General features: G+C 41.8%; 6 protein-coding genes and 2 long non-coding RNA genes across 10 annotated transcripts in view; 4 read left to right on the top strand and 4 right to left on the bottom strand.

The window, feature by feature from the left end:
- Positions 1-1738, top strand: part of msx1a (muscle segment homeobox 1a) — a 1945-nt gene extending 207 nt beyond the window's left edge. The window contains exons 1-2 of the mRNA XM_014132064.2: positions 1-325; positions 693-1738. The exon at positions 1-325 is cut by the window's left edge and continues 207 nt beyond it. Coding sequence (XP_013987539.1) covers positions 1-325; positions 693-1111 — 744 coding nt within the window. The 3' untranslated portion in view covers positions 1112-1738. The remainder of the gene's footprint in view (positions 326-692) is intronic.
- Positions 1739-22688: 20950 nt separating this feature from the next.
- On the bottom strand, positions 22689-24743 carry cytl1 (cytokine like 1). Its single transcript, NM_001146509.1, is given in 4 exon segments — positions 22689-23497; positions 23871-24017; positions 24389-24433; positions 24523-24743. Coding segments are annotated over 4 exon segments (438 nt in total). The 5' UTR covers positions 24664-24743; the 3' UTR covers positions 22689-23392.
- A 2274-nt stretch (positions 24744-27017) lies between these two features.
- Positions 27018-49602, bottom strand: LOC106565205 (limbin). Of its 3 annotated transcripts, none has more exons than XM_014132065.2 (23): positions 49017-49602; positions 48825-48894; positions 48261-48451; positions 48026-48082; positions 47708-47894; positions 47269-47369; positions 47079-47144; positions 46715-46849; positions 46232-46371; positions 41428-41752; positions 40853-41092; positions 38687-38862; positions 38351-38510; positions 35797-35985; positions 35044-35336; positions 34650-34842; positions 34013-34156; positions 33179-33406; positions 32731-32969; positions 32497-32584; positions 32168-32343; positions 28604-28702; positions 27018-28192 (listed from the first exon to the last, which is right to left on the bottom strand). In XM_014132065.2, exons 1-23 carry the CDS (start codon positions 49278-49280, stop codon positions 27754-27756), a joined length of 4200 nt encoding a protein of 1399 aa, XP_013987540.1. In that variant the 5' UTR covers positions 49281-49602; the 3' UTR covers positions 27018-27753. The 3 variants fall into 3 exon arrangements, with proteins under 3 accessions (XP_013987540.1, XP_013987541.1, XP_013987542.1); XM_014132066.2 differs by having other exon boundaries at positions 34013-34153; XM_014132067.2 differs by lacking the exon at positions 28604-28702.
- On the top strand, positions 49595-60817 carry evc (EvC ciliary complex subunit 1). The gene is made up of 20 exons (XM_014132068.2): positions 49595-50035; positions 50320-50433; positions 50816-50902; positions 51284-51507; positions 51658-51742; positions 52011-52109; positions 52223-52360; positions 52696-52857; positions 53074-53290; positions 56231-56379; positions 56608-56706; positions 56800-57012; positions 57358-57467; positions 57723-57936; positions 58329-58544; positions 58930-59065; positions 59368-59470; positions 59842-59968; positions 60218-60308; positions 60582-60817. Exons 1-20 carry the CDS (start codon positions 49850-49852, stop codon positions 60680-60682), a joined length of 2871 nt encoding a protein of 956 aa, XP_013987543.1. The 5' UTR covers positions 49595-49849; the 3' UTR covers positions 60683-60817.
- LOC106565207 (uncharacterized) lies at positions 51309-63882 on the bottom strand. The gene is made up of 3 exons (XR_001319627.2): positions 63823-63882; positions 51989-52097; positions 51309-51512 (listed from the first exon to the last, which is right to left on the bottom strand). It is a non-coding gene; the product is annotated as an uncharacterized lncRNA (long non-coding RNA).
- Positions 63883-86610: 22728 nt separating this feature from the next.
- Positions 86611-88414, bottom strand: LOC106565210 (uncharacterized). Its single transcript, XR_001319628.2, has 2 exons — positions 88346-88414; positions 86611-87510 (listed from the first exon to the last, which is right to left on the bottom strand). It is a non-coding gene; the product is annotated as an uncharacterized lncRNA (long non-coding RNA).
- Positions 88415-95416: 7002 nt separating this feature from the next.
- Positions 95417-100204, top strand: LOC106565208 (major intrinsically disordered Notch2-binding receptor 1). The gene is made up of 3 exons (XM_014132071.1): positions 95417-97545; positions 98259-98501; positions 99593-100204. The coding sequence occupies exons 1-3, from the start codon at positions 95509-95511 to the stop codon at positions 99785-99787; spliced, it is 2475 nt and encodes an 824-aa protein (XP_013987546.1). The 5' UTR covers positions 95417-95508; the 3' UTR covers positions 99788-100204.
- Positions 100205-103100: 2896 nt separating this feature from the next.
- Positions 103101-112687, top strand: LOC106565211 (rac GTPase-activating protein 1). Its single transcript, XM_014132074.2, has 17 exons — positions 103101-103276; positions 103566-103653; positions 103904-104106; positions 104574-104734; positions 105807-105876; positions 106910-106957; positions 107171-107245; positions 107500-107614; positions 107875-108023; positions 108235-108402; positions 108644-108742; positions 108930-109128; positions 109322-109427; positions 109688-109823; positions 110063-110186; positions 110382-110487; positions 110898-112687. The coding sequence occupies exons 2-17, from the start codon at positions 103569-103571 to the stop codon at positions 110971-110973; spliced, it is 1920 nt and encodes a 639-aa protein (XP_013987549.2). The 5' UTR covers positions 103101-103276; positions 103566-103568; the 3' UTR covers positions 110974-112687.
- The last annotated feature ends 31492 nt before the right edge of the window (positions 112688-144179 follow it).

Genomic DNA, 144179 nt, shown 5'->3' with positions numbered 1-144179 from the left:
ATCGTGATGGCCGAGGAGACAGCGATCAAGCCCAAAGTTGCGATTCTTCCCTTCAGCGTCGAGGCTCTGATGGCTGATAGGAAACCGAACAGAGACTTGACATCTCCAGAAAGATCATCCATGGCGGGGACGTCCCAGGCGCTAGGCTCACGGATGGGCTCGCTTTCGAGTCTGGATAACTCGGTCCCCTCCTTGGCCATCGGGTTGCCGTTCTCGGTAGGCGACATTATGAACATGCAAGAGGACGCATTGGTTAAACCCGAGAGTCCAGAAAGTCAAGACCGAAATTCTTGGATACAGAGCCCTCGCTTTTCGCCTACTCCACGTAAGTTTTTTTTTAAATTTCTATTTATCCTTCCATAATGCGTGAGTAAATTGGGTGAAAAGTTTTGTATGATTTAAACCAACGTATTGATTGTGGGAATTTTAGTTTGTCATATATATTTGCAGTTTAAGCACCAAGTTGGGTATTTTATCACATAGTATTTTCTAACGTCTCCGTTTTTAAGAATTCATAGGCCTTGCCTATATTAAAATGATACTGCAGTTCCATGAAGTGTTTTGGATATAAACTATTTAAAAGTTTAAGGGGTTTATTATGAATTCTACACATCAAAACAACTTTAACTCATCCATGTCTGTCACTCTGAAAGTATGATTTTTGACGATGTTTTCTATCGTGGTTATTGCAGGAAGACTAAGTCCCCCCGCCTGTCCACTGAGAAAGCACAAGACCAACAGAAAGCCCCGGACCCCTTTCACCACGTCCCAGCTCCTGGCTCTGGAGAGGAAGTTTCGCCAGAAGCAGTACCTCTCCATCGCCGAGCGCGCAGAGTTCTCCAGCTCGCTCAACCTGACTGAGACCCAGGTGAAAATATGGTTTCAGAACAGACGAGCCAAAGCCAAGAGGCTCCAGGAGGCAGAACTGGAAAAACTAAAAATGGCAGCCAAGCCAATGCTGCCTCCGGCGTTCGGAATTTCCTTTCCGCTCGGTGCGCATGTCCCCTCGTCGTATGGAGGGTCGCACCACTTCCAGAGGCACTCCCTGCCGATGTCTCCCATGGGACTGTACGCTGCTCATGTCGGATACAGCATGTATCACCTCGCCTGACGTGAAGGAAGGACATATTCTGTGCCATGTTGACTATGAAGTGCTTCAACAAAGACCCACATCGCCAAAAGACTACCTGGTGTTGAATATCACGACAGGATAATCATAAGTAAGGACTGCCTTGTAAAAGTGCTGTCTTCCTCGGTATGTCAAGTATAGTCATCTACTTTGCCATTGGTTTGATGCCATGGTTGATTATTGGGTCACTAAAGCTTAGCTAAGCTCTACCCGAGTCCACTAAAAACTTAAACCATGCGAAAGTTTTACTCATTGGGTTTTGCACCAACACACATAAGACCCCGAAGGTAGGTTGGGCTCTCATCACTTATGTGAACTGCTGTCACTGCAGACTAAGGATAACTAAGATGGTATATTTTCACTTGCATTCGTGTCAATGCGTAAAATAGTGGGTTACATAATCCAATGTCAATTAATGCTCTTTGTTAAATTCGGAGAAACACAGCATTTAAAAAACAATATTATAACAACACTGTCTGTTGTTTGAATGATTCCCTTCGGAAGGGATTTGTGTACTGTAAACTACTGTATATTTGAAAAATACCCTCATTTATATTGAATATATTTGTGACATAAATTAACAATAAATGGTTTATTCTTTTTCATTAAGCAGTTGCTCATGTTGATTGGCAGTACACACGACTAGATTCAGTGCTTGGCTTGGGATGAGAGGTGCAGGAGCTGTCGGTCAGTTAGACTACGTTCACCATAATCCCCAAATGACATTATGCTACAGAGACCTCTGATTGTTCACCGTTAAGGGTTCATACACATTTTTGACAGATGGAATTTCATGACTTTTCCATGACTTCTCATGACTTTGAACCACATTTCCATTGGTGGCGTCTCTATGTAGCCAGTCTAGATTAGCCTGTATATAGACCTAATTTAAATTCGAACGTGCCAGCAGTTATTGAGTAGTGCCTATTTATTACATATTAGCTAAATGCAGTGATGACTTCACTGCTTTTAAAATATGAATTTGCTGTTGACATTATGTTTTGTTACACTTTGTTCATTTTAGGCCAAGTTTAGTATCGATAATGATGTGGTGTCAGCGTCAGAAAATATCGAGTTCAATGTTCAATGAGTGTAGACAGTGGTTGGCTACTTAAATAATATTTCTAATGGGAAAATGACTAATATGCTGGGAAAATGTGGGAATAGTAGTCTATATTTCAGACCAATTTACTCTAAAATGTATTTCATTTTTCTATACATTAATTTAATCAACAAAACGTAGCCCTATATGTTTCTTCAAAAATTGTGACACTTCATTTGAACGCTATTGTTTAATATACATACAAACAATTTAAGCAGGACTTTAGCCTATTATTTCCGGTTGGACTATCATTGTGGAAAAGTAGCCTAATTAAAAAATTAGCCTTTTGAACTTTTAAAAGGCAGAAACCTTGGAAATAAACGCACACAAAGGCGTCGACAAGAATACGCAAATTGCATGCATGCTTTGTCTGTGTGACCATAAGGGAAGCCAGTTTAAAATATCTTTCACCCACGTTTTTTGTTGTTGTCTGTGTGACCAAAGGGGTAGCCAGTTTAAAAATATATTTCACCCACATTTTTGTAGGCCTAATTGTGAAAGAGCAGCCGTTTCTTGAACATTGCAGTCAGTGTAAGTGTAACAGCTATGAATTAGACCTGTCAAATGTCATTTCGCTGAGCAAAACGCGGAATATATTTCTACAGCTGTTGCCCATTGCTTTCAAATAACTCACCCAGATTTTGTTGGCGCCAGGAGAGCTCAGTGAGGACCAACATCTACAACCATCAGTTGTGCAGACGTCAAAACACTCCGGCAAATTAGAGATTGAGTCTATAAGGGCTCAATTGCCTGTAGGCCTAAACGATTCGGTGGAATGTCATTACCGACTATAATTGGACAGGTGACACCTACATTGTGGAGAAGCCACTTCTACGGTGTTAGCCAGCAGACGCGTGTCATTCGACACATAAATACAGGCTACTTGACATTCTTCAGTTGGGCACAGAGAGAAAATATTTTTGAAACCTAATAAAGTCCATGTCAATTGTTGCAATGATGAAGACTTGTAGCAAAATAGGAAAATAGTATTGGCAAATTACTACCCGCTCCCAAATTGAGGTTGCTTTTAACCGGCCATGCCATCCAGGAAGGGGTTAAATTAGAGTAAAATAATTGCTATAATGAGCAAAGGCAATCTTCCGCAGACGAACGCTGGCTCCAGCGAGGCTATAGCTGCAGGCAAGGCAGAACTTTTATCATTCCTAAAATGTCAATGAGGGACTGGCAACGTGCAACAGTTTTCTTCCCTCGCATTTCCTTTCCTTTTCAGCATTCACGCGAATGTATTGGGCGCGTTTGAGTGGTAAGGGTAAAGCAAACCGACTGTAGACGAATGAGTGAGGTCGTGGTGGTGCATCTGCAACTGCCTAAAGTCGGACACTAATGTGGTTTTCCAACAGCAAGGTTTAGATCAACATGGCAGTGTTGCTATTGTTTATGCAAGTGTGTCTTTACAATGTTGAAATAAACATGTCTACAACCACCATATCACACCCTAACAAACTGAAATCATATGTGTAGATTGCACAATTAATTAGTGAGAGAGCGCTTCAAATATCACATTCGTTTGTATATCCACTGAATACACGAATCATGGCAAAGTTGATTCCCAGTTCAGTCATCTCTTTGGTTACGTTTGCATGGGTCAAACAAAAACATTATAATAATTGGTTAGAGTTTCCCACAATCCAGGCAATGGCTGCAGGATGAAGTTGGCAAATAGCAACTGCAGTCAAAACTTCATGACATTTGATCCCATGATTTTAGTCGACTAGGTGCAAGTCGGACAATTTGTATCCCTTTAATGCAACACACTTTGAAAAGGTCACCAACTTGACAAAAGGGAATTGCTTAAACGCGCCCAATGTAAACAAGGCCACGTTTCTGTGGGCGAAAAAAAACTATTATTTCGCCGGATATACAACAATAGATTTATAGGCTACAGCTTTTATGTTATGGTGAAGTTGAATTGCACCGAGGTTCGCTGGAAGATAATAGGTTATATGCCTGCACAGCACTGCCCTACCATAGGCAGTAAAAAGATAGTTTTCTGCGATGTGCAGGCTTGTAACGTGCGTTGTGGCGAGTCCCTCGACGCTCAATTTCACCCAGTAGGCATCAATTAATAAGTAAGTAATGACAATAAGTTGAGAAATCACACGGATGAACGCTCTGTCTGAATGGGAAAAAAACTTCACACAAAAGAGCCAAAGGGGATCTGTCGGTTCTTTCAAGAAGATTGTCTTTCTTTCGTTTCCCCCTCTATCTTGCCTGAAGCCAAAAAGCAAACCAAGCTCACTTGTTTATATCTTCCAAAGGATCACAACGGGTAGGCCTACAGCGAGGAGAGAAACAGCATTTCGTTTCTTGCCCCTCATAGGCGTCAGACCCCACTGGCAAGGGAGAAGGATGGCAATTATTTTAGTGCCTGTCTGGGATTGTGGTAAAATAAACTCAATAAACTCATTGCATATGAAGTTATACAACACAGTTATACAATAGTGTCGAGGCAGAAACAGGCAGCTTCCTCTGTTGACCTGAATTTATTTAAAACGGATCATATTTAGACTATTGTCTTTATAGAGTAGGCTATTGTTGATTATGCTTATTTACTTTTAAAATATTAAGCGGATCACTTCACCATGGTGGGTAATCAGAATATTATATTTAAACATTTTCTCTCACGATGCCACGTTTTTTGCTGTCTAATGTGTTTCAGAATTGACGCTGTTTGATAGGCTATGGACATTGTGGTCCAGGTAATTTCAATAACGCATATAGGTAAATGCATATAGGCAATAGGTAAATGAACACCCTCATTTAAAAAAAAAATTAACCATTTGATTACAAGCATTAGGCCTATAATGAGATATTTCCAATCCTTTATCAAAATATGAGCAAGGAATATTATACTCTCAGGCTCATTCAAGCGGCTGCCTATACTTTACTTGAGTGGCAGCGCAGCAGTCCTATTATCCTCATACAGGCAATGTGTAACGTTTGTCTGGCGGCAGTTAGCCTATAGCTATAGCGGTTGAGAGCGTTGTACCAGTAACCGAAAGGTAGCTTGTTCAAATCCCCGAGCCGATAGATGAAAAATCTGTCGATGTTCCCTTGAGCAAGGCACTTAGCCCTAATTGCCCCTGTGAGTCTCTCTGGATAAGAGCGTCTGCTAAATGACTGAAATGTAGCTTTAATGTAAAAATGTTTGTGTCTGGAAAAATATATTTGAGAAAATGATTGTTCAATTTACAAACAGTTTACCTATTGGCTCAAAGTTGAGCATTCAAAACACTGTTGCATGACCATGGGTTATGACATGGTCCATCCATCCAAATGGATTATTGCGATATGCGCATTGTATCAATAAATCATCACGAATAGCCACCAAAACTACAATTGACCAATTCAAACCTATAACGCAAGCAAAATCGCTCACATAAATGGTGCTCTCACATAAAGGCCTATGTGTCCACCACACATTAAAATGGCCCTTATTGTAGGCTAGAATAATACAGTTATTATAACTAGGCCTATTCATATTATCATCAATCTTACTGTCGTTATTTTTGTCATGTATAGTTAGTTATTAGATATACAGTATATAGGCTATAGGAAATTCCCGTTAATGGACAAACTGACGCTCGTTTGAATTAGTTTATAACTGGGTCACATAACATTTTACAAGTTGCATTAATGCCATGACTATATTTTTCTTACGCTTGTAGCCTGCAATACAATATAAGTCACTGAACCAGAATTTGTACAGTTTGATTGAATCAGTATTTTATGTAGTTTGTGCAGTCACGCATAATCTGAGTCCACATATTGTAGAGGTTAATAACCTATACACGTTTCAAGGTCACATGCAGGATACAGCAGGTGTAATCCAGTACAGTGAAATGCTTAACGTCTGAGCTCTTTCCCAACAATGCACAATAAAGGTAGTAATATAGATACGAAAAACACGTGATATGAGTGCAAATTTAAAAAATGAACACGATAATGCAGTTACAGTGCCTTCAGAAAGTATTTATACCCCTTGACTTTTTTCACATTTTGTTGTGTTTTAGAGCCTGAATGTATGAATTTAACATGTATTAATGATTTCTTTCTCTATCGACTATCTACATACAATGCCCTATAATGACAAAGTGAAAACATGTTTTCAGAAATCTTAGTAAATTTATTGAAAATGAAGTACAGAAATATCTAATTAACATAAGTATTCCCAACCCTAAACTAATACTTTGCAGACTCAACTTTGGCAGTGATTACAGCTGTGACTCTTTCTGGGTAAGTCTCTAAGAGCTTTCCACACCTGGATTGTGCAACATTTGCTCAGTATTATTTTCATAATTCTTCAAGCTCTGTCAAATTGGTTGCTGATCATTGTTAGGCAACCATTTTCAGGTCTTGACATAGATTTTCAAGTAGATTTAAGTCTAAACTGTAACTTGGCCACTCAGGAACATTCACTGTCTCTTGGCAAGCAACTCCAGCGTAGATTTGGCCTTGTGTTTTAGGTTATTGTCCTGCTGAAAGGTGAATTCATCTCCCAGTGTCTGGTGGAAAGCAGACTGAACCAGGTTTTCCTCTAGGATTTTGTCTGTGCTTAGCTCCAGTCTGTTTCTTTTTTATCCTGAAAAACTTCCCAGTCCTTAACGATTACAAGCATACCCATAACATGATGTAGCCACCACTATGCTTGAAAATATGTGGAGTAGTACTCAGTAATGTGTTTTATTGGATATGCCCCAAACATAAAACTTTGTATTCAGGACAAAAAGTTTAGTGTCTTGTTGCAAACACAATGTATGTTTTGGAATATTTATATTCTGTATAGGCTTCCTTCTTTTCACTCTGTCAATTAGGTTAGTATTGTGGAGTAACTACAATGTTGTTGACCCATTCTCAGTTCTATCACAGCCATTAAACTCTGTAACTGTTTTAAAGTCACCATTGGCCTCTTGAGGAAATTCTTGAGCGGTTTCCTTCCTCTGTGGCAACTGAGTTAGGAAGGATGCCTGTATGTTTGTAGTGACTGGGTGTATTGATACACCATCCAAATTCTAATAAATTACTTCACCATGCTCAAAGGGATACTCATTGTCTGTTTTTTTGTAAAAACTTTTTTTTACGAAATCTACCAATAGGTGTCCTTCTTTGTGAGGCATTGGAAAACCTTACTCCCTGGTCTTTGAGGTTGAATCTGTGTTTGAAATTCATTGCTCGACTGAGGGACCTTAGAGATAATTAATTGTGTGTGTGGCGTACAGAGATGATGTAGTCGTTCAAAAATCATGTTAAACACTATCATGCAACTTATTATGTAACTTGTTAAGCATTTTTTCCCCCCTGAACTTATTTAGGCTTGCCATTACAAAGGAGTCAAATACTTATTGACTCAAGACATTTCAGATTTTCATTTGAATTTAATTTGTTAAAATTTCAAAAAACATAATTACACTTTGACATTATGGGGTATTGTGTGTAGGCCAGTGACAGCAAATCTCAATGTAATACATTTAAAATGGAGGCTGTAACAACAAAATGGGGTGTGAATACTTTCTGAAGGCACTGTATATACAGGTCTTATATACAGGGCAGTGCAGTGCAGTGCCATTATTACAATGTGCAGGTTTAGGCTAGTGGAGGGATTGATGAAAGAAGGTACATTTAGACAGGGGTAAAAGTAGCTAGTAGTAGGGTTAATACTAACGGTAATCGTAATAAACAATATAGCAGTATCAAATTATAATATTATGCCATTTTTCCATGCATAGGATTTTCAAGTAGTCTAAACTTTTATAAATTGTGTTTACACCTCCTGTTAAGTTGAGTTTATTTGAAAATATTTGAAATTGCCTTGTAACTGTAGTAAAATGAAGGCCTACTTGTAGCCTATAATTACTATGTTAATAATAGGCTACTGGTAATTCCTGCTACTACAATCCAATGCATTTAATTTTCATTATTGAGAACAATAAATCAACTGATAACACATTTTGTAGCACACAGGGAGAATGTCAACAGTTATAGCAGTAGCAGTAATGATATATGTGTAAGTTTCTGCTTTTCTTTTCTTAGTCAACCTTGTGTTCTTTTTCTTGTGTTCTGGAACGTAGCCCTGTTTCTTTGTGTTCTTGAATGTAGCCCTGTTTCTTTGTGTTCTGGAACGTAGCCCTGTTTCTTTGTGTTCTTGAATGTAGCCCTGTTTCTTTGTGTTCTGGAACGTAGCCCTGTTTCTTTGTGTTCTTGAATGTAGCCCTGTTTCTTTGTGTTCTGGAACGTAGCCCTGTTTCTTTGTGTTCTTGAATGTAGCCCTGTTTCTTTGTGTTCTGGAACGTAGCCCTGTTTCTTTGTGTTCTGGAACGTAGCCCTGTTTCTTTGTGTTCTTGAATGTAGCCCTGTTTCTTTGTGTTCTGGAACGTAGCCCTGTCTTTCATTTTTGTTCAATGATTTCACCTGTGTTCGTTTCTCACCTGGTCTCATCAGCTCCCTATTTAGATCAGTTCTTTCTGTTTGTATGGTTGCGAGGTATTGTTTGTTTTTGACTGCCTACCTGTGTTTGACCATTGTCTGTGACCACGATTCTTGCCTTCTGCGAAGGCTTATACATCTGCGGCGCTCTGCGCGTGAATCTACACCTTTATCTCCTTGAATATTCATTACAATATGCAAGGACATGAAATGTCCCTCCATGGAACACACAACCCAACACAGATGGAAATATGATGTCTGTTGCGCAGAATGCAGGCGTTTCGTTGAGATTGAATACACCTTTAAGACACTTCCTGAACGCCAGTCAAAATACTATTGCCATCATGTAATGGAATGTGAAAATGAAATTTACTCCCCCCCCAAAAATTCAAAAGAAGTGGCCATTATTTAACAACTGTGTTATACAGTTAGACCACATAGCAAAATGTCCCCCTAGCTACCAAAATGTATTGGAATGGACCTTCTGTCAAGATCACCTCTAGTTATCCATTTCCAAACATTCTGTCTGAATCAGACAAAAGTATTTCCAGATGAAATGGAAAAAAATAACACAGGTCAGAAGAGGCTAATTCGCGATTGATGGTGTTTTCTGAAGCAGCATAACCAGCATTAGATTACTTGATTAGGCAGGGTTTCCCAAACTCGGTCCTGGGACCCACCCTGTTGTGCATATTTTAGCTTTTGCCCTAGCACTACACAGCTGATTCAAATAATCAAAGCTTGATGATGAGTTGGTCATTTGAATCAACTGTGTAGTGTTAGGGCAAAAAACAAATCGTGCACCCAGGGTTGGCCCCCAGGACCACGTTTGAGAAACCCTGGATTAGGAGTAGAGCACACTTTTCTGTTTCCTTGGGTGATAAACTTCTGGCATCCACCAGGGGTCAGGAGTATATTCTGTGTAATGACTGGGTATGAATGGGAAAGGGAAAATGCTGACAGGGAAATGAAAACAGTTGTTCTATGATCTTGTACTAAACCAAATTCTGAAAGTCAAATAAACCAAATGATTATGCTCTACAAAACACGGAAATGTCCTTCAAGTAATTCTAAAGCATCTGTCTGAGAAGTACTAACAGAATGTTCCCTGAATGCCGTAAGCATTCATAAAGCATTATACACTGGTGGTAATATGCACTGTGAAACATGCTGTAAATATTCATAATAGTTCAGGGCTCCTTAAACTATATGAATGTATAAATAGCTATAATGCATTTATAAGGCAGTACAAAATGTCTCATCCAAACTGTTATCCTAATGTTCTCTAAATTCTCAGAAAATGTGACAAATATATTTTCGAACATGGCTGAACAGCTCAGGCCCTGAGTCCTGCTGGTTTTAGTTTATCTCACCCAGTGAACAGTTTTCTGTTCAAGTCTACTTTCAAGAATCTTCAAAGTTCTTCATCAGCCAGTGCAACCCTGACCAACCCTGACTAACTCTGATCCCGTGCACATAATCCAACTGACTATTTCCCAAGTGTCAGCTCGCCATCCTGGATATTCTTCTGTGCAGATCAAATGCACTTCTGAAACTACTGACCGAAAATCCACTATGACTGGATAGATTGAATACTGGCCTCAGAGAATGGTCTTTGTCTGGAATTTGAACTTTTTCAGAAATATGTTCTCTCAGGCTGTTTATGCCATATCTGTGGGTGTCAATCCTGTTATTTCCAACACACTTCATTCGCCGCTTCCCGTTGTGCCCATGTGTGCTTTGAAATGTAAAAAAAGTTAACTCTCTAATGATTGACATCAGTTAGCATAGTTGTTGGAAACAAACTGTTGCTTTATAATGCCATATCATGATAATCACATTGAATACAATTAAGTAAGTTAACATTAGAAAACAAAAAAAAAATGCATTAAAAGTGTGCAAACTACATTATACTAATGATAAGAGGAACAAAGTCTTTATTGGACATTGAATGTAATTTGGAGTTTTGCTCAACTCGAAGAGGGTGGAGTACAACGAAACACAAATCTCTGTTTATGGCCAAATTTGTCAGAGGGGTATAATTACGATTTCTGGCCAGTCATTTAGAACATTTTAAGGGAAATATTTTCTTATGTGAACTAATGAGGCAGTATTTGTTTTTAAAGACACAATAACATTGTTAATGTAATGGAAAATTGCCTGAAACCCTCATAAATTAAAGCATTAAAAGATACACAAACACTACTTCGGCAAACCTTAAGTGTAAACAAACACGTTTCTGATCTTTCTTTTTACAGACCAATTTAATTCAGCAAACCAGAGAATGATTTCTGCCACCCTTTGGCTAAATTACCGAGTTGTACAATGAGGCGCTTTGCATTTTTTTTTTTTGGTGCAATGTCACAGAACATAGATTACAAAATGATCTGCCCCCCTGATAGGTGTGAGTGTTTGTTTGCGCTTTGGCTTAATGACACAAAATAGAAGTTGGATAAGGCAAATATGTTACCCTGTAATGATTTATCAATCAGCATTGCAATTATGCTATATTAATGTGAGGACAATGGACCTCCAAACAAGCCACAGGTGGATGGTTAAAGATAAAATATATTTTTAATAAGGTTGCATGTTTTGCTAATGAAACTTAATTTCATTCTATTACAATGAAACAAGGCGCTCAACGTTTGTGTGTTCTATCGTGTGGAAAATAAAGGAGAAAATATTACAAACCTAACATTTCTGGCCTGTATGTTTTTTTTTTTTTACATTTGCAGTCGGCGTTCCAATTCGTCTCAAAGGTGTTCGATGGGGTAGAGGTCTTCCTCACTGACCTCGACAAACCATTTCTGTATGGACCTTGCTTTGTGCAGGGGGGCGTTAACATGCTGAAACAAGAAAGTTGCCACAGACTGTTGCCTTAAAGTTGGAAGCACAGAATCGTCTAAAATGTCATTGTATGCTGTAGCGTTAAGATTTCCCTTCACTAAGGTGCCTAGCCTGAACCATGAAAAACAGCCCCATCCCATTATTCCTCCTCCACTAACCTTTACAGTTGGCACAATGCATTCGAACAGGTAGCGTGTTCCTGGCATCCGCCAAACCCAGATTCATCTGTTGCACTGCCAGATGGTGAGGTGTGATTCATCACTCCAGAGAACGCGTTTCCACTGCTCCAATGGTGGCAAGCTTTACACCATTCCAGCAGACGCTTGGCATTGCGCATGATGATTTTAGGCTTGTGTGCAGCCGCTCGGCCATGGAAACCAAACTGACTTGTTGGAAAGGTGGCATCCTATGGTGGTACCACGTTGAAAGTCACTGAGCTCTTCAGTAAGGCTATTCTACTGCCAATGTTTGTCTATGGAGATTGCATGGCGGTTTGCACAATTTTATACACCTGTAGCAACGGTGTGGCTGAAATAGCCAAATCCACTAATTTGAGGTGGTGTACACATACTTTTGTATATATAGTGTATGCTACTGTATCACACTAGATACTTCTACTACATTGTCTCTGGTATAGGGTTCCTTCCTTTAAAGCAATCTGGACAGTTGACCTAATTGGACTACAATATTCTGCATAGGCGAGGTGTACGAACTATGCTAACACAGTGCTTTCGGAAAGTATTCAGACCCCAAGACTTTTTCCACATTTTGTTATGTTACAGCCTTATTGTAAAATGGATTCAATGTTTTTTTTCCCTCGTCGATCTACAAACAGTACTCCATAATGACAACAAAAACATTTTTGGGTTGAAATTTTGCACATTTATTAAAAATAAAACAGAAATACAGCATTTACATAAGTATTCAGACCCTTTACTCAGTACTTTGTTGAAGCACCTTTGGCAGCGATTACAGCCTCGAGTCTTCTTGGGTACAACGCTATAAGCTTGGCAGATCTGTATTTGGGGAGTTTCTCCCATTATTTACTGCAGATCCTCTGAAGCTCTGTCAGGTTGGATGGGGAGCGTCGCTGCACAGCTATTTTCAGGTCTCTCCAGAGATGTTCGATCCAAGCTCTGGCTGGGCCAGTCAAGGACATTGTCCCGAAGCCACTCCTGTGTTTTCTTGGCTGAGTGCTTAGGGTCGTTGTCGCCCCAGTCAGGTCCTAAGCACTCTGGAGTAGGTTTTCATCAAGGATCACTTTGTACTTTGCTCTGTTCATCTTTCCCTCGATCCTGACTAGTCTCCCAGTCCTTGCCGCTGAAAAACATCCCCACAGCATGAGGCTGCCATAACCATGCTTCCCCCTTAGGGGTGGTGCCAGGCTTCCTCCAGACGTGACGCTTGGCATTCTGGCCTAAAGAGTTCGATCTTGGTTTCATCAGACCAGAGAATCTTGTTTCTCATGGTCTGAGAGTCCTTTAGGTGCCTTTTGGCAAACTCTTCTCATGTGCTGATTAGTGGCTTCCGTCTGGCCACTCTAACACAAATGCCTAATTGGTGGAGTGCTGCAAGAGATGGTTGTCCTTCTGGAAGTTTCTCCCATCTACACAGAGGAACTCTGGAGCTCTGTCAGAGTGACCATCAGGTTCTTGGTCACCTCCCTGACCAAGGCCCTTCTCCCCCGATTGCTCAGTTTGGCTACACAACCAGCTCTAGGAAGAGTCTTGGTGGTTCCAAACTTCTGTCTTTTAAGAATGATGGAGGACACTGTGTTCTTGGGGACCTTCAATGCTGCATAAGTATTTTGGTACACTTCCCCAGATCTGTGCCTCGACACAATCCTATCTCGGAGTTCTACGGACAATTCCTTCGACCTCATGGGTTGGTTTTTGCTCTGACATGCACTGTCAACTGTGGGACCTTATATAGACAGGTGTGTGCCTTTCAAAATCATGTCCAATCAATTGAATTTACCACAGGTGGACTCCAATCAAGTTGTAGAATCATCTCAAGGAGGATCAATGGAAACAGGATATACCTAAACTCAATTTCTTGTCTTATAGCAAAGGGTCTAAATAAAAGGGGAAAGGGGGATACCTAGTCAGTTGTACAACTGAATGCATTCAACTGAAATGTGTCTTTCGCATTTAACCCAACCCTTCTGAATCAGAGAGGTGTGGAGGGCTGTCTTAAATTGACATCCACGTCTTCGGCGCCCGGGGAACAGTGGGATAACTGCCTTGCTCAGTGGCAGAACGACAGATTTTTAGCATGTCAGCTCGGGGATTCGATCCATCAACCTTTCGGGAATACTTATGCAAATAAGGTATTTCTGTTTGAAATTTTTATAAATTTGCTAAAAATTCTACACACGTTTTGGTTTTGACATTATGGGTATTGTGTGTAGATTGATGAGATTATTCTTTTTTAAATCCATTTCAGAATAAGGCAGTTACGTAACCAAATGTAGAAAAAGGGAAGGGGTCTGAATACTTTCCACTGTAGCTCCAACCATGCCTCAGCTCCACTGCGATGTCTACCTTTAAAGGAGTTTCCACCATGTATCTATTAATCAATCACAGATCTACAAGGGCAAAGAGGGGAACAACAATCCACCAATCATATACAGTTGAAGTCGGAAGTTTACATACACCTTAGCCAAATACATTTACAAATACAACTCAGTTTTTCACAATTCCTGTTTTTCACAATTCCAGTAAAAATTCCCTGTCTTAGGTCAGTTAGGATCACCACTTTATTTTAAGAATGTGAAATATCTGAATAATAGTAGAGATAATGATTTATTTCAGTTTTTATCACTTTCATTACATTCCCAGTGGGTCAGAAGTTTACATTCACTCTATTAGTATTTGGTAGCATTGCCTTTAAATTGTTTAACTTGGGTCAAATGTTTCGGGTAGCCTTCCACAAGCTTCCCACAATAAGTTGGGAACTTTGGAAGTATGCTTGGGGTCACTGTCCATTTGGAAGACCCATTTGCTTCCAAGCTTTAACTCCCTGACTGATGTCTTGAGATGCTGCTTCAATATATCCACATCATTTTTCTTCCTTATGATGCCACCTATTTTGTGAAGTGCACCAGTCCCTCCTGCAGCAAAGCACCCCCACAACATGATGATGCCACCCCCGTGCTTCACTGTTGGCATGGTGTTCTTCAGCTTGCAAGCCTCCCCCTTTTTCCTCCAAACATAATGATTGTCATTATGGCCAAACAGTTCTATTTTTGTTTCATCAGACATGAGGACATTTCTCCAAAAAGTACGATCTTTGTCCCCATGTGCAGTTGCAAACCGTAGTCTGGCTTTTTTATGGCGGTTTTGGAGCACTGGCTTCTTCCTTGCTGAGCAGCCTTTCAGGTTATGTCAATATAGAACTCGTTTTACTGTGGATATAGATACTTTTGTACCTGTTTCCTCCAGCATCTTCACAAGGTCCTTTGCTGTGGTTCTGGGATTGATTTGCACTTTTCGCACCAAAGCACGTTCATCTCTAGGAGACAGAACGCGTCTGATGACTGCGTGGTTCCATGGTGTTTATACTTGCGTACTATACTTTGTACAGATGAACGTGGTACGTTCAGGCATTTGGAAATTGCTCCCAAGGATGAACCAGACTTGTGGAGGTCTACAATTTTCTTTCTGAGGTCTTGGCTGATTTCTTTTGATTTTCCTATGATGTCAAGCAAAGAGCGTTTGAAGGTAGGTCTTGAAATACATCCACAGGTACACCTCCAACTGAATCAAATGGTGTCAATTAGCCTATCAGAAGCTTCTAAAGCCATGAAATAATGTTCTGGAATTTTCTAAGCTGTTTAAAGGCACAGTCAACTTAGTGTATGTAAACTTCTGACCCACTGGAATTGTGATACAGTGAATTATAAGTGAAATAATCTGTCTGTAAACAATTGTTGGAAAAATTACTTGTGTCATGCACAAAGTAGATGTCCTAACCAACTTGCCAAAACTATAGTTTATTAAAACCTCTTTGGCGAAGGTGGGTCGCTACAACATCTGGTGAAATTGGAGAGCGCCAAATTCAAATGACAGAAATAGTAATAATAAACATTCATGAAAATACAAGTGTTATACATCGGTTAAAAGATTAACTTCTTGTTAATCCAGCCGCTTTGTCAGATTTCAAAAAGGCTTTACGGCGAAAGCATAACATGCTATTTTCTGAGGACAGCGCCCCGCACACAAAAGCATACAAACATTTTCCAACCATGCAGATGAGTCACGAAAGTCAGAAATAGCAATAAAATAAATCACTTACCTTTGAAGATCTTCATCTGGTTGCAATCACAAGGTTCCCATCTACATAACAAATGGTCCTTTTGTTCGATAAAGTCCTTCTTTATATCCCAAAAACTGTTTTGTTGGCGCGTTTTGTTCAGTAATCCACTTGCTCAAAGGCGGTCAAAACATGCAGACGAATACATCCTAATAGTAAAGTTCGTCGAAACATGTCAAACGATGTTCAAAACTAATCCTCAGGGTGTCAATTATCTAAATAATCGATAATATTTCAACCGGAAAATAGCGTATTCAATAGAAAGGAAAAAGAACGAAGGGCGCGAAAACCAGTACTGCATGATTCCATAGACCCCTGACCAAAAGGTATTTTTCTTTGTAGTTTTTCAGAAAACAAGCCTGAAACAATGTCTGAAGACTGTTGACATCTAGTGGAAGCCATAGGAACTGCAATCTGGGCCCTAACCCATTACATTGTCAATAGGCATTCAATGGTAAACCACTCACATAAAAAAAATCCCACTTCCTTGATGGATTTTCCTCAGGTTTTTGCCTGCCATATAAGTTCTGTAATACTCACAGACATTATTTTAACAGTTTTAGAAACTTCAGGGGGTTTTCTATCCAATGCTACCAAGTATATGCATATCCAGGCAGTTTACTTTGGGCATGTCAGTCATCCGAAATTCCGACCAAAAACCAGTATGCCAAAGAAGTTAACAAGAAATTTGTGGAGTGGTTGAAAAACTAGTTTTAATGACTCCAACCTAAGTGTATGTAAACTTCCGACTTCAACTGTAGATCATTGTTGCAGACCGATTTACACAAAAACTGACCAAAAACGATGACAAACAATAGCCTACGTCAGTGGAGAAAGAAATGAAAGAAAAGTTTGCCACTGCATTTAAACAAACAGTAAATATTTTAGAAATACAACATTGGTGAAGTTACTTGATGGTCGCCTTGGACCCCCAAAGCCTCTCCAAACATAAACCATCTGAAAACAACTCTAATCAAAACGGCATTACAGTAGAGGCATAACTTTACAAAAACATTTGTGAACATCATTGTCAAATATAAAAACACTGATAACCAAACTCAACACACATACCTTCTCTGCATGGTCACAAAATGGTTATCCTCAAAGAAGTTCAATTGTGCAGCAAAGCCACAGCATACACAACAATTGACGTTCAGAATAAAGCACTCACCTGCACAGGTCAGTTTAAAAAATAAAAATAATTCTACCTATCCCACCCTAACTAGGGTCCCTTGAGAAACATTTGGAAAACGTTGGTTCCCATCCTATCACATAGATGAATACTCCCATAGTAAACGAGAGGCTGATGACGTACGAATGAGAAGAGTAAAAAGTGGCAAGAAAGCCATCTATCTTGCCACAACCTAGTCCAAAAGCTCTATCCCAAGACCCAACTTTAACCGATCAATTTTCTTCCTCAAAGTCCCCACACACGGTCCATTTCTTTCCTTGAAGCACGTTTTATTAGCCAGATAATGATCATTTTGCACCAAAAAAAAACAAGTTAGACAGGCCCACTGGACTAAAAATGACCAGCTCATCTGGGATTTGCCCGAAATGCCAGATGGCCAGTTTACTTTGGTGTAGTACAAGTGACACTGTAATTAGGCAACTCTAGTAACAACATTGTATAATCAAATACTGTAGTACTTCAGCTTCCCAGCAGAGGGTAGGGCAGCATAATCAAAATATTTTGAATGGTGGAGAAAGCCATTATGGTTGTATAACTGGGTGTCTGCATTTGAACTATGAATTTCTCTATTTGTGAATTATAACTGTATCTATAGTTCCTCATCTTCACTTTCAATAGTGCAGCTTGAGTCTTCCTCAATACTTATTCATGTGCAAGATTGATGTATTCTTAAGTATCAAATATGTCAAAAAAGTATCATACATTTTCCCAGTTTCCCTTTGGAACAAATGTAATATACAACTGGTAAAAGAAGATACAGTGGATTTTGGTTCACAACAGCTGACAAGCAATATCAGTTTACAAAATCACCTAGATTTCAAGGGGCTAGCAAGAAAGAGAATGAGCAAGAGGTTATGGTTTGCAGAGACGTCATGCCCATATTAGGCACAGGGGCACGTGCCCCCTCAGATTTGTCCTGTTTAAAAAAATAAAATACAAATCATACTACTAGCCATTAGATACCAAGAAGCCATTTCAGGTTATCAATCACGTTAGAGTAGCTAGCTTGTTTAACTATCTTAGTTGGCATGCCTGCTGGCAAGATTGGTAGAGTTTAGAAAAGCAAGCAGTAACTAAATGTACTGAATGAGACTCACATTCCTTTCAATCATTTATCTAGATTTTAGCAGAGAAGCATACTTAGTTTCTTAAAAAAAAAAAAACACCAGTCAGAAAGATACAGACAGTTCAAGAGGTATGCTTAGATATGCAGAAATATTCATCTATTTTTTGTTTTATTTGAATGATTATGGCTCTAGATTTCGGGAAAAAGCATTTGCAGGCTTTGGAAAAATGCGAAGTTCTCCAATTTAAGGACAGGGGCAGAGACCCTCCAGACCACCCCCCAGAAATCATGACACTTTTTGCCCCCTCACATTGGGGTAAGTGACGCCCCTGATGGTTTGTATAAGATCTATATTTCCAGTGTTGGGGAGCAGTAAACTACAACTAGTAATTTAACTACATTTTGCAGTAGCTTGGTGGTAGCTGAACTAAAATCTAGGTCGTTTTTTCAGTAGTTAACTACATTTTGCAGTAGTTTGGTGGTAGTTGAACTAAAGTCTAATCTAGGTAGTGTTTTCAGTAGTTAACTATATTTTGCAGTAGCTTGGTGGTTGTTGAACTAAAATCTAGGTAGTGTTTCCAGTAGTTAACTACATTTTGCAGTAGCTTGGTGGTAGTTGAACTAAAGTCTAATCTAGGTAGTGTTTCCAGTAGTCATTGACAAAAGATTGTACTGTGCAGCCGTCTTCATCGACTTGGCCAAGGCTTTCGACTCTTGTCAATCACCGTATTCTTATCGGCAGACTCAACAGCCTTGGTTTCTCAAATGATGGCCTCGCCTGGTTCACCAACTACTTCTCAGACAGAGTTCAGTGTGTCAAATCGGAGGGCCTGTTGTCCGGACCTCTGGCAGTCTCTATGGGGGTACCACAGGGTTCAATTCTCGGGCCGACTCTTTTCTCTGTATATATCAACGATGTCGCTCTTGCTGCGGGTGATTCCCTGATCCGCCTCTACTCAGACGACACCATTCTTTATACATCTGGCCCTTCTTTGGATACTGTGTTAACAAACCTCCAAACGAGCTTCAATGCCATACAACACTCCTTCCGTGGCCTCCAACTGCTCTTAACCGCTAGTAAAACTAAATGCATGCTTTTCAACCATTCGCTGCCCGCACCCGCCCGCTCGACTAGCATCACTACCCTGGGCGGTTCTGACTTAGAATATGTGGACAACTTCAAATACCTAGGTGTCTGGCTAGACTGTAAACTCTCCTTCCAGACTCATATTAAACATCTCCAATCCAAAATGAAATCTAGAATCCGCCTTCTATTTTGCATCAAAGCATCCTTCACTCACGCCGCCAAACATACCCTAGTAAAACTGACTATCCTACCGATCCTCAACTTCGGCGATGTCATTTACAAAATAGCCTCCAACACTCTACTCAGCAAACCGAATGCAGTCTATCACTGTGCCATCCGTTTTGTCACCAAAGCCCCATATACCACCCACCACTGCGACCTGTATGCTCTAGTCGGCTGGCCCTCGCTACATATTCGTCGCCAGACCCACTGGCTCCAGGTCATCTATAAGTCTGCGCTAGGTAAAGCTCTGCCTTATCTCAGCTCACTGGTCACAATAACAACACCCACCCATAGCACGTGCTCCAGCAGGTATATCTCACTGGTCATCCCCAAAGCCAACACCTCCTTTGGCCGCCTTTCCTTCCAGTTCTCTGCTGCCAATAACTGGAACGAATTGCAAAAATTGCTGAAGATGGAGACTTATATTTCCCTCACTAACTTTAAACATCAGCTATCCGAGCAGCTAACCGATCGCTGCAGCTGTACATAGCCCATCTGTAAATAGCCCATCCAATCTACCTACCTCATCCCCATATTGTTTTTTATTTACTTTTCTGCTCTTTTGCACACCAGTATTTCTACTTGCACATCATCATCTGCACATCTATCACTCCAGTGTTAATTTGCTAACTTGTAATTACTTGCTACTATTGGCCTATTTATTGCCTTACCTCCTCACACCATTTACACACACTGTATATAGACTTTCTTTTTTTCTATTGTGTTATTGACTGTACGCTTGTTTATTCCATGTGTAACTCTGTGTTGTTGTTTGTGTCACACTGCTTTGCTTTATCTTGGCCAGGTCGCAGGTCTAAATGAGAACATGTTCTCAACTAGCCTACCTGGTTAAATAAAGGTGAAACAAATAAAAATAATAATTGTTAACTTCATTTTACAGTAGCTTGGTGGTAGTTGAACTACAGTTTAATCTAGGTAGTGCTTTCAGTAGTTAACTACATTTCTTTGCCGTGTAGCTAACTACTGTAATGGGCAATAATTTCCTTTATTCTTCGGCATCAGACCTGCCTAATTCTCACTTGAAACAGTTTTTTGTGTTTAATAGGCTAATTTACATATTCTGTTGACATATGACCCGATAGTGATATGTCTTGAAAGTTGTAGTCTATGACATTTCAGATGTACATACTTTATGAACAATCTTCATGAAATAATTTGGATGTAGTGATCTACTTTTTCAAAGCTACTTCAGTTAAGGAAACTACTCTGAACAAAAATACAAACGCAACATGTAAAGTGTTGGTCCCATGTTTTATGAGCTGAAATAAAAGATCTCCGAAATTTTACATATGCACAAAAAGTTATTTTGCTCAACTTTTGTGCACAAATTTGTTTACATCGCTGTTAGTAAGCATTTCTTATTTGCCAAGATAATCCATCCACCTGAAAGGTGTGGCATATCAAGAAGCTGATTTGTAAGTCGCTCTGGATAAGAGCGTCTGCTAAATGACTTAAATGTAAATGTTAAATGTAAACAGCATGATCATTACACAGGTGCACCTTGTGCTAGGGACAATAAAAGGCCACCCTAAAATGTGTAGTTTTACACAACACAATGCCACAGATGTCTCAAGTTTTGAGGGAGCGTGCAATTGGCATGCTGACTGTAGGAATGTCCACCAGAGCTGTTGCCAGAGAATTGAATGTTAATTTCTCTACCAGCATCATTTTAGAGAATTTGACAGTTCGTCCTACCGGCCTCACAACCGCAGATCACGTGTATGGCGTCGTGTGGGCGAGCGGTTTGCTGATGTCAACGTTGTGAACAGAGTAGCCCATGGTGGCGGTGGGGTTATGGTATGGGCAGGCATAAGCTACCGACAATAAACACAATTGCATTTTATCGATGGCAATTTGAATGCACAAAGATACCGTGACAAAATCCTGAGGCCTATATTTTTTAAGGTGTCTGTGACCAACAGATGCACATCCGTATTCCCAGTCATGTGAAATCCATAGATTAGGGCCTAATGAATGTATTAAACTGACTGATTCCCTTATATTAACTGTAACTCAGTAAAACCTTTGAAATTGTTGCATGTTGCATTTATATTTTTGTTCAGTACATATTTTCCTTAATGGTAGCTTTAGTGTAGTTTAACTTCTTCAACTGTGAAGTATTTGGTAGCTTGGTAAACTATATTTTCCGAGTAGCTTCCCCAACAATGTAGATTTCCTGCCACAGTCAATCAGTTGGTAGAGCATGGTGTTTGCAATGGTGTTTGCAACGCCAGGGTTGTGGGTTCGATTGTGGGTTCGATTCCCACGGGGGGCCAGTACGGGCAACAACAAAAAAAATGTATGAAATGTCGCTCTGGATAAGATCGTCTGCTAAATGACTAAAATGTAAATGTTTTATGAGTAGTAACTTTTGCAAAGTCATCATGTAACAAAAGATATAATGGGAAAACCGTGTTTCAGTATTGTGGTAAGTCAGTAATAGATTGTTAAGTAAAGTTCAGAATTTGCTGGCTTCTTTTCAACACATTTAGGTACGTAAAGGGACATTTCAAAACAAAATCTAAGTTTGTCAGACTTACAGTCAGGATAAAACAGAGATGGAGTCTTGATGTTGGTCACATAAATGCAGTCTTGGTCTGGGATTCAATAGTGTCTGGGCCTGGGTTGGCACCCAATGTCTTGGTCTGTTGATCATGGTTTGTGTAGTCTTTCAACTCACGTGGTCAAGATACACCAGTGAGTGCCATCTCTTGTAAGAGTGGCAACTTAAAACTGCCAGGGAACCTTGTTTTTTCAATACGGTTGCTTATTTTTCACACATTTTAAGAGGGCTGGTCTTAGTCTTGTTTAGTTCACATTTTAACTGTCTTTATCTCATCAAGGAGTTGGGTTTGAGTCTCTAGAGTGTTGACTCCATTTTTGTGAGAAACTGTGACTTTGTCTGAATCTTAACAGTTTTGAGAAACATTGTCCGACTCTCAAAACAACCAATATTTAAAGGCAAGCACAAGAGATAAAGTTGAATCATACCAGTGAATGGTAAAGGTAAGGGTTAGGGGGTTGGGATAATGTAAAAAAACCAAAAACACACCTGGATTGGAACTGCCACTGCCAATCACCAGTCCTGCATGTTACGCCCACTGCCACCCCCAGCCAACATCCTTGCACGGCATTTCCTATTTTCACTCACAATGCAAATTCAATATCAAAACTCACTCGACTGTCTTGCAATATTAGAAGAAAATCAATTGTGTTTGTGCTTGCTGCTCACACACCACATTTGAAAACTCACAGGCACCAAAAAGAGATATAGTTGTTTTATTACAAACATATAAGGAATACACTACACAAACGTATATATTGATCCAATTACATAGAAAACGCGATCATGATTAAGTTTAGCCTACATCAAAACAAGATACACAACTAAAGGTTAAAGAGTAGGCCTATTCATACAATCAAACAACAAGCATGAGGTAATCATTCTGTTCTCAGGGGTGTACAGGCTGGGAACTAGGTAGGTGCAAGCCTGAAGACAGCTTAGTAGTACGAAGGGTTATGGAAGCAAACAACATATTTGGATAAATTAGGCATTCCCTTTCGAACAGTATGGTAAGTAAGCAGCGGTAAGCGAGGCTCACAAACATTTCTTATTGGTTTATTATTGTAAGGTTTTCATTGGAATGGCTGGTATTCAGCAAATTTCCTGTGGAAAGTTCTCCACCACTTGGTGGAATGTAACCAGACACATGCCATCTAACATGAGACTTCACCAATAACATCAACTCTGTAGGCCACCACTACATAGGTTAGAAAATAAACAGCGTTGGCATGTTTTCCCACTATAGTTGTGTGTTGTGTGTGATGTTATGTATGTGTGTGTGTGTGATTTTGAGTGAAACAGGGTTTACATACCCTCACACTTCCATTCATGTGTGTGTGTGTGAGACGTGCACTGTTGCGCTGTTTGCACATGTGAGTGTGCGTGTGTTTGTCTCTGGATGGGCTCATCTCTTCTCTTCCACCAGCAGCTGGAGCCTGTCCTCTCCGTAGCGAGGGGTACTCTGTCCAGTCTCAATGGCCTCACAGTCATCTGTGAAATACACTAGGTCCTGTGGGGAGGTCAAACAGTCAGACCTTGGCATACACAATATCTTCAGCTGCAGAATGTGGGTGAAAGGATGAGCAAAACTGAGGAAACGTTGGCAGACAATAAACTAAATGAGCAGAAGTAATCACGTTATTTTTTATATTGAATTGAACTCTGGCCTGTAATTCCTTAGCTTGGTTCCAGAAATGCCATCTCGTCAACTCATGTCATTGTCATTATAAGGGTTGGCATGGCAGAACAGATCTGGAAAGAGGCTAGTCATTTCCTGCACCACATACAGAATAGGCTATGACAGATCTTTTTTTATTTTAATAATTCTCTGGGTATGAGAGACAGCATGGTTCATTCTTCTGCATAGCTAAGCACACACATACCCGATAACAGATTCTGTTGATAATTGTGTAGAGGTTGTTGACTTTGCGCTTTAACAACACGATCCTGGGTCGCTCTCTGCAGTACCGTGTAGGAAGGTTCTCCACAACATAGAGGAAGTCACGGAGCTTGGTCACGATGCACGAATTCTACAGGGAAATAACAAAGACATTGTTTAACCTATAGCTCAATGAATATTATAATATATCGATTCAAAAGTTACACAGAAACAGTTTCAGATACTGGTGTACAACAACTGTTTCATATTCATTTAAATTGATCGGAAAGTTTCATTTTTCAGCTTTGATATCGGCATCCAATCACATTATGGAATGCATCCATCTTCTAATCTACATCAAACATGCATATTGCATCACAAACACATTACAGTTAATGCAATATAACCCAAATGAGACGTCAAATCAGATTCTGGTTCCCTCTGTCGACCTTTTCTTCAATACTGGTATGACGTCCGAGAATCAATATTTTGTTCAGATAAATTACATGGTGTTAAACTTACGTGCACATCCAGAAACATCTTGGGCAGAATCTCCACGCAGGTTTTCTACGGAATAAAACGTCTAAATGAGAAAACATTTGGATACATAAGAAAATAACTGTTTTTAATCAAAAAATGAAATTGAAATAGCACACCGTGAGATGATAATTGTGTAGTTTTTCCAAAAGGTCCATTATTTCCTTGCTCAAGCCAAGCACTCGGGAGTAGCATGTCGGTGGTGCACAATCTGCTAACCAAATAAAACTAAAGAAACAAAAGAAAGGTGCGAGTCTCATCTTTCTACCCGTTGTTGCATCGGTTAAAAAAAGGCTTCTTCTGTAGAGGCAACTACGCTTGGGCTTTACAAAACGAGTGTGTTCTTTGTCGAGCAACTTTGCAGTTTGTAGTTGGGAGTGACAAAACAAAAAAAAGAGATGACGACGTCGAATATCCACTAAGCGCAACATAACTGGATATGAAACTTATGACGCGCTCCTATGCATTTTGGAAACGTAAAATTTCTTCCAGGTATCAACATCCTTCAGGATGACAACAAAGTGTATCATCCCATGCTGTAACAATCCACATGTCACTATCAAAATAAATGTAAGCACATGTTGGCAGTGGTGGAAAAAGTACCCAATTGTCATACTTAAGTAAAAGTAAATATACATTATTAGAAAATGACTCAAGTAAAAGTGAAAGTCACCCAGTAAAATACTACTTGAGTAAAAGTATAAAAGTTGTTGGTTTTAAATATACTTTAGTATAAAAATACATGTAGTTGCTAAAATATACTTAAGTATCAAAAGTAAAAGTATGAATAATAAAACATTCCTTATATTAAGCAAACCAGATGGCACAATGTTCTTGTTTTTTTTATATATATACGTAGAGCCAGGGTCATACTCCAACATTCAGACATGTTTAGTGAGTTCGCCAAATCAGAGACAGTAGGATGACCAGGGATGTTCTCTTGATACGTGTATGAATTTGACTATTTTCTGTCCTGCTATGCATTCAAAATGTAACGAGTACTTTTGGGTGTCGGCAGGGGCGAAAATCTGATATCCACTTTGGAGGGGACAATTACATGACATTTTCACAAGAGCAATTCCTGAGGAGGACACCAAAAGTAGTGCTGTAACACATAGCCTACGTTTAATATGGTAAATGTATATTGAGGAACCAAAGAAATAAGGTGTTTGCCGTACTCCTAACTACCGGTACCCAAAACTACACAACTAATCACAACAGCAATAACATTGCCTTTAACAAATCTTAGTTCAGTCACCAGTTTAAATTGAGAGTGGGGGTATCCATGGCATTTTCCAATTATGTTCCTATTTTACAAGTCAAAAAAATTGAGAACCTTTCATAATGTTGCCAAACAAAGACTCAACAAACTTACCTCCCTGTCTCTGCCAGTCTGTCCCTGCATATCTGTCCCCAACTCTGCTGTCTGTGTGCCATCTGTTGCCTGCTCTGCCTAATGACATCATTGTGAAACATTTCCATTAGAATTTCATTTCTTTCTTATGAACATTTTATCAACTAGTCTTTGAGATATTAGGCTACTAGGGTTCTTACTATGCGTTTTGGTGTATTGAAAAATACTCTGATGTCCGTCTTTTATTTTTCTGCCATTTTTCTACCTGGCTGGCTACACACACAGTGTGTAGGTTATTTACAGTAGGAGATGGGCTTCTATCATCTTCAATCATTCTATATGGGCTTCGATCTAAAAGGTAGCTAGAAAATGTGAAACGGATTAAAATGACAAGAGTTGACAGCTGTATGAGTTCACCATTTACACAACATATGCTGCAACCTTTTGTAATTTTAATAGTTTGTTTCATATTGGCTGGCTTCCAACAATAGCTGAATTTGCAAAGCTAGCGAGCACCAATTCAGTTTCAGTGGTGTTTGCTATAATCTTTGCTACCCGGGTTAAATAAAGGTGAAATGAAATAAATAAATAAAAGTTCCCTTGCGACAATTTAGCTTTTGCAACGAGACCATTAAATATATTTAAGACAATGGTAGAAGAGAGTGTAGTTCTGTTCAGTTTGGACTTCAGTTTATCGCTAACCTTATCACAGGGACTTTGAAGCACTAACTTACATCATCTGCATGCTGATTCCATCTTTGACGACGCCACATAAATGGAATAGGTACTAGCTAGCTTAATAGTTAATATTTGCGCGCTAGCTCTGCATATTCAGCTAGTGTGTGTGTGCGCGACTGACTGGATGAACCTCACGGCAGTTACGTAGCAAGCTAAGGAACTGGCAGTGGATCAAACCATTGTGAGGCAAGGGGAGGGGGGGGGTCGCAATCTTTTGAAACTTAAAAACGCGCTATTAAGTGTCTATAATCAGCACAATTGCTTTCATTGCGTATTATTAATATTATTTAAATTACATAGTTATGTTTCAGTGATATATTGGGGGGGGACAAATCATATTTTTCCCAGGATGGGGGGGGTCGTGTGTCCCCCGTGTCCCCCGGGATTTCCGCCCTGGGTGTCGGGGAAAATGTATGGAGTAAAAGTACATCATTTTCTTTAGGAATGTTGTGAAGCAAAAGTAAAAGTTGTCAAAAACATAAATAGTAAAGTACAGATACCCCCCCAAAACTACTTCAGTAGTACTTTAAAGTATTTTTACTTAAGTACTTTACATCACTGCATGTTGGTAACATTTGTATGGCTGTTAATGAAACGATTTACAGAGTTATAGGTAGGCCTAGTTAATAAACTGAGTGTATATAGCTAAACTGATCATTATTAATTTATTGATCGTTTATGAATCTGTAAAAAACTGTTGTAACACATTGGTTGAACTTGTGGGATTGTTATTTTGAGCTTGCCAAAAAAAATGACTGTTGCAGGTGTTTTAACATACAATGGATAGGAACACTACGATACTATTTTTTTTTATAACATTTGTATATATTTATCATAATTGTATTTATATAATTTGTTAAAATATTGATAATGGTGATGTGGTTTATGTATATGCCAAGACGTGCAAATCATTCATTATCAGAAAAACTAGCTGTCTACAGACAAAGCCTGCAACTATATGGCTATTTTAAAGTACCTTGAGACTACTTCAACTAAATTAAACGTTAATACATATAATTTTTCTCATTGTTATCATAATACCATCATTGAGTACCATAAAGGTGGGACATTTTAGAGCTCATAACAGAGTCTAACAGGGCACATGTTCCCCTAGCCTGTTCTCAGATCTGTTTGTGCTGTTTTGCCAACTCCTTCAGTCAAACAGACCTGGGACCAGGCTAGGGGTTCAGTATAGGACCAGTAGGAATCTAATGGCAAGTCTGTGTCTACAGTAGACCCTCTGAAACCACCAGCAAGCTCAGGGTTGGTCTGTGGGGGCCACCGATCCCTTCTTCAGATTAAGAAAGTTCCTTTTCTTCCTCTTCCTGTTGGTGGCCCCTGTCGTGTTCTGGGGCTCCGGCAGAACGCGGAACACAAACACTCTCTCCCCCGTAGTGGGGATGTCCAGTACTACTGCATCGTTGGCCGAGCCAGAGGTGGAGGGTGCTGCTGCAGTAGTGGAGACAAACACAGTTTCACCGTCCACCTCTACTCCTCCTCCCACTGAAATCAGAACGGAGTCTTGGAGCTGTTCCGAGGCTATGGTTTGGCTCGTTCCAGTCGCGACTGGTTTGGGAATGGCAACAACTCCCTCCCTCCCCTTTTCCTGGACCAACACTTGCATGACGTCCCTGCGAGCCTCGGGTCTGGGATTGAGAAACAGCCTCTCCAGCAGGCTCTGTCTCTTCTCCTGGAACCTGGAAAATGAAGAGCATGACATTTGATTATGATTTCTGAAGCATCTACAGTATATATAGTATTTTACAAAAGTGGGACCAAAATGCATCTACCACTCTATGTTGCTATGTGCCAAATATTGTCTCTCCCAAGTTATTTCCTAGTACTTTGAAAACGTACCCTTAGGCTCCAATTCAATCACCGATAAATAAAAACAGCACTGCAGGTTGACTCACAATCAATGTTTATGCTTTATCGTTATCAAGGCAGTAACCTTTTTAAATTCGCACAGACACACCCATCCTTGTCGTCAACATTACATTGTCAACATTCTGAGTTGATGAGAACTGATTGAATTAGGGCCTGAAAGTGTATCCACATCTAAAATAAAAGCTCCAGAAAAAAGTTGAGGCTCTTTGTCTTGCACTCACTGGTTTCTGTCCTTGTCCGTGCTGTGGGCTGAGACATTCCTCCCCACCATTTCCTCCCTCAGTCTGACCAGCAGAGATTTTCCTGCTCCCCCTGGCCACCTGAGAAAAAAAACCAGCCAGAATGGAAAAGAAAAATAGCTCTCTGGCTATAAAGAAAAGTATTCACGCAGGGGACAAGTGAATTAAGCAGATGGAGACTCCACAAAATGATGCATTTTGTTCTATTTAAGTTAACTTTCTCAGTAACGTCCCTCTTTTCCTGGCTAGACAGGCCAAGTCCCAGGTGTCCTCATACAAAGAGCATTATTCACACAAGCAACAGTGTCCAAACAGAATGTTGGCCAGCCCAGACAACACATTGACAGTAAGTGTTCCAAGCTCCCAGCCAATGTATCATGGGCAGATGGGAAGGTATGATCCACATCACTAAGGACTTAACATGGTCCACACAAACCTGCACAGTCGTGAAGAGGGCACGGCAGCACCTCTTCCCTCTCAGGAGGCTGAAAAGATTTGGTATGGGCCCTCAGATCCTAAAAAGGTTCTACAGCTGTACCATCGAGAGCATCTTGACTGGCTGCGTCACCGCTTGGTATAGCAATTGCACCGCCCTTGACCGCGAAGCGCTACAAAGGGTGGTGCGGACAGCCCAGTACATCACTGGAGCCGAGCTCCCTGCCATCCAGGACCTCTATACCAGGCGGCGTCAGAGGAAGACCCAGAAATGGACAAATACTCCTGCCACCCAAGCCATAGACTGTTCACTCTCCTACCATCCAGCAAACGGTACCGGAGCATCGGCTCCCGGACCAACAGGCTCCGAGACAGCTTCTACACCCAAGCCATAATAGCCAGACTGCTAAATAGTCAATTAATGGTACCCAAACTATCTGCACTGACTATTTTGCACTGACCCTACGCACACTCACTAGACTTTATATACACACCATATACACACACTACACTGTCACTCCCACACAAATCCCTCACACATTCAAACACAAAATATGCACACCCACAACACAAACAAACATACACTCACAGACACTCACTTTTACACTCATCATTTGCTGCTGCTAATATTTGTATTTATGATTATCTAACCGGATGCCTAGTCACTTTACTCAGCCTTCATGTACATATCTACCTCAAATACTTCATACCTATGCATATTGATCTGGTACCGGTACTCCCTGTATAGAGCTCCATTCTTGTGTATTTTATTTTACTCCTCTTGAGTTAGTTACTACTTAATTTTTGAATATATATTTTTTTACTCTGCATCGTTGGGAAAGGTTCGTAAGCAAGCATTTCCCTGTAAAGTCCACACCAGTTGTATTCGGTGATAAATAAAATGGGATTTGATTTGAATGAGTATTCTTTCCTCCTCAGAGAGATCACATTGATTAGTCTCACTACTTCGACAGTGCTGTAAGAATGCAGTTATAACTAACATTTTACACACCAAGTAAATCAGAGGAAGGTCCCAAAAAATTGTCAAAGACTCCAGCCTCCCAAGCCATAGACTGTTCTCTCTGGAACCAGCAGGACCGTGAACAGATTCTACCCCCATGCCATAAGACTGCTAAACAGCTAATCAAATGGCTACCCACTACTGCTGCTATCTATCTATCTATCTATCTATCTATCTATCTATCTATCTATCTATCTATCTATCTATCTATCTATCTATCTATCTATCTATCTATCTATCTATCTATCTATCTATCTATCTATCTATCTATCTATCTATCTATCTATCTATCTATCTATCTATCTATCTATCTATCTATCTATCTATCTATCTATCTATCTATCTATCTATCTATCCTGTTGCCTAGTCTCTTTAACCCTACCTATATGTAAATAGCTACCTTAATTACCTCATGCCCCTGCACATCAACTCGGCACTGGTACTCCCTGTATATAGCCTTGTTTTTTGGGGGGGATTTGTGTGTATTGTTTTGTATTGTTAGGTATTACTGCACTTTTGGTGTTAGAAACATAAGCATTTCGCTGCACCTACGATAACATCCGCAATATGTGTATGCGACCAATAAAATTTGATTTGATATTATATACTCGTCATTGTTATTCGTTATTTACTGTGTATTCATTCATCGTGACACTATTACATTTATATCTTTAACTCGAAAAAGGACTTGGAAGTAAGCATTTGACTGTTAGTCCACCCCTGTATTTTACGAAACGTGAAGACTTTATTTTGACTTGATCTTTTCGCAGGTTCTGTCAAAAGTTCTCATGTGGACTGAAATACCAGCTTCCCCTGTATGATCACATAAATTTTAGCTTGCTATTAATTCCCCACATGAAGGCTGAAATGTTGAACCATTTTCTTTTAGTTCCTTTTTGTTCTACTTTGGAATCTACTTGAAATTCCTTTTAGTTCTATTTTTTTGTGGTAGTATATTTGTGTGTGGCAGGTGCTTACAATTAGTGCCATAGCGCAGTTTCGCGGAGCCCACCCTGTAGTTTGAAAGGTAATTTCCTGTAATATAAAATAAATAAAGAATGGCTTATGACGTGTTCATATGCTATCTGGGGGGCCCAACCTCCGGGGGGACCACTTGCGGGAACTGCGGGGGTGTGTGCTACGTCAGTGGTTACAAGGGCAAGAAGGGCCATATTCAAAGTTAAGTTAATAGGAGCCAAATTAAATTATTAGATTGACACATGATAAATATATCTTAGAAGCTTTTAAGATGGGAAACAAACTGCATCCAACGTTACTGACAAGTAACACATTGTGCTGGTGTGAGTCACTCATAGACACCCGCCTAAACATCTGGTGCACGGCACAAACTGCTCCAAGAGTTCTATTCTCTAGTGGGATTGCTGTTTTGGAGCCTGCTAAACAGTGAGCATATGTATGACTTCATTTACTTACTGGATGTAAGTGGTGGGTTAAAACTGGCGTTAGACACCAAAGATGTGCAAGCTATCAGATGCACCATGCTCAATACTTGACTAAAGTTTACCCTGAGTTTCAATGGCCAGGCAGAGAGTTTGTCTCAGACTTCAAATCTGCCAAGACTGCTACTTTTCGCTGTTCCCAATCTTCACCCTCCCTTGGGAACAGCCAATACTGGCAATGGAAGATATGAACTTTGTTGTTGTTAATGTCTGTAAGCAGGAACATGCCACAGTGTTGACAACTCTACCTTTAAGCTCTGTTGCGGCAGATTTGAAGTCTGTTGCTGTTGTAAGCAGGAAGTCGCCCTGCTTTGTTGATGATGTCATATTGCAGACTCTACCTTTAAATGTCTACTGCGAGATTCTGGCCATGTTCTACTTACCCAGAGTCAGATGAACTCGTAGATACCATTTTTATGTTTCTGCGTGCAGTATGAAGGAAGTTAGCGGACGTTTCGTGAGCCAATACTAACTAGCTTTAGCGCAATGACTGGAAGTCTACAGGTACAATAGCAATGCTGGCCTAAATGCCAGAATCTCGCGGTATACCTTTAAACAATTCTGAAGAAAACACTCCAATCCACTACCAATAAAACTATTGCTAGACGAAGGAGCTTCAGTAGTTCTTACACTGTGCTCTCCTGCTCTGCGGACGCTGGGATGACCGATTGCTTGGGGCAGAGGGCATCAATGAGGGAGAGCAGCTCCGACTCGGGGAGGGTTGGGAGGAGGAGGCGGAGAGCCTCTAGGAGAACCTCAGTGGAGACCTGGCTCTGCCTCACCAACCTGGCCGCAAACTCCAGATCCTGGGGCGGGATGGAGGAAAAAGAGGGATGGCGGGAAAAAAAACTGTCTCCTTGGGCTTGGACTGTCAACAAAATAGTGACTCAGACCCAGATTAAGCCTACTTCTAGACTAAAAAGCAATTGGAGAATCACAATTATATGATGCTAGATCACCTGGTCACAGTTTGTGTAGAGTCTCTTCAGCTCCAGCTGCTCCTTGAGATCCTCCATGGCTTGATTCCTAGCGTTGGCCTCTTGCAGCCTGGGAAAAAAAATGATAAAATATTCATAATTATTCTGTTCGCACTTGGGGCTATGTTCTGTGTTACGCTTCATGGTGCATTTGTGTAAGAATATTTCTCAATTGTACATTTCTCTTAGGCAGAATAATAGCTCCAAAAAGACCACCTCTCTGTCTGCAGAACGATGACCTGATCACACATGTACAGGGCCTCGTGAAGGATGGTGGCCATGCGGCTGTCACGCTCTATATGAAACAGCCTCCTTTGCCCTTCCTCTTCCTCCTCTTCCTCTTCATTATCAGAGTAGTGTGGGTCTTTGGGTGGTCTGTGTTTGGAGGGTCCAGACTCCAGACTCTCCAACTCTGCATGCTCTCTCTGGAGCTGGAGCTCCGCTTCCTCCAATCCCTGTAGTCACACGCAAAGGGATCACGGTCTTCACAAAAACTTTACTCACTGAGGATATATTTTGTATCCTGTATCTGTGTGTGCGCAACCAAATTGCTCAGGCGGATTTTGATCAAATTGAGCCAATGATGTAATACTTCACAGCTAAAGTATGAATCAGGCTACAGTACATGGTAAAGCATCCAACATGCCACAATGTCCTATCCTACCAGACAGTGGTTCAGGATGCTCTGGGCTATGGGGGCTGCCCCCAGGCTCCTGCTGGCTCGCAGGTCTTCTGTGAGCAGGCTCTGGATGGTGAGCAGAGCTCTGGAGGTCTCCAGGACCCTGGTCCTCCTCTCAGCCTTCTGGTAGTGGAGGGCGGCCATCTGCACGGCCAGGCCGTCTGCCTGGTTCCGAAGCTCCGAGTCCCTCACGCTACGCATCTCCTCCAGGACCTAGAGAGAGACGTCAGGGAACGAAGGGGTTTAGCTAAAGTTGTAGGAAATGAGTTAGGTTAAGTGATTAGGTCACAGTTACTCAACTAAGCTCTCCCTGGACCCTGGTGAGACATACATCTAACACCCTGTGCGCTTACTCTTATTTTCGTGTTAAATGTGCACATTTTATAACAGGTTATGGTCCAGTTAGGCAGCCCGAGGAACCCTAGTCATAGCAAGAGTAGGTTTATCAGTAGGCTGACTAACAGGTTTCATAACACTGGCAGTAAACGCTAAGGGACAGTTTTTCTGAATTTGATGATGAGACCATTCCTGGACTAAAAAGGATGTTCAACGAGATCATTTACAGAGTGTGGATTTTAGCCAAGGAGTAGGCTTAATCTGGGTCTGAGAAACTCTAAAGGCTCTAAAGGTTTCGGAGTCCGTCCGGGAATATCCCCTTACCCGCCTCCACTATATTCCCATCTCGTCCAGCTGTACGAAAGGAGCAAAAATTGAGTGAACGTGACAAAAGAGGATATGCGCAATATAAAAGCCTTCTCCTCCATTTTATAACTGCCCCTCGGGACAAATAAAGTTTGAGTGAATTGAGTTCCACCGAACCTTCTCCCTCACAGTGCGCTCCATTTCTTTTTCTTTCTCAAACAGCTGTATCCTGTCCTCCATCTTCTTCTGGAAGAGCAGCAGTTCTGAGGGGTCTGCTCGCTGTCTGCCCTCAGTGGATTTCCCTTTAGTCCTCGTCTTCTTCTGGAAAATACACAAGATGGTTAGTGAGATGGTGAGGGAAGTATCTCCACAGCATAGGCTACTGTCATTTCATCTTGTCTTTTTAGCATTAGTTGCTATTTGTTTTACCATTGACCTCTATGGATATAGACTAGGTGTTTTTGTCAATACTTTCATGCGCTCCCACAATGTGCCAATGCTCCAGCTTACATGTCTGTAGAAAGTCTGGCGTCAGTTGAAAGAGAGGGGATGAGTTTGAAATAGGATGGCCATCACCAGTGACTTCACTGCTATATCCGTAATTTGATGTTATTTTAATGGACAAAAAAATGTGCTTTTCTTTCAAAAACAAGGACATTTCTAAGTGACCCCAAACTTTTGAACGGTAGTGTATATATATAACGCAACATGTCCAAGTGATCTTTGTCAACTGTATGTTACAGCTAAGGAACCAGCAGAGGGCAGTATTATCATTTTGGCACTACAAACTGTTTGTATCAGATACTCCACCAACCTCTGGCTGTGAATGTTCAGCCTGCTCCTCCATCTCCTTCCTCCAGGTGGACAGGGCGGTCTGCAGTTTGGAGCGGGAGAGGGCGTGGGGCAGCATCAGGCAGTGGTCCATCCTGGACAGACAGTTCTGGAACTCCAGCTTCATGTGTAGGAGCTCCTCGTCCGATAAGGTGAGCTGTGACGAGCACAGAGACCTGGAAGGATAGAAAATACACGCAAACACACACACAGATGGATGGCCACACACACAGCTAATATTCGCATTAAGATACCCCAGAGGTTTATTTTTTTGCCCCCTTTCACAATTAATCTGAAATGTGTACCAACATGACCATCTTCTCTATAGCGCAAGGGACTGACCTGAAAAGGTGATTGGAAAACAAACATCTGCTCACCTGAAGAAGACCTGTCCCCTGGCCCTCAGCTCCTGCTGCTCCTGCAGCTCCTTCTCCATGCCCTGGTGCAGCGAGTCCCTGGAGGCCTGGAGGGTCCTTACTGCTGCCTTGCCCTCCAGATGGAGCCTCTCCTGGGCCTGGGACAGGGCGCTGCTGCTGGCCCCTGTGGGGGACCCCGATTCTGGCTGCTGGAGGGGGCCACGGGGGTTCCCCAGGGCCAGCAGAGCCTGGGCGACAGCAGGCTGGATGGCCTTCACCTCCGCCATGGCGCTGTGGATCACACGCATGGTGACCTGGGGGAGGTCAAAGGTGAATCTCCAGTCAATAGAAAGTCAGGGAAAGTGAAACTACTTGCTTGGTTAGTTAACAATCCATGTAACTATGTATGTACAATCATGTATGATGTTCATTTGCTGTCTAACAATAACTTTTTCAAAAACAGCTATGTTGTGTACTTGCAACAAAGTAAGTCCTGTCTGTCAATGGTCTCGAACTGGGGACTTTCTGCAGACCAACACTTTGCACTCACAAAGCACCATTACCTATTGCTCCACAAAAGCCATGGCCCTGGCAGAGCAAGGGAAACAACTACTTTAAGTCTTAGAGAGCGAGTGCTGTCACTTGAACAATGGATGCTACTAGTGCACTGCTAACTAGCTAGCGATTCGAAATTGGCAACATATGTTGTGCAAGTTACCTAATCTAACCATTGTATATAAGGAGAGAGGCGGGTGTTGTGTCATTTTGAGTTACCTTACGGATGTCTGCAGCGGCCTCCTCGTCCAGGTTGTTGATGAGCTCCCCGAGCTCCAGGCACTGGGCGGTCAGCAGGCTCTGCCAGCAGCGGAGGTGCTGGGCCGGCTCCACCTCCACCCTGTCCTCCTCCAGGCCCCCTCGGGACAGGGCCGACAGCTCCTTCTGCCTCTGCTTGTGGCCCTGCAGCTGGATGAAGAGAAAAAGACAAGGTTGAAAAGCTTAAAATCGACACCTGGCCCCTACACGCCTATAGGCACTCCTTGGGCATGTTCAGTCGGCAAATGTAAAACGTTGCAGATAGAAATGGCAAGAACAGAGCTGATGTTCGTTCAATATATATTCATCTGAATATTCCACTACGTTGTGCCCTACTGAACAGAACAAAACCTAGCTGTTACCGATTTAAATTCAAATTCAGATTGCTATATTGGCATGATATACAATTTGTAGATATCGCCAAAGCAGTATAGTGGTACAGCATTTGAGTAAATACAGTACAATGCAAAGAGGATAATGAATACAGTTAATTTCAATAGTAATAATAATAGTAAATATAATCATGTATACAGGAACAACACTACTGCTGTTGTATTGTGTAATCTTCAGTCGATACATTTCATTAAATACAAATATGATTATAAAAAAGAAAGAATGGCTAATCAACAACAAAATGTACATGGATGATGGTTACACTATGTATTACTTGTAAGTTATATACAATGTAAATACTTCAGGGAATTAATGGTCATGGGATGTCCTTCAGGCTATGGCAATCATATACATACAGTGACTTCAGAAAGTATTCAGACCCCTTGACTCGTTCCACATTTTGGTAGGTTACAGCCTTATTCTAAAATTGATGAAATAGTTTTTTCCTTCATCAATGTACACACAATAACCAATAATGGAAAAGCAAAAAGAGGTTTTTAGAATTTTAGCTAATGTATTAAAAATAAAAACAGAAATATCACATTTACATAAGTATTCAGATCCTTTACTCAGTACTTTGTTGAAACACCTTTGGCAGCGATTACAGCCTCAAGTCTTCTTGGGTATGACGCTACAAGCTTGGCACATGTGTATTTGGGGAGTTTCTCGCATTCTCTGCAGATCCTCTCAAGCCCTGTCAGGTTGGATGGGGAGCGTTGCTGCACAGCTATTTTCAGGTCAGTCCAGATATGTTCAATCGGGTTCAAGTCCGGGCTCCGGCTGGGCCACTCAAGGACATTCAGAGACCTGAAGCCACTCCTGCGTTGTCTTGGCTGTGTGCTTAGGGTCGTTGTCCTGTTGGAAGGTGAACATTCACCCTAGTCTAAGGTCCTGAGCCCTCTGGAGCAGGTTTTCATCAAGGATCTCTCTGTACTTTGCTCCATTCATCTTTGCCTCTATCCTGACTAGTCTCCCAGTCCCTGCCGCTGAAAAACATCCCCACAGCATGATGCTGCCACCTCCAGATTTGACGCTTGGCATTCAGGCAAAAAAGTTCAATCTTGGTTTGATCAGACAAGAGAATCTTGTTTCTCATGGTCTGAGTCCTTTAGGTGCCTTTTGGCAAACTCCAAGTAGGCTGTCATGTGCCTTTTACTGAGAAGTGGCTTCCGTCTGGCCACTCTACCATAAAGGTTTGATTGGTGGAGTGATGCAGAGACAGTTGTCCTTCTTCACCATGGGGTTCTTGTTCACTTCTCTGACCATGGCCCTTCTCCCCCGATTGCTCAGTTTGGCCAAGCGGCCAGCTCTAGGAAGAGTCTTGGTGGTTCCAAACTTCTTCCATTTAAGAATAATGGAGGCCACTGTGTTCTTGGGGATCTTCAATGCTGCAGCCATTTTTTGGTACCCTTCCCCAGATATGCGCCTCGACACAATCCTGTCTCGGAGCTCTACGGACAATTCATTCGACCTCATGGCTTGGTTTTTGATCTGACATGCACTGTCAACTGTGGGACCTTATATAGACAGGTGTGTGCCTTTCCAAATCATGTCCAATCAGTTGAATTTACCACAGGTGGACTCCAATTAAGTTGTAGAAACATCTCAAGGATAATCAATGGAAACAGGATGCACTTGAGCTCAATTTCGCGTCTTATAGCAAAGGGTCTGAATACTTATGTAAATGTTTCACTTTTTCTAAAATGTAGTTATGTAAATAAGGTATTTCAGTATTTCTAAAAACCTGTTTTCGCTTTGTCATTATGGGGTACTGTGTGTAGATTGCTGAGGATTTTTATTTATTTAATCCATTTCAGAATAAGGCTGTAACGTAACAAAATGTGGAAAAAGTCAAGGCACAGTATCTGGCAGTAATATTTGTGGTTTCTCTATTACCCAGAATAATTCCCAGCTTTATGTTATTAGTAAATGAGTAAAGGCACAGGAGTTGGGAATTGATAGAGATATTTTCTTGAAAAAATAGTATCTTATTTTGGAGTATTTTTCAGTATTTCTCAAATAAGTGCTAATTCATTATTTATCTAATTAAGATATGCAAATGTATTGCCTGAGAGCAACACTGTGAAGTTTGACTTAAACAACGCACTGTCAATCATCTCACCATGTCGGAGATGAGGTCCCTCCTCTTCTTGACCAGGCCACAGTGCATGGCCCTCCTCTCCCGGTTCAGAGCCTCGTCCAGGCCCTGCCTCACCAGCACCAGCTCCTTCTGAGCCTTGTCTAGCAGCAGTTCCACCTGCTCTTCAGACACATCGCTCCCCCTGTTGGAATACAGGCAAGGTTGCATTTTAGGAATGTAGGCTACATCTATGTTTCCCAAGTTTCCCGAACCCTTAGTAGTCTACAATGGCTTAAGGACAAGTATGTAGAAGACAACAGGTGCTATAAAACCTGACATACAATATAACACATGAAGAGAGTCATAGCACAAACCAACCTCCTATGTTGCCTGAAGCAGTTCTCTATCTGGCTGGAGGTCCTGGAGAAGGTCTCGGAGATGAGGCCCTTCAGGCTGTGGAGGCTGTGCACCAGGAACCTCCTCTGGGCGTGGCGCTCTCCCAGCATGCAACGTTGGTTGGCCAGGACCACATCCAGCACCTCCTCCAGCTTATTCTAGAGAGATGAGATGTGATCAAATAAAATGAGATGAATTGAGAAGACATGAGATGAGACATGATATGTGGTTGTCTCACCTAGCTATCTTAACATGAATGCACTAACTGTAAGTCGCTCTGGATAAGAGCATCTGCTAAATGACTAAAATGGAAAGAGATGAGAAGAAATTAGATGAGATAGATGAGACAAGATACAGTTGAAGTCGGAAGTTTACATACACCTTAGCCAAATACATTTAAGTATTCAGTTTTTCACAATTCCTGACATTTAATCCTAGTAAAAATTCCATGTCTTAGGTCAGTTAGGATCACCACTTTATTTTAAGAATGTGAAATGTCAGAATAATAGTAGAGAGAATGATTTATTTCAGCTTTTATTTCTTTCATCACATTCCCAGTGGGTCAGAAGTTTATATACACTCAATTAGTATTCGGTAGCATTGCCTTTAAATTGTTTAACTTGGGTCAAATGTTTCGCGTAGCCTTCCACAAGCTTTCCACAATAAGTTGGGTGAATTTTGGCCCATTCCTCCTGACAGAGCTGGTGTAACTGAGTCAGGTTTGTAGGCCTCCTTGCTTGCACACACTTTTTCAGTTCTGCCCACAAATTTTCTATAGGATTGAGGTCAGGGCTTTGTGATGACCTCTCCAATACCTTGACTTTGTTGTCCTTAAGCCATTTTGCCACAACTTTGGAAGTATGCTTTGGGTCATTGTCCATTTGGAAGACCTATTTGCGACCAAGCTTTAACTTCCTGACTGATGTCTTGAGATGTTGCTTCAATATATCCACATAATTTTCCTTCCTCATAATGCCATCTATTTTGTGAAGTGCACCAGTCCCTCCTGCAGCAAAGCACCCCCACAACATGACGCTGCCACCCCCGTGCCTCACGGTTGGGATGGTGTTCTTCGGCTTGCAAGCATCCCCCTTTTTCCTCCAAACATAATGATGGTCATTATGGCCAAACAGTTCTATTTTTGTTTCATCAGACATGAGGACATTTCTCCAAAAAGTACGATCTTTGTCCCCGTGTGCAGTTGCAAACCGTAGTCTGGCTTTTTTATGGCGGTTTTGGAGCAGTGGCTTCTTCCTTGCTGAGCGGCCTTTCAGATTATGTCAATATAGGACTCGTTTTACTGTGGATACAGATACTTTTGTACCCGTTTCCTCCAGCATCTTCACAAGGTCCTTTGCTGTTGTTCTGGGATTGATTTGCACTTTTCACACCAAAGTACGTTCATCTCTAGGAGACAGAACACGTCTCCTTCCTGAGCGGTATGACGGCTGCGTGGTCCCGTGGTGTTTATACTTGCGTACTATTGTTTGTACAGATGAACGTGGTACCTTCAGGCGTTTGGAAATTGCTTCCAAGGATGAAACAGACTTGTGGAGGTCTACAATCTTCTTTCTTGGGTCTTGGCTGATTTTTCCTATTTTTCCCATGATGTCAAGCAAAGAGGCACTGAGTTTGAAAGTAGGCCTTGAAATACCTCCACAGGTACACCTCCAATTGACCATTTTCTGAAATTTTCCAAGCTGTTTAAAGGCACAGTCAACTTAGTGTATGTAAACTTCTGACCCACTGGAATTGTGATACAGTGAATTTTAAGGGATATAATCTGTCTGTAAACAATTGTTGGAAAAATTACTTGTGTCATGCACAAAGTAGATGTCCTAACCGACTTGCCAAAACTATAGTTTGTTAACAAGACATTTGTGGAGTGGTTGAAAAACTAGTTTTAATGACTCCAACCTAAGTGTATGTAAACTTCCGACTTCAACTGTATGTGACGAGATTAGTTGAGAGGACAGTATTTCCCCTTGACTTTCCCATTTAGTCCAAAGCAACTCTCAGTGATACATACAGCGAAACATTGCTGAAAACTATTGCTGAAGTAGCTCCTACCTGAACATTTACGTTGCCTGTTTCAAAGTGTTTCCTCCTATCTGTTCCTACTGAACGGGACCATCTTCACTAGCTCACCTGATAGGCAAAGTAGTCATGCAGGAGACTCCTGGCCTCGGTCTTCTCCAACTCGCACATCCTGGTGGCTTCCTCCAGCTCTTCTGAGAAGATCTTGTGCAGCTCCACTCTTCTCCACTCCACTATCTGCCTTTGGACCTTGGCTGAGGCCTCCTCGTGTCTCACCAGCAGGGTGCGCTGGAGGTGACTCTGGTTCAGCTTGTGGAGCTTCTCCAGGAGGACACTGCATTGGTGGAGCTCCTGGAGAATCAACCAGAATCAACCAGACCTGTGTTAAATATAAGTGTGAAATACTTGAAGTGCACTTGATTTAGTCTATCCAGTGCCATGGAGAGCTACTGGGTGTGCAGGCATTTGCTCCAGCCCACCACTAATACACCTGCTTCAAATAATCACCTAACCATAGTCTTGACCATAATTAGCTAAATCAGGTATTTAAGCACAGGGCTGGAGTTGCTTCTCCATCTGTGCCCATAGGAGCCATTTCTGGCATGTTTAACAAATTTTTTATGCACAAGTCACATTGCTCTCTACCTCCGCCAATGATTTTTGATTGATAATAGCCACTACAGTACCTGTTCATCAGAGTGCTGAAACAGCACCTCTGCCCGTGCTTTCTCCTGGGCCTCTCTGCGATGCTCCGCCTCCATCTGCTCCCGGGTCTCCAGGTTGCACTGGGCCGCCAGGGTTGCCATGCGTGCCAAGTGCTCCTCCTTCAGCTTGCCCTCCATGCCCATCAGCTGACCGTGGAGCACGCTCAGGAGGCGCTGCTCGGCCTGCTGGGACATGTGGTTCTGGGAGCGCAGCACGGCCAGCAGGGCTGCGATCACATCTTTGTACATCTGGACCCGACTGCTCTCCAGGCTGGAGGTGGCTCGCAGCAGGCTGGACATCTCCAGGCTGTGAGGATGTCAGATATACAGTACCAGTCAAAAGTTTGGACACACCTACTCACTCAAGGTTTATTTTTTATTTTTACTATTTTCTACATTATAGAAAAGTAGTGAAGACAAAAAAAAGTGTTAAACAAATCAAAATATATTTTATATTTTAGAATCTTCAAAGCAGCCACCCTTTGACTTGATGACAGCTTTGCACAATTTTGGCATTCTCTCAACCAGCTTCATGAAGAATGCTTTTCCAACAGTCTTCAAGGAGTTCCAACATATGCTAAGCACTTGTTGGCTGCTTTTCCTTCAGTCTGCGGTCCAACTCATCCCAAAACATCTCAATTGGGTTGAGGTCGGGTGATTGTGGAGGCTACGTCATCTGATGCAGCCCTCCATCACTCTCCTTCTTGGTCGAATATAACTTACACAGCTTGGAGGTGTGTTTTGGGTCATTGTCCTGTTGATCATCCGTTCACCTACTCGGCGTCTCACAAAGACACGGCGGTTGGAACCAAAAATATCAAATTTGGACTAATCAGACCAAAGGACAGATTTCTACCGGTCTAATGTCCATTGCTCGTGTTTCTTGGCCCAAGCAAGTGTCTTCTTCTTACTGGTGTCCTTTATTAGTGGTTTCTTTTCAGCAATTCGACCATGAAGGCCTAATTCATGCAGTCTCCTCTGAACAGTCGATGTTGAGATGTGCCTATTACTTGAACTCTGTGGCATTTATTTGGGCTGCAATTTCTGGGGCTGGTAACTCTAATGAACTTATCCTCTGCAGCAGAGGTAACTCTGGGTCTTCCTTTCCTGTGGCAGTCCTCATGAGAGGCAGTTTCATCATAGCGCTTGATGGTTTTGCAACTGCACTTAAAAGAAACTTTCAAAGTTCTTGACATTTTCCGTATTGACTGACCTTCATGTCTTAAAGTAATGATGGACTGTAGTTTCTCTTTGCTTATTTGAGCTGTTCTTGCCATAATATGGACTTGGTATTTTCCCAAATAGGGCTATCTTCTATATACCACCCTTACCTTATCACAACACAACTGATTGGCTCATACGCATTAAGGACAGAAATTCCACAAATGAACTTTAACAAGACACACCTGTTAAAATAAATGCATTCCAAGTAACTACCTCATGAAGCTGGTTGAGAGAATGCCAAGTGTGCAAAGTTGACATCAAGGCAAAGGGTGGCTACTTTAAAGAATCTAAAAAATAAAATATATTTTGATTTGTTTAACACTTTTTTAGTTACTACATGATTCCATATGTATTATTTTATTGTTTAGATCTCTTCACTATTATTGTACAATATGTAGAAAATAGTCAAAATAAAGAAAAACTCTTGAATGAGTAGGTATGTCCAAACTTTTCACTGGTACTGTATATTATAAAGCTTTGTCTGACTTTATACTTTATTGTTCATCAACACTCAGTTTTCGGCAGTCAAATGACCAAATAGCCCTCTACTGGCCTCATGGGTGGAATGTTATATATTTAAAAAAAAATCTTCATATTTTCATAATTAACAAACATATATTTTATTTGTTGTTGAAAATTTGGGGTTTCTATGTCAAACTGTTTTGTAAAAATTCAGTACTATGTAATGTATATAAAGTGTAAGATTGGGATGCAAACCCAGAATTGAGTACATTTCCACTCTATATCTGACATGGTACAGGTGTCTTCTTTCTTTTAAGACTATAAAAATGTGTTAGGTGTATACCTTTTGTTTCAAAGTTGATTTGTTTAAGACTACAAAGAAACACTCTGTGTAACCCAGATTTAGCCCACTGCAGTAAAAGGTTAATGCAGAAAGGTATAATGCCAGTGTTTACCCTATATTCATTTAGCAGCGGCAGGCCACCATTACTAAAACGTGACCATTACTAAAAATAATAACTTTGGGATGGTAAATAATTTTCAGTATAAACTTAAATGACTAAAACCAGATATAAAGTATGTAGAAAGAAAACAGAGTTATATATTTTTTAAATAAGATCATGTTTGAGAACTAACAATCACCAGAATAAAAAATAGACAGTCAGGGAGAAAAAATTTCCCAAAATGTCATGGCATGGAGCCCCCATTGATTGTCTTATAGTGTTTGAGTCACTCAGATAGCATACGAACAAGGCATAAGCCATTAAAATGTGTAGAATTGCAGGAAATTTGCTTTAAAACGTTTAATTTTTTTGCCACGTGACTAAATGTTTTGAATTGCAGGAAACTAGCTTAAAACTGTTACATTTTGTCTCCGCCCCATGGCAAAATGTGTAGATTTGCAGGAAATTAGCTTTAAAACGGCAAAACAAATTACAGTATGCGTGGCCATGAGGAAGGTCAGAAACCACGCCATTGGCCAAGCCCCACGCTAACTTTGCCACTGCTGCTGGAAAGAATTATCGGGGAAACATGGAATGCAACACGATGCCTCAATAATTATATGCATGTATGGCCCTTATAAAGCCTTAGCAACTTCTCATAATGACCAAATAACAGCTACTTTCAGTCTAGTAAGAAAAGAAATACACTGAACGATAATATAAACGCAACATCTTTTTGTTAATGCAACCAAAATGACCCTATTACTTGTCTCTGTTGGTCCCGTGTTTCATGAGCTGAAATAAAAGATCACAGAAAGTTTCCATATGCACGTAATACTTATTTCTCTCAAATGTTGTGCACAAATTTGTTTACATTCCTGTTAGTGAGAATTTCTCCTTTGTCAAGATAATCCATCCACCTGACAGGTGTAGCATATCAAGAAGCTGATTAAACAGCATCATCATTACACAGGTGCACCTTGTGTTGGGGACAATAATAGGGTACTCTAAAATCTGTCACACAACACAATGCCACAAATGTCTCAAGTTTTGAGGTAGTTTGCAATTGGCATGCTGATTGCAGGAATGGCCACCAGATCTGTTGCCAGAGAATTTAATGTTAATTTCTCTACCATAAATTTGTTTTAGAGAATTTGGCAGCACGTCAATCCGGCCTCACAACAGCAGAACAAGTGTAACCACGCCAGCCCAGGACCTCCACATTTGGTTTCTTCACCTGCGGGATTGTCTGAGACCAGCCACCCAAACAGCTGATAAAAACTATCAGAAACCGTCTCAGGGAAGCTCATCTGTGTGCTCGTCGTCCTCACCAGGGTCTTGACCGGACTGCAGTTCGGCGTTGTAACTGACTTCAGTGGGCCAATGCTCACCTTCGATGGCCACTGGCACACCGCTGAAGTGTGCTCTTCATGGATGAATCCTGGTTTCAACTCGACCGGGCAGATGGCAGACAGCATGTATGGCGTTGTGTGGGCAAGTGGTTTGCTGATGTCAACTTTGTGAACAGAGTGCCCCATGGTGGCGGTGGGGTTATGGTATGGGCAGACATACACTACGGTGCCTCTCGAGTGGCACAGTGGTCTAAGGCACTGCATTGCTTGCTGTGCCACTAGAGATTCTGGGTTTGAGTCCAGGCTCTGTCGCAACCGGGAGACCCATGGGGCGGTGGACAATTGGCCAAGCGTCGTCCGGGTTAGGGGAGGGTTTGGCCGGCAGGGATGTCCTTGTCCCATCGCGCTCTAGCGGCCGGGCGCAGTGCACGCTGACACGGTTGCCAGGTGTACGGTGTTTCTTCTGACACATTGGTGCAGCTGGCTTCCGGGTTAAGTGGGCATTGTGTCAAGAAGCAGTGCGGCTTGGTTGGGTTGTGTTTCAGAGGACGCACGGCCCTCGACCTTTGCCTCTCCTGAGTCCATACGGGAGTTGCAGCGATGAGACAAGACTGTAACTACCAATTGGATACCATGAAATTGGGGAGAAAAAAAAAGTCTAATAAAAAAAGACATACGCTACGGACAACGAACACAAATGCATTTTATCGATGGCAATTTCAATATACAGAGATTCCGTGACGAGATCATGAGGCCCATTGTCGTGTCATTAATCCACTTCAATCACCTCATGTTCCAGCATGATAATGCACCGCCCCATGACGCAAGGATCTATACACAATTCCTGGAAGCTGAAAATATCCCAGGCCTGTATACTCACCAGACATGTCACAAACTGAGCATGTTTAGGATGCTCTGGATAGGCGTGTACGACAGTGTGTTCCAGGTCCCGCCAATATCCAGAAACTTCGCACAGACATTGAAGAGGAGTGAGACAACATTCCACAGGCAACAATCAACAGCCTGATCAACTCTATGCGAAGGAGATGTGTCGCGCTGCATGAGGCAAACGGTGGTCACACCAGATACGGACTGAAGTCCATAGATTCGGGCCTAATACATTTATTTCAATTGACTGATTTCATTATATGAACTGTAACTCAGTAAAATCTATGAAATTGTTGCATGTTGCGTTTATATTTTTGTTCAGTGTGCATAACACAGTTCCTACTCCTAGAGCATAAGACATAATAAAAACAACGACAAGTAATAAAGCATTATATCCTTTGGCATTTCCATACTCACTTCTCCAGAGCTTGATACATGTTCTGAGGGTCTTCCAGCACCATGATGTCCACCATCTTGTCCTCGAATGCTGCCTCTTCTTTGGCCGTCTCACTCATGTTGCATACCGCATACTCAGGGTCTGAAGCGCCTCGCTTTTTCTTTAGGAATGACAGACAAACAAAGAGAAACAGTAACAATCTCTTTACAGTGGATAGCTTTCAAATAGAACAAAACAACCGTAGTCAACGAACAAGAGGAGAAATATCTTTCAAATCATAGTTCAAACAAAATAAAATAGAGAGTCAATTTGTTCACTTTGTATTGGTTTCATAGTTTTTTTTGCAACGGCTGGGTGGCTAACAAGTATACAGATCTGTTTGTGCTGTCTTGCCAACTTCATTGCTGTCATTGTCACACAGCAATGGAGTTGGCAGGACATCACAATCAGATCTGGGACTCAGGTAAGCTAATAGTGGTGAGGTTACAGTAACAACGTCTTACCCTTCGCTCTAGGGAGCTTTTCCTGGCTCGGGCACATATTAGGTTCATGGCCAGAAATCCCAGGGACAGCAGCAACAAGGACAGAAAGAATCCACCAACAAACCCAGCAAAATGGACATAGTGATTGGGGTAAATCTGAAAGTGTATAGTGAGAGTCAGTCATATTCATCAATATTTGAAAAAGAGAAAGAAATTACTATCAGGGGCACGGACAATACTGTAATCTGATTACTGTGACGAAATGTACGTAAGTAAGGTTGTATGTAAGGTTTAGCATTGTAAACGCAGCATTACGTTGAGCACGACTATCAACCGACATCACATTGATAAACTAAGAACTAAGAAATGAAGGCTTCAAGGTTACCTTGTTCGTGGAGTTAAGCCTCAGTGTCAAATTAGCCACCATTGGACCAAACATATTGACGTCATTCTGTGAAGAGTGAATAACAGTATAAATTACCCTGGAATAGCACCTATGTAAAGGCAATGTAAAGTGTTGCTGCTTTGGCAATATATACAGAGCAAGAGAAAAAGGGACAAAGTGTTTGCAGTACCAGTGAAGCATTGGAGAAGGTTAGGAAGGCAGGCAGGTCCAGAATTTCACTCTTGTGACCCTTGATGAGGGCAGTATACGTCACAACATACTGAGATCCTGCTGCAGAAACACAACCAAAACAACAATGATATTAACTACGGTTGGAAATATTGAGTAAAAAGCTAATACAATGATTTTAACAACGTTCATAATAACTCCAATTGGATAAGTTCAGGTGGCAGAGACTTTGTTCTTTAGCATGGAGCCTGGGTCATGTTCAGTGAGGTACACTGTAGCAAAACAAACTGAAAATCAGTGCTTATTATTACACAAGTTCAGGTAGTATCTCCCCGTTTCAAATGTAGGCTATTTTCTCATTTTGTGCATACTGAACACAACCCTGGTGATCTGACTGCCGGACAGATTGATGAAACAGATTTCTCATGACTCTTGTGTACCTGGCAGTGAGTCGATGGTGAAGGTCTGGAAGCCTTTCTCCACCACCATCCCCCCACTCTGCAGGGCTGCTATCCCAGAGACGGAGTCCCTGATGGCCAGCTGGGAAAGGTTGCTGTCCCCTGGAGGCCCAGTGTTGTTGATGAGCAGGAAGAACGTCAGAAGGGGGAACTCGGTACCTGCCTCCACCTGTGTCCCAAAGGATCGTATAGAACACATGGTATATGAGGGCGCATTGTACATACACTTCTAGATATCGAGTCTACCCGAACAGTAATGAGCAATGCAAGACCATCCTCTACAGAGTCTACCTTACTTACCTGGGCACATTTCTGAAATTTGAGTCCAAATGCTGATGGCTGTGCAGCACTTTGAATCTGGAACAAAATACAAAGTAAACACTACAAGTTTTTTCTGTTTCACAAAAGCATGGATGGAAACTTGTCCCATTATGTTCCATTAGGAGTTTTGACCGCAAGCCCTGGACTATGTCTCTGTGTGTGTGTGTGTGTGTGTGTGTGTGTGTGTGTGTGTGTGTGTGTGTGTTGTACTTACCTGAGGCAGAGTGTGACCAGTGATGTATCTGGTGAAACTGCTCCTGCGGCGCCGGGCCTTATGATGCATGACGTTGGCCAGGTGGCTTAAGGAGGTGTAGAGGGACTGGCGCCCGGGGCCGGCTGGGGCCACAGAACGAAGAGGACCCTCTTCAGCACAGAAAGCCAAGGGCCCACATGGCCCTGGTTGTCCTGTGAAGTAACATTAGTAAACATACAATAGTGTACAGTAACAGTACACATCGTTCCGTATGTAGTTGTAGTATGTATGTATGTAGTCCTTGAGCTGTTCTTGTCTATTAATGTTCTATATTATGTCGCGTTTCATGTTTTGTGTGGACCCCAGGAAGAGTAGCTGCTGCTTTTGCAACAGCTAATGGGGATCCTAATAAAATACAAAAACTACCAAATGACACAGTGGGTTTGAGAAGACTTAACAGTTAACTGGTTGAATTACTGTCATAGGCTACTTTCAGTTGAGAAGGCCACGTCACTTTTGACGTTATACCCTTATCGTTACCCTAGGGATGATAATAAATGTTTCTGAATACATAAATTAACAAACCATCCATCTTCTTCGAGCTCAGCTCTGCTGAGTTTCCACCAGGGTCATGCTGAAATGGTCTAGGAGAGTCCTGTTGAATGGGAAACATAGTGAAAAACAAAACCTGTTCCAACAACTGCATAGCAGACAGACAGATATAGATGTACAGCCCTTGAAATAGGACAGGCACAGAAATAAGGGAATTGGACTCACTCTAGGTCGACCATTTCCAAATGAGTTCTGTCGAGTTCCCCATGATAGTACAGAGATGTAACAGAACGCGGGATGTGCATTGCTGCTGTCCCCCAGGATAGCGGAATGGCATGGATTGACATGATGGCTTACATTACAGAACCCATACGAATGAAAAGGGCGGTGTTGTAGACGTCTCCAAAATATAGGCCTATACTCTAGTTGAAAACAGAAGAAAATAGTGCATACAGTGACTACTTCCACGAGGAAATGTACCTGAAGCATTCGTTTGTTCTAAAACTTTCACTGCTTTCCCGAAATCCGTTACATCTTGCATCCTCTTGCTACTGTATTAGACAATGGAAACGTTGTCATTGTTCTCTGGTAACACGAAATTGTGCTACAATATGCCTTAAAAGGTGGCATGCAAAAGAAACGAAACAGTTTGTTGACTGTAAAAACATAGGTCATGGAAATAAATGGGTCATCCAAACTTCCTCGAAGACTTTCCCAAAACTATGAAGAAAAGGACAAGCTCCACCCCTACATGTCTTGCGTTACATCAAATCTGTTCAATGATTGGTCGAACACTCCATCTGTAAAACATCGAATCTGACTGCTACAAAAAAAAAAAGTTTTTTGTTAGTTACGGTGTCATACCTCAAGTTATTACTTTTTCACCATATATGTATTTTTTTTTAAAGTAGCTTTTACGGTTGTTTTCGGTAGATTTAATGGTTTGGGGTCTTTGTCCACGACCAGTTTGAGTTGTTATCCTGATTCTTTCTTTCAGGCGTAGAAGAAATGCGCATTTTCCGTCTGTTTTCTTCCTTTGCACCCGGGAATTATCCAAAATGAACGACCACGATACGATTAGGCATCCTGATTGCTCAAATGATGTCTTGGTTCACTTTGCAGAATCTCTGCACATATTTACAGGGTTATTGACAGTGGCCACTATATGTGGTTTTTTTTCTGGAATCATAGCTGCAGCCGTTCTGTATGTGTTTTGCCTGAAGCCTATGCTTCTAACTCGACAAGTAAGTTTGTAAAGGTGTTTATTATAGGTTTGTATTAGTTAGTGTTATAACTCGTTGTTTGGATAGCCAAATAGCTTAGCCACCTGCATGACCTCATTGGCAATAATAACAGCAATAATCAATAACTCTGTAGTCATAAGCTCACTATTTGGCAAGCGTCAGCATACCATTAACACTATTTATAACTGTTTAATAACTAAAGTCTATAGTCCTTTTGAATTAACCCAATTCAAAATGACCCCATTCTAAGGGAGCCCTAACTGTCTTCCATTCCTTTCCACTAGGGCTATGATGCCAGAAGACTGTTTGAGGGAGACGACCAGGATAGGGACAACAACCACAGTGACTGTGTCAGCAACAGCAAGAAGGGTGTCCAAAGTGCCACTACCAATGAAAAAGTAAATATATTGTATTTTAGTTATAGATATAGAATATTTCAGCACTATAAAAGTGCCTTGGTGTGATAGATATATTGCAAGGTAGGTACACTCTTCGAAAAAAGAGTTCCAAAAGGGTTCTTCGGCTGTTCCCAAGTATAACCCCTTTTGGTTCCAGTTCAAACTATTTTGGGTTCCATGTAGAACCCTCTGGGGAAACGGTTCTACCTGGAACCAAAAAGGGTTATCCTATGGGGGACAGCCAAAGAACTCTTTTAGGTTCTAGATAGCAACTTTTTCTAAGAGTGTATGTGTAAAGAAAAGCTGATTTGGCTTTCATTAACATTCACCTGACTTCATTAACATTTTCCCTAACAATTAACTTTGTTTATTCCTTTACCAGGAAAAGAAGCAGCCACCTGTGAACAGCGATGTGGCTGCATTTGCATCACGGGCAAAGGTGGTGTACCCCATCAACCAGAAATACAGAGTAAGATCATCTATCTGTTTATATTACAGCCTTCATACCACATGTAACCAAATCTATCCAAATTGGAACACTATTTGCAATGTAATTTTGTCTTTATTCTGATAGTTCAGCACAAAAAAATATTTAGATATTTGTTCTGTACCCTTTAAAAGCAGTCTATGGCTGAACTACCCCTTTAAAGATCGAATCTGCATTAGGGGTAACAGTGCCACTGTTCGGCACCAAAGACTTTGTTATTGTCTTTGTTTTGTTGATGAAACGGAGGTAAGGAGCGTCCAGGAGTGTGGTAAAAAAAAATGTCCACTACATATTCTGCTGAAACATCTGGCAAACTTTGACTTTGAGGTGAACTGGCCCTTTAACGTCACATCCCAACGTCAGCCTTTAGCGGATGGAGCCTCCAACCCCTCACTGCACGAGCACTCCAAGCTGCCTGTCCTCCCCAATGGAGAGTCCTCGTCGGGCTGTAGCGGGGATTCACTGAGCCAGGACCAGGACAACGACGACAGCAGCCAGTTCATCTCCTCCTCACTGGTCCCCAAGAGTCTGCAGAACGAGAGCTTCACCAGGGTGGCCCTCTACCCCCACACGCTCTCTCAAACAGGGTGAGCTGATGGGGAACAGATATTTTAGTTCATTAATGTGCTTGCTTCACCAGGAACACTACTATTATTTGTCTGTATATGAGGATGTCATATTGCTGAGTCTCCCTTTACTGTTCTGTACTGTAAATGCAAGCTGTGTTTCTAATGTAGTTTTGAGGGCAGGATCAGCCTGTATTGTCTGGCCCTGCAGGACGTGCAGATACATTGTTCACAAGTCCTGGAAGAGAAATGTGTGGTGGGTGACCTCTTTCTTTCATCACACAGTAGCAAACAATTTGGTAGCACATTCCTTGAGCCAATTAATGCATTATGAATGCACTTATAGAGCCTATTATCTCCTCATATTGCATTATCAAGACTTTATATACTGTAAGTTTGTTTTTAAGTTAATTTCCATTGATAATATGACAACAGAACTAGTTTGCTAAAATGTTGTGTAACATGTTGGTGGGTCCAAATCTCAAGAAGATATCTCCCTTACCTCTCCCATTTCCTTGTTGTAGCTCTTTCTCCAAATTCTCAGAATTATACTCAGCGGTCGTTTTCCCAAGGATAAAAAGGATTCAGATTTTTTCACCAATGTTCTTCTCCTGCAAGAAAAGGTACAATCTTAATCCAAATCCTAGCATGAGATGTAACATGATTTCTCACAAACCTGCTTTTAAATTCTCAAGTAAGGATTCTGATCTTTATTGATTTTCTCATTTCTTTGTAGGAACTGGGTTTATTAAAGAAAGAACTGTCAGTCAGCCTGTTTTCCTGTGAGAGAAACAAAGACCTAGGTTCAGATCCTTGTACCCTGGAGGAGATTGAAAGAACTCAGAAAGATCTACTGCAGCACGCGCTTCAAATGGTACGCGCTTCAAATGGTACGCGCTTCAAATGGTACGCGCTTCAAATGGTACGCGCTTCAAAAGGTACGCGCTTCAAAAGGTACGCGCTTGAAATGGTAACCAAGTCGACTAGATCAAAAAGCACGACCAAACCTTTGAACCACATAGTGTGTAATTCACATTATACAAATTGAACCGCCAACATTGAACCATATTGTCTGCTCTAGCAAAGTAATATATGATTTCACCGACAATTGCCAGTTTGATGAAACAAATCTTAGACGTTTATGGGGAAACATTTTCTTGAAAAACTTGGACGTTTGTGGACAAACTTGAAGTATGTCTATCTCCACAGACCAAGGGCTTTAGCAAGCAGGTGGAGGCCTTCTGCCAAAGTCTCCTGGGCAGGTCCAGTGTTCTCCCCAGAGATGAGGCCCAGGATGTCATCCACACCCTTATCCAATGTCTCCTATTGGTCGAAAACCAGCTAACTGAGACTCAGGCGGCAGACATGAAGGTGAGATATAAGAACAACAAACATTTAAGGATACAGGACAGAGAAGTTCTTTTTTACATAAAAGTAAGGCTTTTTCAGAACTTCTCCATTTGCACCCAAAGCTTTGTACCTTTAATGAGGTTCCATGCATGGTCGCTGTTTTACGTGGATGCATTACACGTAAAAAAATAAAATAAACTACTGTCTATCTCTCTCTTTCCCCTGGCTCTATCCCAGAGGACCCAGGAGAAGCTGCTGTGGTGGGAGGAGCTGAGGGGTGTACTGCAGGCCAAGCCAGCCCTGCTCCAGCAGGAGGTGTCCCTCAGACAGGACCTGGTTGCCCGAGGCCTGGAGCAGCTGACCAGTGATGGCCACCTGACCTTCGCCACCATGGAGAAGACCCTGGCCGAGCTGCAGACTGCCCTGACCGAGGGGCTGCAGCACTGCAGCGAAGGTGAGTCATGTTGCAGACGCACATGCATGCATGCACGAGCATGGACATACACAGACGCATGCACACACACATACACATATGCACATACGCACACACACACACACACCACCTACATTCTTAGATAATCTATAAGTAGTGTTCCCCTATATTCATAAATTGTTGCCGCCACTCAATAAAAAAAAGTAAGATACTTTTTGGGATGGTGAAACTTTTTCAGTATACACTTAAATGACTTAAACCAGATATAAAGTATGTGGGAAAGATAACGGAGTTATATATTTTTAAATAAGATAATCTTTGAGAACTTACAATCACCAAAATAACACAATGCAATGCAAATAGTCCAGGTAGCCATTTGATTACCCGTTGAGGAGTCTTATGGCTTGGGGGTAAAAACTGTTGAGAAGCCTTTTTGTCATAGACTTGGCACTTCCGTCCCGCTTGCCATGCGGTAGTAGAGAGAACAGTCTATGACTGGGGTGGCTGGGGTCTTTGACAATTTTTAGGGCCTTCCTCTGACACTGCCTGGTGTAGAGGTCCTGGATCGCAGGCAGCTTAGCCCCAGTGATGTACTGGGCCGTACGCACTACCCTCTAGTGCCTTGCGGTCGGAGGCCGAGCAATTACCATACCAGGCAGTGATGTAACCAGTCAGGATGCTCTCGATGTTGCAGCTGTGAACCTTTTGAGGATCTGAGGACCCATGCCAAATCTTTTTAGTTTCCTGAGGGGGAATAGGCTTTGTCGTGCCCTCTTCACGACTGTCTTGGTGTGTTTGGACCATTCTAGTTTGTTGGTGATGTGGACACCAAGGAACTTGAAGCTCTCAACCTGCTCCACTACAGCCCCGTCGATGAGAATAGGGGCGTGCTCGGTCCTCCTTTTCCTGTAGTCCACAATCATCTCCTTAGTCTTGGTTACGTTGAGGGATAGGTTGTTTTTCTGGCACCACCCGGCCAGGTCTCTGACCTCCTCCCTATAGGCTGTCTCGTCGTTGTCGGTAATCAGGCCTACCACTGCTGTGTCGTCTGCAAACTTAATGGTGGTGTTGGAGTCGTGCCTGGCCATGCAGTCGTGGGTGAACAGGGAGTACAGGAGGGGACTAAGCAAGCACCCCTGAGGGGCTCCAGTGTTGAGGATCAGCGTGGCAGATGTGTTGCTACCTACCCTCACCACCTGGGGGCGGCCTGTCAGGAAGTCCAGGATCCAGTTGCAGAGGGAGGTGTTTAGTCCCAGGATCCTTAGCTTAGTGATGAGCTTTGAGGGTACTATGGTGTTGACTACGCTGAGCTGTAGTCAATGAACAGCATTCTCACGTAGGTGCTCCTTTTGTCCAGGTGGGAAAGGGCAGTGTGGAGTGCAATAGAGATTGCATCATCTGTGGATCTGTTTGGGCGGTATGCATATTGAAGTGGGTCTAGGGTTTCTGTGATAATGGTGTTGATGTGAGCCATTACCAGCCTTTCAAAGCACTTCATGGCTACGGACGTGAGTGCTACGGGTCTGTAGTCATTTAGGCAGGTTGCCTTCGTATTCTTGGTCACAGGGACTATGGTGGTCTGCTGGAAACATGTTGGTATTACAGACTCAATCAGGGACATGTTGAAAATGTCAGTGAAGACACCTGCCAGTTGGTCAGCACATGCCCGGAACACACGTCCTGGTAATCCACCTGGCCCCGCAGCCTTGGGTAGAATTGAAGGGAATTAGCTTTTATAACTGCACATTTTCTCTCAGCCCCATGGCAAAATGTGTAGAATAGCAGGAAGTTTGCTTTAAAATAGCAAAATGATGTCTCTGCGGCAAATACTAGGGCCTCCAAAATGTTGTGCCAGAGACCATGCCATTGGCCTGACACACATTATTGTTGCCGCGCGCAAATAGCCAAACGCTGAAAGGAAGAATCTGGTTTGTGTTCAAGAGTGACCTCCCTGAATTCAGTATCAGGTCAAATCATAGACATTAGGAGTGAGTTCTGAAATTGACCCCCGGTGTCTCAGAGTGTGCTCTGGGACGTTCTTAAATTAAGATCATTCAGAGCATTTCTGTTTCGGGGCGAAGAGTAGGGTTGATCAGAGTGTTTTGACCTTGCCACGACAGTCAAGCTAACTGGCTAATGTTGGTTGGCTTTCTAGCTACTTCCAGACACAAATGAGAGAACACCTCACTCTGACCATTTTACTAGCAGAGCTGGTTATACTGTTTTCATGTTATCTAGAGGGTTAACCACTGTACTGGCAACAATTACATGGAGTTTTTTTACCCACAGGCCACTGGTACTAGGTCTTTCGTAAATTCATGAATTATTCCGCGCTCTGTCACTCTCAAACCAGAGTGCTCTGATATCGGAGTAGATTGCCAGGGTGAATTTACGAACGCAACCTAGATTAACATTCTATTTTATGTGAAATGAGTACCCAGAGGGCACAATTTGGCACATGACGTCATAATGACGTCTTTGTAACCAGTTGTGCCCACTGGGAAGTTGTGTAATTATCTAGTACCCTGCTGAACTTCCCTCCTGAGGAATATGGTGGTAATCTTTCAGTATTATGTGGCCTAGTTCCTTATCTTAAATTAACTGGCTTCTTAAAATGTTCAGTGCCCTTTCTCCATTACTAAAAAGAGTAAATCAAACAAATGAATAGTTATTATTCTTTGAGTGCGCTGTTATAACCAATGCGAACCACACTGTAGTGACAATAAAATATAATTGTATGGTTATACCATTTTGATATAAGTACATTTTGTAGTAATGTAGTTTACTACTCAACTCTAAATGATAAGTGCGGAATGATACACAAAAGAATTAAGTGAAATGTGTTAAGAGAAAACTGGTCAAATTCTGTGCCAAATCAGCAACTTAGTGTAGTAATATTGTCATTTACATATAATGATGTCAAGAAATCAAAACTACATGTAATTACATTTTTTTATACAGAATGCAGGATAAAGACCAAGGAGATTGTATATGAAAAGTGCAAGAAGATCGACTCCAAGAAAAATAAACTCCTGAGGACTCACGCAAAGGAGAGAAGCCGTGTCCTGGATTCTGCACAGACGCACAGCGACCTGCAGGAATTTGTGAAGGTCAGTATCTCTCTTTTAGTAGGCTCATGCGTTCCCTGTCGTGTGTCCAGTGCCACAACAATGGTAGCAGTAACGGCACTGCTAAACTACTTCTCTATTCACTCACTTCACTATAAAATCGAATTTGGATAAGTACAAACTCTGTGTATTATGGTTTTCCAGTCCCATTACATGACATTGTTAATTGCTCCTTATGCTCCGGTTTAGCAGTTCAGTTCTCTTCTCCAGGTGTATCAGGAGCTGCTTCTGAAGCAGAGGAAGCAGAGCAGTGACTTGGAGCTGCAGCAGGATGGGAGAGTGGCAGAGGCAGTGTGTGATCTTTGGAGGGTAGGTCATAATAATGGCATTTCACCCAAATCTGTGCAGTGCTAATTCAACTTATTTTCGAATAGAAAATAACCCATGCTTTTGTGTCTCCAGAGGCATCATGCCACCTGGTCCAAGAAGCTGGGAGAGCTGGCCAAAGACATCTTCCTATCTGCTCTCCCTGCTCAGCCCCAGTTGTCCACAAACCAAGGCCAGAGGCTATGGCTGGATCTAGATGGTGACCTGGTTGCACTGCTGCAGCAGGCAGAGTCCAATACCAAACGGCAACTGGAGGGTGTACAGGCTCAATTGGAGAAAGATGGACAGGTACTGTATACATGCTGCCGGACCCCCAAAAAATGTAATGAATAGAGCTGACTCGATTCCCTATTCTACATGACAGACATCATATCTGTTCTACTCAATGCATCTTTATCTGGACCTTCTGTAACGTTGCACTCTTCTGGACAAGCGCCAGGTTACACTCCTGGGTCATATTCGTTAGGCACTGAATGGAAGAAAACTTTATGAAATGGGGAGGTAGTACTACTGGATCTGGTCCAGTTACAACCGATTGTTTTTGCTTTCCGTTTTGAAATGTTTTGCTATGGTGTGCCCTAATGAGTACGCCCATTTTTAATACTGTATTTCTGTTTGTTTGTCCTGCTCTAGGTATGGTGTGAGGAAGCGGCCCTGGTGCTGGCCTGCCTCAGACACCTAGGTGAACAGCAGCTGAAGATCCTTAGAGGCATGGTGGTCAGACAGAGCTACGTGCTTAACAGGTGAAGCAGGGGGACCTCTGGCAGGTGGAAATGCATGAAAAAAAATACAGTATTTCATATATGATCTGAAATCTATTTGATTTTCAATCGTACACATTTTATACACTCTAGCACATCTGACAAGCAAAAGCATGGTTTAAAGTGGCACAGTGGTTATCATGCCTGGTACTGTAAAAATAGGATGTGTAGGCTTTTGTTCCAGCCCAGAACTAACACACCTGACTCAACCAACGACCAATCCCTATTCTTTCCCAGCCATGTGGGGATGTTGATTGAGAAGAAACAGCACCTCCTGCTGGTGGCGGTGCAGAGGCACTTTGTGGCCAGACACTTCTGTCTGAGGGTCTTGAAGGAAATGAGGTTGTCCAAGCTCAAGGTGCTGTCTCAGAGTGACTTCAGGGCCCTGCTGGCTCTAGAGGACCACACCCAGACCACAGTCAGGCCAACGCTCCCCAAAGCCCAGCATCAGGTCCGGTCACGCATTCACTAACATTACATTATAATACATTCTACAAAGTGAGAAGATGAGGCTTGTTTTGACTAGTGTTTCTCAATGCATGTCCTGGAGAGGGATGCACATATTTGTTACAGCCCAGTAGAAACATGCCTGATTCAACTGGTCAACTAATCACCAAACCCTTGATTAGTTGAATCAAGTGTCTGTGCAGAGCTAGAACAAAAAAGTGCACACTGTGATTCCCCATAGAAATGAATAGAGAAACTGCTTCAAAGGCATACAGTATATAGAGACCCCTACCTGTTCTTCTTGCTCCATCTACGGCTCTTTTTTAGACTATCAATATGTCACCTTGTCACTGTGGTCTGTCAATCACCTCCCTCTGTGTCTTGGACTGCCCACAGGAATCCAGTGCCAGTGTTGCCGAGAGGCATCTGGGCCCGGAGACACTGCTGATTGGCCACAGCTTCCAGCAGGAGTTCCTGTCGGAGCTAGAGACGGGAGCGGAGCTCCTGCAGGCCAATGCCCAGCAGCTGGTGGGCCACGCCCTCAGCCAGAGCCTCTGGCAGCAGATGGACCAGGCCCCTCCCGCTAGGCCCCAGCCTGACCACGGCAGGAAGGTAATGGAGCGACTGGCCTCATTCATAAACAACCTCTAGGCCCTACCCCCTTAAGACAGACATGGGCAAACTAGGGCTAATGTGATAATTTTAGATTATGACGAAAACCAAGTATAAATTATAATGGACCTAGGCCAGTGGAGGCGGCTGAGGGGAGGACGGCTCATAGTAATGTCTGGAATGGAGTCAATGCAATGGTGTCAACCACATGAAAACCACGTTTGATACCATTCCATTTACTCCATTCCAGCCACTATTATGAGCCATCCTCCCCTCACCAGCATCCACTGACCTAGGCTTATGTATTATTTTTAAATAGCCCCCCCCCTCCTTTTTTAATCTATTTTCTATCTATTCTAATTGTTATTTATTTGGGTATGGGTAGAGCCAGTTGACGGAGGTAGTGTCAGAGAGTGTGTACGTGACCCGGGATTCCCTCAGTGCTCTGGTCACCAGCTACTACTCTCAGATCCAGGACATCACCAAGGGCCTTCAGCAGCAACACCCTAACAAGGCCAGAGGTGAGATGAGCAGGTGACCATTTTGGTCCGTTAGTGCTAATTCTATAGTAAAACTACAGATACTATGAATGTGTGAGGGACCTTACAGTCTGTTCACTGAAAAACGACACTAGAAGGTCATCGGTTCTACTGGCAGAATCATGGGCTGTGTATGTGCAATGTTGCAATTGATTGGTGTATTGTTTTTGTGTAAGGGAGCTGTGTGACATCTCAAACCTACACATAATCTTCAATTGATTGAATTGGGGGCCTAAGTTAATAATGCAACTACCACTGTGCTGTTGTGTCTGTCCCCTCCCCAGAGGAGTGTGAACGACGAGAGAGCAGCTCTCAGATGAACAAGGCCATGCTAAAGGAGCTGGCCAACTGGGGGAGGAAGCCCATGTCCACCGAGTTCCATCAGAGGTACTGTTTACTTTCTCTACTAACTAATTGACTGTGATTTATACTATACATTTTATTCCCCGCCGTTCTCTCCTATGACTTGGCATAAAGTTGTCTAAAGCAAATTCTGTATGTAGAAACCTGGGTTCAAATTGACCGTTTGATTGGTTTAAATTGAGCGTTTGATTGAGCCTGCCTGGAGTGCCAGATGGATGGGTTTTTACACTTTTGCGACTATTTCATTGGTTCTTTTGAGCCAGGCAGGCTCAATCAAGTGCAGCTAAAGTATGAAAGGAAACAAATACTATATGAACCCGTGTCTAATACTGTAACGATATTATACAGAGAAGCGCTCACTCTTTTTCATTATACACTACCCACCATGTTAATAGGGTTGAACTGCAGAAGAAGAGGATGTTGGAACAGTATGACTTGGAGCAGGAGGTTGCGTGTGAAACTCTGAGGAGAAGGAAGTTAGCCCAGGAACAAACCATGGAGCGAATCAAAGCACAGTTACAGGTAACAGCCACCTTGTAAACGCTCCTTCACAATGGTTCCTCATTATGATCATGTTGATGTGAAAGCAGAGAATAGTTCAGTTTTAACTGCTATTACTACGTAGTTTGTCCAGCTAAAATAAGTAAATACATGGATAATGCCTGTTGTTCATGATTTCTATATTAAAGATGGTTTTAACAAATATTTTATGAAATAAAAAATACGTTTGTATTCATTTTGTATATTGTATTTCTGTGTTTGCTCCATCAGGAGGCAGAAGAGGCCTTCATAGCTAAACTAGCTGCCTTAGCTCGGATTCCATTACCCGGCAAAGAGCTCAACACTGAGGATGACTTCATAGGTAAGGATTTTCAAGGGCTGTATCTGAAATGGCACACTAGCAGTATTATTAGTAATAGTACTAGTGACCAGGGCTTTGAAATGACACCCTTTTCCCAGTATAATGCATTCGTTTTGACGCATACTTGGTATACAGCACATTATATTTGCTACTGAAAATAGAAGCTATCACATAGTTTTCTTGTTTATTTTATGATTATGAATATCCTACCATAGTTTTCAAATAAGAGTGTTTGTGAATATGAATTGCATCATCAATGTCACATTTTTACAGGGGAGGAGGAGAGTCCAACATTGAATCCATCATTGTGGAAGAGGCGAGAGAGGCGGGAGCATGAAACTCTGCTCACCAATCCAACACTTTTATTTTCATGACAGGGAGTGTGCAACTGCACACTTTAGGAGACGGGTAGATAATTGTAACACAACTATGTTTATTACCACCTGATGGGGTGTTTGTACTGGGCATTTTTGCAGTTTTCACATGTAATATAACCCTTTTTAATCCTCTTTATGTCCACTGAAAGCAGGCTAGCGATTGCTTTGCAACGTTTGCAGTTAGGCACCGATTCCTTCCAAACCACTCATTGTTGAATTGCGATTTCCAACTTGTTGTGTAATGATCATGTCAAATGGCCAATGATCACCAATACGTTTTTATCTATAATTTACCTTCATATGACAAGGATTGAAAAGGATTTGCCAGTTGATTGTCGACTTGATACATGGTGATGACTGGTTGTCTAGCTTGCTAGCCAAGATTTTGACCTGATCAGTCCAATCAAAGCTACAGTAGATATAACGTACGGCCCAATACATCACTGGGGCCAAGCTTCCTGCCGTCCAGGACCTAAACTCAGCAAAAAAAGAAACGTCCTCTCACTGTCAACTGCATTTATTTTCAGCAAACTTAACATGTGTAAATATTTGTATGAACATAACAAGATTTAACAACTGACACAAACTGAACAAGTTCCACACACATGTGACTAACAGAAATGTAATAATGTGTCACTGAACAAAGGGGGGGGGTCAAAATCAAAAGTAACTGTCAGTATCTGGTGTGGCCACCAGCTGCATTAAGTACTGCAGTGCATCTCCTCCTCATGGACTGCACCAGATTTGCCAGTTCTTGCTGTGAGATGTTACCCCACTCTTCCACCAAGGCACCTGCAAGTTCTCTGACATTTCTGGGGGGAATGGCCCTAGCCCTCCCCTCCGATCCAACAGGTGCCAGACGTGCTCAATGGGATTGAGATCCGGGCTCTTTGCTGGCCATGGCAGAACACTGACATTCCTGTCTTGCAGGAAATCACGCACAGAACGAGCAGTATGGCTGGTGGCATTGTCATGCTGAAGGGTCATGTCAGGATGAGCCTGCAGGAAGGGTACCACATGAGGGAGGAGGATGTCTTCCCTGTAACGCACAGCGTTGAGATTGCCTGCAATGACAACAAGCTCAGTCTGATGATGCTGTGACACACCGCCCCAGACCATGACAGACCCTCCACCTCCAAATCGATCCCGCTCCAGAGTACAGGCCTCGGTGTAACGCTCATTCCTTCGCGAATCTGACCATCACCCCTGGTGAGACAATACCGCGATTCGTCAGTGAAGAGCACTTTTGCCAGCCCTGTCTGGTCCAACGACGGTGGGTTTGTGCCGATAGGTGACGTTGTTGTCGGTGATGTCTGGTGAGGACCTGCCTTACAACAGCCCTCAGTCCAGCCTCTCTCAGCCTATTGCGGACAGTATGAGTACTGATGGAGGGATTGTGCGTTCCTGGTGTAACTCGGGCAGTTGTTGCCATCCTGGACCTGATCGGATGTACCGATCCTGTGCAGGTGTTGTTACACGTGGTCTGCCACTGCAAGGACGATCAGCTGTCCGTCCTGTCTCCCTGTAGCGCTGTCTTAGGCGTCTCACAGTACGGACATTGCAATTTATTGCCCTGGCCACATCTGCAGTCCTCATGCCTCCTTGCAGCATGCCTAAGGCACGTTCACACAGATGAGCAGGGACCCTGGGCATCTTTCTTTGGTGTTTTTCAGAGTCAGTAGAAAGGCCTCTTTAGTGTCCTAAGTTTTCATAAATGTGACCTTAATTGCCTACCGTCTGTAAACTGTTAGTGTCTTATCGACCGTTCCACAGGTACATGTTCTTTAATTGTTTATGGTTCATTGAACAAGCATGGGAAACAGTGTTTAAACCCTTTACAATGAAGATCTGTGAAGTTATTTGGGTTTTTACAAACTATCTTTGAAAGACAGGGTCCTGATAAAGGGACGTTTCTTTTTTTGCTGAGTTTATGTACTAGGCGGTGTCAGATGAAGGCCCAAAAAATTGTCAAAGACTCCAGTCACCCAAGTCATAGACTGTTCTCTCTGCAACTGCACGGCAAGCGGTGCCGGAGCTCCAAGTCTAGATCCAAATTAATCAAATGGACACTCGGGCTAACAATTAATCAAATGGTCACCCGGCCAACTGACCACCCGGTCTACAGTACCTACATGTACAAATTACCTCGACTAACCTGTACCCCTTGTGGTGGTTCATTTCTTTACTATCAAATGAGGAGAGACAAACTTATCACACAAGTCAGAGTTATCTCCCAGAGGCCCATCCTCAGTAGAACACACACACACAATAGTTAACAGAATACTCTATCAGAAACCCAGATTTTAGTCAATACCATATACCCAATGCTTTTGAAATGACGAAGAAACCCCGGAAAAATAACTTAATTTATAATTGTCTGTAGTCGTAAAATCAGGCACATAATAACGACGCAATTCCCAGAAAATATCCCTAATTAAAGGTCCAAGCATTACTCCGGCGATGATTCTCACATGCCAAATGAATAGATTAGCAGTCAGAGTTAAATCGACATTCATTGACTAGGAAAAAGAATTAGCGCTTTTTAATAAAACTAGATTATGTTTTCTCATGCAACGTATTTCAATTACTTCACTGCATCACATTAATCACGCAATGATACGTAGTTTGATGGATACCCTTGGCTTTGTACGACATTATAAATTACGTCGAGATTCCATCTTAATTCGCTCGAAATGTATGGAAAAAGGTTTATTCAATAAATCCAGCAACTCCTCATACTGGGAAGAAAAAAATAAAACACATTTTCAGGCCTTAAGGGCAGTTTTATTTCAAATGTAGTACCCAGACGGAGAAAATCCAATAAGCGTTTTATAGTTACATCGTTAGGGTAAGTTAACCAAAAGTGGACACACTCCAATCAGTTTCTAGAGCCCAATTTCCCAGACTTTGTAGACAGTTTAATAATGCTTAGACCTCATCTTTATCAAATGATCCATTAAAGATACCAACTCAAAACCTACGTACGTCTACGAATGGGTGGTTTAAATTGTATCTAATTATATTCCCAGTATTACTTTATCAAATCTCTAGTAATCGATTATACACACATACAATTGAGCATATTTTCATATATTCACAGAATCTATATAAAATGTAAGAAATTCTTAGGTACTCACGACAACCATTCCATTTGCTTTTTCAAGGACTCTCCACAGCTACGAAGCAGCTCTCCAAACATACTCCCAGCAGAACCAAAAAAAAAATAACTTTTGTTTCCCGGACAATGACCATGGGATCCTCCACGGTTCTCTACCCTCCCAGAGACCACGGCAAAATCAAGTCTCTCAGGAACTATAGACCTTCCGCTGCTTTCTAAAATATAATCTCACTCTCAATACCACCCTGTCATATTCTATGATGGGCAGTGAAGGAACATAACCCCAAAATAACGTTATATCAAAGCTTATTATCCAAATTTCAATAATATGATTAAGCATATTTATATATGTTACTACCCAAACATCAGATTAAGACTCATTTCCATATTCACACAACTCTCATATCACAGTCACACAATGCTATTTTCAAACATACCTAATCAATTAGTTGTTTTTCAACAATATTTTAACCTGCAGGAATATTTTCTAACTTCTATCTTATGATTAGTTCCTAGGATAATGCAACTCATACATTTGCATCTTTCAATACTTCTAAAATGGGGTACAGGTTCAAAACAATTACAGGTTTCCCTTACTATCTTATACTATATCATAAATGGTCTTAATTAGTTCACACAAATTCCGGATGTTTTAAAATTAAATGGCCAAAACTAGTTCAGACAGATTCTAGATATTTAACACTAAATTACCAAACCCAGGGCATACCTGGCTAGCACATTTAAAATAATTGGAATTTACCACTTCTGAGGGTCACTTAGACAGTCACACAGACACTTTTCAGAATGAGGTCCTTCTTCCAATATGGTTTCACCAGGTACCGTGCTTCACACAGAACCCACAGTGTGATCAATTCGGTGTCAGGACGGCTCTAGGTCGCCCACAACCGACCAATGATAGGTGTCTTTGAGTCGACTAACTCTCTGATCATCCTCCACTGACTCCAAGGTGCCCCCCTCACACAGGAATACACACTCAGAACCTACGTAACAGAGGCTTATCTCTTAGATCAAAGGTGGGTCCATCTGCTTCCTTTTCGAAGTGTGGTCTCCCTGAGATCCCAAGTTTAAGGGATCCCTCGTGCACGATTTCTTTATGTCGTCAGGAGCGGTCACCAAGTGAAGATTCACATCACATCTTCGTCGCCAAATATGGTGGTTCATTTCTTTACTATCAAACGAGGAGAGACAAACTTATCACACAAGTCAGAGTTATCTCCCAGAGGCCCATCCTCAGTAGAACACACACACACAATAGTTAACAGAATACTCTATTCTGTTGAATAAAACAACCATTTGATGCAATAAAAGCATTAGAACATAATCTTGCAATTTTGCCGCCATAACCTGCACACAGACTCGGTACCGGTACCCCCTGTATATTGCCTCGTTATTCGGCGTATGTGACAAATAAAATTTGATTTTATCTGTGGCCAATGACCTTGAACCTTCTTGGATGGGCACTTCTAATGTATTTATTAACTCTATTTTTATTTTTTACATTGTTTGGAAACTGATGTGACACGTATTAATGCCAAAATAACATGCAAAACCGCTAAACAGGTGGAGCTCAAAACAGGCTCTGCCCCACCTGCCCTGAATGACGGGTCGCCACTGGAGGGGAAACCAATCCATAAAGTCAGATACTGTATCTACCCTATCTTTGATAATAGCAGAGCAACTACCAAATTAGAGCAATACCAGGAGTCAGATCACTAACCCATCTGACTCTTATTTAGTATTGCTATATATCTTAACTGTCAATCGGACGGCTGCTGGTCTCCTGCCATTACCAATAAGCGAGTTTCTCATAGAATGGATAGTAAAGTATCTATTCTATTATTTCCATATCACCTGTATCAAGGCATTATAATTACCTGAAGGAAATGGATGTGATCTGACAGGAAAGCGAATGATGCTTGCATCATTTCAGTAGCAGTTCATTTTATCCTTCATTTGCAGGCTGAGCAAGTAGACTATAGGGGGTTCATAAATACATTGGCAAGTCAAATTCAAGTACTTTCAATGACTTTTTCAAGCACTTCATTGTAATTTTCAAGGACATGCATTTTATATTTAATTGTTGTAATAGCCTTTAGACAAAAACAATGGAATTTTTTTTAAAGAATAATGCTTTTGGGGGGGCCTACCCAATGGCATTATGCAATGACATTGTTTTTACATTCTAAAATATGTCAGAATAATATGGACATTGCCCAACTAAATAGATAGCATGCTCCTGACACAAACACATGAATGAAGTCTGTCCATCTGGTAGATCGTCAGTCTTGCTATTTGAGATGTTGAGGAGTTATTAAGGGGTTTTATATCATGTTTTAAAACAATAAACTGACGAAAAACCGGGTTCCCTTTGTAATGGAACGCTTTGTATGGAAAACCAAGTTGAAGCCAACATTCGACGTTGTCTTGCTAATAACGGCACATGGTTTTACCGTAACATCATTCAATTGGAACAGCGGGAAACAAAATAAAGTGCTTTCATTAAAAATATATATATAACCAATTAAATCATAGTATAATTATATAGGAGCAGTAGAAGTTCTAAATCAGACACCATGGCCTCAATGACTTTTCAAGGACCAAATTAGCCTAGAGGAATTGTCTGATTTTCAAGGTACACTCTAAAAATTAGGGCTTCAACCAGGGTTCTTCTAAGATCCTAAAAGTTCCTTGGAGAACCTTAGGGTTCTTGGCACTGAAAAAATGCCCCCAAAACGTTATTCCAAGAACCCCATAGGAGGTGCGGTTCATCGAGGAACTTCCTTAGTTGGTGGGGGTTCTTGCAGGAACCTAACTGCCCGACAAACATTTGGATTTGAGATGACAGCAGGTGCAGGCACTTAACTGAAAAATGTAAAGATCTCAATTATACATACACAAAGGTATGTATAATTGGTATTGGTATGTTGTGCAGATGACATGCATCATCTATAGTTCATTTTGGTTTCTATAAAACCTTATAGGACTCAGTCACAGCAGCCATCTTCCTCCTCCCTTACCTACACAATGGAAAACCCAGAGGCCTCTACATTATGGACAAGGTATTTGTATTAAAAAAACATTAGCAAAAGTGAAGTTGTTTTATTCACATTTACCACAAAAACCAAGGTATGAATACTGCCGTGTGCACATACTGGTACATATCATAACTTGGAACATCCTTCCTACTGCTTTCCTACCCCTACCACTGTCGGTCTTCTCTCCACCAACAACCAGCTGTTTGAGAGCTGCACACTCTGCATGACAGATAATTATTAATGATTTGGGAAATGGGATGCAACCAGCAAAGTTACATCTATATGCAGATGATACAGTCATATATTCATGTGCTCCTTCTCTGGTTCAGGCTGTTGAAGAGCTCCAGACTGCTTTTCAGTCACTGCAGGCCTCCCTTTATGGGCTCAAACTGGTCTTGAATGTACAACAAACTAAATTCATGACCTTTACCAGAGCTAAAACTCAGCCTGAGAACGTTAGCATTGTCACATATGGTGGCTTATCCATCGAAAATGTGTCATCCTACAAATACCTAGGTATTTGGTTGGATGACAAGTTGTCCTTTAAAGTTCAAGTGGATAATCTTGTGACAAAGCTTACATTGAAATTGGGTTTTTATTTTCATAATAAGGCTTGCTTCCTGCTTATGGCTAGAAAGAAGCTTGTTCAGGCCACTTTTCTCTCCGTAATTGATTATGGTGACTTGTTGTATATGTATGCAACCTCCTCTGTCTTACAGTGACTGGACTCTGTTTATCATGCATTCTTGCACTTTATTACAAATGCCAAGTCACTCACCCACCATTGCACATTGTACCAAATGGTTGGTTCGACCTCACTTTATATGCGCAGAAAGATACATTTGTATGTGTTCATCTACAAAGCCCTTTTGGGTAAACTCACTCTTTACCTCTGTAGTCTGGTCTCCTTCACCACCAGCAGTTACCATACCCGGTCTGCTAGATGGTTGCTACTTAAAGTCCCCAGGACATTCACAGTATTAGGCAAGACTGCCTTCTCTTCTTGTGCACCAAACGCATGGAATAATCTACAATCCATGCTTCATCTAGATATGTTAGTGCCACTGAATGAATGTAAAAAATATTGATGGGAGGCTCTGTTACAGAGGAGTGTAAATGCTATGTTTAGCCTGGATCATGTTGTATTGTATTGTTGTATGTTTTTAATTCTGTAATGTATTAATTGTTGCTGCCTTGGCCAGGTCTCCCTTGAAAAAGAGACTCTGGGTCTCAATGGGCTTTTCCTGGTTAAATAAAGGTTAAATCATTGATTTATTTTTTGTCACAGATCGAAAATGTCTTTAACAGTAGGCCTACACTCTACAAATAAAAGTTTCCTGGAGTATCCTTTAGGGGTTCTTCAAATTGAAACAGTGGGGGAACCCCTATAAGTTCTTTGAAGAAGAACTCCTTTTAATGGACCCTCGAAGAACCTTTTGGGGTTACCGTAAATTCCAGACTATAAGCCGCAACTTTTTTCCCAGCTTTGAACCTCGTGGCTTAAACAATGACGCGGCTAATATATGGATTTTTCCCGCTTTCAAATTTTTTCTCCAAAAAAACACATTCTGTGACGTGCTCAGTTTTTTGGCGGCATGAAGCTTTCATTAGACCAATGAAATTGCCCAACGGGTTAAGGTCAAACAACTTTTTTGTTTACTGTTTAGATTAAATCGAGCGCTCTCAAACTTCCCATCATTCTGATTACGGTAGTCATTTTGTCACCCTCATCATGGCAAAGACACGGAGAAATGCATATGATGCAGCTTTCAAGTTGAAGGCGATTGATCTGGCTGTTGGGAAAGGAAATAGAGCTGCTGCACAGGAGCTTGGTCTTAATGAGTCGATGATAAGACGTTGGAAACAGCAGCGTGAGGAATTGACTCAGTGCAAAAAGACAACTAAAGCTTAGTGCCAATTTTTTATTTTTTGTTACAAGCCGTGTTTCGTTAAAGCCTATTTATTTTTGTTACAAGCCGTGTTTCGTTAAAGCCTGTGTAAAGTTAATTTGTTTCAATGTACCGGTAGGCACCTGCGGCTTATAGACATGTGCGGCTTATTTATGTTCAAAATAATATATATTTTTAAATTCAGTGGGTGCGGCTTATATTCAGGTGCGCTTAATAGTCTGGAAATTACGGTAATTATGATTTTAGCAGTAAAGCAGAATAAAGAAAATCTAAATATGAGGTAAACTACCAGCAGAGCCCCAAGTCCAATGGGTATATCCTCTGGCGTGTTGATGTTAATGTGTTGATGTTCTCCGTATCCATAGCCAGAAGGATTTTGCAGTGCATGGTGATAGAACAGGTTTCCTGTTTTATTCATCAGAGGTGTAGGGAGGGTGAAGTCTGTGAATCCTAAAAATAGTCATTATACAGATGATTAACAAAACATGCACACAACAGTATTCATACCTTGGTTTTTGCTGTAAATGTGAATTTAAAAAAACTTGATAATGGTTTTCATACATATTCCTTGTCCATAATGTAGATGCCTATGGGATTTTCATTGAAGAGGTAAAGAAGAAGGATGGTACATGTGATCTGCATAACATACCGATACCAATTGTCATACCTTTGTATGCCTCCTCATCTGTATACCTGCAGACATAGACAGAACAGTTGTCATCTGCACCAAATACAGCTAGCCTTCAACATATTCGTATAGTGTATATATTCTTACCTCTTTGTTGATTGATATCAATTGAATTGTAAATGTTCTGTTTTAGAAAGATTTGAACAAATATGAAAAAATAGATGGCATCATCATAAAACATTTTAGATCATACAAGGGACAAACCTTTCCTTAAATTGAGGAGATCTTTAAATGTTTCAGTTAGATGCCTGCACCTGCTGTCCTTTCAAATTCAAATTGGGTAATACATTTCAATAGGTGTACTACGCCTTGAGTCTAGTTAGCTAGCTAATTACTTGTTAGCCAGCAACGTTCGTCTGTAAAACGAAAGCAGACAGTCAGCTCTAGCAAAGACCATAAAACGAGTCCACTAATATCAAGAAGGCGCCAATATTTAGGGATTTTGAATTTTATGTAGACACAAAGTGGAAAATATGCTACAGTTCATCCAGTACATAACCAGTCCCAAATTAAGCAATAAAGCTCGAGGGGGTGTGGTATATGGCCAATTGATACAGCCCTTAGTCATGGCATACTGGCAATATACCACAAACCCCAGAGGTGCCTTATTGCTATTATAAACTGGTTACCAACGTAATTAGAGCATTAAAAATAAATGTTTTTTCATAACCATGATATACGGTCTGATATACCACAGCTGTCAGCCAATCAGCATTCAGGGCTCAAACCACCTAGTTTATAATAATAGATTATACAACGAGTGGTTCTAATCCTGAATGCTGATTGGTTAAAACCACATTCCAGTTTGTGTCTATTCCACAAGTTACAACCGGCTAAATCTGACATTAAAATGCCTATTTACTCTGTTCCATCTGACTGCGCAATCCACTGTCTCATCAGCTCAGCCAGGCAATTTATACACTTGATCTCCACTATAAAAAGCATCTAGACATTCTCACATTTCTTTTAGACTAACATTTAGTTTTTAACAGCAGAGATTTGTACAAATCTTTTTTGTCTCTCCGACATTTGCACCATTGTTTCAATATTCAAATTCGATCTCCAGCTGTCCAATAGTAATGAACGCGTCAGGAGTCGGGACGAGACAGACAGGCAGGCAGGCAACGTTTCTCAGCCAGTCAAAATCGTAAATCAGCTGGCATAATTTTTATGGATATATACAAAGAAATGTCAATTGAAAAAAGTTACAATGAAATTAAATGTAGCTAGTGTTCAGTCTTTCCAGCTTCAGTTTGAAGTGATTGTGTTATGTTGTTGGCTAGCTCCTCTGAACAACCGTGTCCTGACGAGAGAGCACATATTCTATGCCAGGCGAAATCGCGCCTCATGTGCTCATTGTTATGGATGTATCCAAATAAATGTCACTAGAGAACAGCTTAAACAAATGCAAATGCTGCTGTTACTCGGGCTGCACTGTTTGACGTGATCGTATTTTAGCTGTAGTTGGCTAGTTAGCAAGCAAGGAAAAATAACATTGCCAGCCAGTATGGCAAAGGAACATTTAGACTTTGTCTCGGGCATAACAACACCAGTGCCAATATGTCCTCCAAACACCGGCTTCTCTTGCATTATCACTTAAAATCTAAACTGACATATGATAAACCAGCTTTAGAATCAGCTTTAGAATCAGAATCAGTTTTATTCGCCAGAAATGTGCATGTACAGGAATTTGACTCTGTGAAATGGTGCTGCCATAATAAACAGCCCAAAAATATATATGCAGAATTTCCATAGATCCACATTCAGTATGAACACTATAAGCTACATTATAAATGATGAATGTAAGATGATAGCGCACGGTGCATAGTCTGGATGAATAACGCAGAGTCCATGGATGAGAGGATCATTGTGGACCAGGTGGCCGGTTGGTGAGGGCCATAGCACGGGGGAAGAAACGGTTCAGGTGGCGGGAAGTTTCGATCGTGATTGACTTGAACCGTTTGCCAGATGGGAGTCTTTGGAAGAAAGGGTGGAAGGGGTTGGCGATGATCTTTCCTGCACGCTTCCTTACCCTGGAGTCGTGCAGGAACCTTAATGGAGGGCAGGTGGCAGCCAATGACCCTCTCAGCAGACTGGACAATCTGTTGAAGTGATGGAGGAGGTGAGGATGGACATTTAGAACTGAATCAGTACACACAGCATTCAAAGGAGCACTGAGGACAAAACAACACCATGCATTCATGAGGGCTCCCGAGTGGCGCAGCGGTCTAAGCCACTGTATCTCAGTGCTAGAGGTGTCACTACAGACACTCTGGTTCGAATCCAGGCTGTATCACATCCGTCCGTGATTGGGAGTCCCATAGGGTGGCGCACAATTGGCCCAGCGTCGTCCAGGTTTGGCCGGTGTAGGCCGTCATTGTAAATAAGAATTTGTTCTTAACTGACTTGCCTAGTTAAATAAAGGGTAAAAAAAAAAACACCGAACATTGCACTCAGGAAAACAGATTTGTTTTATAGTAATTGTCTGATTGAGAGCTACCATTGTCTATCAGTTACAGAATCTCAAATTATTTAAAATCTGGCATTGGAAGTTTTATTGAATACAGTCTGTAACACAGGAGTCAAATCACATAGGGAGTCTCATCCTATCAGATGTTATAAGTAAGCCAGAGCCATCGGTGGAAAGGGCACAAGTAGAACCAAGATAGAAGTGCAAACAGAATAAATGTATCATTCAACATAAGATTCCACTTAAAACAATGACATGAGCTCTGTCCCAATTCAACTCTGCTCAACTCCTCACTTCCTCTCTACTCGTGTCCTTCTCAAAACCCATTGGAGGTCTGAGGCGAGGAACCTTTGGGTCGTCTCCTACAATGAGGTTTCAGAAGGAGGTGTGATGGTCAATCCTTGCATCCATAGCTCGGTCTATGAATTTGAGAGTGGTTACATTCCCCAAGCCCCATCCCTCAGCTTTTTACCGAAACAGGGGTAGGCAGAACGCTTTGTTATTGTTTCAACTGCTGATTGCCACTTTAAGAAACACATAAATGATCATACAAGTATGTTTAAGCATACATGTCTGTTGGGAGTGAGGTGCCATACCTTTAGTTCCCAGGTGCAGCCGAGCTGACACACTGTTGCAGCAGACCACCCTCTGGCCGTTTTCCAGACAGCGGTAGCGCTGGAAGGTGTCCCAGGCACTGTTTGTGGCCATGTCACCTCCCTCAAAACCAGTAGAGATCTCCAGGTTCTTACAGTTGGGGCATCACCATAATTAAAAGAACCGTGGAGGCTGGTGGGAGGAGCTATAGGAGGACAGGCTCATTGTAATGGCTGGAATGGAATCAATGGAACAGAGTCAAACACATCAAACGTATGAAAAATCACGTTTCACTCCGTTCCATTCCTCTATAGAGAGGGCAGAACAATACAGGAGATGGAATTACATTTAGTATGGTCAAAGTCCCAACTTAAAATCCTTGTACAATCCAGACATTGGTCAAAAGGTAAACAAAAGTAGGGCACTGGAGTTTGAGGAAAGTGGAAAGATACATATGTGCTGAGTTGTGTAAGGCATAAGATGAGTTGGTGACTCACTGGTCCAAACTTAACGTCTTCTGGCTCGTTCGTGTAGTGGTCCAGGGCGATGAAGTAGAAGCCTGACTCCACCTGGTCAAACATGATCTTTCTACAAGCATTGACGTCAGGGAATATCACAGACAAGTGTTGGAATTTAAATGTTTTAACATCTTAATGTTGCATTCAGGGTAACAGTCCATTTTAAGACTGCTGAGGCTGTAGCGGCAACTATGGATAATCATTTAGCCAAATAAGTGATAACACACGATGTGAGACTGATCCAAGCTGTAGGGCAATTCCACGGTACAGTGTCGCTGACACTCAGATTTTTCACTTTAAAAATGTATGTAAAAAAACAACAATGATTTCAAAGTGAAACAAGCCATACAACCGTATGCACAAGGACTACTTTAAACAATTTGCAATCATTTGTTTGTTTGACATACATTTTAAAGTGAAAAATATGAGACTCAGCATCACTCTGTTACTGTGGAATTGCCCGGTACCAATCTACACCACTTGTCAGTCAGCATGGCTCAGTATTGAACAGCCTGCTGTTATTTCATGCCCAACCCACCTTGTGGAGAGCTATCCTCCTATAGGTTTTCACTTCTATCCCTTACCTATCTATACCCCTCATATTGTTTAGCAATGACTATCACATACATTCAGTATAGAACCATCTTTCTAACCAATAACCAGCATCTGGTCATCATCCACTCTTCGTGACAAATGTCCTATGCGCAATGTCTTCATACAGAGTCAAAGAAATGAGAGGAACTCGCAGTACCACTAATGATTCAGTTATGGGGGGGGGGGGTGATTGGTGGATAACATCGTTACCTGCAGGAAGTCCCTGGAGTGCTGTGCATAGAGGAGAGCCAAGGTGACCTACTTGTAATAGAATGGACTCCTGTCTCTGTATCTCCTGTCTCTGTCAGCTGGGCAGAGAACAACTTCACCACCACATACTTGTGACAGTAGACCTGCACGGAAAGAGGGATGGAGAGAAGAAATAAATGGTTTTTAAGGTCATTCTCATTTATCGAGAAACTGAGTGTAAAAAGTAACAAATCTTTATTTCAAATCAGATTGTATCTCAAAGTATGTTGTTAGCGGTTTACAATATTGACTATTATTTGGTTCAGAGCCTGACCTCTCTTGGCTCCCCCTCCTCCATCACTAACCTTTTCCCCAGTGAGGGTCATCCCTGTCTCTTCTCATCCTACCCCTCTCCCCTCTTCTGCCACCCTGTCATGCTCCTCTACTAAACTCCTCCTCGACTTAGATACAATGCTCCTAGTTAAATCGGAGACGGTAAAGAAAACGAAACCCCCCTTGCTTTGGGTTAAACCACATGGTTCCCTGCTAGCTCGCCTCATCAATAGCCTGCTTTAATAACAGAAGACCAAGCCACTAGCTACTTCCTTCCATTTCAATATTCAAATCATTGTAGATTAGCTAGCTAGTTGATTATCTAGTTTCTCTACTGAAAAAAGTATCAAACTTACCTCTTTATTATTGTCAGTCATCGTTCATCTTTCACCGTCCTCTTTCATCTGTATGGTCAAAATGTCCCCCTGTTCTAAAATTATAGTAAGCGGTTGCGAGAGCAAAATGGGTTTTGGAGAACAGACTGGAAAATTGGTGTGAGTGGGATGAAAATACATCCGTGTGTGGAAGCGGCATATTTGTGACAGTGCAGTCATTTCTGAGTCTTGACATGTAGTAAGTATTTCTTCAGGCAAACAAAAGTCTCTGCTGTCAAATTCATTTAATGCAGTTGCGCTCGCTCAAAGTCACACTTGCAAGTCCTCAAGTTTAATTTGCGCACACCACGTTGGCCTGCGCTCTCGGAAAACGTCCTATGCTCGCTCGACCACATTTTCTCTCGGTAAAAGTGTTTGACTGCGCAATGATGTTTCATCTTGCTTTCTCGCGCGATGGCGCCCGTTCGACTTTTTTTAATCGGATTTGACGCCATACAGTTGTAGTGGTTTCTCTGTGGTGTATATACATTGGAGTTATCCAACGTTTGCGTCAAATTGTATGCGTAGACTTTCCAGAAATAGTGACAAAAGGTGAGTGTTGAACTTTTGTTGCTCACACATCCACTAAAATGTTGAATTGCATAATGAACAAAGTTTGACTGCAGAATTTATTGCAGTACTGATGCAATGACGCTGTCGGTTGCCCGCCATCCACCACCAACGCCCATCCTTGCAAGGCGATCTTGGCAAACTGTTAAGGCACTCAGCTGCCTCTGGTGGATGAATTGCCATGTCGGCTCACAATGTGTAACTCACTAGGACAGACATCTACTTTAATAAAGCAGTTGGTGGCTTCTGTGTTGGTTGATTATCTACATGTAAAATTTTGCAGCTGGCCCATTTAGCGGAAATCACAGCTGGGCAAGAAACGTCAACCTGCCTTACACTCGTCAAAGCGTGTAGAAACAATTGCCAGAAATTAGCAGTTATTTCTAGGTAAATACATACACAGTAATTCATGTACTGTAAAATAAAAATCCTACCTAAAAACAGTTTCCTTTACTGACAGGTGAAGCCAGGGGTGGACTAGGACCAGAAATCAGCACATTTTTTTCCTTGAGACCCCACACTGGCCCATTTTTCCCATAAGGTCCCCATTTAATTACATGAAATTGCCGTGGGGCGGAGATACAAAAAATTGCAGTTTTATGGCTAATTTCCTGCAATTCTACACATTTTGCCATGATTTATGCCATGTTACAATGATATTTGAGTGAGAGTGACTAACAAAATAAATGAGGGCCCCCTGGAGGTCAGGGCCCCTTTGTGCCCTGGCGGTAATTACAACAGATATCTGGGTAGACTAGATTACCAATCCAAAAAAGGTTGCTTGGGCTAATTGACTGACATAGCAAGAGGAAAACTGCTGATGCACAACATAATTTAGAAATTGTGTGTATTCTACTTTTTCGGGCCCCCTTGTGGCTGGGTGCCCTAGGCGACCACCTATGTTGCTTATGCCCAGGGCTGGCCCTTCCACCATTATTAGCCAGATAATTATAATTTTGAGCACATAAAGAAACCCAGTTAGACTGCCCATCGGACTAAAAATGGGCCAGCATTTGCCTGAAATGCCAGATGTTCAGTCCGCCCCTGGGTGAAACCATCCAAGATGTTGGGTTTGATTCTGGTCAAAGTGCAACTACTCAGTGATGATAGCTTTCCTCTTTCCTCAGTCTAATGGGGTTTTAAGTATGGACTTTATGGATGCTAATGTTCGGTAATGGCGACAGCTCCACGAGGACTGATCGGAAGGTGTGTGTGTGTGTGAATATATATGTGTGTGTGTGTGTGTACACTAGCAGGTTCTTCAGGCCTTATGATCTACTGTCAAGCTAGATGTTGTTGAGGAGCCTCAATTATGAAAGCATCCATTTTTTATCTTTTTTTTCTCCTTTACACACAAACACTTTTGTTATCTGATACACTGAAAAACCACTCCTACGCTCCATCACACACGTTTGTGTATGTGATAACACAATAAGATATTTATTGTACCAACTGCTATGTCTTCATTATAGACTAGCTTATGATTCATAGCTAACACGTAGCCACTAGTTTATATTGACATTTCAGGTGTCATGCAGCTATTCCATATGGAGAGAGAATGCTTAGTTGAATGGTTGCTTTTTTTTTTAGGTCCCCTTGGGGACTGGAGGGACCAGCGAGAGGATGACCTGGTTTAAATTTTCTCCTCTCTGCCTTGATGGTAGCTACCCATTTTAACAGAGTCCATCTGAGCAGATGAGAATCAACTGTACGGGTTAATTGGATCTTTTCTTACTAAGGAATATCGTCATTTTATCCATCTGCAGATAATTAGGTATACCTGAGGTCGTTTTGCGCTTCTCTAAGTCAATGTTGTTATTCTGACGGGTGCAGGTGCAGGTGCGGCTGTGGAAATCCAACGATTCTCTGTCCAGAGATAACAAGTAAGTCACCTACTTTGTGTGGCCGTTATTTAAAACCTGACTGCTGGTCAAATATATATATTTTTAATAGGCTATGTGGTAGGCTACGGTGACCTTACAACAAGCACGAGTGACAATGATTTATGGCAGAGATTTGACACTGAATGGAACGAATGTGATTCATTGTATTCTGACCTCTGATTCTCTTAAGTTTTGGTGCTTCTGAGATGGCTTAATAAAACGACAAAATGATCAGCTATAAATAGAGTAAAGGATACCATATGTCATATCTAATTTATTTAAGATGTAGGCTATTTAAAGTTCGGCTCTTCATTTGGCCTAAATCTGGTTCAATTCATGGTTTTAAATTTAGTTCAATGAATGTGCCTGTTCAGACAGAAGATGTGATATATTACCTGTAATATAAGGCAATGTTTATATGACCCCCTTTCAAACAGCCCCTTATTTACAATTTTCATGCAGGTATACCACTTTTATACACATCAGTCGTTAACTTGCAAATTGATAGGGGAGGGAGTGGGCAGTTTTGTTAAATAATGGGAGCTGTTTGCATTTCAAATTAGTGAGATATTAAACAATGGAAATGTTAATGAATGTACTTGCAAAAAAGCAGAGAACCACTCACACAGACCCAATACCTGTATTTTTCACAGGGTCTGTGAAAATGCAGGAATAATGACAACACTCTTAGCAAAAAAGGTGCTATCTAGAACCTAAAATAGTTATTCAGCTGTCCCCGTAAGAGAACCCTTTGAATAACCCTTTTGGTTCCAGGTATAGCTTTTTGTGGTTTCTTGTGGAAGCATTTCCACAGAAGGTTCTACTTGGAATCCAAAAGGATTCTACCTGGAACCAAAAAGGGTTCTCCTATGGGGACAGTAGAATAATCCTTTTGGAACCCTTTTTTCTAGGAGTGTTGATCTTTAGGTGGCTTTTAATTTGCAATGTTTTTTACCACTTTCAGATATACCAAAAGCAGGTAAAAAGAAACAGGCATGGTCAATTAGTGGAATCTATCTGTGTATGAAAGGGGTAACGTTTCCTTGTATATGTACAGCATTATACTGGCAGTAGAGTTGCCAGCTAAATACTGTATTTTCATTTTACAGCAGGGATGCTGTAAAATGTTTTACAATAAAAAAACAGAATTACAATACTGTGAATGAGCCTACTGTAATCATTACAGCAACACAGCTGTATTATATAATTACAGTAATTGCTGGCAACTCTGCTGCCAGTATAATGCTGTAAATTTACAGTACAGCATGTTACCGTAATCCATTTTATGGTACCAATACTCTTACTGTAATCTTTTTACAGTAATGGTAATGAATGACTGAATGAATGAATTAAATTCATTGAGGGGAGGTGGGTTTATTTGACTGTAATTGCATCTGGTTGGTGCAATAAGGTTGGCTGCTAGGTAATGTGCTTTCATATTACAGCATATAAAATATATACACTACCGTTCAAAAGTTTGGGGTCACTTAGAAATGTCAGTGTTTTTGAAAGAAAAGCACATTTTTTGTCCATTAAAATAACATCAAATTGATCAGAAATACAGTGTACACATTGTTAATGTTGTAAATGACTATTGTAGCTGAAAATGGCAGATTCTTTAATGGAATATCTACATAGGTGTACAGAGGCCCATTATCAGCAGCCATCACTCCTGTGTTCCAAAGGCGCGATGTGTTAGCTAATCCAAGTTTATAATTTTAAAAGGCTAATTGATCATTAGAAAACCCTTTTGCATTATGTTAGCACAGTTGAAAACTGTTGTCCTGATTTAAAGAAGCAATAAAACTGTCCTTCTTTAGACTAGTTGAGTATCTGGAGCCTCAGCATTTGTGGGTTCGATTACAGACTCAAAAAAGCCCTTTATTCTGAAACTCGTCAGTCTATTCTTGTTCTGAGAAATGAAGGCTATTCCATGTGAGAAATTGGCAAGAAACTGAAGATCTCGTACAACGCTGTGTAGTACTCCCTTCACAGAACAGCGCAAACTGGCTCTAACGAGAATAGAAAGAGGAGTGGGAGGCCCCGGTGCACAACTGAGCAAGAGGACAAGTACATTAGTGTGTCTAGTTTGAGCAACAAATGCCGCACAAGTCCTCAACTGGCAGCTTAATTAAATAGTACCCGCAAAACACCAAAGGTGACTCCGGGATGCTGGCCTTCTAGGCAGAGTTGCAAAGAAAAAGCCATATCTCAGACTGGCCAATAAAAAGAAAAGATTAAGATGGGCAAAAGAAAACAGACACTGGACAGAGATGGCTTTTTCTTTAGCTAACACAACGTGCCATTGGAACACAGGAGTGATGGTAATGGGCCTCTGTACACCTATGTAGATGGCTGATTTTTAATGGAATATCTACAGCTCTGTCAGAGTGACCATCGGGTTTTTGGTCACCTCTCTGACCAAGGCCCTTCTCCCCCGATTGCTCCGTTTGGCCCGGGTGGCCAGCTCTAGGAAGAGTCTTGGTGGTTCCAAACTTCTTCCATTTAAGAATAATGGAGGCCACTGTGTTCTTGGGGACCTTCAATGCTGCAGACATTTTTTGTTACCCTTCCCCAGATCTGTGCCTCGACACAATCCTGTCTCGGAGCTCAGTGGACAATTCCTTCGACCTCATGGCTTGGTTTTTGCTCTGACATGCACTGTCAACTGTGTGACCTTATATAGACAGGTGTGTGCCTTTCAAAATCATGTCCAATCAATGGAATTTACCACAGGTGAACTCCAATCAAGTTTTAGAAACATCTCAAGGATGGTCAATGGAAACAGGATGCACCTGAGCAACATTTTGAGTCTCTTAACGAAGGGTCTGAATAATTATGTAAATAAGGTATCTGTTTTTTCATTTTTAATACATTTGCAAACATTTCTAAAAAACAGTTTTCGCTTTGTCATTATGGGGTATTGTATGTAGATTACTGAGATTTGTAATTATTTCATCAATTTTAGAATAGGGCTGTAACGTACAAAATGTGGAAAAAGTCAAAGGGTCTGAATACTTTCCGAAGGCACTGTATCTTTATCTATATATTTCCGAATATCTTTATTAGATATAAGGGGTAGACATGCTCCAGATACGCATGTCCTTAATTTCATATACAGAGCTAGGACATTCTCTGTAATGGGACAGTTTCTACATGCATCCAATCCGAACCTCAGAAATCTCCCTGCTGCAGGAGATATCTAGGGTGAGATACGTTCAAGACACGCACCTGATGCGCTTGCACCCGCTTACACTTTGCGGAGTTAGAATATTCTACAAATATGTGTGTCAACATGCTAAGCCTTTATACTTGCATGAACGTATCCACATATTTTCAGAAATGTATCATGTCTATAGTCATTACCTGAAATGTATGTATCTGTATTTCCAAACAAATTAATAATTTCAATTTACATCGTGATGTGATATGTAATATTCATCCTCATATGTCTGATCGAAAATGGGCTAAATTCAACTCATGAAATGTCCAGCGCCTAAATTATTTTACTTGTTCAAGTGCCGAAAATCAAGGTGACATATCTGAGCGTAGATGGGTTGGTTGTTTAGCAACTACAGATGGGATGGGCTTAGATTGTTGACAAAATGTAAACTATATTTCAACTATAATGTTTATTGAAAACATAAATACACTTGCACAATGAGGACTTATTGTCTCTCACATACATCGTTACAGTTATTGGTTAGCTAGCAAGCACATTTTTTGCCATATTAGTATTGACATGAAATCAGTCAAAACACCTCAAAACAAGACATGGTATCAATAACATGTACTGTACATATTACCTCAATTACCTCAACTAACCGGTGCCCCACACACTGACTCTGTACTGGTACCCCCGCTATTGTCATTTTACTGCTGCTCTTGAATTATTTGTTACTTTAAAAAAATATATATAATTTTTTTTTTACTTAACACTTATTTTTCTTAAAACTGCATTGTTGGTTAAATGCTTTTATATTATTTGACTAGCTGAAATGAGTAACTTATGGCAGTTTCTTGTCATTCTTACTAGCTTTCTGGACATCCAGAATCACAACAACTCACAGACTTCTGCCCCATTCAAGCATGTGCATAGTTTTCGTAACGTTGTCAGCTAACTTATCTATACATTTGCACCATATTCAGTAGTAGGCTATATAAGGCACGGAAAGGCAAACATTGTCATATTTAATCCAAGTTTCTATTTCCAAAGCACATCTCCGCTATTTCTGTAAAAAAATGCATCATGGGCCTCCCGAGAGGCGCAACGGTCTAAGGCACTGCATTGCAGTGCTGGAGGCGTCACTACAGATCCGGGTTCTATCTCGGGCTGTGTCGCAGCCGGCCGCGACCGGGAGACTAATGAGGCGGTGCACAATTAGCCTAGCGTCGTCCAGGTTAGAGGAGGGTTTGACCGGCTGGGATGTCCTTGTTCCATCGCACTCTAGCGACTCCTTGTGGCGGCCGGCGCATGCACACTAACTTCGGTTGTTAGCTGTACGGTGTTTCCTCCGACACATTGCTGCGGCTGGCTTCCGGGCTAAACGGGTAGTGTGTAAAGAAGCAGTGCGGCTTGGCGGTGTCGTGTTTCGGAGGACGCACGGTTCTCAACCTTCACCTCTCCCAAGTTGCAGTAATGGGACAAGACTATAACTACCAATTGGCTAAAAAAAATAAACAAAACAATTTTTTTTTATCATAATGTTAAATAATAAAAAGAATAGGCCAATCTTTGCTAAAAAATGTATTTTATTTATTTAACAGAAAATAAAAGTTGCACACCTTCAATACCCCTGCCTGACCTGTTTGTAATCGACGATGGATGCAATGAGTGCAGATTGGGTCGTCAGTGGCAGTCCCTCGCAGTCCAGACTAGAGGTCAACCGATTATGATTTTTCAACGCCGATACCGATTATTGGAGGACCCAAAAACGCCGATACAGATTAATCGGACGATTTTTATATATATATTTGTAATAATGACAATTACAGCAATACAGAAAAAAAACTTTTTTAACTTAATATAATACATCAATAAAATCAATTTAGTCTCAAATAAATAATGAAACATGTTCAATTTGGTTTAATTAATGTAAAAATAAAGTGTTGGAGAAGAAAGTAAAAGTGCAATATGTGCCATGTAAAAAAGCTAACATTTTAAGTTCCTTGCTCAGATCATATGAAAGCTGGTGGTTCCTTTTAACATGAGTCTTCAATATTCCCAGGTAATAAGTTTTAGGGTGTAGTTATTATAATACTATTTCTCTCTATACCATTTGTATTTCATATACCTTTGACTATTGGATGTTCTAATAGGTACTTTAGTATTGCCAGCCTAATCTCGGGAGTTGATAGGCTTGAAGTCATAAACAGCGCAATGCTTGAAGCACATCGAAGAGCTGCTGGCAAATGCAGGAAAGTGCTGTTTGAATGAATGCTTACGAGCCTGCTGCTGTCTACCACCGCTCAGTCAGACTGCTCTATCAAATCATAGACTTAATTATAATGTAATAACACACAGATATGAGCCTTAGGTCACTAATTTGGTCAAATCCGTAAACTATAATATCGAAAACAACATTATTATTTCAGTGAAATACGGAACCGTTACGTATTTTATCTAACGTCTGGCATCCCTAAGTCTAAATATTGCTGTTACATTGCACAACCTTCAATGTTATGTCATAATTATGTACAATTCTGGCAAATTAATTACGGTCTTTATTAGGAAGAAATGGTCTTCACACAGTTTGCAACGAGCCAGGCGGCCCAAACTGCTGCACATACCCTGACTCTGCTTGCACAGAACGCAAGAGAAGTGACACAATTTCCCTAGTTTAAAGAAATTCATTTTAGCAGGCAATATTAACTAAATATGCAGGTTTAAAAATATATACTTGTGTATTGATTTTAAGAAAAGCATTGATGTTTATGGTTAGGTACATTGGTGCAACGACAGTGCTTTTTTCGCAAATGCGCTTGTTAAATCACCCGTTTGGCGAAGTAGGCTGTGATTCAATGATAAATTAACAGGCACCGCATCGATTATATGCAACGCAGGACAAGCTAGATAAACTAGTAATATCATCAACCATGTGTAGTTAACTAGTGATTATGTTAAGATTGATTGTTTTTTATAAGATACGTTTAATGCTAGCTAGCACCTTGCTGCACTCGCATAACAGGTAGTCAGCCTGCCGCGCAGTCTCCTCGAGGTGTGCAATGTAATTGGACATAATCGGTGTCCCAAAATGCCGATTACCGATTGTTATGAAAACTTGAAATCGGCCTAAATAATCGGCCATTCCGATTAATCGGTCAACCTCTAGTTCAAACCCAATGTGATGGTAATGTTGGTCTGTGATCCACTCTGAACTGTCAATGCATAAATTATGAATCAAAGTTGTGTGGATATTGCAAGAAAATATTGTAATTTCACATAACCATACCACAAGGTAGCTACTCTGCCTGCTTCATTGATGATGAGGAAACTAACTGGATCACTAACTGGACCAAGTTGCTAGTTACATAGCTAGCTATGTTAGTTAACTAGCTAGCTTTTAATAATCAGTAGTTTTGTATTTTTTATTTAACCTTTATTTATACAGGTTTTTCTCATTCAGATAACATGTTTTTTTCAAGAGAGACCTGGTCCAATACAAAATACACCTAAATGTTTTAAAACATTAGCTGTCTTCTTGAGGCTTGATAGGTGGTCCAAAAAGAAAATCACTGAAGTGAAGGCAATTTCGTTGTTTGTTAGCTAGCTAGGCTACAAGTTAGCTTCTACCCCCCTACCAAGCCTAGCTAGCTATCTTGTCCTACTGGCTGCTGACCAAATTAGCTAATGTTCTTGATTCTAGTTACTAAGATAAATAAAACATCTCAAATTAGCTACTCACTTTAACGTTAACTTCTTCTATGTATTTTCTGAACAGCTTCTCACTTTTTTGTTTCTCCAGTTGTCAGTTTGACCACACACCATTTACACACTAATTGTGGCGCCCAAATTAAAAAAGTGACATTTGGGACTCAACAGTAGAAAATACGTGATTCTAGCTAGGTTACCAGTTACAGTGCTTTTAGCTTGCAGTTTGCACACGCCTTTATCCAGAGGGAATATCAAAAATTATAGCCAGTGTCTGAAAGAATTATATGGATTTAATATTTGTCAAATTATTGAGCATGTCTTCAAAACTCAAATAAGCATCAGAAATGTTCCTTAATTTAGCATATCAAAATGTATATCAAGATCCTGATATGGACCTCAGTCAAGAGCATATGCATTATATGTGATGAGAAAATATAATATGTAGGCCTACTGTCAGTATTTGTCATCATAAAGAGAAAATAAAATGTCCATATAGGCCTATCACAGGATATCTAATGAGTCAATAAGCATGTGTTAAACAATTTTCAGAGTCTTTTCAGCATATCAAAAAGCATACCAAGATCTGGATTTGGCCCTCAGCCAAGAGAAGCATATCTGGAATCAATATACTGTAGCTTCCTTCATGACCTGGACTTTGTAAATTGGTATAGAATCAGGTCCCGTGTGGCTCAGTTGGTAGAGCATGGTGTTTGCAACGCTAGGGTTGTGGGTTTGATTCCCACAGGGGACCAGTACGAAAAAATAAATGTATGAAATGTATGCATTCACTACTGTAAGTCGCTCTGGATAAGAGTGTTTGCTAAATGACTAAAATGTAAATCAGCTTGATCCCCTCTGTCGAAGACACTTGGACCTTCTTTTTTAAATATTTTTTTTGTGGTATCGTTAACAAATACGTACCCATAAAGAAAATAATAATTAAAAACAGGTTCAGCCCCTGGTTCGACCGTGATCTGGCAGAGTTACTCCAGTTCAAGAATTCCATTTGGCAAATCGCTCGGCACACACATCCTTAGGCTGACTGGCTCTCGTTCAGGCAAATATGAAATAAGTGCACTCATTCTATCCGGAAGGCCAAAGTTAGTTACTTTAAGGAGCAGTTCTCTCTCTGTGGGTCTAACCCCAAGAATTTCTGGAAAACTGTTAAAGATCTGGAGAATAAACCCTCCTCCTCATAGCTGCCCATGTCCCTTAATGTTGATGATGTGGTTGTTACTGACAAGAAGCACATGGCTGAGCTCTTTAATCACCACTTAATTAAGTCAGGATTCCTATTTGACTCTGCCATGCCTCCTTGCCCATCCAACATTTCCTCATCTCCCACCCCTTCCATTGCGACTATCCCCGATGCTCCTCCCTCTTTTTCCCCTGCCTCACCAAAAAGTTTCTCCCTGGAGGCGGTCACTGAGTCCGAGATGCTAAAGGAGCTCTTTAAACTTGACCCCCAAAAAACAGCTGGGTCAGATGGTTTAGACCCTTTCTACTTTAAGGATGCTTCCCCTATCATTGCTGAGCCTATATCTGACCTTTTTAACCTGTCTCACCTCTCTTGGAAGGAAGCCATGGTGTGTCCTATATTTAAAGGGGGAGATCAAGCTGATCATAACTGTTATCGGCCAATTTCTATTTTGCCCTGTTTATCAAAAGTGTTGGAAAAACTTGTCAATAATCAACTGACTGGCTTTCTTGATGTCTATAGTATTCTCTCGGGTATGCAATCTGGTTTCCACTTAGGTTATGGATGTGTCACTGCAACCGTAAAGGTCTTAAATTGTGTCACCACTGACCTTCATTCAAAGCAATGTTGTGCTGCTATTTCATTGACTTGGCCAAACCTTTAGATATGGTAGACCATTCCGGCTAAGGAGAATTGGTGTCTCTGAGGGGTCTTTGGCCAGGTTTGCTAACTACCTCAGAGTGCAGTGTATACATTCAGAACTTCTGCTGTCTCAGCCACTGCTTGTCACCAAGGGAGTACCCCAAGGCTCGATCCTCGGCCCCACACTCTTCTCAATTTACATCAACAACATAGCTCAAGCAGTAGGAAGCTCTCTCATCCATTTATATGCAGATGAGTCTTATACTCAGCTGGCCTCACCCCAGCTATGTTAAAAGCTCTACAACAAAGCTTTCTTAATGTCTAACAAGCTTTCTCTTACCTTAACCTTATTCTGAAGATCTCCAAAACAAAGGTCATGTGGTATGGTAAGAATGCCCCTCCCCCCGGTGTGATTGCTACCTCTGAGGGTTTAGAGTTCGAGGTAGTCACCTCATACACGTACTTGGGAGTATAGCTAGACGGTACACTGTCCTTCTCTGAGCACATATCAAACCTGTAAGCTAAGGTTAAATCTAGACTTGGTTTCTTCTATCGTAATCGCTCCTCTTTCACCCCAGCTGCCAAACTAACCCTGATGGACTGTCATTTCTCTTTGCTTATTTGAGCTGTTCTTGCCATAATATGGACTTGGTCTTTGACCAAATAGGTCTATCTTCTGTATACCACCCTTACCAATCACAACACAACTGATTGGCTCAAACACATTGAAGGAAAGAAATTCCACAAATGTACTTTTAAAAAGGCACACCTGTTAATTGAAATGCATTCCAGGTGACAACCTCATGAAGCTGGTTGAGAGAATGTGTCCCAACATTTGACTAGTACTGCATGTCAAAAAGACATCTGGATTCAGAATTTGTCAGGATATGGTACATATCACAAAACTCAAAATATGCATTGGAAATTGTTTTAATTTCGCAAGTTTGTATCATGATTTAACAACAGTTGCAAACTTGTAACTTGACATTTGAATACATTCAATAAGATTTGCAAACATAATATATTAAGTCCATTTACAACTATAAATATTCTGTTATGAATCAAAAATACACATGCAGATTTTGTGCGTGCGCAGATTCAAGTTCTGACACACTGTAGAAAGTTTTGTAAATTTGTAGGAAGAGATTTGCAAGGAAAATCATTTGCGCTCTGGGGACAGGACCTTTTACTCCTGACCAATCACTTCCCTCTGCCAAAACCACAGCTGCCTAACCATTGACTGGATTGTTCCATCAATCAATTATCAGGAAGTAACTACCCACATAAGCAAGTGAGGAGGTAAAGAAAACCAAAACCATCTATGTAATTGTCTCTTATCTGTCTACATACATTTTCTGGTGAAAAGGCATGACAGTATGCTTATGTGCAATATAAAAATGGTACACTACACAAGACTGAAGAATAATACAAATAGGCTGCGTGTTGACTGGTAGCCCAATTCTGATCATTTTTTTCCCACTAATTGGTATTTTAACCTATCAGATCAGCTTTGAAAAAGATCTGATGTAAAACAAATCTGATGCAATTGGTCAAAAGACCAATTAGAGGAAAAATGATCAGAATTGGGCTGCCAGTCGACACAGCCAGGGACAAGTGAATATAAAGTCAGTTCTTGTGTTTGAAGCAGTTCGTATGAATTTGAGTTGTTACACACAGTACATGTTAAATGGCTATGAGACAGATGGAGACTCTTGCTGTTATCAAAAGGTATCACTGAAGGCCCCCGTATTCAGTCAGGCAGCTCGAAGCAGATGTGTTCCACCATCCAACCCCTTGTCACAGCATGCAGTGGCCTGATAGGGAGATGACAATTCATTATGTACCTTTCATCACCAAAGCAGTGTTAGCATTTACTGCACATGTTGCTGAACAATCCAACCATTTTGTTACCATCATTGATCTAAATGGGAAATTCACATATATCAAATTCATAAGCATTGACTAATAATTCTAGGGTCCTGTGGTGGTCTAGCAACATGCTGCTTTCTAGTGACCTTAATCCCTCTGCACCTGAAATGCAACAAGAAAAACATGAATAACATTACGCCTAGTCAGTCAGTAACTTGGGTAATTAAACACTCATTTAAAGTGTGCACATCAGCCAAATGATACCCAACCAATACAGCCTAGTAGTCCATTTGCAGTGAAATTGGGAGGAATTTCTCTTGACAACTTTTTCAGTCACCCATTAATTAATAAACAAGCAGTGGAATGAGTCAGTTTGACAAAAAGTGTTCAAAAGTCTTAAAAATATAGCTATAGTTAGTTTTCATTTTCTAGAAACCTAGCTAACAATAGCTGCACTGCAGTGATGATGGTGGAAGTTAGCTAGCTACCTTTCCCCCAGCTGTTTTAATTTAGCTAGTTAATGTTAATGTCATTTGTATAAACTATCAGATTGTTAACTAGCAAATATTTGTTTTCCCCTCGTATCTAAAACTGCCTGATAAAACTTGCAAGTTGATGGTAAAGCTAGGATGAATGTCCGAGGCCATACACCTAATGCAATTGCTGGTCTGGAGTTCGTCTGAAATGTACCATTATATTTCAAATGATAATCAAACTATTGTCATGCCTTTTCACCAAAAAAAAAAAAAAAATCGATGTAGACAGATAAGAGACGATTACCATCAAGTAGATCATTTTGTTTTTCTTTACCTCATCCTCTCTTGCTCATGTGGTAGTAGCTACTTCCTGATATTTGATTGATGGAAAGATCCAGCCAATGGTTAGGCGGCTGTGGTTTTGGTAGAGGGAACTGATTGGTCAGGAGTAAAAGGTCATTTCTCCAGAGCGAAAAATCAAGATTTTACTTGCAAATTTCTTCCTACAAATTTACAAAACTTTCTACAACGTGACAACAATGACAGAACTGCCGAACACACTCAGATTCAAAATCTGCAAGTGTATTTTTGATTCACAGCAGAGTATTCATAGTACTAAATTGACTTTCAATCATTCTGAATATAATATATATTCAAATATCAAGTTACAAGTTTGCAACTATTGTTAAATCGTTCACACATCATGACATAAGCTTTCATAGTATTACCATGACAAGCGGCAAAACATTTCGTCTTTCAATCACCCACGTGGGTATAACCAATGAGCAGATGGCACGTGGGTACCTGCTTCTATAAACCAATGAGGAGATGGGAGAGGCAGGACTTGTAGCGTGATCTGGTCAGAAATAGGAATGACTTCAATTTTACATGGAACCCGAACCGGCGGCGCACGTGCGCCATCCTGCGCTATCATGTATAAATGTATTTTGTCCCCCTACACCAAACACGATCACAACCCACAGGTTAAAATATCAAAACAAACTCTGAACCAATGACGTTAATTTGGGGACAGGTCGAAAAGCATTAAGTTGAGGACAGACGTTCTGCTAGCAGAACGCCTCGCCAAATATCCAATGGTAGAGAGTGGCGCGAAATACAAAAACCTTAAAAATGCTATAACTTCAATTTCTCAAACATATTACTATTTTACACCATTTGAAAGATAAGACTCTCGTTAATCCAACCACATTGTCCAATTTATAAGTCGCTCTGGATAAGAGCGTCTGCTAAATGACGTAAATGTAAATGTCCGATTTCAAAAAGGCTTTACAGCGAAAGCAAAACATTAGATTTTAGACATTAGAGAGTACCCAGCCAAAAATAATCACACAGCCATTTTCAAAGCAAGCATATATGTCACAAAAACCCAAACCACAGCTAAATGCAGCACTACCCTTTGATGATCTTCATCAGATGACACTCCTAGGACATTATGTTATACAATACATGCATGTTTTGTTCAATCAAGTTCATATTTATATCAAAAAACAGCTTTTTACATTAGCATGTGATGTTCAAAACTAGCATTCCCACCCAAAACTTCCGGTGAATTTACAAAATTACTAATCATAAACGTTGACAAAATACATAACAATTATTTTAAGAATTATAGATACACAACTCCTTTATGCAATCGCTATGTCAGATTTTAATTAAAATAGCTTTTCGGCGAAAGCACATTTTGCAATATTCTGAGTACATAGCTCGGCCATCACAGGCTAGCTATTCAGACTTCGAGGCTCACTAAACTCAGAATTACTATTAGAAAAATTGGATTACCTTTGCTGTTCTTCGTCAGCATGCAATCCCAGGACTTCTACTTCAACAACAAATGTTGTTTTTGTTCCAAATAATCCATAGTTATATCCAAATACCTCCGTTTTGTTCGTGCGTTCAGGTCACTATCCAAAGGGTAACGCGCGAGTGCATTTTGTGACAGAAAAATTCAAAATGTTCCATTACCGTACTTAGAAGCATGTCAAACGCTGTTTAAAATCAATTTTTATGCTATTTTTCTCATAAATTAGTGATAATATTTCAACCGGACAATGTTGTATTCATTCAAAGACGAAAATAAAAAAATGGCGAGGTCTCGTGAATGCGCATCTCCAGTCTCTCTGTCACCAGGCAGTCCACTGACAAACTGTGCTGCTGTTATCTGCCCAGAGACAGGAGACGCCTCATTCCGGTTTCTGAAGGCTTTAGAGAGCCAATGGAAGCCTTAGAAAGTGTCACGTAACAGCTCAGATACTGTAATTTCGATAGAGATGCAACAGAAGGACTACAAATTGTCAGACAGGCCACTTCCTGATTGGAATCTTCTCAGGTTTTTGCCTGCCATATGAGTTCTGTTATACTCCCATTCACCATTCAAAGTTTTAGAAACTTTAGAGTGTTTTATATCCAAATCTACTAATTATATGCATATTCAGTTTCTGGGCAAGAGTAGTAACCAGATTAAAATCGGGTGCGGGTTTTTTTTTTTTTTTTCACCCGGCCGTGAAATACTGCCCCCTATCCACAACAGGTTTTTAAACATGGCAATTTAGCTAGTTAGCTTGCACTTGCTAGCTAATTTGTCTTATTTAGCTAGCTTGCTGTTGCTAGCTAATTTGTCCTGAGATATAAACATTGAGTTGTTATTTTACCTGAAATGCACAAGGTCCTCTACTCCGAAAATTAATCCACACATAAAACGGACAACCGAATCGTTTCTAGTCATCTCTCCTCCTTCCAGGCTTTTTCATCTTTGAACTTATATGGTGATCGCATCTACACTTTCATAGTATTACCACAACCGGCAATCACCCACGTGGGTATAACCAATTGTCACAGGTGTCGTAATGTAGAGACCAAATAATATTTTTGCAGGAATCTCCTTGCGAATGATTTTGCCGAGGATTGTATCTCCGCCGGCCTGGGCAACCAGAGCTTTTGCTATCTCCTCCTTTATTATAGCGAACACGGAAAAACAATAAACAAAGAACGACAGCTAACAGATTTGCAGGCTATAACTACAAGCAGTGCAAATACAACTACCCACAAAATAACCAAACCAAACACACACCTCCATATAGGACTCTCAATCAGAGGCAACTAGAAACACCTGCCTCCAATTGAGAGTCCAACACCCAATCCTAAACATAGAAAACTAAACTAGACAGACCATAGAAATGCATACACAACACAAACCCTCTGTCACGCCCTGACCAAAACTAATACAATTACTCCCTCTGCTGGTCAGGACGTGACACCAATGAGGAGATGGCACGTGGGTACCTGCTTCTATAAACCAATGAGAAGATGGGAGAGGCAGGACTTGCAGCGCGATCTGCGTCAGAAATAGAAAGGAGTTCTATTTTAGCCCTTGGCATCGCAGACGCTCGTTGGTGCGCGCGAGCAGTGTGGGTGCAATAATTGAATAACATGGATTTCTACATTTATTTTGCGATGCTCGCGCACACGACGTGTCTGGTTTGGTCAGCATGTTAGCCCTTGGCAACGCAGACGCTCGTTGGCGCGTGTGAGTAGTGTGGATGCAATAATTGAATAACATAGATTTCTAAAATTATTTTGCAGCGAACGCAGTGTGGTCAGCCTATTACCCAGAAACACTCACAGCTGTAATTGCTACCAAAGGTGCTTTTAAAAAGTATTGACTCAGGGTGTGAATTCTTATGTAAATCTAATATTTTTGTGTTTCATTTTCAATAAATTTGCAAACATTTCTAAAAAACATGTTTTTTCACTTTGTCATTATGGGGTATTGTGTGTAGATGGGTGAAAAAAAAAAATATTTAATCAATTTTGAATTCAGGCTTTAACACAACAAATTATAAGTCAAGGGATATGAATACTTTCATATCACTGTATATACAGTATATACACTGAGTATACAAAACATTAGGAATACCTTCTATGATCCCTTATTGATGTCACTTGTTAAATGCACTTCAATGAGTGTAGATGAAGGGGAGGAGACAGGTTAAAGAAGGATTTTTAAGGCTTGAGACAATTGAGACATGGATTGTGTATGTGTGCTATTCAGAGGGTGAATGGGTAAGACAAAAGATTTAAGTGCCTTTGAATGGGGTATGGTAGTAGGTGCCAGGCACACCTGTTTGTGGCAAGAACTGCAACGCTGCTGGGTTTTTCACGTTCAACAGTTTCTCATGTGTATCAAGAATGGTACACCACCCAAAGGACATCCAGCCAACTTGATACAACTGTGGGAAACCTTGGAGTCAACATGGGTCACCATCTCTGTGGAACGCTTTCGACACCTTGTAGAGTCCATGCACCGACAAATTGAGGCTGTTCTGAAGGCAAAAGGTGGGGGTGCAACTCAATATTAGGAAGGTGTTCTTAATGTTTTGTACACTCAGTGTATACGAAATACTGTATGTATGAACCACGTCCACTTCTAGAGACCTTAACAAAGGCTTCCAAACTTGCAGTGACTAGAGGGAAAAACAGACCAAGGACATGACATTTACTCAACCATTAAAAGTTTGAGACTTGCTGCCAATCCAATCTGTCCCCTATACCCATTGAATTGTTGCGGTACTACTACCACATTACATTTGACATCTTTGTCATTTAGCAGATGCTCTTATCCAGAGCGACTTACAGGAGAAATTAGGGTTAAATGCCTTGCTCAAGGGATATTGACAGATTTTTCACCTAGTCGGCTCTGGAATTCAACAGCTCCACGTGGTCTTCATCCATGGGGATGGAAGTTGCGCTGCCCTGGGCAGCGGCTCCTTCTGGCTCCTCCTCCTCCTCCTCCTCATCACTGTCTAGTGGAGGGGGCTGGGGAAGATTCAAGCCCTTCGACTCTATTCTCTCCTGGACTTCTTGCAGTTGCTCTGCCACTGGGGGCATATCCTCGGGCTGGTCCCCGGGTGTAGCATTTAGTCCATCAGGAACCTGGTTTAGTGGCTGGTAATAGTAACCTCCATTATCCTCCTCCTCGTCTCCCACACCTAAAGTTAGACTCAGAGATATGACGTACAGTAGATGCAGAAAGTAAACAGCGTAGTGGGTCAATTTCCGCAACAACTAAGAGCGTTGAAGCACAAGGTTGAACTTTTCTCTCGGTGAACAGCATAAAGTGCACACATGCACAAATGCGGAGATACTGTGTGAGAGCGAAGTCTTGCATCTCGTTCATCTCAATATCTGTGGTGCTGCTCCTAGCGACGTCATTTTGCTGAGTCTACCTTTTAAATTGGTATAGCACTCTCACTCACGGGTGCAATAAATGTAGCCTCTTACAATGCACGCCTCAAAATATGCTAAAGCTAGAATCCTTCGTTTCAACATGCATTGTTGGACATATAAATTAATGATATACACCCATTAATTCTTGAAGAATAGAACTTGCACTACATGAACTAAAGTATGAGGACACCTGCTCGTCGAACATCTCATTCCAAAATCACAGGCATTAACATGGAGCTGGTTGCCCTTTTCTGCTATAACAGCCTCCATTCTTCTGGGAAGCCTTTCCACTAGATGTTGGCTTCCATTTAGTCATGAGCATTAGTGAGGTTGGGCACTGTTGGGCGATTAAGCCTGGCTCACAGTAGGCATTCCAATTCATCCCAAAGGTATTCGATGGGATTGAGGTCAGGGCTCTGTTGAGGTCAAATTCTTCCACACAGATCTCAACAAACCATTTCTGTAAGAACCTCACTTTGTACACGGGGAACTTGTCATCCTGAAACAGTAAAGGGTCTTCCCCAAACTGTTGCGACCAAGTTAGAAGCACAGAGTCGTCTCGAATATCATTGTATGCTGTAGCATTAAGATTTTCCTTCACTGGAACTAAGGGGCCTAACCCGAACCATGAAAAACAGCCCCAGACCATTATTCCTCCACCACCAAACTTTACAGCTGGCACTATGCATTCGGGCAGGTAGCGTTCTCCTGACATCCACCAAACCCAGCTTCGTCCATCAAACTGCCAGATGTTGAAGTGTGATTCATCAATCCAGAGAACGCGTTTCCACTGCTCCAGAGTTCAATTGCGGTGAGCTTTATAACACTCCGGCAGACGCTTGGCATTACGCACGGTGATCTTAGGCTTGTGTACGTCTGTTCGTCCATTTAAACCCATTTCATTAAGCTCCCTACGAACAGTAAATTTGTGGAAATTACTTGTTGGAAAGATGGCATCCTATGACAGTACCACATTGAAAGTCACTGAGCTCTTCAGTAAGGCCATTCTACTCCTAATATTTTATACACCTGTCAGTAACGGGTGTGGCTGAAACAGTGAAATCCACTAATTTGAAGGGGTGTCCACATACTTTTGTATATATAGTGTATAAATGCCTCATGAGCTTAGTTCATCTGTTGCACCCCATCAGAACCCAAAATATAAACTTGTTTTACTCCAGTGTTTGTTAACAATGTAAATGTTAATAAACACTGTATAGCCATAAAACATGTATGGTTAAAACAATTATTTTTACCGTAAATTCTGGACTATAAGCCGCAACTTTTTTCCCAGGCTTTGAACCTCGCGGCTTAAACAATGACGCGGCTAATATATGGATTTTTCCCGCTTTCAATTTTTTTTCTTCCAAAAAAACACATTCTGTGACGTGCTCAGTTTTTTGGTGGCATGAAGCTTTCATTAGACCAATGAAATTGCCGAACGGGTTATGGTCAAACAACTTTTTTGTTTACTGATTAGATTAAATCGAGCGCTCTGAAACTTCCCATCATTCTGATTACGGTAGTCATTTTGTCACCCTCATCTTGGCAAAGACACGGAGAAATGCATAAGATGCAGCTTTCAAGTTGAAGGCGATTGTTCTGGCTGTTGGAAAAGGAAACAGAGCTGCCGCACGGGAGCTTGGTCTTAATGAGTCGATGATAAGACGTTGGAAACAGCAGCGTGAGGAATTGACTCAGTGCAAAAAGACAACTAAAGCTTACTGCTCATTTTGTGTTTCGTTAAAGCCTATTTATTTTTGTTACAAGCCGTGTTTCGTTAAAGCCTATTTATTTTTGTTACAAGCCGTGTTTCGTTAAAGCCTGTGTAAAGTTCATTTGTTTCAATGTACCGGTAGGCACCTGCGGCTTATAGACATGTGCGGCTTATTTATGTTCAAAATAATATTTTTTTTTAAATTCAGTGGGTGCGGCTTATATTCAGGTGCGCTTAATAGTCCGGAAATTACGGTATATCATGGATGGTCAGTCCTTGCATCAATAGCTCTGTCTATGAATTTGAGAGTGGTTACATTTCTCCAGGCCTATCCATCAGCTGTTTACCAAAACAGAGGAGGGGTGGCAGCTTTGTTGTTGTGTTATTTTTTACCCAGTGTTATTCAAGTGGTAATACATTTGTGGTAATACATACATTTTCTTAAGATTTATTTTCAATCACATCCTCTGTTGATTTTGTTGTTAATCTGAAGGTGATATTGGGTCATGGCCAGTCTGCAGCAGGAGTACCCCCTGGTCCTGCTGGGGATTCTGGAGGAGCTGGCTGCTATGCGCCACTGGCTTTCCTTTCAGGACCTGTGTAGAATGGTCAGCACCCGCTTCGACCTGCAGCACCTCACAGAGCTTAGGAGCCTGCTGTTCTCCGCAGCTTGCCGCGATCCCTGTTTCCCTGCCACCCTCTTCAGAGACAGGGTCAACCCTAAGGGACTGGGGACATCCCCGATTGGCGTGGCAGCTGACATCGTCACAATATTCAACCTCATTCAAATGACGGGTGGGGTTCCTGACGAGGCCCAGGTGGCCCAGCCAATGAAAGCTCAGCTCGGCCCCAATATCGACCAATCCCCGGGGCCCTCTTTGCAAATTTCTTTGCCTATCGCTGACGAGGTGAGATTCTCCAGCCGCGATAGAGTGCGCACACTGTCAGACTCTCAGACCCTCTCAGGCCCTATCAACCAGAGCTTGCTCTGGCCCAAATCAAATTACTCGTTCCGCAAGCGTGCCAGTCTCCCTCCTGATCCCCTCTCTCTGGTCTCATCATCCCCTCCAGGCCGTGCCAGGGCTGTGTCTTTCGACTGGCACCACAACACCCCGCTGTTCGCTGGCAGTGGAAGCATCCCAGGCCAGGCCATGCAGAGCATCTACCTCCCCCTGGAGACAGACAGCGAGTCCTCAAAGGATTCCCTGAGTGGAGACTCGGCACCCAGGGATCCCGGATCAGAGCCGGGATCGCAGCCGGGATCGGAGCGGCATTCCTGCGCGAAGAAGAGAGGTATTTTCAAGATGGACTTCCACAACCAGTCGCACCTCGTTCCCGAGGTGACCATTAGTACCGAGACTCCGAGAGTAGGAGTAGGAGGAAGAGGGAGGCAGGAACTTTTCACCAATCGCAGCTTCGAGATGCTCTCCAACCCGTATCCTTCGCACACTGTCTGTCGGCCTTCGCCGGAGCACCAGGCCAAGCATGAAAGCCTGGATTACCTCCAGGACTCCACATACTTTGGCCCAGGCGGTACTATTCCTGAATGGTCCCCCCGCCACCTCCCACCCCCCAGGACCCGTAGGCCAGGATGGATGGACAAGAGCCTCAGTCTGGATGACAGGTTGGTGGGCTTGGATGGCTCCGAAGGCTCCCTTCAGAGGAGACTTGCCCCCAGCCCCGTCACAAACAACCCTGGTGAGTGGACCGTCAGTCCCAGACCTGAAGGAGGAGGGTGGATGGCCTGCAGTACGGGCACCCAGACAGACACCATGCCGGGCACGCGGCACCTGCGGAGCCTGGTGCACGCCGACCACCTGTCCTTCATGACCTCAATGGACAACCCCGACATGATAGGCGAGGACGACATCAGCGCCATCTTCCGCTTCCTGGATGACATGAGCATGTACGGCTCCACAGGGTACATCTGCCCCCCCGACGGGGGCCCTTCGGCAGCCCAGGACACCCCGGAGGCACGGCGCGGCCGCCTGGGCCAGCTCCAGAGGCTCTTCCATTCGCTGGACGGCAGTGACGATGGCGGGCTCAAGGCCAGCGTGTGTAAACTCCTCCTGAGAATGGGCCAGATCGAGCAGAGCCTGGAGTCCCTGTCCGAGGTCAAGGCCGAGATCTCCCAGGTGCTCTCCTTCCTCCAGCGGCTGGACGAGAAGATGCAGGAGCAGGCCGTGGAAGGTAGGCGGGGAGGTAGGTGGCTGGGACCCCCCAGCGGCGGTGAGTCTTCCCTGGGTGTGCTGAGCCATCCGCTCAGCCCTGGGTCTGGTTGCTCCTCTGAGCCCCAGCCCCTGTCTGTGTCTGGGCATTCGTTTGGTAGCCTGGACTGGAACCGGTGGGGGAAGATGGAGGCGAACAAAGGTGTGAGCGAAACCAAAGTGGGGAAGAAGGGGGTGCTCTCTCGGCAGGCCTCTTGCAAGAGTGGCGTGGACTCCAAGCGGCCAAGCATCATCTCCATCTTGTCTGCACGGGATTGGACGGTGTCTTTCTCAAAAAGTAAAGATGACAAGGCCCAACCCGGGAAAACAGGACAGGTACTGTACCAACTTAGTCAGTGCAACAGTGTGTGTGTATGTGCACGCATGCATGCATGCATTCGTTTTGGAGATTTGGATTTGGTTTGGAGTGAGTGTGATAGTGTGTGCGAGTGTGAGTGTGTGTGTGTTTTATTTTAGTGTGTGTGTGCTCATTTTGTTGCTAAATCAGATGTTTAGCTGTGTGTGTCTTGTAAGGCAGTCTTAGGTTCTGGGTCTGACCTGTTTTCCTGCTCCGTATAATTGTATGTTGCTGTTTGGAACTAGCCTGGTCAACCAGACTGCTGCACTAACGTTTTGTTTCATGTGAAGTGAATGAGAGCTATCGCAAGATCCGTCTGGTTTCACAAGGCTAGTGGCTAGTTGTGTGAGGGTAAGGAATTATAAACTCTGTGGATTTTGGGGTTTTAGGCAGAAATTTGAAAGAACTAGACTAATACAGAGACTAAAACCTAAAGCAGAACTTGAGTCAGACATTAGCTTAGTCAATTATTCCCATAGCTCTTTTACTGTCAATGCAAGACTGCCTTTCAGTAATCAGTAATTCCCCACTTCTCCACACAAAGGAAAGAGCAGGTTTGCTTGTGTGTATCCAGTTTGTTCACATATGTATTCCATATTTGTTCCTGACATTATGTTTGATTTATTTTTCTCTCTTCCTCCCATCCCTTCCACATTTCCTCTTTCACATCTTTGTCCCACCTTCCATGCAGACGGACCAATCAAACAGCTCTGCCCAGAGTCACAAACTCCCTCCTCAAAAACACTCCCACTTGGTGGAGCAGGTGTCCAACTCTTCTCTCATCCGTCAGAAGGGTGGCGGTTTGACCAATCCTAGCTTGTCCTCTGGGTTGACCTCTGGGTTGACCTCTGACATCCGATTGGCTGAGGGGAGAGGAGCCCCGGTCTGGACCGTGGAGGAGAGAGAGGCCAGAATATCCCCTCTGGACCTACAGGTACTGTATAGTTTGACCTTGTTGACCTTTTGGTAGCGCAGTACTTAACGACAACTGTGGGCCGCATTAAATCAACTCACGGGACCCGTCTGGCCGCCAGCACGAGCTCCCTGCTTTCCAAGAGGAAATGTTTGGTTGCTTTTCATAAGCACATGAGCACGTATGTCTTATTGTAATCATATATGCTGTGAATGTTCAACAGACTGAACAAATGAGTTATTTGGTCAAGATCATTATGAGATTATACTAATACATTATACATATGACATGTCTTTTGATGCACTATAACCGCATTATAATGCATTAAATGAAGTTTAGCTTTCTCCCAAAATGATACAAACTAGGATTAGTCAGTGAACCTTCAGAAAATAAAGAATCACGTGTGGCTCAGTTGGTAGAGCATGGCACTTGCAATGCCATGGTTGTGGGTTTGATTCCCACAGGGGACCAGTACGAACATGTATGCACTCACTACTGTAAGTCTATCTGTATAAATGACTAAAATGTATATCTGAACTGGGATCCAAAAGGAACTTCCAATGAATAGGATAAAAAAATTAAAAAAATAATAAAACCCAATTTTTCTCTCCAATTTTCGATCTTGTTGCATTGCTGCAACTCCCCAACTGGCACGGAAGGCGAAGGTTGAGTCATGCGTCCTCCAAAACATGACACGCCTAACCACACTCCTTAACACCCGACAGCTTAACCCGGAAGCCAGCCGCACCATTGTGTCGGAGGAAACACTGTTCAGCTGGCGACCGGGGTCAGCCCACAGGCACCGGGCCACAAGGAGTCGCTAGAGCACGATGAGCCAAGTAAAGCCCCACCGGCCAAAACCTCCCCTAACCCGGACGACGCTGGGCCAATTGTGCGCAGTCTTATGGGACTCTCGGTCACGGCCGGTTGTGGCACAGCCCGGGAATGAACTCGGGTCTGTAGTAACGCCTTTAGCCCTGCATGCGATGCGGTGCCTTAGACCATTGTGCCACTCGGGAGGCCCCAGTGAATAATACTTTTAATGGAACAACTGGAACGGTTATCTACTTGACTGGCATAATAGAGTGGTGACCTTATGTTTTGTCTCGTAGGCCCAGGAGTCTCTAAACCCTAATAACCTGGAGTTTTGGATGGAGGACATCTACACGCCAGGTTACAGCACACTGCTGAGACGCAAAGAGGCAAACCAGCGCAGAGCCAAAGCCTGCAAGCTGGGGGCGCTCATCTTCACTTCCATCACCATCATCCTCGTCATCGTCATCCCTATCGCCACCATGAGCTCTTGAGGCTCTGTATGCATGCCAGACATGAGACCTCCAAACAAAAATACTGATTTGATTTGTTGATTGGCGATGACGGGATGGTGGGATTCTGAATGCGGTGTTGATGTGATACTTTTTTCATATAACGGTGTAGGGGGAGTAATGTGCCCTACATTTACCATGCTCTTACACCAGTGTATTCAGGAGAGAGTATTAAGGAAAGACAAAGCTAAACTAATGCAAATTCTTTGTGAATCTGGCACCATGTTATTACAATCTGTCATGGCCTTATCCTGTTGCCCACATACCTTACTGGGCTAATTTCTTTCAAGCACAAATGGAAAAAATGCATAACAGTAAAAAGCACAGCATTTATGTAGGCCTTCTGTCTGCCATTATTTCTCATTAAGTTATGTTGAATAAAATATTGATTTGTCATAATGGTTTTCGCTCCCATTTTGTCATCCATGTGCGGGAAATCAGTGATTTCCTCTATATTTTACTGGCTATGTCAATGCAGTCTTTTGATGAGAAACCACCCCTGTTTGTTGTTGTTGATGTTGATGTTTTGGGCCTTAGGGATATGGAAAAGGAAGCCTTTGCCAGGAACCACTTTGTGAATTGAGGATTCTCTGTGTAATCTAATTTATGTTATAGCACTCTACCATGTTAGTGTACTGTATGTACACAGATACACACACACACACACACACACACACACACACACACACACACACACACACACACACACACACACACACATGCGTGTGCATGCACATGCACACACATCACACGTGCATGAATGCACACACACACACATCACATTGACACATACATTACACACAATCACAGCCAAAATTCCTATGATGTGATTGTCAAGGGATATGCAGTCTTACTGGTTCTGTCACATTTCACTTGGGAAGAATGTCTATGTTGTAGTTGAGTGTACTAGTACTACTAGTACTGAGGTCACCTGGGGTTAGGGCTGATGGTTCACAATTTGGAGATTGACTCTCGCAGTGCTTTGGAGGGTGATGTGAAAATGTAAGGCCAAAGTTTGTTTTGCTGTGCTGGCATTGCAGACACTGAGCCCTCACCCACCCACACACACGCAGGATGTTCAGAGTGTGGGGGGTGAGGGGGAGGGGTCGGATCCATGCATTGCTTCCTCTTAAGTGGATGTGTGTCGACTAAGTGGTCCCCTCGAGTCTAGTTGCAGATCCATTACTGTTGTTGTGTTGGTGCCACAGGAAAGCCCTAACCATGTACTCAGCACAACGCTGCCGGCCTGTGGGGATTCAGTAATGCTAATGACCCAGAACTTCTCCACATCACTGGATCCCAAACTTTTGTTTTCAGGAACCATCTACAACTTTAGGACTTTTCTCGAGACCCGCTAAATAAAGGAAGCAAGTATCCAGTTTTAAGGAACGAGCCAAAAAGGAGTCCGCTGTGACCAACCATATTTGCTCATAATGCATGTGCATTACTATCAAAAAGCATTATTCCACCCCATGTGCACAACAAGTTTTTTTTGCGATAAACAATCTGCATGTTAGACTTGTTTTTGTTACAGTGATGCTACCCTGATGGTTTTGTATTGCTGACTCCTTGATCGTGGTCCTGATAGTAGAGTTGAAGGCTTTTCTCCTGTACGCTCTTCCTGTTACAGATAGTTTCAGGTTTCACTGTAATCACACTCATGTGTGAACACAATATTGTAGGTGATTGATTGATTGAATTTATTACACTGTTTTCCAAATACAAACATAAGGGCGCATCAGCCGGTGACACCTCCACATACAATTTAAGAAAATCATCAAGGATAACACAATAAAGCTTTAAAGCTTATTTCTAGGTGGGAGGGAAGCCCTGGCTTAGCAGCATGAAAGTAAGTGTGGCTAGTATGCATTAGAACTGCAGGATTGTTGTTTGTTAAAGTGCTAAAGTGGATTGAGTAGTGTGTGTGTACAAAGTGGACAATTAGGAGTGAATGAACTGCAAAGTAAAATGTGCTGATAGGTGTTGCTCGTGGTATGTGTGTGGAGCACAGGAGGTTGGTGGCACCTTAGTTGGGGAGAATGGGCTAGTGGTAATGACTGGAGTAGAATAGGTGGAATGGTATCAAATAGATCAAACACATGGTTTCCAGGTATTTGATGCCATTCCATTTGCACCGTTCCGGCAATTATTATGAGCCGTTCTCCCCTCAACAGCGTCCTGTGGTGTACAGGTGTGTGTTTGCATGCATATTTTTTTTTATTGCAATGAATGTGACATGTGGTTGCTTATCTACCTTAGTTGAACACACTGACTCTAAGTCACTCTGCATAAGAGCATCTATCTAAATAACCTAAATGTAAATGCTGTATAGCGTATGCAGTGTTTGTATGTGTTTGTTAGATAATGTGTCCGATGTTCATATTTGCATGCAGGCCTATGTAGTAGGCGGTGTGTAAATGAGTGTGTCTGTAATGAGTGTTTCTAACTATGTGTTTGCATGTGCATCCACATTCGAGTGCACATTTGCATGTTTGTGTGTGAGTGGACTATTTGTGTGTTTCTCTATATACGAATGTGTGTTCTTCTCATTATATGACACAGTAGAGTTTCTGCAGGGCCCAGATACGCCAGCCTGGGCTGATTAATGATGCTGCGGGGGTACGTCCCATGTGTGACAGACCAAGTGAAAGAGGACAGGCTCCAGTGTCTGGCTAAAGGCTTGAAAACTCACAGGCATTCCTCCCTCTTACACCCCAGAGCCTTGAAGAACGTAACTTGGCAATTTTCTTTCAACATGGGTTTTTACAAGGCAGCTGTATCAGGGCCAGCTCCAGGCATAGGCGTCATAAGCGGTTGCTTAGGGCCCAAGGTGACTAGGGGGACCCAGTCGGGGTCCCAACTTACTGTTGAGAGCCAGAATAGCAGATTACAGGTGCCAGATCGAAATTTGGTTGTGCTTCAGCAGTTTTTCTCTTGTTTTGTCAGTCACTGACAGTCACTAAATTAGTAATGTCAGCTACCAATTTTTAGATTGGTAAGTTAGTCTAGCCAGTTATCTAAACTTCTAGTAATCATGGCCGAATACAGACCGAGCATACAGGGCATGTGCCCAGGCGCCCTGACCTCCAAGGGACCCCCATTGATTTTGTTAGTCACACTCACTCAGATATCATTAATATGGCATAAGTCATGGCAAAATGTGTGGTATTGCAGGGAATTTGCAATACCACGTTTAGGGCATCTAAAACGCTAGAGCCGGGCTAATGTATTTTGGCCTATCAATTGTAAGCATATTTACACTCCAACACAGATGGGGGCAGTAATGTGTCAATAATACCAAAGAAACGCCTTCTTCCTTGGCGCCTGGTTTTGAAATGCCTGGAACCAGATAAGACAGGTGTGGCTAGACACACAACGTAGCTTGTTTATTAAGAATCGCAATAAAATTTGCCTTTGATAGCAGCTGGAAACATCAGCCGCGAGACACTGTCCTAGGAAAGCCCGACGCTCGTAAGTGTCTGTTTGTTTTTGTTTTCTTGTCAGTGTTGTTTACTAAAGTTAACTAATTTAGCTAGCTAGCCTGCTTGCAAAAGAAATGGAAGTGAATCCGTTTCAATCTGTTAAAATAGCTCACGCTAGCTAGCCTATCTATTATTTATAATGTTTGCTAGCTAACGTTAGAATGACCAAATAAATAAAGTCCGAGAGGAATATAGTAGAACATCTTTTATCAAGTCCCCTGCTGGGTTTCTGTCACGTGATTGCTTCCGCTTCTCATTTTTTAACCTTACTTTATCAGGACATGGAATCGACCGTGTTGAACCTGCACAACCAGTTCCAGAGTCTGCTTGCACACTCCGAGATTCTCATTGAGGGCATCGAACCACGTAAGTGACTAGTGGAGCATGCTTTTGGTTGACGGTGGAAATCAGTGTTTCTCCAGGCATTGCATATCAGGGATGGCATATCAGAGATTGCAGGTTCTCTCACTGGCTGGTGCAAATCTAATTTCCCCCACACACACTCCTCACCTGAAAAACAAAACAATGGGGGAGATTGACTTCAAAGCAATCAACATGGTCTGTAGAGAAAAGGCAGATAGTTAAACAATAACCATCCCCTTGCTTTTCTGCCCAGAGTTCATCCAGATGGCTCTGAACTTTGAGGACTGCAGGCGGAAGTGGCTCCAGTGTGATGAGACGCTTGGGGCATGCAAGGAGGTGCTGACCAAAACGGAGACTGAGAGGGGGGCTCTGGAGGTCAAGCTGAAACACGCGCGGAACCAGGTGGACGTGGAGATCAGACGGCGCCAGCGGGCTGAGTCTGACTACGAGAAACTGGTTGGTACAGTTATAGAAAAATTACAGTACATTAAACGTGTACTACATCATAAAAGTTGTGGTGGCTTCTATTGGGAAATGCTGCTCTTTTGTGATGTTCAGTGTTAAATAGAGGGCAGAGTTTGAAGACCACAATGGTTAATTAGTTAGTAGTTATGAGTTAGTCTGATTTAATCAGGCTGTAATACTCAGTTACTTGGTGTAATGCTGGATTGAGTAACTGAGCCGACAAGGTGAAAAATATGTTGGTGTCCTTGCGCAAGGCACATAACCCTATTTGCTCTATGGTCACTGTAAATTCAAATGCAACTTTATTAAACATTTTGGCTTGTAAGGAGCATTTACACCGGGCTGTCTATACCAATTAACTGTGCATTACAGCCTGACTTAATAAGCCTATGAGTTAGTATGAATACTGTTTGGAAGGCTAGGACATGATGGGGAAATGACCTGATCTGTGTGTGTAGGAGCGTCAGATCCAGCTGATCCGGGATCTGCTGGTGGCAGATGGTTCCAGCAGCAGCCTCCACCTGAGCGAGGAGCAGCGCTCGGCCCTGGCCTTCCTCAACGCCCATTCCCAGGCCGCACAGGCCGCCAAGAACAACACCAACCTCAACAACAGCCGCAGGTACTGTACACTCCTCTACTAGGCCCTCATCAGCCTTGTCTGGGCTGTGTTCATCAGAGCACGCAAAAAACAAAAAAACCAAAGGTTTGCTATGGGAAATAATAAGAAATATTTGTTTTTGAACAAATTCAGAAACGCCTAGCCCCTTTCGGCCGTTTGCTTCAGTTAAATGCTTAGGGGGGGAATTCCGACCTGAGTTAAGCGGGGGCGTAAATGGAAAGTAAATCCCCTGAGGATCTCTAGGAATAGTGGATCATAATAGGCTAACGTATTACAAGTTGTGCAGTAATTTGGGACATGTAGCCTTTTTGAATCAATATAGACCATGCGTAGCAGTATAACCCTGGAGCCTGGCACATGGTTCACGACAACTGGACCGTTGTCATACAGTTCCATCATTAGTGAGGATTATTAGGGTAGATTTATAGGACTACTGTTCAACCCCTATTCTACACTTTTCTCACCTTCTAATATTTAATGGATTGAACAATTGAGTACGGTAACCTTCAGGATGAATCAAACCACTGTAATTCTGATTCACCAATATATTTAGTACGTAAAGGCTCTCCAAATCATTTTTTTGTATTTTTTAGTAATAAATGCTTTCCTAACTCCAAATGACATACAAGATCAGAGTATTTTTAAATTAACCAATTGGTGCTGAAATGAGATTAATATGCATGTATTTACATGGCTTTCTTTCATTGATCCCTAATATTCTCCATATATTCTCTTGAGAAAATTCAAATTAAAGGTTCACCAAATTTTAAAGGGATGGCTTTAGATAAATGTACTGAAACCCCTATTGAATGAACTCCATGAGGAAATCTGTTGGCCAGCAAGTGGGAGGGTTTTCAGCAGTTGACTGACATTTATTCAGGGCACGCAAGGGAACCACGCCTACAAAGCCCGCTATGCACCTGCATAAGGTAAGTCAAAATACCAACTACTGAGAAGTGTGTAGGATGGGCGTACATTTCCTAAGTCTGAATCGTGCCCTTAGTGAATATGACCCAGATTGTTCTGATTCAGAACAGTGATCATAACCAAGCCTCCCGTCATGTCTTTATAGGTTAACCACTATAGATGAATCTGCTTCCTTGTTGTCAGACATTAGCTATGACAAAACGGATGATTCTCTGGTAAGTATATCCGCTTTACATTTTCCCCAAGGGGCCATTTGTCTTGGGCATTGTAGTTGTGCGCCATCACAAAAAGACATGAATACAATATGCCAAAATAGAAAAAGTGGTCAAATAAACTTAACAAAAATATAAACGCAACATGTATATAGTGTTGAGCCCATGTTTTATGTGCTGAAATAAAAGATCCCAGAAATCTTACATACGCACAAAAAGCTTATTTCTCAACAACAACAAAAATTGCACGAATTTGTTCACATCCCTGTTAGTGAGCATTTCTCCTTTGTCAAGATAATCCATGCACCTGACATGTGTGGCATATCAAGAAGCTGATTCAACAGAATGATCATTATACAGGTGCACCTTGTTCTGGGGACAATAAAAGGCCACTCTAAAATGTGCAGTTTTGTCACACAACACAATGCCACAGATGTCTCAAGTTGAGGGAGCGTGCAATAGGCATGCTGACTGTAGGAATGTCCATCAGAGCTGTTGCCAGAGAATTTTATGTTAATTTCTCTACCGTAAGCTGCCTCCAACGTCGTTTTAGAGAATTTGGCAATACTTCCAACCAGTCTCACAACCGCAGACCACATGTAACCACGCCAGCCCAGGACCTCCACACCCGGCTTCTTCACCTGCCATTGAAGCCGAGTGGGACAACATTACACAATCAATAGCCAGATCATCTCTATGCAAAGGAGATATCACGCTACATGAGGCACATGCTGGTCACACCAGATACTGACTGGTACTCTCTTTATTTTTCTTTATTATTATTTTTATTTTTAAGGTATCTGTCACCAACAGATGCATATCTGTATTCCCAGAAGTGAAATCCATAGAGTAGGGCCTAATGAATTTATTTCAATTGACTGATTTCCTTTATATAACTGTAACTCAGTAAAGTCTTTGAAATTGTTGCGTTTTTATATTTTTGTTAAGTGTAGCTATAGCCACACTAATACTACATAATATTCTAGATATTCTCATAAACATGAACTGTGGAGTCACCATTCTCTATTCCCTGTAGGACTCCTCTGTGATGAGGACAGTGCGACTGAGGAAGCGCCAGAAAAGGGTGTGTGGAGAGTTACTATTTAGTTTAGAGCCTGACAGATCCACAATAGAAATGTACATGTCTTTTTTTTTTCATTTTTTTTTTTCAAACGTTATATCTAAAGCATCTGTAGTCAAGGATAGAGTGCCAATTATGACAACATTTCCACTCAATCTACAATGCTCAGTCATCTGAAAGTTTGGTTAGCTAAGTCGTTCCTATTTGTTTCCACAGCGCTCTTCCAGAAACCTTGCTGAGCCCCAGCAGGAGATGAAGAAACCCCGCTCCAGTGGCCGACCATCAGAGAGGGTACTACTCAATGCAGGCTTCTGAAACTAACTCCAGTGAAGCTAATACAACATCTACAAAATGACTTCATTTCTGACCCTAGTCTCATTTGATTTGGATAGCACTCCAGCACACTGCTATTCAATGTATAGAATTTTGGTCACTAGACCAGTTGCTTTACATTTAAAAAAAAAATAGATATTGCTTCTGTGTTTGCTTTCTCCTTTTTGAGTATTATTTCCTGTCAATCACAGGATATGTATGTATTATTGCAGATGAATGACTCCATAGTGACCAAAACCACCATCACAGTGCCCGTCAATGGAGGTCCCGTGGAGGCCGTGTCCACCATCAAGACAGTGCCCGGATACTGGACACGCAGCAGGACTGGTGAGACGACACTAGCAAGCCTAGATACATCCTTATTTTCATCTGCCAGGGGCATGTTCAAATGGGCACAGCGTAGTGAAGTTTGTTGAAACGGAAATTGAAAATTATTGGACAAGTTCAGGTAATGGGCTACCTCCCTTGTTTGAAAACGTTTCGTGCATAAACACCACTTTTTTGTCAATTCCAGCAACTGCCACTAGATTTCAAGGAGATACCAATAGTTCCCTGCTATATCTGTAACTGTATATCTGTTCTTTCAGATCCTCAGGGCTGGGACAGTACCACTACTATTGACCAATCAGAGACGGCTAGCGAGGCACCCAGCACCCCATGCAGTGAGGCTCCGCCCCCACTCAAAACACCCAGAGCCAAAGGCGGGGTCCGAAAGCACGAATTCCTTGCCAAAACGGTACACATTGTCATTATTGTTTTTGCCTGTACCTTATTTTGAGTATTTTATTTTTTACAGCATTGGGAAAATATTTTTGTCACATAATTAACTTGAGGTTGTTGACCCAGTTAAGTCTTTATATTGAGTAATCTTATCTACCGTCTAATGATTTGTCCGACATCTACACGTTCAAGCCGAGAGTCTCTGTTCTGGCCCTCTTCTAACGCAGGTTATCAAGTCAGAGTTCTGCGTGCCCTGCGGAAGGAAGACCAAGTTTGGAAAGCTCTGCCTGAGGTGCCAGGACTGCAGGATTGTGGCTCACCCCGAGTGCCGTGATCGCTGCCCACTGCCGTGCAACCCTGCCTCCACAGGCAGCACACCCGTCAGGACCAGAGAGGTACTGAACCTGTGTAGTTAGTAATACATGCATAGATTGACAAGACTTCATATTTGCGACACTTGGTGCTTATACAGCAATAACTGACCATTGTGCTATTTTCTTCATATCGGATTCAGGGTTTACCTGCGTATGGTTTGGTATATTCTGGACACCATTCCTGAATTTGTATTGGTACCATCTTTGTCTCGAATGGCTTCTCCAAACTTTGCATGTCATAACTGTATCTCTTGTGTTGTAGCCAAGCACCCTTGCAGACTACGCTCCCTCCTCCTCTCCCATGATCCCAGCCCTAGTGGTCCACTGTGTCAAAGAGATCGAACACAGGGGTTTAAATGAGGTGAGCAGCCATTTTAGCACTTACAAAATTCACTTTGATAAAAGGAAAGAACATCAGTCATATCTTCAGATATTAGCTCTGGTAACAAATGCATTTTTACCTTGATAATTCCTGTTTTATCTGTCCCTATTGCCTGTTAACGTTCCTGCCCATTTATTATTTTTTCTCTCTCCACCGCCCCTCTCAGACGGGTCTGTACCGTGTGTCAGGCGAGGGGCGCACAGTGAAGGAGCTGAAGGAGAGGTTCCTGCGGGAGAGGACAGTGCCGGCCCTGGCCAAGGTGGATGACATCCACTGTGTCACGGGCCTCCTCAAGGACTTCCTGAGGAACCTCCCTGAGCCCCTCCTCACCTTCCGCCTCAACCGCGCCTTCATGGTGGCTGCAGGTCCGTCCTTGGCAGTTGGCTGTCTTTAAGGGGTTAAATAGATTTTAAAACGTAGACGTTATTCTGGTTATGTTCAAGTGCGTTCGGGTATGCATTAAAGGGATAGTTCACCCGGATTACAAAATTACGCATTTGTTTCCTTACCTTGTGAGTACTCTATGGAGTGCCTCTATCACTCTTGTCTTGTCCACAGAAATTCAGGACGATGACAATAGCCTGGCGCTGATCTACCAGACCATCAGTGAGCTGCCCCAACCCAACAGAGACACTCTGGCCTATCTAGCCATCCACCTGAAGAGGTACGGCAGCGCTTCCACCCCTTCACGGTCACTTTGCAAATCTGTCACTTTCCACTTCCAGCCGAAAGTGCTGCCCCTACCTGTGTTTGTTTGTAAACTGTGGTGGTGGATGTTTGGTGAATGTAACCGTCATTTTACATTCTGTGGTAACCGCCCTCCATAATCAAAGGCAAGTATAAAAGTGTCCTGATTTCACAAGGCACTGCAGAAGCTCCGTTCACTTGAGTCTCTCTGAAATGGTTGACTTCTGGTGCTTTTAGGGTGGCCCGGTGTGTACTAGATACCAAGATGGACGTCACCAACTTGGCCAGAGTGTTCGGGCCCACCCTGGTAGGCCATGCCGTCCCAGAACCAGACCCCATGACCATCCTGCAGGATACCAACAGACAACCAAGGGTATGTATGGAACTATACAAATATGACTCCGCTAAATGTATGTTTTTTTTTTTATCACCTTTTTTTATTTATTTCCCTGAAGGATGCGGACACTAGTTTATCAACTGTCTAGTTTTTAACGTACGATTTGTGTTATATTTTAGCACTCTTTCAATACTTAATGAGAATGATTCTCACCATACAGAAATGAGTGTTAGTCTCCACACAACAGGGTATTTGATTCCTATTGATGTAAACAGGTGATGGAGCGCTTGTTGGACCTTCCTCATGAGTACTGGAGCCAGTACACAGTGGACCAGCAGGCCCACGCGGACAACATGGTCAAGGGCAATGCTAACTGCTACAACACTCCTGACCACAAAGGTAAACACCACTGAGAACCAGTCTGTCCTGGCCCATAGACTAGTGTCAAGGAATGTTTAAATACAAAACATATCCTTTATCATTGCTATGGCCTTTTAACTCCAACTTGAATGTTTTTATGGCCATAGTGTTTGGGTAATGTGCAGAAAATATGTCACAATTTTCTCCTGAATGTGTTAATTCTCCCCCAACCAGTGAGCATGCTGGGGCCAGTGACCACTCCAGAACACCAGATGACCAAAACTCCCTCCTCCAGCTCCCTGTCCCAGCGAATGAAGAAGACCCTGTCAAACACCACCATGTAAGCAGCACCACTCTAAACATAGGGCCCCCCCAAGATCTTAATGCACATCTCAAATGGGTTGTGTTCCATTAGGAGCCAAATAAGAAAACATACTGAAACAGGAAGGGAGTACCTGGTCCAATAACAAATGCTAATGATTGTTTAACATTCTAAAACATTTTCTATTGCGGGTCCTAATTAACATGACCCTGGTGTTTTAGTTTTGAGCAATGTTCCTTCTCTGTGGGTGATACATTTTGTCAACCATTTTTTTTTGAAAATTCTCATTAGCTTGGATAATATCAGTGCTTTAATTTGATGAATGTGTGCTTCGATCTGTCCTTGAATGGGTATTTAGCGGTCTGTTGTATTTCTTCCTAGTTTGGAGTGATGGAGGTTCATGTTTTTTTTCTTGTGTGATTTTACAGATTTGGAAGCAAGAGCAAGGCATCTTCTAGCTCAAGTCGCCAAGGAGGCTTTTTTGCCTCCCCTCAGCTGAAGTAGTGGTCAAGCCACAGTATTCAGGGAAACGATTACAATTTTACTCATTTTGTTTTATACTCTTTTTCTAAAGAACCAATAATGCAGTAATGTGGTCAAGGAGAAAATCTGTTCTTAACTTTAGCTACTGTATATAAGTGGCAGGTAGCCTAGCGGTGAAGAGCGTAGGGCCAGTAACTGAAAGGTTGCTGGTTCGAATCCACGTGCCGACTAGGTGAAACATCTGTCGACATGCCCTTGAGCAAGGCACTTAACCCTAATTGCTCCTGTATGTCACTCTGGATAAAATAATCTACTTAAATGTACTGTATTTCATACACTTTTATATCACACCCTTTAAACTCTTTTATGAACCATGCAATACTTGATTTAGCTTTAAACTAACTGCTGCTAATAACTTTATGTAACGTTAAACTAAAACTCTATTTTATTGATATTTTATGCTATAAAATGTTTATCTCCACTTTTGTGGAATATGTTTGTACTTGTGATGACTAGGGCCAGGAGTTTGGGGCACTTTTTGTGGTGTTGTGCTTTAACCATTTATTTCCAGCATTATCCACTAGGTTTGCTGCACCTAGAAAATCCTAGGAAATGTTATTCAGTTGACACAAGCTGTCTCCAATCAATCAATATCGGGTTGTGTGTGTTTCTCGGTGTGTGTGTTTCGGTGGGAGGATCGCCTTAGACATGGGAGCCGCAGTGCTGTGAATCTTAATTGCACAACGCCTTTTATTTGGCAGGGAATACTATTTGTAGATCATTGATTCTACACTTCACTTTTCTCAAGTGGATCGAATCCTCTCCAACGGACTCGGAAATTTTAGCATTTATTTTTTAATTAGGGTCAGTTAAAGGGGAGTCTTTGGCTGCTTTTACACAGACAGCCCAATTCTTGTCTTATTTTCACTCATTGGTCTTTTGACCAATCAGATCAGGTCTTAAAAAAAGATCTGATGTGAAAAGAGCTGATGTGATTGGTCAAAAGACCAATTAGTGGAAGAAAAAAATATCAGAATTGGGCTGCCTGTGTCAACACAGACAATGAAACCAACCATGGAAGTATATTGTAATGAATTTTGGGTGGAAACCGGTTTAATTGATTCTCCCCTTTTCAACTGCCCATAATGGATCCATTTTAAGCTTTAACTTCCGAGTCGGCTGGAGAGGATCAGCATGAGAAAAGTGAGGTGTAGAATCACTGATCTAGAAATACTATTCCCTGCCAAATCCGTTTTGTACGATTTAAAAAAAAAAAAAAAAGTTATTTTTATTTTTTATTTTAACAGAGCTACGCCTTCCCCGCCACACACGCACAACCAGACATTGATTGATTTTGATTGGAAACAGCTTGTGTCAATTACAGAACACTTCCTACCCGCAGCAACATTAGTGGACAATGCTGGAAATACCAGTAAGACCACAGGGCCTCAAAGTTCCCCAAAACTTCTGGCCGTTGTGATGACTTATCAGTATGGTCCAATCTGTCTACTAATGGAAGTCTATATCCACCCATGAATACATGTGACTTTGCTGCTTCATCAAACCAAGGACCTTTGTTGACTCTTCTCTGTGAATTGATCAGTTGACCACTATACAGTACATACTGTTGTGTAAAGCCTAATCGTGTGTACATTATCTATTGATAGTTGTTCTCCTTTTTATACTGTGATTGTAATCAGAGTTAGTGGTAGACTAGCGCTGGATTGGACCAAAATTTTTTTTTTATTTTAATTTTTTTATTATTTGTTTTTGTCTACATTTTGGTGCAATCTTTTGGGGCTTGTCCTGCAGCTGTAATTAATGTGATCTACATTTTGGAATGCAAAGATTGTTTTACTTTGATGTTTTAACTTTTTTTTTTCTTTCTTTTAACAGTAAAATAATCATGCTAACCTCCATAAGGTAACACATAAAAAGGGGATTATGTAAACTTTCTAACCAAAGATGGCAACGGAAACACGAGAATGGCTCTTACTGGCCATCTCTGTACGAATTTGAATAGGACTAGTAAGTCATGTATGTATCCTGCCATCCTTGTGCTCAGAATAGATGTCTATGTACGTTGCGGTTGAATTCAAGTTTCTGTGTTGTTTATCATATGGCTTCCAAAGAACCTATAGGATTCTCTGCCTTCTAATACAAACTCTCTAACCAAAAAGTGTTGTTATTCATACACAATTATCATGCTAATTGTAAAACTTGATGGGAAGGAGATATGAAGATTGTATAGAATCACATTTATGTAGTGATTTCCCTTTGTGTGTCACAGTGCACCTTTCATTTATTTTCCTACCTGAAGAGTGTTTTATTTTATCCACAAGGGGGCGCAATTGCATCATTTGACACCCTCATAATGCACTGTGTATATACTATTTAAAAAAAAATTAAAAAAGAGGGGAAAGGTAGTTTAAAGAAATACAGTAGTTGATCATGTGAATATACCATTTTTGTAGTTGTCATTGTTGGTCATGACAAATTTAAAAGGGATATTTCACTGCAAATGTTTTCAGGAATAATACACAGCTAACGTAAAGTTTACGTCATGTCTCATGCTGCCGGTTGTATAGATTCGGGCTATATAGGGCTATGTCTCAATACCAAATTAAAGGAAGAGATTAGCAACCAGTTGTTTTCTTTATATCAACTGTTTTTGAAGACTGCAAATATTTCTGAGGCAAGTTTTTAGGCCACTTGCAATGATCACGACATGCAAAGTCTCAATAGTGTGCACCACATCCCAATGAAATCAATGTACTTCTGCCAGACCTCAAGTGTATTCTGGAATCTGTGTGCATGGTGCAATTCACATCTAGGATGTTTGGAGGGGAGGAAAGAGGGAGCAGGAGTGATAGAGGGGAGGGCGTGATAGATTCTGATAGAGTTTGCACCAGCTGCACAGCAAATCTGTTTATTCTGCCCAATTTGGCATCAAACACAACAGGCTGCTGAGTGCCTGATACTGCTGCAGTGCCCCATTAAAATAGAATTTATTGCTGCCTTAAGAGCAGCACGCATTACACACTTTCTCTCCTCCCTCGCTCTCTCATTTGCACTTCTTCTCATCCCTGGCTGGCTGTTTCCTGTTTGTATTTTTTTTTCTCACCAGCTGCTGTCAGACAAGCTCGTCAGAGTGGCTCATTACGGGGCCAAATGGGCAGAGAAATACAACCATGGCCACCTACCCGTCAGCCCCCACCACCCTGGCATAAACACCTATCCTGTCACCTGAGAGAATGCCTCGGACACTTCATTGAAAGCCAGTCCCTATTTCCGTCATGGCTGCATACCTGGATAAAGGTGCAAAAAGTGTACCCAAGTTTTCATGTAGAAATATAACAGTCTGAATGAGCCTTTGCTTGGTGCTGATCAAGTCTCTTCTCTTCTGGTACACGGAACCATGTTTTCTCTAACTGTTACATTTCTATTATAGCCGACAATGCCTCCCCTCAATGACTGCTGTGACGTTACAATAAGTTGGAAAGCTTGGACAATTTGCACTCCACGGTCTGTTCTCATTAAGGGACAGCATCCTACTATCTAGATGAGGAACAGTGAATCGCTAGCATCCCAGATGTGCCACATTATGGCAAATATCTATCATGGATGTGGTGCGTTTGATGACCTTGAACACCAAGTGCAATTGGGAGAAGTCTGGTTTATTAGTATTTCAAATCGATTAACTTGGTTGAGGGCATTATTCCAATACAGGAGCAATTACTGGAGCAAAAGTGAGAGTATGGAGACCTTGATGTGTGTAGTAGGGAAATGGACAGAGATTCCTGTTTGGTTCAGTGGATATGTTAATTTGAAAATGTTTCCCCTCAAAACACAAACACACACACACACGACGCAAACCAAACGAGACTACTTTTGCCACAGTTCTGGCTCTGGTACATTAGAAATGACAGGCCTTCAAAGAAAAAGGAAGTTTTCAGTGACAGGTTCCTGCCAACTGACTGACATCATGGGTCGCCTGGGCCGGCAGCACATAAGCACACACACCACTGACTTTGGAGCTTCCACCACCACCTCTTGCATGTTTTATTCATGGCTTTCGGAGACTGGCGGCACACACACACACACACACGCGCTAGAATCGCACCTCAGGCAGACACGCACATACACACACATGTTCAGAAAATACTATTCTGTTAATGAATAAATTGTGATATTATTGTACACTAAATCCTTACCTGCCAACATGACAGACTGACATTAGATCAGAAATGATTGTATCCAAAGATTAACTGTACCTCACACATACTATTATCTGTAAGGTACTTCAGTCGAGCAGTGAATTTCAAACACAGATTCAACCACAAAGACCAGGAAAGTTTTCCAATGCCTCGCAAAGGGCAGCTATTGGTAGATGGATAAAAAAAGCAGACATTGAATATCCCTTTAAACATGGTGAAGTTATTAATAACACTTTGGATGGTGTATTACTACACCCAGTCACTACAAAGATAGGTGTCCTTCCTAACTCAGTGGCCGGAGAGGAAGACAACCGCTCAGGGATTTCACCATGAGGCCAATGGTCACTTAAACAGTTTACAGAGTTCAATGGCTGTGATAGGAGAAAAATTAGGATGGATCAACAACATTTTAGTTACTCTACAATACTAACCTAATTGACAGAGTGAAAAGAAGGAAGCCTGTAAAGAATACAAATATTTCAAAACATGCATCCTGTTTGCAACACCAAAGTAATACTACAAAAAATGTGGGAAGTCAATTTACTTTTTGTCCTGAAAACAAAGTGTTATGTTTGGGGCAGATCCAATACAATACATTACTGAGTACCACTCTCCATATTTTTAAACATAGTAGTGGCTGCATCATGTTATGGGCATGCTTGTAATTGTTAAGGACCCGGGAGTTTTTTAGGATAAAAAATAAATGGAATAGAGCTAAGCACAGGAAAAATCCTAGAGGAAAACCTGGTTGTCTGCTTTCCACCAGACACTGGGAGATGAATTCACAGGGGCTGAATACTTACCTAATCAAGACATTTTCGTATTTTATTTTTTATAAATAGTAAAAAAAAAAAAATCTTCCACTTTGACATCACAGAGTATTTTGGGGGTGTGAAGGCACTGTATATAAATTAGGGGTCTTCAACCTTTTCTTGCCCATGGACCCACTTTCAGGGCAAACTGGAAAACCCCCATCATACGTTAGCAAAATAATTTTTTCACATTTCTTGTCTTATCATTAGGTGAATGAATATATTTGGTAGATCGTTTTTCATTATTTTGACCTCCCCACATTATAGTTGGAAGAGGAAGTGTAAACTCTATTATAGTCTATTAGCTAGAAAGGTAACTCCAAACATGGTTGCCAAGAGCAGCTGTTTAGCCATGTGTAGGCAAACATGTATGTCCAATTCAAGAAAGCTTACCAGCAGCCAGAGGCACTTACCAACTAGTAGCCTATTTGCGTGTGCTTTTTCAAAGCCTATGTCAGATACTCCAGTGAGTGTAATTGGTTACAATGAGTGAAATTAAGTTGACATCATTAGAAATATATATTCTGCTCTTGTCTACTATAGGTATGTAATTAAAAATGTGTTTATTCTGTTGTTGCTAGTGATATTCATAGAAACGTTGAAATAAAACTAATATTTATTTGACTTTCTTTGAAATATATTTTAGCAAACCCCCTGCAGTACCGGCCACGGACTTCTGGTTGAATACCCCTGATATAAATTAACAGTTTCATATGTTCAAATACATTGATATTCTTTTGATCTCATCTTTTTGATTTTGTGTGTTCAGTCAATTGAAGAGAATAGCATCAAGTTTGTGAAGAAAGAGCTGTTGAGGATGAAGAGGATTCCAGATCTCCCAGAATGCTTTGGAAGTCAAAGGGAGGATGAGGAAGGGGTGAACACTGAATGAGAATCAGCTGAGCAGTGCCAGAGAGGGCGGTCTGAAGATCACACTGCACGTCCTGAGGAACATGAACCAGAATGAGCTCGCTAACACACTACATAGAACTAAGAAATCTTTAAATAATATTTTAATACGTTTATATAATATGAGCCAAACAAAATGTGTTAGCTTAAAAAGCCCCTTTTGTGCAATAAGACTGTGCAATTAAGTATGAATTTGCATGTAGTCTCTTGGTGCTAAATTTAATGCTAAATTCATGAAATACATAGTATATACCAAACAAAGTAAATACCTTAGTATAGTGGAGGCTTACCTCTGTAGATAATTAAAAACATCTATTGCACATAGACTTTCAGCTTGAAATCCTGAATAAAATAAAAAAAGTACAAAAATTAGGTTCTGGTTAAATGTTTTGTTTTTGCCCTCCCAAGTGGTGCAGCTGTCTAAGGCACTGCATCACAGTGCTTTAGGTGCCACTACAGCCCCAGGTTCAAGCCCAGGTTGTGTTACAGCTGGCTGTGAACGGGAAAACCCATGAGGCGGTGCACAATTGGCCCAGCGTTGTCTGGGTTAGGGGAAGGTTTGGCCAGCCGTGATTTCCTTGTTCCATCGCGCTCTAGCAAGCTGATGGCATTTGTACTGTGTTTCCTCCGACACGTTGGTGTGGCTGGCTTCTGGGTTAAGCGAGCAGTGTGTCAAGAAGCAGTGCAGGGTTGTGCTTTGGAGGGTGCATGGCTCTCGACCTTCACCTTTCCCGAGTCAGTACGGGAGTTGCAGCGATGGGACAAGACTGTACCAATTGGATATCACGAAACTGGGGTAAAAGAACCCCCCCCCACCATTTTTTTTTTTTAGATACACTTGCCAAGAGAAGCCAACAAAAACTTAAATCTCATCTGAAGATGTTTGAAAGTATAATTGAGGGAATATCTCAACTAGGAAACACAACACTTCTCAATAAGATCGACACAGAGCTCTATATCACTGAGGGTGGAAGTAGAGAGGTCAATAATGAACATGAGGTACAGTGGCTTGCGAAAGTATTCACCCCCTTGGCATTTTTCCTATTTTGTTGCCTTACAACCTGGAATATAAATAGATTTGATTTACACAACATGTCTACCCCCTTGAAGATGCAAAATATACATTTTTTGTGAAACAAACAAGAAATAAGACAAAAAAACAGACAACCCCCCCCTGGTGTACAGCAATCTTTAAGTCATACCACAGATTCTTAATTGGATTGAGGTCTGGGCTTTGACTAGGACATTCCAAGATATTTAAATGTTTCCCCTTAAACCACTCGAGTGTTGCTTTAGCAGTATGCTTAGGGTCATTGTCCTGCTGGAAGGTGAACCTCCGTCCCAGTCTCAAATCTCTGGAAGACTGAAACAGCTTTCCCTCAAGAATTTATTTATTTAGCGCCATCCATCATTCCTTCAATTCTGACCAGTTTCCCAGTCCTTGCTGATGAAAAACATCCCCACAGCATGATGCTGCCACCACCATGCTTCACTGTGGGGATGGTATTCTCGGGGTGATGAGAGTTGATGGGTTTGCGCCAGACATAGCGTTTTCCTTGATGGCCAAAAAGCTCAATTTTAGTCTCATCTGATCAGAGTACCTTCTTCCATATGTTTGGGGAGTCTCCCACATGCCTTTTGGCGAACACCAAACGTGTTTGCTTATTTTTTTCTTTAAGCAATGTCTTTTTTCTGGCCACTCTTCCATAAAGCCCAGCTCTGTGGAGTGTACGGCTTAAAGTGATCCTATGGACAGATACTCCAATCTCCGCTTTGCAGCTCCTTCAGGGTTATCTTTGGTCTCTTTGTTGCCTCTTTGATTAACACCCTTCTTGCCTGGTCCATGAGTTTTGGTGGGCGGCCCTCTCTTGGCAGGTTTGTTGTGGTGTCATAGTTTTTTTTTTATAATGGGTTTAATGGTGCTCCGTGGGATGTTCAATATTTCAGATATTTTTTTATAACCCAACCCTGATCTGTACTTCTCCACAACTTTGTCCCTGACTTGTTTGGAAAGCTCCTTGGTCTTCATGGTGCCGCTTGTTTGGTGGTGTCCCTTGCTTAGTGGTGTTGCAGACTCTGGGGCCTTTCAGAACTGGTCTATATATACTGAGATCATGTGACAGATCATGTGACATTGCACACAGGTGGACTTTATTTAACTACCTATGTGACTTCTGAAGGTAATTGGTCGCACCAGATCTTATTTAGGGGCTTCAGAGCAAAGGGGTGAATAAATAATCACGCACCACTTTTTTGTTTTGTATTTTTTTGAATTTTGTGAAACAAGTTATTTTTTTCATTTCACTTCACCAATTTGCACTATTTTGTGTATGTCCATTACATTAAATCCAAATAAAAAATCTATTTAAATGACAGGCTGTAATGCAACAATATAGGAAAAAACGCCAAGGGGGGTGAACACTTTTGCAAGGCACTGTATCATGGGAAATATGAGCCAGATCCACACTGGAATAAAGAGAGTCATGACCCTGGAAAAACTGGTTTTTAAACAGCTGAAGAAAGGAAATCAGATTTTCTATGGGGACCTGAGAGAGTGTGGCATTGATGTCAGAGAAGCATCAGTGTTCTCAGGAATGTGCACACAGACCTTTAGAGAGGAGTGTCACGTCCTGACCATGGTAAGCTGTTATTTTCTATGGTAGAGTAGGTCAGGGCGTGACAGGGGGGTTTATTCTATGTGTTCTATTTCTATGTTGTTAGTTTCTAGTTTTTGTATTTCTGTGTTGGTTTGTTTGGGATGATCTCCAATTAGAGGCAGCTGGTCCTCCTTGTCTCTAATTGGAGATCATACTTAAGTAGGGGTTTTTCTACCTGGGTTTTGTGGGTGATTCTTTTTGAGTAGTGTTTGTTTCACCTCTGCGTCACGGTTTGTTGTTTTGTGTATTCAGTTTATTTATGTACTGCATAGTTTTACAGAGTAAATAAAATGTGGAACAACACACACGCTGCACTTTGGTCCACTCCTTTCGACAGCCGTAACAAGGAGTGTATGCTGTACCAGGAGAAAGTGTTCATCTGCTCATCCAGGATTTTCTGGCCGCTTTATGTGTTTCTCACATTCAACAACAGCAATGTTAACCTTTTGGATGAACCACAAATCAACCTTTAGTCAAGATGGGAATTCTGAAATTAGCCTACATAAGTGTGCCGTGGATAAGGCCTTACAGAGTGAGAGTGGGCGCTTGGACCTGTTCCTCAGCTTCCTTCTCGGCCTCTCACTGGAGTCCAATCACACTCGACTCCAAGGACTTCTGACACAGACAAGAAGCCGCACACAGACCAATATGAGGATAGTGGAATACATTAAGGAGAATATCAGGGACATACCCTCAGAGAGATGCTTCAATCTGTTCCACTGTCTGAATGAGCTGAATGTCCATTCTCTTGGTCAAACACTACATGCAGAATGTCTCTCAGAGGCCAACTGCCCACCTGCTCAGTGGTCAGCTCTGGTCTTTGTGTTGCTGACTTCAAAAGAGGAGCTGGATGTGTTTGACCTGAAAACATTCTCCAAATCACAGAAGGGGCTTCTGAGGGTGTCACGCCCTGATCTGTTTCGCTTGTCTCCCCCCCTCCAGGTGTTTCCCATCTTCCCCACATATCCCCTTGGTATTTATACCTGTGTTTTCTGCCTGTCTGTGCCAGTTTGTCTTGTTTGTCTCAAGTCAACCAGCGGTTTCTCAGATCCTGTTTTCCCCAGTCTCTCTTTTTCCTCGTCCTCCTGGTCTTGACCCTTGCCTGACCTGACCCTGGGCCTGCCTGCCGTCCTGTACCTTGGCCCCACTACTCTGGATTATCGACCCCTGCCTGCCTTGACCTGTCGTTTGTCTGCCCCTGTTGTTGCAATAAACATTGTTACTTCAACACAGTCTGCACTTGGGTCTTACCTGAAACCTGATAGAGGGTTCTGCCAGTGGTCAAAACGTCCAATACAGCTCTGTAAGTACATATTTAAAACAGACAGAATATTCATATGTACGAAAATAAAACATGAACATTACAATTACCAATTTTTCTCAAATGAGATGCTACACACAAACCCTGAACATTGCATATTTCTACATTTCATTTAGGTTGAATGGGTGTAACCTCACAGAGAAAGTTCGTAATTACACTTTTCGCTCTGTTGTAAATGTGTGAATGACATTTACATTTTTACATTTTAGTCGTTTAGCAGGCGCACTTATCCAGAGCGACTTGCAGTAGTGAGTGCATACATTTTTATACTTTTTTTTGTACCAGATATATAGTGCCATATAATAAGCTCTATGCAGGCTGTCAGGCTTCCTGGTGTGTGTGTGTTTATGCGATACTGAAATATGGAATCATGGTATTTTTGTCTTTTTTCCCCAAGACTTGTAAGTGAATGAACGAATGCATTTTATTTGACAATTCATATAAGACATCTTCTAATCCCTCCTGAAGTGATACATAACAATAGAGAAATGAACAGGGTTGGTTGACTCTATTGATGTGATGGGATAAACTAAAAAGATGCCAGTGAGCTCACACTAGATTGAAACACAACAGACAGAAAGCTCTTTCTGTCTGAAAAGAACAGAAAGGTGACACGGGTGATAGAGGAGCAGCCGTATCCTGATCACCCAGAGAGATTTGACTACAGCTGCTGTGTAGAGAGGGTCTGACTGGGCGCTGTTACTGGGAAGCAGAGTGGAGCGGGTAAAGACTGGTATAGGAGTGACGTATAGAGGAAATAGGAGAAGAATGGGTTTTGACAGTTTTCTTGAATGCAATGATAAGTCGTGGTGCCTGAGCACCTATAGTAACTGTTACACTGCCAGACACAATGATAAGAAGACTGACATACTTGTCCCCTCATTCCCCTTCCGCTCCTACAGAGTAGGAGTGTATCTGGACTGGCCGGCTGGCACTCTGTCCTCCTACAGAGTCACCCCTGCACACGTTCCAGACCATATTCACTGAGCCCCTTATCTCAGGGTTTATGCTTTGGGATGTTGACTCCTCAGTTTCCCTGTGCCGGATAAAACAGTCTCCTGTGTTCCTTTTAATAAAACTGTGACATGCTGGGATATGTTTCCCTGTGAATATGACAGCACACACACACACACACAATTATTAGCCAGCTTGCTGATAGAGCTGCTCTAGCTATGTCTATGAATATGTGCAGGTCTATGTGTGTTTCTGTCTGGAAGTTTGTGGTTGTCTACACACCTCTTGCACATTATTAACATTTTGCTGCATTAAAATGTAATCTGTATTTATATGCAGCACACAAATAATCCCACATATTCTAAAATGTAATAACAGAATTCGACCAGGTTGTATAGTTTTATTTTGTCTACATGTACAGTGAGGGAAAAAAGTATTTGATCCCCTGCTGATTTTGTACGTTTGCCGACTGACAAATAAATGATCAGTCGATAATTTTAATGGTAGGTTTATTTGAACAGTGAGAGACAGAATAACAACAAAAAAATCCAGAAAAACGCATGTCAAAAATGTTATAAATTGATTTGCATTTTAATGAGGGAAATAAGTATTTGACCCCCTCTCAATCAGAAAGATTTCTGGCTCCCAGGTGTCTTTTATACAGGTAACGAGCTGAGATTAGGAGCACACTCTTAAAGGGAGTGCTCCTAATCTCAGTTTGTTACCTGCATAAAAGACACCTGTCCACAGAAGCAATCAATCAATCAGATTCCAAACTCTCCACCATGGCCAAGACCAAAGAGCTCTCCAAGGATGTCAGGGACAAGATTGTAGACCTACACAAGGCTGGAATGGGCTACAAGTTCATCGCCAAGCAGCTTGGTGAGAAGGTGACAACATATGGTGCGATTATTCGCAAATGGAAGAAACACAAAAGAACTGTCAATCTCCCTCGTCCTGGTGCTCCATGCAAGATCTCACCTCATGGAGTTGCAATGATCATGAGAATGGTGAGGAATCAGCCCAGAACTACACGGGAGGATCTTGTCAATGATCTCAAGGCAGCTTTGACCATAGTCACCAAGAAAACAATTGGTAACACACTACGCCGTGAAGGACTCAAATCCTGCAGCGCCCGCAAGGTCCCCCTGCTCAAGAAAGCACATATACATGCCCATCTGAAGTTTGCCAATGAACATCTGAATGATTCAGAGGACAACTGGGTGAAAGTGCTGTGGTCAGATGAGACCAAAATGGAGCTCTTTGGCATCAACTCAACTCGCCATGTTTGGAGGAGGAGGAATGCTGCCTATGACCCCAAGAACACCATCCCCACCGTCAAACATGGAGGTGGAAATATTATGCTTTGGGGGTGTTTTTCTGCTAAGGGGACAGGACAACTTCACCGCATCAAAGGGATGATGGACGGGGCCATGTACCGTCAAATCTTGGGTGAGAACCTCCTTCCCTCAGCCAGGGCATTGAAAATGGGTCGTGGATGGGTATTCCAGCATGACAATGACCCAAAACACACGGCCAAGGCAACAAAGGAGTGTCTCAAGAAGAAGCACATTAAGGTCCTGGAGTGGCCTAACCAGTCTCCAGACCTTAATCCCATAGAAAATCTGTGGAGGGAGCTGAAGGTTCGAGTTGCCAAACGTCAGCCTCGAAACCTTAATGTCTTGGAGAAGATCTGCAAAGAGGAGTGGGACAAAATCCCTCCTGAGATGTGTGCAAACCTGGTGGCCAACTACAAGAAACGTCTGACCCCTGTGATTGCCAACAAGGGTTTTGCCACCAAGTACTAAGTAATGTTTTTCAGAGGGGTCAAATACTTATTTCCCTCATTAAAATGCAAATCAATTTATAACATTTTTTGACATGCGTTTTTCTGGATTTTTTTGTTGTTATTCTGTCTCTCACTGTTCAAATAAACCTACCGTTAAAATTATAGACTGATCATTTCTTTGTCAGCGGGCAAACGTACAAAATCAGCAGGGGATCAAATACTTTTTTCCCCTCACTGTATCTGCCTTATTGTTGTACTAGTTAACTCGCAGTCTGTGCCCACTGGTTATGATTTACATTTGGTTGAGTTGTCAGCTAACGTGAATTCAACGTGAAATCAACAAAAACATTCACCAAGTCATTGGATTTAGGTTAAAAGTGTATTACTTTTTGCAAGTCCAATTAGTTTTCCACGTTGATTCAACGTCATCTGATAGATGTTTGGGGTTGAAATTACATGGAAACAACATTGATTAAACCAGTTTTTGCCCAGTGAGTGGCCTAGTCTGTGTTATTCAAGTGTGATTACCTTTAAATTAATCGGACTCTTCCTAAAGTGAATTTTTGAATTTGTCAGTGTCATTTATGTTGACGTTTGTGTTTTTGTAAAATACAAAAATACACATAAGCATTGTAATACATCCTGGCCATGGTCCAATCATCAGTAATCCTGCTGTGGAGATCAGCCCCTTTGTCTCTCTGTCTCTCTCCTCTCTCTCGCTCTCGTTCTCTCTCTCTCTTATCTTTGGACTCACTGGGGGGTGGGGGTGGGAGAGAAGAGGCTCACGTGGGGAGAGAGAGAGACCATAGTCCACAGACACCCATCCATCACTATCTCTATTGGATAGTTGTGTAACTAAGCGATAAGGTAAAAACAAATCGATTTGGTCGCCACATAGGTCCTTCCACATATTCTTCACTAGGGGGTACTGTTGCACTATTATGTAATCCATCATACAAACAGCTGACAGTTCCCACTGGGCACACGCTGGTTGAATCTATGTTGTTTCCACGTCATTTCAACAAAATTACGTTGAACTAACGTGGAATAGAAACTGTGCCCAGTGGGTTTATTACTCTCTCGTCTCAATGAGCCTAACATGAACACATAGTCTTTTCCTAGTGCACCAGCTCATTTGAGGTAGGTTTTCCCTATAGTTGTCAATGGTTTAGAGTAAATACCTATGTTCTTGCCTTATCATTTAGCCAAATCCAAGGGTAGATGTTGCCTACTGCATAGGTTGCCAGCTTCCCTACCCTTCCTCATGGAGTGCTACCGGACTTTTGTTCCAGCCCTGCTTTAACAACCCTGGTTCCTCCAATCAGCAGCTTAGCTGGACCTTGATTTGGTGAATATGGCGAGTTAAAGCAGGGATGGAACAAAAGCCTGTACACTCTCCAAGAGGAGGGTTGCTAAGTTGGCAAACTCTAATGCACTTACTTACTCAGAGTCAGATTACATATATTAGTATCGTAGTGATAGAATACATTAAATATATTCTATTTCCATTATTAAGAACCTCTTGTCTTGGCTGAAACCCCCAGGGTCAATATTGTGCGAGGTGGATACATAAATACATATTCAATCGGCATCGAGGTAACTATGTACCTCATTAAACGTGTTCTTCATGTGTATGTTCGGGATTGATCTACACAGAAGAACAAAGGTAGGAGGCAGGGCCTCATTATCACCCTTCATCAAAAGTCACGGTGGGTGAATGATGTCAAATTAAACCACAGTGAACTTCAGACAAATAGTCTTTCATCAACATGATGTGAGATGCTACGGCGCTGAATAATGCAGTAATAATGCTATCCCTCTGTGGCAGATTTTGCAACAACCTCTGTTTAGGAACACAGAAATAGAATGGGGAGACGGGCTTTTGTCATAGGGATTAGGAATGTCCTAAAATGTGCACCACACAGGTGGGCAACAATTTAATAAATATTCCTTGCTGAAGACAAACCTGTTATGGATGAAAGGTTCATATATGAGGCAATTTACTGTAAATGTCTATGAAGTTATTGTTGCACCAAGGGTTTCTAATGTACTTGGCCCAAATGCGATCCAACAGGTGGATGAACCTCAGGATTGCTCTCTTGTGATTGGAGAAGGCAGATGGCTGCAGACCACAGAGACAGTTGTTGAAAAGATGGACCACACACATATTTGGATATGCTTCCTTGAGATCTATAGCAGAATTGCTTTATAGTATATGTAAACAACATAAAACATTTTAGGCAAAACTCATGCTCATCGTTTTGGGTTAATCGATGCAAACATTAGCATCTGGTTGCTATAAAGTATTTTTTTTAATGTATTTATTTTTATTTCACCTTTATTTAACCAGGTAGGCCAGTTGAGAACAAGTTCTCATTTACAACTGCGACCTGGCCAAGATAAAGCAAAGCAGTGCGACAAAAACACAGAGTTACACATAAACAAACGTACAGTCAATAACTCAATAGACAAATCAATGTACAGTGTGTGCAAATGTTGAAGAGTAGGGAGGTAAGGCCATAGAGGCGAAATAATTACAATTTAGCATTAACACTGGACTGATAGATGTGCAGATGATGACGTGCAAGTAGAGATACTGGGATGCAAAAGAGCAAGAGGATAAATAACAATATGGGGATGAGGTAGTTGGGTGTGCTATTTACAGATTGGCTGTGTACAGGTAAGCTGCTCTGACAGCTGAGGCTTAAAGTTAGAGAGGGATATATATATATATATATATATATATATATATATATATATATATATATATATATGTATGTACACAGTGAGGGAAATAAGTATTTGATCCCCTGCTGATTTTGTACGTTTGCCCACTGACAAAGAAAGGATCAGTCTATAATTTTAATGGTAGGTTTCATTTGAACAGTGAGAGACAGAATAACAACAAAAATATCCAGAAAAACGCATGTCAAAAATGTTATAAATTGATTCGCATTTTAATGAGGGAAATAAGTATTTGACCCCCTCTCAATCAGAAAGATTTCTGGCTCCCAGGTGTCTTTTATATAGGTAATGAGCTGAGATTAGGAGCACACTCTTAAAGGGAGTGCTCCTAACCGCAGCTTGTTACCTGCATAAAAGACACCTTTCCACAGAAGCAATCAATCAATCAGATTCCAAACTCTCCACCATGGCCAAGACCAAAGAGCTCTCCAAGGATGTCAGGGACCGGATTGTAGACCTACACAAGGCTGGAATGGGCTACAAGACCATCGCCAAGCAGCTTGGTGAGAAGGTGACAACATATGGTGCGATTATTCGCAAATGGAAGAAACACAAAAGAACTGTCAATATCCCTCGGCCTGGGTCTCCATGCAAGATCTCACCTCGTGGAGTTGCAATGATCATGAGAACGGTGAGGAATCAGCCCAGAACTACACGGGAGGATGTTGTCAATGATCTCAAGGCAGCTGGGACCATAGTCACCAGGAAAACAATTGGTAACACACTACGCCGTGGACTGAAATCCTGCAGCGCCCGCAAGGTCCCCCTGCTCAAGAATACATATACAGGCCCGTTTGAAGTCTGCCAATGAACATCTGAATGACTCAGAGGACAACTGGTGAAAGTGTTGTGGTCAGATGAGATCAATATGGAGCTCTTTGACATCAACTCAACTCGCCGTGTTTGGAGGAGGAGGAATGCTGCCTATGACCCCAAGAACACCATCTCCACCGTCAAACATGGAGGTGGAAACATTATGCTTTGGGGGTGTTTTTCTGCTAAGGGGATGACAATGACAATGACTCAAAACACACGGCCAAGGCAACAAAAGAGTGGCTCAAGAAGAAGCACATTAAGGTCCTGGAGTGGCCTAGCCAGTCTCCAGACCTTAATCCCATAGAAAATCTGTGGAGGGAGCTGAAGGTTCGAGTTGCCAAACGTCAGCCTCAAATCCTTAATGACTTGGAGAAGATCTGTAAAGAGGAGTGGGACAAAATCCCTCCTGAGATGTGTGCAAACCTGGTGGCCAACTACAAGAAACGTCTGACCTCTGTGATTGCCAACAAGGGTTTTGCCACCAAGTACTAAGTCATGTTTTGCAGAGGGGTCAAATACTCATTAAAATGCAAATCATTTTATAACATTTTTGACATGCGTTTTTCTGGATTTTTTTGTTGTTATTCTGTCTCTCACTGTTCAAATAAACCTACTATTGAAATTATAGACTGATCATTTCTGTGTAAGTGGGCAAACGTACAAAATCAGCAGGGGATCAAATATTTTTTCCGCCTTTCCCCCACTGTATATATATGCAATTCGTTCCAGTCATTGGCAGCAGAGAACTGGAAGGAAAGGCGGCCAAAGGAAGTGTTGGCTTTGGGGATGACCAGTGAAATATACCTGCTGGAGCACGTGCTACGGCTGGATGTTGCTATGGTGACCAGTGAGCTGAGACAAGGCGGGGCTTTACCTAGCGAAGACTTATAGATGACCTGGAGCCGGTGGGTTTGGCGACGAATATATAGTGGGGGCGGCTGAAGGAGGCTATGTTGCGAAATAGGAAGCCGGTTCTAGATTTAATTTTGGATTGGAGATGCTTAATGTGAGTCTGGAAGGAGAGTTTACAGTCTAACCAGACACCTAGGTATTTGTAGTTGTCCACATATTCTAAGTCAGAAGCGTCCAGAGTGGTGATGCTAGTCGGGCGGGCGGGTGCGGACAGCAATCGGTTGAAGAGCATGCACTTAGTTTTACTAGCATTTAAAAGAAGTTGGAGGCCACGGAAGGAGTGTTGTATGGCATTGAAGCTCGTTTGGAGGTTTGTCAGCACAGTGTCCAAATCTTGAAATCCAGTGTCAGGTTCATTAGCTATGCACCAAACGGAAACAAAACAGACTGAAGAAGGAAGGGGCTACCAATGTTTTCAAATGTTTTCTATTGCATGTCTTAACAGACACAACCCAGATGGCACTTGCAGGTTCTCAACCCCAAAAAACTGCCACGGTAAGAAAAAGGTTAACGAATTCTGAATTTTGTTTGTAAAATGGTCACAGACCATTGACTATTGCCCTGGACAAAATCCAATGGCCATGATTACAGATCAATTGCCACAAGATTGTGACAATTTAGTTCAAGGCTGTGTATTAAACTGATCTCCTCTCCAGCATAGGGCAATTCGTAAGGGCAAGCTGTGCACCGATTTCTCAACGACTTTGGCATATGCTAATGCGCCCCAGAGATTCCTCCTTTGCACATAAATGTCTCCTGTTATGAATTAGATACCAATTGATACAAATGGGCATTAGCCTCCAATGTATCTCCTAGCTTCTGACCATTTTCTTACATACACGGCTCACGCTGACAATCCCCCACAGCTTGGAGAAAATAGCTTTGAACACCGAAGCATAGACAATAGTAATGCTTCCTCCCTTTCACTATATTCAGTTCTACTTGGTTGGCATCCATTTTTATTCATTTCCTGTTAATTGCTTGAAAATAGTGGAAACAGGCTGGGATATGTTCCGGGTTGGCCTCTGAGAATAACATTGACGTATACACTGACATGGTGACTGAGTTCATCAGAAAGTGTATAGCGGATGTTGTTCCCACCGTGACGATTAAAACCTATCCAAACAAAAAAACTAGGATAGATGTCAGCATTCACACAATACAGATACAATTTAAACAGTCCAGTTATGCCCTCCGTAAGGCAATCAAACAGACAACACGTCAGTACAGAGACAAAGTGGAGTCGCAATTCAACGGCTGAGACACAAGACGTATGTGGCAGGGACTCCAGGCAATCATGGATTATCAAGGAAAACCCAGCCATGTCACGGACACCGACGTCTTGCTCCCAGACAAGCTAAACACGTTCTTTGCCCGCTAAGAGGAAAACACAATGCAGGCCACCGCTGCGGGCCACTGCCGCTCCAGAGTACTGTGAGCTCTCATTCTCCGTAACTGACATGAGGAAGACATTTAAGCGTGTTAACCCTTGCAAGGCCCAGATGGCATCCATAGCCATGTCCTCAGAGCATGCTCAGAGCAGCTGGCTGGAGTGTTTACATATTCAATATCTCCCTATCCCAGTCTGCTGTCCCCACTTGCTTCAAGATGTCTACCATTGTTCCTGTACCCAAGAAAGCGAAGGTAACTGAACTAAATTACTATAGCCCCGTAGCACTCACTTCTGTAATCATGAAGTTCTTTGAGATGCTAGTTAAGGATCAAATCACTTCCACCTTAGCCGACACCCTAGACCCATTGCAATTTGCATATCGCCCATATAGATCCCAGGATGACACAATCAGCATCGCACTGCAAACTGCCCTATCCCATCTGGACAAGAGGGATACCTATGTAAGAATTCTGTTCATTGACTACAGCTCAGCCTTCAACAACATAGTACCCTCCAAGCTCATCATTAAGCTTGGGGCCCTGGGTCTGAACCCTGCGCTGTGGAACTGGGTCCTGGACTTCCTGACAGGCCGCCCCCAGGTGGTGAAGGTAGGAAACAACATCTCCACTCCGCTGATCCTCAACACTGGGGCCCCACAAGGATGCGTTCTCAGCCCTCTCCTGTACTCCCAGTTCACCCACGACTGCGTGGCCATGCACACCTCCAACTCAAACATCAAGTTTGCAGACAACACTACAGTGGTAGGCTTGATTACCAACAGCGACGAGACAGCCTACAGGGAGGAGGTGAGGGCCCTGCGGAATGGTGCCAGGAAAATAAGCTCTACCTCAAAGTCAACAAAATGAAAGAGCTGATCGTTGACTTCAGGAAACAGCAGACATAGAACGCCCTCATCCACATTGACGGGGCCACAGTGGAAAAGGTGAAAAGTTCCTCGCCGTACACATCACTGACAATCTGAAATGGTCCACCCAAACAGACAGCACTTCTTCAACCTCAGGAGGCTGAAGAAATTCGGCTTGGCCCCTAACACCCTCAAAAACTTTTATAGATGCACCATTGAGAGCATCCTATCGGGCGGTATCACCGCCTGGAACGGCAACTGCAATGTCCGCAACCGCAGGGCTCTCCAGAAGGTGGTGCGTTCTGTCCAACGCATCAACGGGGGCATACTGCCTGCCCTCCAGGTGTCACAGGAAGGTTAAGAAGCTCATCAAGGACATCAGCCACCTGAGCCACGGTCTGTTCAACCCTCTACCATCAAGAAGGCGAGGTCAGTCCATGTGCATCAAAGCTGGGACCGAAAGACTGAAGGCCATCAGACTGTTAAATAGTCACCACTAGCTGGCCTTTGCCCAGTACCCTGCCCTGAACTTTAGTCACCGTCACTAGCCGGCTACCACCCAGTTACTCAACCTTGCACCTTAGAGGCTGCTGCCCTATGTATATAGACACTGGTCACTTTAATAATGGAACACTGGTTAATTTAATAATGTTTACATACGGTTTTAACCACTTCATATGAATACACTGTGTTCCTATTCAACTATTGCTGTACATATAATATTCTATCCTATGTATTCTTCAGATATGCTACATATTCTATCCATATACTATCCATAAAGTCTATACATCCCATCACACATACAGTACCAGTCAAGTCTGGACACACCTACTCATTCGAGGGTTTTTATTTATTTATTACTATTTTCTACCATTGTAGAATAATAGTGAAGACTCTCAAGTTCTGTCCTTCGATCCTGACTAGTCTCCCAGTCCCTGCCGCTGAAAAACATCCCCACACCATGATGCATCCACCACCATGCTTCACCGTAGTGAAACCAATCTTGTTTTCATCAGACCAGAGAATCTTCTTTCCTTTGGGTTCCATTTGGCAAACTCCAAGCGGGCTGGCATGTGCCTTTTACTGAGGAGTGGCTTCTGTCTAGCTACTCTACCATAAAGGCTTGATTGGTGGAGTGCTGCAGAGATGGTTGTCCTTCTGGAAGGTTCTCCCATCTCCACAGAGGAACTCTGGAGCTCTGTCAGAGTGACCATCGGGTTCTTGGTCACCTCCCTAACAAAGTCCATTCTCCCCCGATTGCTCAGTTTGGCTGGGCGGCAAGCTCTAGGAAGAGTCTTGGTGGTTCCGAACTTCTTCCATTTAAGAATGATGGGGGCCAATTTGTTCTTGGGGACCTTCAATGTTGCAGACAGTTTTTGGTACCCTTCCCCAGATCTGTGCCTCGACACAATCCTGTCTCGGAGCTCTACGGACAATTTCTTCGACCTCATGGCTTGGTTTTTGCTCTGACATGCATTGCCAACTGTAGGACCATATATAGACAAGTGTGTGCCTTTCAAATTCATGTCCAATCAATTGAATTTACCACAGGTGGACTCAAATCAAGTTGTAGAAACATCTCAAGGATGATCAATGGAAACAGGATGCACCTAAACTCAATTTCGAGTCCCATAGCAAAGGGTCTGAATACTTATATAAATAAGGTATTTCTGTTTTTTATCTTTCGTTCATTTGCTAAAAGATTTAAACACTTGTTTTCACTTTGTCCTAATTGGGTATTGTCTGTAGACTGATGATGATATAAACAATGTTTTATTAATTTTAGAATAAGGCTGGAACGTAACAAAATGTGGAAAAAGGGAAGAGGTATGAATACTTTCCGAATGCATTGTATAAAGTCTGAATACTTTCCAAATGCACTATACATACATACATACATACATACATACATACATACATACATACATACATACATACATACATACACCGTACCAGTCAAAAGCTTGGACACACCTACTCATTCAATGGGGTTCTCTTTATTTTTACTATTTTCTACATTGCAGAATAATAGTGAAGACATCAAAACTATGAAATAATACATATTGAATCATGTAGTAACCACAAAAGTGTTAAACTATTCAAAATATATTTTAGATTTTAGATTATTCAAAGTAGCCACCCTTTAACTAGCTGACAGCTTTGCACACTCTTAGCATTCTCTCAACCAACTTAACCTGGAATGCTTTTCCAACAGTCTTGAAGGAGTTCCCACATATGCTGAGCACTTGTTGGCTGCTTTTCCTTCACTCTGCAGTCCAACTTATCCCAAACCATCTCAATTGGTTTGAGATCGGGTGATTGTGGAGGCCAGGTCATCTGATGCAGCACACCATCACTCTCATTCTTGGTAAAATAGCCCTTACACAGCCTGGAGGTGTGTTGGGTCATTGTGTTGCTGAAAAACAAATGATAGTCCCACAAAGCACAAACCAGATGGGATGGCGTATCGCTGCAGAATGCGATGGTAGTCTTGCTGGTTAAGTGTGTCTTGAATTCTAAATAAATCACAGACAGTGTTACCAGAAAAGCACGTCCACACCCTCACACCTCTTCCTCCATGCTTCACGGTGGGGACCACAAATTCGGAGATCATCCGTTCACCTACTCTGCGTCTCACAAAGACATGGTGGTTGGAATCAAAAATTTCAAATTTGGACTCATCAGACCAAAGGACAGATTTCCACCAGTTTAATGTGGATTGCTCGTGTTTCTTGGCCCAAGCAAGTCTCTTCTTATTATTGGTGTCCTTTAGTAGTGGTTTCTTTTCAGAAATTCAACCGTGAAGGCCTGATTCACGCAGTCTCCTCTGAACAGTTGATGTTGAGATGTGTCTGTTACTTGAACTCTGTGAAGCACTTATTTGGGCTGCAATATCTGAGGCTGGTATCTCTAATAAACTTATCCTCTGCTGCAGAGGTAACTCTGGGTCTTCCATTCCTGTGGTGGTCCTCCTGAGAGCCAGTTTCATCATAGAGCTTGATGGTTTTTGCGACAGCACTTGAATAAACTTTCAAAGTTCTTGAAATGTTCCTTATTGACTGACCTTCATGTCTTAAAGCAGTGATGGACTGTCATTTTTCTTTGCTCATTTGATTTGTTCTTGCCATAATATGGACTTTGTCATTTACCAAATAGGGCTATCTTCTGTACACCAACCCTATCTTGTCACAACACAGCTGACTGGCTCAAATGCATTAAGAAGTAAATCAATTCCACAGATGAACTTTTAACATGGCATACCTGTTAATTGAAATGCATTCCAGGTAACTACCTCATGAAGCTGGTTGAGAGAACGCCAAGAGTGTGCAAAGCTGTCATCAAGGCATAGGGTGGCTGCTTTGAAAAATCTCAAAAATGAAATACATTTTGATTTGTTTAGCACTTTTTTGGTTACTACATGATTCCATATGTGTTTCTTCATAGTTTTGATGTCTTCACTATTATTCTACAATGTAGAAAATAGTCAAAATAAAGAAAAACCCTTGAATAAGTAGGTGTGTCCAAACTTTTGACTCGTACTGTGTATATACTCCGGACACCAACATTGCTCGTCATAGTATTTCTATATTTCTTAATTCCATCCTTTTACTTTTTACATTTGTGTGTATTGCTGTGTATTGTTAGATATTACTGCATTGTTGGAGCTAGGAACACAAGCATTTCGCTACACCCACCTGCTAAATATGTGTACGCGACCAATACAATTTTATTTGATACTTTTTACCGAATTAAAAATAATGTACCATTTTAGGATGATTAAGCTGAACTTGGAATTCTAGTCGAAAAATGAGTGACAAAGAAAAGGCATTACGGAGATAAGCAAATAGCAGGGCTGACTTGAAGCAATGGAGAATTTACATCTAACGAAAAAGGCTTTTATCTCGTTGAATAAAATGGCTTGTGAGGAAATGTGCTTTTCAGACAGTATTTCAACTAATTAAACTATTTCAATCAAGACGTTGGAAAGCAAGAAAGCTTTTTTTTACTGACTTGTCATTTTAGAATATAATTGGGAATGAGCACACTGATGTTTTCTCATCTTCACCCATCTAACTTTCTCACTTTCAAGCTCATTCACGCTATAGCAGTAAAAAAAATGTAAATTATACATTTGTAGTCAATTACTGATCTACGGAGAAATGTCCTTCGCTTGTGTCCGTAAAATTACCAACAAATAAACAAATACATTTAAATCCCATAGAACTATGGTATGGTGTGGTGATAAGTGTATACACTACCGGTCAAAAGTTTTAGAACAACTTCTCATTCAAGTGTTTTTCTTTATTTTTACTATTTTCTACATTGTAGAATAATAGTGAAGACATCAGAACTACTAAATAACACATATGGAATCATGTTGTAACCAAAATATATTTGATATTTGAGATTCGTCAAAGTAGCCACCCTTTAACTTGATGACAGCTTTGCACACTCTTGGCATTCCCTCAACCAGCTTCATGAGGTAGTCACCTGGAATGCATTTCAATTAACAGGTGTGCCTTGTTAAACTTAATTTGTGGAATTTCTTTCCTTCTTAATAGGTTTGAGCCAATCAGTTGTGTTGTGACTAGGTAGGGGGGTTATACAGAAGATAGGCCTATTTGGTAAAAGACCAAGTCCATATTATGGCAAGAACAGCTCAAATAAGCAAAGAGAAACAACAGTCCATCATTGCTTTAAGACATGAAGGTCAGTCAATAAGGAACATTTCAAGAACTTTGAAAGTTTATTCAAGTACTGTCGCAAAAACCATCAAGCTCTATGATGAAACTGGCTCTCATGAGGACCGCCACAGGAATGGAAGACCCAGAGTTATCTCTGCTGCACAGGATAAGTTCAATAGGAGTTACCAGCCTCAGAAATTGCAGCCCAAATAAATGCTTCACAGAGTTCAAGTAACAGACACATCTCAACATCAACTGTTCAGAGTTGACTGTGTGAATCAGGCCTTCATGGTCAAATTAACTGCAAAGAAACCACTACTAAAGGACACCAATAATAAGAAGAGACTTGCTTGGGCCAAGAAACACGAGCAATGAACATTAGACTGGAGGAAATTTTGGAGATTTATGGTTACAACTGCCGTGTCTTTGTGAGACTCGGTGTGGGTGAACAGATGATCTCCGCATGTGTATTTCACACCGTAAAGCATGGAGGAGGAGGTGTGATGGTGTGGGGGTGCTTTGCTGTCTGTGATTTATTTAGAATTCAAAGCACACTTAACCAGCATGGCAACCACAGCATTCTGCAGTGATACACCATCTCATCTGGTTTGGGCTTCGTGGGACTATCATTTGTTTTTCAACAGGACAATGACCCAACACACCTCCAGGCTGTGTAAGGGCTATTTTACCAAGAAAGAGAGTGATGGAGTGCTGCATCAGACGACCTGGCCTCCACAATCCCCCGACCTCAACCAAACTGAGATGGTTTGGGATGAGTCGGACTGCAGAGTAAAGGAGAAGCAGCCAACAAGTGCTCAGCATATGTGGGAACTCCTTGAAGACTGTTGAAAAAGTAATTCAGGTGAAGCTGTTTGAGAGAACGTCAATAGTGTTCAAATTTGTCATCAAGGCAAAGCGTGGCAATTTGAAGAATCTCAAATATCAAATATATTTTGATTAGTTTAACACTTATTTTGGTTGCTACGTGATTCCATTGTGTTATTTCATAGTTTTGATGTCTTCACTACTTTCCTACAATGTAGAAAATAGTAAAAAATAAATAAAAACCCTTGAAGGAGTTGGTGTTCTAAAAATTTGGACCAGTAGTGTAGATCTAGATCCGGGTAGAAATTGCTTATAGGCACAGATCTAGGGTCAGCTTATCATCGTCCAACACAAACCTAAGATCAGCTTTCTAGGGCCAAAACAAATTCAACTAACCCCAACCCTGCCTTGTTGCCGTTCACCTTCAGCAGAAAACAAAATGTCTGCTTTTGGCCTTCAAAACACTGCTTCCACACAGATACTTCCTCTCACAGGCCACTCTGTTATCAAAGGAGGGGGGAAAAAAACTCTTTCTCATTAACCGACCTGCCTCCTCTGATCCCACTCAATGAGGTGAGATAGATTGAATGCGGGTCTGACCCGAATGGTTTTAATTCAACAACCATGGGGCTCCCAAAAAGAAAACCTGCATACATAATAGCCAGAGAGGTTGTTATTATGCTAACCTTAATTGATTCATTTGAATTATAAAATGAGATTTTTCTATTCTCTCCCGGTATCAAAGGCAACCTGCATCGCATGGGAAATGGCACTCGGCAAACGGCGGGCAGGAGCTTTCATGTTGAAGAAAGGAGAGGATTCTGTTTGGAGTTATTCAGCCTGTTCTTTGTTTTGTTGGAGACTCAACACTTGAATGACAATGGATAAAAATTAGCATGGTTTATGATAGCAATCCTGAGAAGAAAAAAAATACTATTGTACATGCCAATGATCCAACATCTCTCTCTCTCATCTCACAACCCTGTTCTGCACCTACGTATCCTATATTTTTGTAACACATGCCCATTTGCGTGTGAGAAAATACCAAGCAAAGAAATATGTTAACAGGAGTTGACAATGAAGCAGAAATAGACTAAGAATACAAATAAAATGGTCACGTGGTTGTAAATAAATGTTGTGACATTGACATAAGTGTGAGCTGTGCTACGGAATCGTATCAAACGGATAAAAAGCCCCCAACCAATCAACAATTTCACATGCTGTGGAAAAAAAATCCATAGAGACTAGAGACATTAAAATAATCATAGCCAATTACAATTCCTAGCTTTGTTGTTACAGACATCTGTGTTCCTGCGAGATTGTGTTACTGCCTTTGGTCTTCCTCTGCCCTCTCACGCTCAAAATAGAACCATGTTGTTTACCTAATTAATCATTTTGTCCCACTTACAGTTATAGCTTATTTGAAGTGATACATCATATAAAAAAAGTACCACAGGATCACTAGATTAAAAAGTGAATTAAAGTATAGAACCATTGAAATGTCAACGAGGTGAGAATTCTGTCGCAAACACATGTAGGCCGCTGCATAATTGAAAATCATTATTTCTCTCAAAATATTCAGAATCTATAATGTCTGTCGGTTAACACAGAACCTACTGAGACTCCATATATTTATGAAGTTACCCAAATATCTACCTCATCAACAGTAAGACCTATATTTAATCCTTAGCGCTGAAGATCCGAGCTGCAGCGCAATAAAAATCTAAATTCACTGTTCCCCGCGCTCACGGAGACAGCATTCACGGTAAACGCTGCATATGTCGGCTCAATCGGAAATTCCCTGTAAAGTTTAACCACGCGTTAACGCGGATCTTCGGCCCTACAGAGAAAAAAAAACAATGGAAACACAACATGGAGAACATGAAAAACGTGGTTACAGACGGTTGCAAGGCTGTATGAGACTTCGGCCCATTTGTTGTTTCGCTAGACCTTTAACACTTTTAAATAAACAATTTAAAAAACATTAAAAATAAATAAAACATGTTACACACCTCTTAAACACTTGGGGACTGCCCCAATGCAAACAGTGAGGGCTGGCTGTGCTGGGGACTGTCTCACTGAAATAATGAAACGATTCAAGCAATAATCAACGTGGGATGGTAGCAGATACCCATATACTGTACTTCCAGTCATTGCGCTAATGCTAGCTAGCATTGGCTCGCGAAACTAACTTCCTTCATACTGGACTTCATCCTGATTCTGCCTCTTCGACCCTACTCTCCTCCATTTCCGCATCCAATGACTCTCACTGTCCCCTTTTCTCCTGACCGTCTGGGCCCTCCCCTCCCGCTCCATGGCTGAGTGCCTCGCCGCTAGCTTAGGGGGCAATTCCGACCCGAGATAAGAGCACGTAAATGGAACATAATTCACCTTCTATGCACTATTCTCTCTATGCATATTCTGGGAAATCAACATCAACATATGTGAAAATGTTGCGTTTCTATGTTTCGTAGTAAAAAAACGATAGAGGAAGACAAGTGTTTCCAATGACGACATCGGTGTGCATCACATGATTTTAACCAATTATGAGTAGGCATTGCCATTACTAATTTAATGATGATGTCATTGGAAACACTGCTGGAGATGAATGAATATGAAGTTTAATATATCTGAAATGTCCCTTTAAGCATGAGAATAGCATTCTATTCACCCACTATTCATTTAGGATGGAGTTCTAATTAATGAAAGTGTGGCTGAGACGTGTCTACAGATAGACTGTATTCAGATCTTGACTTATTTCCTTATAATTCCACCACTTTTACCTACTAGGAAACCATGAATAAGATCTAGCGAATCTACCAGTTCCAAGCGGAAAAAGCATCTACATGCACTGTAGTTTACAACTTGATAAGAGCTAAGTAAATGGGTAATCCGTTTGGATAAGGGAATTGTAAATATGACAGTTGTTTCAGATCTATTTTAGGTTATACTCGCTGGAGGAGACAAATATGAAACCAGTCATAGGGCGGCAAACTGAAGCAAATCAACATATCTTTCCCATAGTAAAGTTTATGTAATGCTGTTCCATTATGCAGAATTGAGATTGTACAGCCTTTTAACTTGCAGGGATGGGCAAGCTCGACTGGCTTAATTATAGACTTTCTCTGTTTCCCATTTCTATCATGTTAAAGATTAGCCACTGTCAGTATCAACCATCAGTAGGACTAATAACCACACATATTCAACTGCCAATGTACTTTTAATTCCTTTCATTTGGCAGGCTATAGCCTACATTATAATTCCATTTGATTGCATTGTTTTGTTTACCTTCGTTTTTGCTTTCTAAAATGCTGTCATAGCCGTGTGGTTGTTCCTGAAGGTCATTAGCAACAGTTGAACATATAAAAAAAGACATGTAGGCTAAATCGTCTATGGAGCGGAGCGCCGCTCAACCATAACGGTTTGAACCCGACTGTAATAAACATGAGGGGAGACAGAGAGCTGGTTTCAAGCGCAGGGCGCAGCAGGTGTTTATTGGTAAAGGACCACAGGAGGAGGCAGGTAGCTGGGTCCAGGGGCAGGCAGTAGGTCATACACAGGGGGTCCAAAAAGACAACAACACAGGCAGGGAAAAGGCTAGTAACATAGTCTGGGAGATCAGGCAATAGGTAGATAACAGGAAATCTTAAAGTACAGGCAAGGAATAGGCAAAAGGCGTCATCAGTGAGGCAGGCAAAAACTATCATACATGGGAGCAGTACATCACAGGAAACCCAGCGTCCCGAAAGACCTGTGTCACAAAACAAACAACACCTCACAGAGATGGGGTGCAAAGAACTGAACTAAATGGTGAGTGAACAGGTGATTAGAATTCAGGTGATTGGGATCTGGAGAGTGAGCTGCGTTCAGGGGATCTAGGTGTTTGAGAGTGTGAGCTGGAAAGTGGGCTGGAAAGTGAGCTGTGTTCAGGGGATCTACTGTTTTAGGGTGTGAGATGGAAGCCAACGTTACACCGACGCATGGTGCAATACTCCGCCGTATCCCCACAGTTCCACGGTTAGTGCGGGCAATAGACGAGGGTATAGCCTACTATTGTACACAATTCTTCCTATTATAAATGTATGTACACTAATCTAACAACATTACCACGGGTTGAAGAACTGAATGTGGCAATTTTCGGAATAAAACAAACCTCCGTTTTCTTTCTTTCGTGCATAAAGGCTCTCCAATTTTTTTTTAAATGATTCGTAAAAACTTTCCTAAACCTAAATAATCTACAAGATCAGAGTATTCTTGAATCTACCACTTGGTTCTGACACATGCATATGCATATATTTAGAGGGCTTTCTTTCATTGATCCCTAATATTCGGAAACCATTCTCTCGATATAGTCTAGTGTGTCTGTCGGCAACATTCTAACTAAAAGGTACACCGTATTTAAAGGGATGACTTAAGATAAATGTACTGAAAACCCAATAAGGAAAACTCCACGAGAAAATATGGTGGCCAGCAAGTTGGAGGGTTTTCAGCGATTGATTGACATTTATTCAGAGGGCACAAGGTAGCCACACCTGCAGAGCGCATTAAAGGCGCTGCATCGTCAATCTGCCGTCTGCATAGGCTGTGCAGCATTTACGGTGATACGGCCTCTACAGAAGTCAGGGCATTCATACTACTTGGACTTTGCGGAGCAGTGCAGAACTGTTGTGAAGGAAGTTGTCAAGGAAGTGAGTTTGTGTTTATACAGGACCTCCCGCCCCCACATACCGTTAACCAATCATGTCAATGCAAGGCCGCGCAATTGAGTCATACCGCAGTGGTGATTTTAGCATGATGAACTGTTGTTTCTCTTTGCTTATTTGAGCTGTTCTTACCATAATATGGAATTGTTCTTTTACCAAATAGGGCTATCTTCTGTATACCAACCCTACCTTGTCACAACACAACTGATTGGCTCAAACGCATTCACTTTTAACAAGGCACACTTGATAATTGAAATGCATTCCAGGTGACTACCTCATGAAGCTGGATGAGAGTATGCCAAGAGTGGGCAAAGCTGTCAACAAGGCAAAGGGTGGCTACTTTGAAGAATCTAAAAACTTTTAGATTTGTTTAACACTTTTTGGTTACTGAATGATTCCGTATGTGCTATTTCATAGTTTTGATGTCTTCATTATTATTCTACAATGAAAAAAGTGCCCCACCTGCCCTGAATGACGGATCAAGCATAAATTGTATCTTACGCAACTGAATAAGATAAGTCTGAATACCAAATACTCTCTTCAGATGGAAAATCCTATGGCTAGTGATGTCCAGCCACCTGACAACCTGCCCGCTTGACCATATACCCCCCTCCCTTCTCCAGACATCTCTGGAGACCTCCCAGACCTCAATTCTAGGGAGAGCGATGGAGAACGTTTTTTAATGCTACATGTAATGTGCCCTTGATGTTTGAGTGTCCAGTTTTCCATGAGTTAGGAGAGAATTCTATGTATGTTAGCAACCTCCTGAGAACCTATTTAGCATGCTCTGGCATTAGAGTTAGGAGAACTCTAGCAGAACTTACCCAGAACGTGGTTACCATGGTCTCAAAATATCCAATATTAATGTTCTAGACACGTTTCATGGGACGTTGCAAGGACATTCATGTGTCCAGTTGTCTGAGGGTTAGGAGAATATTCCATCGACATCACACGAAACATACACAAAACATGGTTATTAAACATAACATATTAATGTTCTAGACACGTTTCATGGAACATTGCAAGAATATTCATGTGTCCAGTTTACTGAGGGTTAGGAGAATATTACATCGTCACACCAAATGTACACAGAACACGAGGTTGCTACAACCTAGCCTATGAATGAAGGTTTACAACGTAGGTGCACAGGTCGAGAGAAATTTGAGTAATCAAGGTGACAGACAGTGACACATTCAATACCGCCTTCAACACTCTTGTCTGCATCCCGCTGATCTAGGGTGTAATCATTAGTCCAACAGTTGCAAACGAGAGGTTCTATTGGACATTATTCAAATATGTTTATCCCTGTTTCGTTCCGTAAGAAAAGTTTTCCAACAGAATCAGCTGAATGAATACTCCCCTGATCGCACGCAAACACAGTTCACTTTCATAGCAGCCACACATGTGGCAATATGTCAGTTCATGCTACAAGAGCTCTGATAGGTTGGAGGACTTCCTACGGAATTTGTCATAATTACCGTGTAAGTCTATGGAAGGGGGTGAGAACCATCAGCCTCCTAGGTTTTGTATTTAAGTCAATGTTTACAGAGGTGGACGGAACCTAGCTGTTCTCCAGCTACACCACGGTGCTACCCTTTAGAGAGCTGTTGAGGCTACTGTAGACCTCCATTGCAAAACAGTGTGTTTTAATCAATTATTTGCTGATGTGAAAATATTTTGTATAGTTTTATCTAAAAGGGATAACTGTTTTAATGTTTCACTCTTTTTGTGAAATTCACTGAGGAGGATGGTCTTCCCCTTCCTTCTCTGAGGAGCCTCCACTGGTGAATCAATTGTCAGGGCATCACCTGATTGTCCCAAAGAAACATCCCCTGAAACATCCCCTGATTGGTAAACCACTGATCCATTCACAGCTCTTTGTCTGTTTGTCTGATGTTGGGTGATGAGGCCTGGCTCGCAGTCGGAGTTCCAATTCATCCCAAAGGTGTTCGATGGGGTTGAGGTCAGGGCTCTGTGCAAGCCGGTCATATTCTTCCACACTGATCTTCGACAATCCATTTCTGTATGGGCCTCGCTTTGTGCACGTGGACATTGTCATGCTGGAACAGGAAAGGCCCTTCCCCAAACTGTTGCCACAAAGTTGGAAGCACAGAATCATCTAGAATATCATTGTATGCTGTAGCGTTAAGATTTCCATTCACTGGAACTAAGGTGCCTATACCAAACCATGAAAAACACCCCAGACCGTTATTCCTCCTCCACCAAACTTTACAGTTGGCACTATGCATTCGGGCAGGTAGCGTTCTCCTGGCATCCGCCAAACCCAGATTAGTCCGTCGGACTTCCAGATGGGACTGCCAGTGTGATTCATCACTCCAGAGAACACGTTTCCACTGCTCCAGAGTCCAATGGTGGCACGATTTACACCACTCCATCCTACGTTTGGCATTGCACATGGTGATCTTAGTCTTGTGGGCTGCTGCTCAGCCATGGAAACTCATTTCATGAAGCTCCCTACAAACAGTTCTTGTGCTGACGTTGCTTTCAGAGGCAGTTTCGAACTCGGTAGTGAATGTTGCAACCGAGGACAGACGATTTTTACACACTACGCACTTTAGCACTCGGCGGTCCCGTTCTGTGAGCTTGTGTGGCCTACCACTTTACGGCTGAGCAGTTGCTGCTCCTAGACATTTGCACTTCACAATAACAGCACTTACAGTTGGCCGGGGCAGCTCTATGGAGATTGCTGTGTTCTCGATTTTATACACCTGTCAGCAATACTTTTGTGTATATACTGTATTTGACACATTGACATACATGATTGCATTGTGCATGTTCATTTATACAGTAATTATTATTCAACGTGTCCTCACCTGGGATCCGATCTTCCTGCTACGCCACCAATGTAAATGTAAAAATGTGAAACGTTATTTCAATAGAGATTCTCCTTTGAGCATGCGTTTTTGCCCAGAACTAAGCTTAATCTGTGTCCAAGAAACCAGCCCCTAGAATCAACTAAAAAGGTCAAAAGAAACATGGACCCAGACCAAATAGACATTGAGGATTATGCTAGTTTCCTTTATACAGCTACATCAGGCAACATAAGAAAACAGGATACAGGCCTAAGAGAAGCTGATCTCCTCTGAGACAGGTTGTGTGCATGGGGACAATTCTCTGATAAGATGTAGGTGTAGATAAGGTTAGAGACCCTAGAGCTGAAGCTTGGGGTCTGGAGGGAGATTCATAACAGTGATAAGGGGTGAAAGGAGCTATGACACCACACCATGGCCAAGCCACGCTGAAAATGAATTACATTGGGCTCTTCCCTCCTCGGCTTCAACCAACCGACACTATCCTTTATTGATTCGCTCCCACTCGCAGTCGACAAAAAACACTACTGTTGTTCCTGTGTCAACAGCAAGCGATATTGCGAGCCTCTTGACGTAGATGCTGCAATTTCACTGACTTCTATACTGAAATATCATGGGCATACACTGAAATATTAGAGATTTATACATTCAAATATCAGTGAGTTATAGACTGAAATGCTACATCCACAGGCTACTTTTATCTAGAATAATTTCAAAACACACGAAAGGATAAATGTCCCTCCAGAATCTCTGAACCATGTTACAATAAATCCATACATTTGATGGGCAAAAT

The sequence above is a fragment of the Salmo salar genome, chromosome ssa12, assembly GCF_905237065.1.
Source record: "Salmo salar chromosome ssa12, Ssal_v3.1, whole genome shotgun sequence".
NCBI lineage: Eukaryota > Metazoa > Chordata > Actinopteri > Salmoniformes > Salmonidae > Salmo > Salmo salar.
This window is presented reverse-complemented; position numbering and strand designations above follow the sequence as displayed.

Bases quoted from the DNA above. Each gene is read 5' to 3' on its own strand.
- LOC106565205 (XM_014132065.2), bottom strand. From the start codon at position 49,280: ATGCTTCAGGTACATTTCCTCGTGGAAGTAGTCACTGTATGCACTATT. The intron at 48,452-48,824 runs GTTTGTTAATTT...GTTACTTCACAG, and splicing joins GAGCTCGAAGAAGATGGATG to GACAACCAGGGCCATGTGGG. The intron at 47,145-47,268 runs GTACTGCAAACA...CACTCTTCACAG, and splicing joins CCTTCTCCAATGCTTCACTG to AATGACGTCAATATGTTTGG.
- evc (XM_014132068.2), top strand. From the start codon at position 49,850: ATGAACGACCACGATACGATTAGGCATCCTGATTGCTCAAATGATGTC. The intron at 50,903-51,283 runs GTAAGATCATCT...TCCCAACGTCAG, and splicing joins CCATCAACCAGAAATACAGA to CCTTTAGCGGATGGAGCCTC. The intron at 57,013-57,357 runs GTACTGTATACA...GTCCTGCTCTAG, and splicing joins AATTGGAGAAAGATGGACAG to GTATGGTGTGAGGAAGCGGC.
- LOC106565208 (XM_014132071.1), top strand. From the start codon at position 95,509: ATGGCCAGTCTGCAGCAGGAGTACCCCCTGGTCCTGCTGGGGATTCTG. The intron at 97,546-98,258 runs GTACTGTACCAA...CCTTCCATGCAG, and splicing joins AACCCGGGAAAACAGGACAG to ACGGACCAATCAAACAGCTC. The intron at 98,502-99,592 runs GTACTGTATAGT...TTTGTCTCGTAG, and splicing joins TATCCCCTCTGGACCTACAG to GCCCAGGAGTCTCTAAACCC.
- LOC106565211 (XM_014132074.2), top strand. From the start codon at position 103,569: ATGGAATCGACCGTGTTGAACCTGCACAACCAGTTCCAGAGTCTGCTT. The intron at 105,877-106,909 runs GTAAGTATATCC...TATTCCCTGTAG, and splicing joins ACAAAACGGATGATTCTCTG to GACTCCTCTGTGATGAGGAC. The intron at 110,488-110,897 runs GTAAGCAGCACC...GTGATTTTACAG, and splicing joins ACCCTGTCAAACACCACCAT to ATTTGGAAGCAAGAGCAAGG.